This window comes from Ornithorhynchus anatinus, chromosome 5 (genome assembly GCF_004115215.2).
Source record: "Ornithorhynchus anatinus isolate Pmale09 chromosome 5, mOrnAna1.pri.v4, whole genome shotgun sequence".
In the NCBI taxonomy this organism is placed as follows: domain Eukaryota; kingdom Metazoa; phylum Chordata; class Mammalia; order Monotremata; family Ornithorhynchidae; genus Ornithorhynchus; species Ornithorhynchus anatinus.
In genome coordinates, this window is record NC_041732.1 from 38,322,118 (window position 1) to 38,466,296 (window position 144,179).

The 144,179-nt window shown below is 43.1% G+C and overlaps 1 protein-coding gene across 7 annotated transcripts; it reads left to right on the top strand.

Annotated features, from left to right (window-relative positions):
- Window positions 1–7,331: 7,331 nt before the first annotated feature.
- Window positions 7,332–119,262, top strand: TACC1 (transforming acidic coiled-coil containing protein 1). Of its 7 annotated transcripts, none has more exons than XM_029064341.2 (14): window positions 7,332–7,549; window positions 66,602–66,717; window positions 92,245–93,370; window positions 99,005–99,040; window positions 100,540–100,600; window positions 101,328–101,535; window positions 104,168–104,220; window positions 107,018–107,146; window positions 110,465–110,541; window positions 111,358–111,401; window positions 111,999–112,159; window positions 112,926–113,032; window positions 113,636–113,756; window positions 114,202–119,262. In XM_029064341.2, the coding sequence occupies exons 3-14, from the start codon at window positions 92,514–92,516 to the stop codon at window positions 114,268–114,270; spliced, it is 1,923 nt and encodes a 640-aa protein (XP_028920174.1). In that variant the 5' UTR covers window positions 7,332–7,549; window positions 66,602–66,717; window positions 92,245–92,513; the 3' UTR covers window positions 114,271–119,262. The 7 variants fall into 7 exon arrangements, with proteins under 7 accessions (XP_028920174.1, XP_028920175.1, XP_028920171.1 ...); XM_029064338.2 differs by lacking the exon at window positions 7,332–7,549 and adding an exon at window positions 26,420–26,564; XM_029064337.2 differs by lacking the exon at window positions 7,332–7,549 and adding an exon at window positions 64,742–65,290.
- The last annotated feature ends 24,917 nt before the right edge of the window (window positions 119,263–144,179 follow it).

Below are 144,179 nucleotides of genomic sequence, written 5' to 3' on the forward strand. Positions count from 1 at the left end.
GCTGAAAATGAGTTAGAGATATAGGGCTTTTATGAAAAAAGCAACCACAAACTAGGATATAGGAGCAAAGCAGATAGACACCTTGAGTAATTCTCCAATTACACTCATGACTAGTTCAGTCCCCGAGTTAGAGCCCTAGGCTCCACAAAGATGATAAACATCCTGAAAAGTAAAATTTAACAGAGGGTTCCAAGCTCAAACCTAAGAGGAAAGTTGAAAAGAAGTGGGATTATTCAGTTGGAGAAGAGAAGGATAAAAGGTGACTAAATAGCAATCTTTTAAGTATACGAAGGATTATCAAACAGAGGATGGTAACCAGATGTTCTCCATTTTCCCTGAGGAGCAAACAACAGGAAATGGGTTTAAGCTGTAGCATAAGGGATTAGATTAGTTGGGAAGAAGAATTTCCTGACTGTGAAGATCATTAAGCACCCCTTCAGCCACCTTAGCATTCACTGTATATCTATTTATGTATTTGACATCCATTTAATTGCTTACTTTTGTTTTTTATCATTTGTAGGGAGGCAAAATAACCTAGTGGAAAGAGCACGGGAGTGGGAGTCAGGAGAACTGGGTTCTAGCTACAGATCTACCAATTGTTTGCTGTGTGGCCTTGGGCAAGTCACTTCTTTTTCCTCAGTTTTCTCATCTGTAAAATGGGGAAAGCATCCCTGTTCTCTCTCCCTCTTAAACTGTGATCCATATGTGGAATAGAGATTGCGTACAATTTGATTTAATACTATAAAGAAATCTACTCTACTGCTCATAGTAAGCACTTAATAAATACCATCATTATTTGTATTTATTCAATCATATTTATTGAGTGCTCACTGGGTCCAGAGCACTGCATTAAGTGCTTGGGAGAGTACATTATAATAGTAAACAGACACACTTGCTTCCCATAACAAGCAGAGGGGGAGATAGACATTAATATAAATAAACACAGTGCAGATCCATTCATAAGTGCTTTGGGGATATGAAAAAGTGTATCTACCTCCTATACTTTATTTCATATTGATCATTTATACCTGGCTGTTTTCCTGTTAGATGTGACCATGACTTTTTCTTCCAATTTTTGTTTAAATGGTATTTGTTAAGTGTTTACTATGTGCCAGATACTGTACTAAGTTCTAGGGTAGATACAAACTAATCAGGATGGATACACTCCCAGTCCCACATGGGGCTCACAGTCTTAATCCCCATTTTAGAGATGAGTTAACTGTGGCCCAGAGAATTGAAGTGACTTCCTCAAGGTTTTATGGCAGATAAGTGGCAGAGCGGGGATGAGAACTCAAGTTCTTCTCACTCCTGGGCTCGTGCTCTACCCACTAATAATAATAATAATGCATTTGTTAAGCTCTTACTATGTGCCGAGCACTGTTCTAAGCACTGGGGTAAACACAGGGGAATCAGGATATCCCACGTGGGGCTCACAGTCTTAATCCCCATTTTACAGATGAGGCAACTGAGGCACAGAGAAGTTAAGTGACTTGCCCACAGTCACACAGCTGACAAATGGCAGATCCGGGATTCGAACTCATGACCTCTGACTCCAAAGCCCAGGCTCTTTCCACTGAGCCACGCTGCTTCTCTAGGTCACAATGCTTCTATTGTAGCCCCGTGGCTCTTAGTAGCGCTCCCCGGGTAGTAGATGTTCTACACATGCTGCTGCAGCTGCTAATCCTAATTTTGTGATGGGTTACTTCTGCCAACCAGCCTGGGAAAGATTTTGATCCCGGCAGCAGAATGTGCTAACAATCAGTTCCTATGCCCGACTACTGGGACTTTATCGCGCAGGAGACAAGTAGTTGGCACTGTGTCGTCAAAGCTCCCATCTAACTCCTGCTCCAGCCTGGGAAGGATTCAGACAGTGGCAGCATGCAACCTCCTCAACTTTAAGAACTTTGGGAAGACTGGGCCCGGGGCTGGGACTCTGTGCCTGAAGGATGATGAGTAGCAGCGTGGCCTAGCAGATAGAGCACAGGCCTGGAAATTGGAAAGACCTGGATTCCTGTCCTGGCTCAGTCACTTGTCTGTTGTGTGAGCTTTGGCAAGTCACTTCTCTGGTCCTCAGTTATCTCATCTGTAAAATGGGGATTAAGATTATGAGCCCCTTGTGGGATATGAATTGTGTCCAACCCAATTAGCTTGTATTTATCCAGCACTTAAAACAGTGCCTGGCACACAGTAAGTGCTTGACAAAGGCCATAAAAAAGTGGATTGATCCATGAGGAGCCTGAAACTCTCCTCCCTCAGCCCCAGGGGTCTACTAGTTCTATTGTATCTATTGTCATCCTTGTCTTATAATAATTATGGTATTTCTTAAGTGCTTACTATGCTCCAGGCACTGTACTAAGCACTGGGGTGGTTACAAGCAAATTGGTTTGGACACAGTCTCTGTCCCATTTTGGGCTCATAGTCCTGATCCCCATTTTACAGATGAGGTAACTGAGGCCCAGCAAAGTGAAGTGACCTGTCCAAGGTCACATACCACACAAGTGTCAGAGCTGGGATTAGAGCCCATAACCTTCTGACTCCCAGGCCCATACTCTATCCACTAGGCCATGCTGCTTCTCAATAATTATTATTATATGAGGATATATTATAAATAATTGTATAACATTGAATTATATATTGTAATGATTATTCTGGTATTTCTTAAGGACTTACCCTGTGCCAAGAACTTTATGAAGTGCTGGGGTAGATACAATACAATCAGGGTCAAACACAGTCATATATTTTTAATTTTTATCTTTCCTTATGTACCTTTCACCAATCAATTAATGGCATTTATTGAGGATTTACTGTGTGCAGAGCACTGTACTAAGTGCTTGGTAGAGCACTTAAAATAGAGTTAGAAGTTCATTTTCTGCCCACAGTGAGCTTATAGTCTAGAGGGCTATACTGTTCTCCAGCCCCATTCTCCTCCTTAAACTTAGACTATGAGGCCCTTGGGGTCCAGAAGCAATGTCTATATCTCATTCTCATTCCCACTGCTTAGCTCAGTGCTTTGCATATAGTATGTGCTTAATAAATACTTAATAAAGCACTTGATAAATAAAAGCATCGGTAGACTGTAAGCTCCTTGTGGGTAGGGATCATATCAACTCTGTTATATTCTATTTTCCCAGGGGCTTAGAACAATGCTCAGTACACAATAAATGCTCAATAAGTACAGTTAATTGATAAAGATAAATTGAAATTACAACTACTCCTATTATTGAGGGAAGTTGAGAATCCTTCCTTTTGCGGGCGGGGGGGTGGGTGGGGGAGCGGTCTTGATTTTGACAGCTTCCCATCATAAACATGGCCGAGCTTCATACCAATGACAAAGACTTCTGAAATGAGAAACCTTCACTAAGGAATTGATTATAGGACTAATGGTCCTACCCCTTTGCGTCATGTTCCCGGTGAGGCAGTGGGTGTGGAGGTCTTTGAAATGTGGTCCTGCTTGAAAGTAGTAGCTTTTCAAGTTCCATTCAACTCTAAAATTCAAAATCTCTATAAAATGGGAAAATGAGGTCTGAAATCTAAGTGGGACGGCTTCCTTAGAAACGCCATGCCGCCATCTACTGGGAAGAGAGCAGAATAGCACTCAGCGCAGGAGAACTGGCTTCAGTCTCTGGAGAAGTGTTTCAATCCATCAACCAATCAATCATATTTATTGAATGTTTACAGTGTGTAGAGCACTGTACTAAGCGCTTGGGAAAGAGTCTCCAAAAAATCCAGCTGGGTTGAAGAGTATCTTTTTTATTCACTCCACAGAACTTTAGAGAAGTAGCGTGGCTCAGTGGTAAAAGCATGGGTTTAGGAGTCAGAGGTCATGTGTTCTAATGCCGCCTCCGCCACCTGTCAGCTGTGTGACTTTGGGATAGTCACTTAACTTCTCAGTGCCTCAGTTACCTCATCTGTAAAATGGGGATTAAGACTGTGAGCCTCACGTGGGACAACCTGATTACCCTGTATCTACCCCAGTGCTTAGAACAGTGCTCAGCACATAGTAAGTGCTTAACAAATACCAACATTATTATTATTATGAAATGAATAATAATCATAATAATTATGGCGTTTGTTAAGTGTTTACTATGTACCAGACACTGTACTGAGGGCTGGGGTGAATACAAGCATATCGGGTTGGGTACAGTCCCTGTCCCAAGTAGGGCTCACATTTTACAGATGAGGTAACTGAGGCTCAGAGGAGTGGCTTGCCTAAGGTCACACAGCAGACAAGTGTCAGAGTAGGGATTAGAACCCATGACCTTTTTACTCTCAGGTCCATGCTCTATCCACACATCTGCTTCTCTACAAAATATTGGGTTCCACTGGTCTTGTGCCAAAGGGGCATTTTCAGTCTTTTCTTCCCTCATTTGCTAAAAATAAGGATCAGGGCTCACCTGCTGTGAAATCCTACTCAGTGTATTAGACTGTATATTAGACTATTCAATATATTAGTTGAGGAAAAGAAGATTTTCCAACATGGGCTAGACATTTTGGGACCTACAATAAGTATTTGGTGGCTAATTTAAGCACTTAGAAAACTGTATTTTAATTGTTTCCAGTTTACCTCTTGGCAGGGATTTCTTCAATTATTGTGACCTATAATGATAATAATACTAATAATAATAATATTGGTATTTGTTAAGCGCTTACTATGTGCAGAGCACTCTTCTAAGTACTGGGGTAGATACAGGGTAATCAGGTTGTCCCACATGAGGGTCACAGTCTTAATTCCCATTTTACAGATGAGGTAACTGAGGCACTGAGAAGTTGTGACTTTCCCGAAGTCACACAGCTGACAGGTGGCGGAGGCGGGATTAGAACCCATGACCTCTGACTCCCAAGACCATGCTCTTTCCACTGAGTCACGCTGATGGTGATTTTTTAAAAATTTTTTTTAATGTGCCAAGCACTATATTAAATGCTGGGATAGATAGAGATAATCCCTTTGAACACAGTCCCCATTAAGTTCACAGTCAAAGTAGGAGGGGAAACAGGTAATGAATCTTTACCAGATGAGGCAGTTGAAGCACTAAGAAGTTAAGTGACTTGTCCAAAGGTCACACAGCAGCCAGGTGGCAGAGCTGGGATTAGAACCCATGTCATCTGACTCCCTGGCTTGGTTTCTTTCTACTAGGCCATGCTGCTTACAACTGAACCCATTACGAGAAAAGAGAAAGCTACTTCATCTGAATTCCTCCTTCCCCGCTACATGTGCCAGTTGAAGAAGCACAAGTTTTGGTTTCTTTTCCCTTCTCTTCTCTCCTGTTTTCCTCTCTCCCTCTTCTCCTCTCTCCCTATTTTTATCTCTCTCCCTCTTGGCTCTATTCCATGGAAACCCCACTTCTTCACTTCACCTCAGTGTTCTGCTCCAAGTTCATACCCTGCTGTCAAGATCACAAGCTGGTATCCTGTTCTGATTATGTGCCTATGGCAATCATCTTACCTGCCACACCTTTAGAAGCAGCCTGGCATAGTAGCTAGAGCACAGGCCTGGGAGTCAGAGGGTCATGGATTCTAATCCTGGCTCTGCCACATGTCTGCTGTGTGACCTTGGGCAAGTCACTTCTCTGTGCCTCAGTTACCTCAAGTGGAAAAAGAGAATTGAGTCTGTGAACCTCATATGGGCCAGGGACTGAGCCCAACCCGATTTGCTTGTATCCAACCTGGAGCTTAGTACAGTGCTTGGCATAAAGTGAGTGCTTAACAAATACCACAATTATTATCATTATTATTAGGCAGCCTGGAAGTGTCAGGCTCAAGACCAGCCTTAGACACTGGGCCTCCTGGGGCAAGGAAAAATTCACTGTCCCCTCGTGTTCCACTTGCTATCTTCACTGTACTCAATATTCTGCTTGACATCATCCCATAATGCTGTGTTCACAACACTCTGTATAACATCACCATGTCATGCTGTTAGCACAAACAGCCTAATGCTGAGATGTCATGCAGAAGTTTGTTCCAATCCTGAAAGTGGAGTGTTTTTGTGAGTGACTCCCTGTCCTGCCACCATTGTTCTAGAGCCATTTCTTTTCCCTTCCCAAGTCTCTGTCAACTCAGGTGCCACTTCCAACTTCCATCTTTTTGAAATCTCAACAGCCACTCTGCCACCAAGCCGGCCTACTTGGGCATTACTCTCTGAGGCGATTTCTTATCTCATGTTCCATCCAAGTCAGCCCTGTTGTCAGCTTGTCAGCAGAACCCAGATGAATTGCTTTTAAATTAAATTCTGAACAGTAAAATGGTTATTACGGATGAAACACCTGCAAGATGGAGGCCTGGGGGTGTATAGGAAAAGCCTGGGAATGAGTGCGCTAATCAAAAATTCGTCTCTAGAGAGAAGTCATTTTAGGGAGTGAATATAAACTGTGAGTTCAAGGAGGAGAAGGAGGAGGAAGAGGAGAAGCAAAGTGATGGAGGCTAATACTGTCCTTGCCCATCCTGGATCAGTCCCAATGGCCCAAGGCTCTCTCTGATGTTAACCCCACAATATTTAAAAAAGCCAACACTAGAAGCAGCATCACCTACAAAAAAAGCATGGATCTGGGAGTCAGAGGACCAGGGTTCTAATCCCTGCTCTGCCATTTGTCAGTCATATTTATTGAGCTCTTACTGTGTGCAGAGTACTAAGCCCTTGGAAGAGTACAATATAACAATAAATAAACACATTCCCTGGCCACATCAAGCTTACAGCCTAGAGGGGTAACTTGCCTGCTGGGTAACCTTGGGCAAATCACTTAACTTCTCTGTGCCTCAATTCCCTCATCTGCAAATGGGGAGTCAATACCTGTTTTCTCTCCTACTGAAACTGTGGGCCCTGATGATATTGTATCTACTCCTCTGCTTGGCACAGAGTAAGTGCCTGACAAATGCCACAATTATTATTATTACTTTTGTCGTCAACAACAAAAAAGTGTGTTGTCTGCCTTTTGGAGTTAGAGTGACTCACAGAAAATTCAGCAACAATTTATATTTCTTTCCATAAAAGAAAGGTTGGCAAACAGATGTCTTTTTTTTTCTTGTGAACTTTGTAAAAGGAGAAATTCCCTCCCAGGGAGAGAGGTCTAATAAGCCAAGTCTAGGCCAAGAGAAAGTTTTCATAGAATGTCAGGAATGAAGTTGATGTGATAAAAAAGGAAAAAAGTGGAGAAAAAAAGTCTCCAGCATCTAGACTAACATGTACATTTAAACTTGGGAGGGACACGAGAACTGCCCTTTTGTGTAGGCCACCGAAAACACTCCTCCCTCTGGACTCTCAGCCTCAGCGGACATTTCCTGTCCTGCCTCTGGAAGCCTGAGCCAAGCATTACAAAATATCCTTTTCCCTTTAACCAAGAACTCTGCCCTGGAGACCATCCCCTCCACTGCCGCTCCCTGCTTCTCCCTCCCCTTCCTTCCTCCCTTCCTTCCTTCTTTCCTTCCTTCCTCAGAGCACCACCCCATCTTCCCTGAACAGAGACTTCTGCTGCTTTCCAAGGAGTCCTGGAGCCGCTGCAGCAGGTAGAGCAAGGGAGAGAGGAAGCGACCCAGAGAAATACACACAACTGGAGAGGTAGGAATACACGAGGTGTGGAGGACTGGGAAATTCTCGACTTTTACTGATAGGCAACATTGTGCTAGGGTGGAACAGCTTGAAGCACTGAACTGAGGGGCCGTTTTCAGCTGCTGGAGAGGGGAAGCGGCTTGGATGAGTTCAGGGTGTCAGCCAGCAACCCATTTCTTTTGCTTTCCTTTTTTCTTTGACTCTAACTCCATTGCTTTGGTCCCTTGGTGTGCAAGTTTTGCTCGAGAACTGATGAAGGGAATGTTTATGGCAGAGTCCTGGGAAGCAGATGTTGGGAATGAGATGGGGATTTTCTGTTTCCCCGGAATGTTAAGTATAATGTCACTAAGCCTCCTACAAGAGGGAGGATGGCCACGATTTTCAGGGTCCTGTCCCACCTAGGGCCACATTAATCCTGCTGTGGGCCCCAGGGCTAATCGATTATAAGGAGGTTCCCCCACATGGAACACGGCATCATTACATCCCACTCCAATGATGACATTGGTGCTGTTTCCCCAGCTTCACTCTGACTTGCTCTCTCCTCAAAGTCACTCCCCTCCCCTCTGGGCAAGTTCCTCCCCAAATCCCCTGAGTATCTCTCTCACGCACACTCGTTTGCATGTGCACATACAAACACACACATGCACACTCATTCACTCTAGGGCTTGGGTCAGTTCACTTTTAGAAGATGACCTCTAGTCCGGGATGGCCAGCAGGGCAAGTGTGTGTGTATATATGTTTGTGCGCACTCATAAACGAACTATGTGGAATCGTAGGGCTCTGAGGAAGGCACCTGGCAAGGAACCTCTCCCATCTCCATGCCAGATCCCTGCCTTGGATCCCCATACCTCCCTTCCAACCCAGGAAGGACCACTCGCCCTGAGAGCCACCACGTGTTCACCTGAGCATCGCACCTGCTAAAAACCACAGCCATAGTCAATCAGTCATACTTATTGAGCACTTACTATACTCAGAGCACTGCATTAAGCGCTGGGAAGAACACAATGTAATAAGATAATAGACACATTCCCTGCCCAGAAGGAGCTTACAGTCCCCTGAGGAGATAGTTGAATCATGCTCAGCCCCCGGGACTTTCTCGGGGCCGCATCTGGTTTGACTCCAACTGGGCCAGCTCTCTTTCAACCAAGGGATTTGGAGGAAGGGAAAAAGAAGAGGATAGGTTGAGGAGGTATCCTCTACCCAGCTTCTCTCTCTGCAGGTCTGAGAGCTCTTTCCTCCTCCTGATTTGCCACAGCTCTGCCAGGGGTTTCTGAGCCAGGCTGGCCAGAGCTGTGGTTCTTGTGTGCCTTCTGCTCTCTGCCCCAGCAACAAGGCACAGCTGTGTGGAGGGGAGTGATTGTGCGGCAGTGAGCTCCATCCAGCTGCACTTAAGGGAAGCTTTTGACATGAATGGGTGTTATAGTGGTCATGGCAGCTCACATTTCTGGGGACTGTGTGGTGGGATGTTTGGGAATTCCCTTTATCCCAGAGTCCCCTGGATTTCAGCTCTTTGAGCCTCTAATTTAATCCAGTCCAGGTCCCACCATCTGAAAAGCCTAAGACAGGGTTTATGGGGATAATGCTTGTGTGGAAGGTTTTTTGGGGGGGACCCTGTAGCCACCATAATAGCAGTGGTAGCTGTGGCAGTGTGACAGCAAGAGGATGATAGACTGTAAGCTTTTTGTGGGCAGTGAATATGTCTGTTTATTGTTGTACTCTCCCAAGCAGTTAGTATAGTACTCTGCACATAGTAAGCACTCAATAAATATGATTGAATGAATAAATGAACGGTAGGGGACAGCAGTGGCAGAAGGTAACACTCGCTCTGCCTCTGCTGGCCTTCCTGGGACCAGGCTGTGGGTCAATCAATCAAGCATATTTAAAGAAACACTTATTGGGTGCAGAGCACTGTACTAACCATTTAGGAGAGTACAATATAACAGAGTTGACAGATATGTTCCCTGCCCACAAAGACTTTACAGTTTAGAAACAGCCAGCCCTAGTAGATAGAACACTAGCCTGAGCATCAGAAGGATCTGGCTTCAAATCCTGTCTCCACCTCTTGCCTGCTGTGTGATCTTGGGCAAGTTACTTCACTTCTCTGGGCCTTAGTTACCTCATCTGTAAAAAGGGAATTAAAACTGGGAGCCCCATGTGGAACATGGACTGTGTCCAGTGTCATTAGGTTGCATCTACCCCAGTGCTTAGTACAATGCCTGGCACATAGTAAACACTTAACAAATACCATAAAAAGGGGGTGGGGCCAAACACCACTGCTTCTTCTGAGTGCTGCTGCTTGAAAGTTATTCCCTCTTACCCTCAGGTTTCCCCCAATCCACCCCACTGATTATATATGTCTCAGCCTCCTCTCAGTAGGTTTTACCCACTGGAGACACCATCTCTATCCTGCCTAAGGAAGCAATGTGATCTAGTGGAAAGAGCATGGCCCTGGGAGTCAGAGGACTCGGGTTCTAATCCCGGCTCCACCACTTAACTTCTCTGTGATCTTGGGCAAGTCACCTCACTTCTCTGGGCCCCACTTCTCTGGGCCTTATCTGCATAATGAAAACACAAAGCCTGTTCTCCCTCCTACTTAAACTGTCAGTCCCATGTGGGCTCTGATTATCTTGTATTCATTCACTCATTCAATCATATTTACTGAGCGCTTACCGTGTGCACACCATTGTACTAAGCTCTTGAAAAGTACAATTCAGCAACAAATAGAGACAATCCCTGTTTACAATGGGCTCACAGATGTGATCTCTGCCCACAAGGAATTTACAGCCCAAAACAAAGGGAAGCAGCATGATCTAGCTAAAGAATCCAGGCCTGGGAATCAGAGGACCTGGGTTCTAATCAGAGCTCTACCAATTACTTGCTGTGTGACCTTGGACAAGTGACAACTTCTCTATGTCTCAGTTACCTCATCTGTAGAATGAGGATTAAATCCTCCTCCCTCCTATTTAGACAATGAGTCCCATGGGGAACAGGGACTGTGTCCAACCTGGTAAACACATATCTACCTCAGCACTTAGAACAGTACTTGATGCATAATCAGTCAATCAGTCATATTTATTGAGTGTTTACTGTGTGGAGAGCACTGTACTAATTCTTGAGATAGTACAATAGAACAAAGTGAGCTCTTAACAAATACCAAAAGCTGAAAATGCTGAAATGCTGAGACTTTAAATGTTGCTCTTACCCTGCAAGTAAACTAAAACATTCAGGACTCAGATGAGCCAGGAGACAGCATTTTTCAATATCTTTCCATCTGTGTGGGGTAGGTGAGGGGAGAGCCTTGGTCAGGTTAGGCCAGAACCTGCAAATCCTGCCCTTGGGGTTTCTCATCATAGGGAGGAAACTGTTTTTCCCCAAACCATTCCTTTTCTTGACCTTTTCTCTCTCCTGATATCTAAAGAATTGACCACATTTCTAAATGCTACTTGATCTTTTGTCACCTTAGTAATTGTAATTGTGCTACTTGTTAAGTGCTCACTATATGCCAAGCATGAAATAAGTGGTGGCACAGATACCCTGGAAATAAGTCCTTGTGCCAGAGGTAGGTAGTCCCTGGAGCCAGGTTGACCACCATGACCACCCTCCCCCACCACCCTTGCCCCCGTCCCTCATCTAGCCCCTCATCTAGCCCCTCAGTCAATGCGCCCTTTGAACCATGGATCACCTGACAAATTATTCTGCAGCAGCAGTATCAGTTGACTGATTAGGGAGTGCGTGATACAATTCTCTGCCCACAGTAAGCACTCAATAAATATCATTGATTGATTGATAGGATGTTTGGCACAAGGTCAGGAGTTCTTGAAGGTGTTGGCCCCACTTTCCCCAAGGCTAGAGTCCATCTCTTCCCACTTCATTCTCCCCTTCCCTGTGGCAGAACTAGGGAGGGGATGAATTAATAGCTGCAGGTTCTCCCCACCACTCCTCCAGAGAAGTCACAAATGAAGTAGGGAGGGACACACATCCAGGGGAATTGGTGGGGTAAAATCTTCAGCTTTGCTTCAGGTGTGAAACTGGGATGTGCCACCCCTATCAGAATATAATAATAATTATTATTATGGCACCTTTTCAGTGCTTACTATGTGCCAGGCACTGTTATAAGTGCTAGATAGATACAAGTAAATCATGTTCATTCATTTATTCATTCAATCGGGCACAGTCGCGTCCCACATGGGGCTCACACTCGTAACAGGGAAGCAGCATGTGGATAGAGCATGGGCCTGGGTCAGAAGAACCTGGGTTCTAATTCTGGCTCTGTCCTTGCCTGCTGTGTGACCTTGGGCAAGTCATTTCACATCTCTGGGTCTCAGTTCCCTCATCTGTAAAATGGGGATCAAGACTGTGAGCCCTATGTGGGACAGAGACTGTGTCCAACCCAATTACCTTGTATCTACCCCAGTGCTCACTACAGTGCCTAGAACATAGTAGGTGCTTAACAAATACCATAATTATTATTAATCTCCATTTTAGAGATGAGGGAACTGAGGCACAGAGAAGTTCAGTTACTTGCCCAAGGTAAGACAGCAGATCAGTTACTCGACCAAAGTAAGACAGCAGACATGTGGCACAACCAGGATTAGAACCCATGTCCTTCTGATTCCCAGGCCTCTCTCTATCCACTGAACCATGCTACCTCTCTGTAGCTTGTAACACAACTGTCCCCCTCACCAGGATCTCATCTCCCAAAGTAGTAGAGTTAGAAATCTATGCTGCCCGCTAACCCAACTTCATTCTTCGTGTGTTCTGATTTGCTGACCACTTCCTCCCTGGAGGACCAAGGGAGAATCTACTTCCTTGGGTTAGTTGGCACTGGATTGGTCTTTGACAGCTCAGTCTATCCTCAATACTATGAAGCAATGCAAACAGAGGAAGGAACCACACTGGTGCAATTCAATCCATCAGTCATATTTGTTGAGCACTTACTGTGTGCAGAGCACTGTCCTAAGCGCTTGGGATAGTACAATATAACAGAATACTTAGACATATTCCTTGCTCACATTAAGCTTACAACCTAGAAGGGGAGGCAGACATTAATTGAAATAAATGCATTCAATAGTATTACTTGAGTGCTTACTGAGTAAAGAGCACTGTAATAATGTTGGTATTTGTTAAGCGCTTACTATGTGCAGAGCACTGTTCCAAGCGCTGGGGGAGATACAGGGTAATCAGGTCGTCCCATGTGAGGCTCACAGTTAATCCCCATTTTACAGATGAGGTAACTGAGGCACAGAGAAGTGAAGTGACTTGCCCACACTCACACAGCTGACAAGGGGCAGAGCCAGGAGTTGAACCCATGACCTCTGACTCCAAAGCCCAGGCTCTTTCCACTGAGCCACACTGTACTAACTGCTTGGGAGAATACAACAATAAACAAACACATTCCCTGCCCACAATGAGCTTACAGTCTAGAGTGGGGAAAGCAGATATTACTATAAATAAATAAATTGCAGATATGAGTAAATGTATTCTCTGGAAGATGCAGCATAATGAGTTCTTTTGTTGGGTAGAAATGTGAGAGCAGCAAGTGTGCTTTCTGAGTTTCTAAACATGTCCTTCTTGAAAAAGTTTCCAGGAACAGCCTGGTCCTCTTCTGAAAGGACTAAAAGAACTGATCACTTTTGAATTTCTTTCTATGGGGTTTGTTAAGCACTTACTACGGGTCAAACACTGTTCTAAATGCTGGGGTAGGTACCAATTAATTAGGTCGGACACAGTTCCTGTCCTGCATGGGGCTCACAGTCTAAGTAGGAGCGAGAACTGCTATCCCCTTTATATAGTTGAGGAAACTGAAGCACAGAGAAATTAAGTGACTTGCCCAAAGTCACACAGCAAGCAATTGGCAGAAGTGGAATTAGAACCCAGGTCCTTCTAGCTCCTAGGCCTGTCCTCAGTCCACTAGCCCACTTCTAAAATGCTGCCTGCCTTTAGACAGCACAGTAAAAGTGAAGCCACAAATTCTGACCTGAATCACTCTAGACTCAGAAATGATCCCAGAAATGCCCACCTCCATTTATCATGTTTTCCTTGAAAAGTCTACAGACTGAGTTTTGAGACAGTTCCTAGACCGGTAGGATTCCTTTGTGTGCCTAACTAGGCAAACCACAGAAAGAGGCCCTAGAAAGCTATAGTCTGCTGGTCTTCCTAGATCAATATCCATCTATGTCTAAGAATATTTATAGTGCTAATCACATTGAGATTTCAATGTAGTATGAAGGGGGCAAAAATAATATTTTTGCATGCACCCCTTACCCTCCAGAAAGGTCAGATAGAACTGAAGAAAGAAATAGGCTCTGGGTCTTTCAGCTCCAACAAGCACTATTGAATGCACATCTCCTCCAAGAGGACTTACCAGACTAAGCCCCACTTTTCCTCCTCTCCCACTCCCTTTTGTGTTGCCCTGACTTGCTCCCTTTGCTCTTCCCTCCTCCCAGCACCAAAATACATATGTACATATCCGTAATTTCATTTATCCCTTTGCTCTTTCCCCCTCCCAGCCCCAAAGCACTAATGTACATATGTCATTTTATCTATTTATATTGAAGTCTATCTCCCCAGTTCTAGACTGTGAGCTCGTTGTGGGCAGGGAATGTCACTGTTTATTGTTGTATTGGACTTTCCCAAGTGCTTAGTAAAGTACAATGCTTTGCACACAGCAAGTGCTCAATAAATATGATTGATTGAATCAGTCAACAAGCTGAAAGCCAGTATAAAGCAGCCGCCTTGCATCCTTCGATGTCTATTTTCTTCTTCCTCTCTTTCCCACACTCCTAGATATGGAACAAGTGACCCTTCTTCTTTAGCCTCACCTACCATTTAAAATTGAAATAGGAGGTTCTAAAGAGGCGTATCTGGACTGTACTGTAACCAGCAGACAGAAGACTGAGTAACCCCCCTGGAGACTTAGAATAAAACAACCCCCAAGGCATCAGGAGGAGGGCTTGGTGTGTTCATTGTTCACCAGGGGGCTCTCCCTGGCCTATGGAACTTTCCATGGAATGACTTTCTGGCTAATGATTTCCATCTGCTCGCTGCTGGCAAGCAGACCCTTCCTTGGGCTGGCTCAGAGCTGGAGGGGCGGGGGGCGGGGGGGGCTGTGACCAGCTGCTGGAGGCACTTGTGAGCTTTCAGAAGGAAGAAGCGAGAACACTGCGCAGAATATGGACCTAGTTTTCTGAGTGAGTACTAGATTCTCCTCGAGTTTGTCTCTCCGGCCCCGCGTCTGGCCCTCCGTAGCTGATGTCTGGTTTTTCGGTCTCACTTTCCTTTCTGCAACACTCCTGCTATTTGTCTGCACCTCAGTGAATGTGAAGACAGCCAGTCCCACGTCTCTGAACAGCCGGTTTACAGGCATGCACTGCAGTTTTGTTCTGGGCTCAAGGCAAGGGCGATTTGTCATGTGACGAGGAAAACCTGGTTTCTACTTTCACCAATTAATAATAATTATGACACTTGTTAAGCTCTTACCATGTACCAGGCACTGTACTAAGCACCGAATAACTGGTATTTGTTAAGGACTTATTTTGTGACAGGCACTGTTCTAAGGGCTCAGGTGGTTACAGGCAAATCAGGTTGGATACAGTCCATGTCCTACATGGGGCTCACAGTCTCAATCCCCATTTTATAGATGAATTAACCGAGGCACAGAGAACTGAAGTTACTTGCCCAAGGTCACACAGCAGAGAACTGACAGAGCTGGGATTAGAACCCATGACCTTCTGATTCCCAGGCCCATACTTTACCCACTACGCCATGATGCAAGATGGCATAGTAAATCAGTTTTAGCTTTTTTTCTGATTAGTTGACCAGTTATCATTATGAATAATGAACATACAGTCCTGAAACTCCTTCCACCTAGAGAGATTCAAAATACCTAGCAAATTCAAGTGATTTGGAGGCAATACAGAGCTGGTTAAGTGGTGTGAAAAGAAGTGAAAAATGTATGTTCAAGGAAAGTCTAGATGAAATTGAAGGTTGGAGGACAACGAAGTTCCCTTTTCTTCAGCAGGGCAGCAAAAGAGACATCCCGGCCATGAAAAAAAATGATCATCGAATCTCATATGGCTGCAAACTGGGAGAATGTCTCAAGATTTCCTCTAGCTTTCGAATTCTATGATCTCAATCTGGCAGACTGTCGGAAAGCTGTCACTGCATCATTCCTCTACTGGTTCCAGGCGCCAACACTGAGCGATCCATTTACCATCTTTTGTGCTCTTCTTCCTAAAACCACCAAGGGATTTTGGGCAGGATTCTTTCTAAAGAGCTCTCAAGCCAACCCCCAAACGCTGCCTAATTTGTGGCAATTTACAGGAGCCCAGGAGAAGCTGGCATTGTAGAGGAATTTTAAGTTGCCACTGCAGCTGGACTCCTACAGTACTTTGGAGACCCACAGAAGGGAACTCCATAACTATGGTGTCACTCATTGTATTCAGAATAGCAGAGTTAGTCATGACTCATTCCTGAACACAAAAAGACCTTTTGGCTTTTGCAAGCTTCATTGTTTCTGTCCCTGGTGATTTCTCACTTCGTGATTGAATATGGCTTGCTTGCCCAGAGAATCTCTTCCAGAAATTTGAGGATTTATTGATTTTTCACAAGGGCATTCTTGGGGAAGCATCTACAATGAAATCTGAGTTATCTGTGGACACCTGTTGATAATCTGGGAGCCATGTGGATTTAAGACATATGCAAACATGATGACTTGGGAGCACAGTAAGCCTGGATGGATCTAACCTAATTTAAATCCTCTGCCACCTGAATCTAATATTACAGCATCCCTAACCCCCCTTTCCCAGCTTGCTTGGACATACTTACTTCCCCAAATTTCTTTCCCTCTTCGGTCCAGTCTTCGATCCTCTCTTGCATGGACTCACCTACGAGTCATAATAATAACAATTAATAATTCCAGTATTTGTTAAGCACATACTATGTGCCAGGCACTGTACTAAGCGCTGGGGTAGATACAAACAAATTGGGTTGGACACACTCCCTGTCCCAGTGGGACTCACAATCTCAATCCCCATTTTCCAGATGAGGTAACTAAGACACAGAGAAGTGAAGTGACTTGCCCAAGGTCACAGCAGAGAAGTGGCAAAACTGGGATAAGAACCCATGACCTTCATATTTATTGAGTGCCTACTCTGCATTCCACTGCCTTTTCCTGTCTTTACTTCTGCTTTTCTCTTACTCTTGCTGGGGACAGACGTGGGACTCAGTGAACACTGGAGATTTGAAGATGAGGGTCCCCACAGCACTACAGCCATTAGTCCTGTGACTCAGTTATCTCATCTCATGAGTCTGTGAGCACCAAATTGGACAGGGTCTGTGTCCAACCCGATTTGCTTGTATTTACCACAGCGCATAGTACAGTGCCTGGCAAATAGTAAGCTCTTAACAAATACCACAATTACTATTATTCCTCTGGGTCACAGCTATAGATAGAAAACTAGTGGATGCAGAATCGACAACAATAAGAATAAAATTGTAAAGAGGTAGAGAGAAAGTCTGTGCATGTGGATAGGATACTGAGAAAGTCCTTTATCCTTACAGAAGACTGTAGTGTAAACACACACACACACACTTACAGAACCACTCCTCTCCTCCCCCATCCTCCACCGCCTTTACCCCAAACACTCCTTGACCAAAATGCCTCATTATTGGGCAGAGAAAACAGGAACAAGTGCACTTTCTCTTTACCTGTCCAGAATCATAGCCAAAGTGCTCTTTCTCTTGGGTTTCCACCCTACATATTTCCTTTTTCTTTTTTTAAAAAATTGGTATTTGTTAAGTGCTTACTCTGTGCTAGGTATTGTACTAAGTGCTGGGGTAAATAAAAGCTAATCAGGTTGAACACAATCCATGGACCATGTGGGCCTCACAGTCTTAATCCTCATTTTTACACCACAGACAAGTTGCAGAGCCAGGATTAGAACCCAGGCCCATGTTCTTTCCACTAGGCCACACTGCTTCTTCCACAATGAATTATGGTCCCCAGACTTCATCAGATTTTCATTTGCTAATGCACAGTAATGGTGGGGTCTCTGATTGCAATTTCCAGTGTGTTGGACGAGTTTTATTGAGAATGGCTGGGAAAGGAAACATTTACTTGGTGCATTCTTCTGTGAACTCTCTGTTCCTGTTGCTTAAGAGTTTGCCTCTTGAGGTCAAAAGTCTGTTTTTGTTAGAACTGGTTACTGGGGAAAATTTTTATTCCTGTTACTTGGCATTACATTCTGGTTTGCACAAGTAGTTAAGATAAATAATTAAACACTTTCAACTTTCTCCAAAAGTTTCACAGCCAAAAGGGCATTTATTTGCATTGCCATCTTTAAGGGATCAGATTTAAAGTATGTTCCCTCTGCTCTGAGGCACTTTGGGATCTGTAAATACTGCTAATTTTGCTCATGTGAAATATAGCAGCATTTTGGTGTTCTCAATGCTATTTTTAAATGAAATGCATGCATAATAGCTACTCATGTTATTTTAAATCCAGAGACCCTCAATTTCAAGAGGTTTCTTGACTCCAAAGCTAAGGAATTTCTAACAGTCCTTCTGGTTCTGTGGCCCACTCTATCATTTTAGAGAGCCGTAAGTAAAGCAGGAGACACCTGTTGAATCACTGGGTGGAGAGTGCTGCATCTGTGGTCTCCTTAGCCCAAACAGTAAGTTGAAACCCATATTTAAATGCCCAGAGACTCCTCCAGGATATTATCCCAAAGTTAAGACAAACAGGAAAGGAGTGACTGCTACCTAATCTGACAGATGTTTGCTTAGACCTCACATTTTCAGAGAGGACTCAGAAAAAAACAGAGTTCTTCTTAGGAAATTCATTCCCTCATTCCTTCATTCAATTGTATTTTATTGAGTGTTTACTGTGTGCAGAGCACTGTACTAAGTGTTTGGGAGAGTACAATATAACAGTAAACAGACACATTTCCTACCCACAATGAGCTTACAGTCTAGAGGGGGAGGCAAACATTAATTTGAAAAAAATTACAGATATATGCATAAGTACTGGGGGGCTGGAAGGGGGAATGAATAAAGGAAGCAAGTCGGAGAGAAGCAGAGGGAAGGGGAGAAGAGGAAAGGAGGGCTTAGTCAGGGAAGGCCTCTAAGAGGGGATGTGGCTTCAATAAGGCTTTGAAGATGGGGAGATCAATTGTCTGTTGAGTTTGAGAAGAGATGGTATTCCAGGCCAGAGGCAGGACATGGGTGAGGGGTTGGCGGTGAGATAGATGAGATTAAGGTAAATTGAAAAGGTTAACATTAGAGGAGCCAAGTGTGTGGGCTGGGTTGTAATAGGAGAGTAGTGAGGTGAGGTAGGAGGGGGCAAGGTGACTGAGTGCTTTAAAGCCAATGGTAAGGAGTTTTTGCTTGATGTGAAGGTGGATGGTCAACCACTGGAGTTTCTTGAGAAGTAGGGAAACATGTTCTGAAAGTTTTCATAGAAAAATGATCCAGACAACAGAGTGAAGCTGAACAGACCAGAATGGTGAGAGACAGGAGACAGGGATATCAGCAAGGAGGCTGATAGAGTAATCAGGGTAGAAGGGGATAAGTGATTAGATTAACGTGATGGCAGTTTGGGTGGATTGGGAAAGGGTGGATTTTAGCATGTTGTGAAGGCTGGAAAAGACAGAATTTGGTTGTGAATTGAATATGTAGATTGAAAGAGAGAGAGAGTAGTCAAGGATGACACCAGGTTATAGGCTTAAGACACAGGAAGGATGGTGGTGCTTTCTAAGGTGATGGGAAAGTCAGGGGGAGGACAGGGTTTGGGTGGGAAGATAAGGAGTTCTGTTTTAGACTTGTTAAGCTTGAGGAGACAAGAGGACATCCAAGTAGAGATGTCTTGAAGACAGGAGGAAATGTGAGACTGCAGAGAGGGAAGGAGATCAGGGCTGGAGATGTAGTTTTGGATATCATCCACATAGAAGTGGTAATCGAAGCCTTGAGAGTGAATGAGTTCTCCAAGGGAGTGTGTGTAGATGGGTAATAGAAGGGGACCCAGAACTGAACCTTGAAAGAGGCACAGTTCGGGGAGGGAGGCAGAGGAAGAGCCCTTGAAGGAGACTGAGAATGAGAAGCCAGAGAGATAAGAGGAGAACCTGGAGAGGGCAGTGTCAGTGAAACCGAGGTTGGATAACATTTACAGGAGAAGGGAGTGATTGACAGTATCAAAGGCAGCTGAGAGGTAGAGGAGGATTAGGGTGCAGTAGAGGTCATTGAATTTGGCAAGAAGAAGGTCATTAGTGATTTTCAGTAGAGTGAAGGGGATGGAAGACAGATTGGAGGGAGTCAAGGAAAAGATTGGAGGAGAGGAATTTGAGACAGTGGGTGCAGACTACTTGCTCTAGGAGTTTGGAGAGGAATGGTAGGAGGGAGATGGGGCAGTAACTGGAGGGAGCCATGGGGTCAAGGGAGGGGTTTTTTTAAGGAGGGGGAGACATGAAAGTGTTTGAAATCAGTGGGGAAAAAATCATTAGAGAGCAAGCAGTTGCCTCCACTCTTCTAGACTGAGTAGAGAAGACTAAGAGACACATTCTGAGTAGGGAATGTGTCTGTTTATTGTTGTATTGTACTCCTCCAAGTGCTTAGTACAGTGCTCTGCACACAATAAGTGCTCATTAAAATCGATTGAATGAATGAATGAAGATGGCTGTTGGGGAGGGAAGAAGGGAGGAGGCAAAGGTTTTGATAAGTGTGAAGGAATGGGATCAGATGTGCAGGTGGAGGGGTTGAATTTTGAGAGAAGGTAGGAGTTCTCCTCTAGAGATACTGCTGGAAAAGATTGGAGAGTTGAAGAAGGGGCAGGAGGTGAGAGGGACTGAGGAAGAGCAGGAGAGATTTTAGGGAGATCATGCCAATTTTCTTAATAAAGTAGGTGGCCAGGTCTTTGGGGGCAAAGGATGGGGGAGGTGAGTTTGAGGAGGGAGTTAAATGTCTGGAAATGTCAGGCCTAAAAAGTTAACACCCAAAAGCTGCTCCAAATAAAATCAGTCCAAAAAAACAATATGTGCTAGGTTCCGAGTAAGTGATCTGGGTAGGAGAAAAATGACAAATAAGAGCATTAAAAAAAATAAGAATAAAAAACTAGTACCTCATCTTTTTGCCTGCCAAGATCCAAATTTTGGGGCTGGGAGGGCCATCAATCTATGGTATTTTTTGAGTGCTTACTATGTATAGAGCACTGTACTAAGCACTTAGCACTGTACTTATGCATTCACAGGTCCCTGATAATAAGCAGTTAGAAAGGCATTTGCTTGTTTGGAAAGTCAATTATTTATCACCTCGAGGCAGGACAACAAAGGCAAGGCAATTCAACTTCAGGAAGTTCAATCAATCAATCTTAAGAGCACTTTACTATGTGCAGAGCACTGTATTAAGAGCTTGGGAGAGTATACTATAACAGAGTTCAGACACATTCCCTGCCCATAACAAGCTAGAGAGGGAAACAGATATTAATATAAATAAATACATTACAGATATGTACATGGTGCTGTGGGGCTGAAGGAGGGGTAAATAAAGGTGCAAATATAAGTGCAAGGGTGACACAGAAGAGAGAAGAGGGTTTAGTTAGGGAAGTTCCATGAACCCAGACTAGCACAACCTGCTGCATAAAACAGTGCTATGGGGTTGCTCAGAAGTGTCCACACAACTTGCTCCAAAATCCTAGAATTCACAAGTCTTCTATAGTACAAGCTTCATCTCACCTTATGTCTCGCTACTTAACCACTTTTCAAACTTTCTTTAGGGGATGAATCAAAGGGATGTGTCCCTTAGTGATCAATCAATCGTATTCATTGAGTGCTTACTGTGTGCAGAGCACTGTACTAAGTGCTTGGAAGATTACAATATAATAATATAACACATACAGTCCCTGCCCACAATGAGTTTACAGTCAATTGCCTTATTTTAACTCTGGGTGCTTGGACAGCTTTAAGTGTTCAAAGTTCTCTTCTTACCAAAAAGGAGAGATCACAGAATTATTATGAGTTGGAAAGCAGGAAGAAGTCACAAGGTCAGACATTGCCTATTTTTCTCGCTACTTAACCACTTTTCAAACTTTCTTTAGGGGATGAATCAAAGGGATGTGTCCCTTAGTGATCAATCAATCGTATTCATTGAGTGCTTACTGTGTGCAGAGCACTGTACTAAGTGCTTGGAAGATTACAATATAATAACACATACAGTCCCTGCCCACAATGAGTTTACAGTCAATTGCCTTATTTTAACTCTGGGTGCTTGGACAGCTTTAAGTGTTCAAAGTTCTCTTCTTACCAAAAAGGAGAGATCACAGAATTATTATGAGTTGGAAAGCAGGAAGAAGTCACAAGGTCAGACATTGCCTATTTTTTTTTGCAACACAGAGGCAACATGATCTAGTGGAAGAAACATGGGACTGGGATTTAGGAGACCTGGGTTCTACTCTCAGCTCTGCCACTGCACTGGCCCACAACCTCTATGGGCCTCAGTTTCCCCATCTGTAAAATGGGAATACCTGCTCCTCCTAACTCTTAGTCTGTGAGTCCTGCATGGGACAGGATATGTGTGTGATTATCCTGAATAACAATAATTATGGTATTTGTTAAGCACTTTCTATGTGCCAAGCACTGTTCTAAGTGCTGGGGTAGTTACATGGTAGTCAGGTTATCCCTCATGGGGCTCACAGTCTCAATCCCCATTTTACAGATGAGGTAACTGAGGCACATAGAAGTTAAGTGGGTTGCCCAAGGTCACACAGTAGTCAAGTGGTAGAGCCAGGATTAGAACCCACGTTCTCTGATTCCCCAGCCTGGGCTCTTTCCACTGAACCACTGAATCTATCCCAGAGCTTGCTGCACAGTAAATGCATATCTAAGTAGGAGCAAGTGCTCCACAAACCATCTTGAACAGTTCTGGGTTTGAATGTTTTTCTTTAAACTAACCACTTAAGTTCCAAGTATGAATAATGTTGGTATCCAAGGTTTCCTGGGATTTCTCTTTCTGACAGTAATAGAACCTTATCCTTATTGAGAAGGAGCGTGGCTCAGTGGAAAGAGCATGGGCTTTGGAGTCAGGGCTCATGAGTTCGAATCCCAGCTCTGCCACTTGTCGGCTGTGTGACTGTGGGCAAGTCACTTAACTTCTCTGTGTCTCAGTTCCCTCATCTGTAAAATGGGGATTAAGACTGTGAGCCCCACGTGGGACAACCTGATTCCCCTATGTCTACCCCAGCGCTTAGAACAGTGCTCGGCACATAGTAAGCGCTTAACAAATACCAACATTATTATTATTATTATCCCAAGCCCTATGTTTCCTCTCTACCCAACCCTGCAGAGATCTAGGGAGTTTAGTTCTGGGACCTCCGGTATAAACCTCATTGAGCAGGATACAAATGATTTTTAACAGAAGTAGAACTGAAGTTCCCAGAGGAAATCATTTCTGTTTTCACTGCACTTTCTACTCCACTGCCTGTATTTTCTTCTCAGACATCCCACTGAGAATAAAGAGTTTTCTCACAGGGAGAGGCTAGGCATTCCTCTGCAGGGAATGCAGCACTGACAAGAATTGTTTACCTTATCAATGACACTTCAGCAGATGCCAAAGGATTCTGGACAAAAGGTGCAAAGAATCTTGGCAAGTCACTTAAGTTCTCTGTGCCCCAGTTACCTCATCTGTAAAATGGGGATTAAGATTGAGATGTTCTCTCAGTCCCTAGAGACTTTTCTTTTTGTCATCTGCCAGGAGTCAACTTGACTGGGTGATAATTGACACCACATGGGCATTCTCCAAAGTCTCATGAGTGGTTGCTTTGGAATATTTAATGAGCACCCTCAATTTTCTATAGCTAAATGCATCTGTGTCCAATTTACTTACATAGTGAGTACTCTAGGGCTTAGTACAGTACTTGGCACATAGTAAGTGCATAACAAATACCACCACAGTTATTATCCCAAAACATGGGCTAGGCCCAGATGAAATATTTTTTTCTTTTGGGGTGGGAAGGGGAGGGGAAAGAGACTGGGAGCAATAGGTAGAAATTGCCCACCCAGTATTCTTGTTTTTCTTCATTGGTCTCAGCTCAAAGACGATAAACCCACAGTTTAGTAAGGGAAAGAAGCAGCATGGTTTAGTGGAATGAGCGTGGGCCTGGGAGTCAGGGGACTGGGGTTTTAATCCCCTCTGCCACTTGTCTGTTGTGACCTTTGGCAAATCGCTTAATTTCTCTGTGCCTCAGTTACCTCATCTGTAAAATCAGGATTAAGACTATGAGCTGTATGTGGGACACGGACTGTGTCCAACCTGATTATCTTAGTACAGTGCCTGGTACATAGTAAGTGTTTAACAAATACCATGAAAAAAAAAGCACCAGAAGTTTTACTTGGATTCCACATGTCTCAGATTTGGAGAGGGAGCTGTTTCATTCTGTACTAGAGGGGCTCAAAATCAACAGGCAGTGTATCCATTAACTAAGCCTTCCCAGGCCCCACATCATTCATTTATTCACTCATTCAATTGTATTTATTGAGTGCTCACTATGTGCAAAGCATTGTACTAAGCGCTTGGGACAGAATTGTACTAAGTGCTTGGGAAAGTACTAAGCGCTTGGGAGAGTACACTATAACCTCAGACACATTCCCTGTCCATGGAATGTCCCTGAGCTCATCACTTATGTTCAGATCTGTAATTTATTTATTTATATTAATGTCTGTCTCCCCTTCTAGTCTGTAAGCTCGTGGTGGGCAGGGAATGTGTCTGAGTTGGCTTAGTGGAATGAGCACGGGTTTGGGAGTCAGAGGTCATGGGTTATAATCCCAACTCCACTGCTTATCAACTGTGTGACTTTGGGCAAGTCACTTAAGTTTTCTGTGCCCCAGTTACCTCATCTGTAAAATGGGGATTAAGACCGTGAGCCCCACGTGGGACAATCTGATTACCTTGTCTCTACCCCAGCGCTTAGAACAGTGCTTGGCACATAGGAAGCACTTAACAAATCCCATCATTATTATTCCCGAGCTTAGAACAGCACTTGGCACATAGTAAGCGTTTAACAAATACCGTCATTATTATGCTGTTGTTGTCTCATACACTCACACGTGCTTCGCACAGTGCTCTGCACACAGTAAGTGCTCAATAAATATGATTGGCTGACTGATCGGCCTCTTTCCTCGACAGGGAGTGAGCACTTGGTGGCCCTTGGGCCACCTTCAGTGCCCGCTCCTTCATCTTAACCAGTCTGCCCTGCCCCGCTCGCCCTCCTTGGCCCCCAGCTTGGATGTTGTGAGCCAGATTCTTTCGGTTGCCAAATTGTACCTTCCAAGCACTTAGTACAGTGCTCTACACATAGTAAGCGCTCAGTAAATACTACTGAATGAATGAAAGAGGGAAGTAGCGTAGCTCAGTGGAAAGAACATGGGCTTGGGAGTCAGAGGTTGTGGGTTCTAATCCCGCCTCTGCCACTTGTCAGCTGTGTGAATTTGGGCAAGTCACTTCCACTTCCCTGGGCCTCAGTGACCTCATCTGGAAAATGGGGATTAAAATGGAGATTAAAATGGGGATTCTTGAGCCTCTTAAGGGCTCAGGAAATATGACTAATTGATGACTGATGATTGATTGATGGAAGGATCAGTCCCCTGCAGGGAGCCACCCCACGTGGGACAACCTGATGACCTTGCCTCCAGCCAGCGTTTAGAACAGTGCATGGCACATAGTAAGTGCTTAGTAAAAGTGAGCCCGTCATTGGGCAGGGATTGTCTCTGTTGCTGAATTGTACATTCCAAGCGCTTAGTACAGTGCTCTGCACATAGTAAGTGCTCAATAAATACTATTGAATGAATGAAATACCAAATTATTATTATAAATGGCTCGCCCACGATGACCATGTAGCTACCCAGAGTTTAGAACAGTGCTTGGCACATAGAGAAGCAGCGTGGCTCAGTGGAAAGAGCCTGGGTTGGGAGTCAGAGGTCATGGGTTCGAATCCCGGCTCCGCCACTTGTCAGCTGTGTGACTGTGGGCAAGTCACTTAACTTCTCTGTGCCTCAGTGACCTCATCTGTAAAATGGGGATCAAGACTGTGAGCCTCATGTGAGACAACCTGATGACCCTGTATCTACCCCAGCGCTTAGAACAGTGCTCTACACATAGTAAGCGTTTAGCAAATACCAACATTATTATTATTATAGTAAGTGCTTAACAAATGTGAGCCTGTCATTGGGCAGGGATCATCTCTGTCGCCGAACTGTACATTCTAAGCGCTTAGTACAGTGCTCTGCACATAGTAAGCGCTCAATAAATACTATGGAATGAATGAATGAAATACCAAATTATTGTAATTATGAATGACTCGTCCGCGATAGGCGCTGCAGGAGCCGCAGGAGAGGGCGGGGCGACCGACTGGAAGAGCCCAACCCCATGCCAGGGGGAGGCCTCATTCTGTCAGCCGCAGAGCCAGCCTCTTCCAGAGGGGTCCACGCAAAAGAGACTTGCTGCCTCCCATTTTGTAGTTTCGAGGAAATTCATCGGCTCCTCCGGGGGAAAAGGAGCCGCTCCTTTCGATGAGACGGGAGCTGCTCCCCTCCCAGGCCTCCCCCCCGCGGGGGTTGGTTGAGTCCGCCCGACTCCCTCCAGCTCCGCCCCTCCGACGGGCGGTGGCCGGAGCTGAGCCCTGCCATTGGCTGAGAGGTTGTCATGGGGACCAGCCTCCTCCTCCTGCTCCTCCTCCCGGAGCTGAGCCCTGCCATTGGCTGAGAAGTTGTCATGGGGACCGGCATCCTCCTCCTCCTCCTCCCTCCACCCTCCTCCTCCCTCCCCTCCTCCTGCTCCTCCTCCTGCTCCTCCTCCCTCCTCCTGCCTCCTCCTGCTCCTCCTCCCCTTCCCGGCCGGTCCGGACAGTGCGGGATGCTTCGCGTCCCCTGCGGGAGAAGCCGCTCCAGCAATAAGTTAGGGGGAAGATGGGAGGTTCCCAATCCCAGAGCCAGAAACTCAAAGAACCAGCTGGGGAGAAGCCCCAGAGACCGAGGGAGACCATGTGAGTCCAAAGCCGTTTCTATCGATCTGTGACGGTGACCCCATCGCTGGGCAGGGATGGTCTTTATCTGGTGCCGAATTGTACATGCCAAGCGCTTAGTACAGTGCTCTGCACAGAGTAAATGCTCAATAAATACGATTGGATGAATGAATCGAGACCTGCGTGGCCAAAGTCCCCCCCGGCCCTTACTACTAATAATAACGTTGGTATTTGTTAAGCGCTTACTCTGGTCCAAGCACTGTTCTAAGCGCTGGGGGAGATACAAGGTCACCAGGTTGTCCCACTTGGGGCTCCCAGTCTTTATCCCCATTTTCCATATGGGGTCACTGAGGCACAGAGAAGCGAAGCAATTTACCCAAGGTCACCCAGTTGATAAGTGGCGGAGTCGGAATTAGAACCCACGACCTCTGACTCTCATGCCCGGGCTCTTGCCACCGAGCCACGCTGCTTTTCGTCCATGCCACGTCCCCGATTTCTTTATTTCTATTAATGTCCGTCTGCCCCTCTTGGCTCGTTGGGCGCCGGGCACGGTGTCTGCTGTGTGACCTTGGGCAAGCTACTTGACTTCTCTGTGCCTTAGTTACCTCATCTGGAAAATGGGCTATGAGCTCCAGGTGGGACAACCTGATTACCTTGTATCTACCCCCCGCTTAGAACAGTGCTTGGCACAGAGTAAGCCCTTAAAAAATGCTATAATTATTATTATTAGTGCAGTGCTCTGCACACAGTAAGCGCTCAATAAATACGATTGAATGAATGAATGAATTATTATTATACCGCTTGGCACAGAGTAAGTGCTTAACAAATGCTATAAGTATTATTATTATAGCGCACTCCCCCAAGCGCTCAGGCCAATGCTCTGCATCCAGTAAGGGCCAAAGAAATACGATTGATTGATGATTGATTGATGATTGATTGATTGATGCATCAGTCCCCCGCAGGGAGCCGCCCGATTGGCCTAGGAATCGAATGTGGGCGAAGGTTCCTCCCCGGAGGGTCAGGCTCGCAAAAGACGTCAGCAGCAACTTTGTGGTTCTGGATGTCTCCGAGCTAAGAAACAAAAAATTGCGACTCATGATCTCCTCTGTTGGCTGATGGGCTTCTGCTTTCACTGCTTGGACATGAGAACGTATCCACCAATTCTGTTAGAGTGGACACCTAGGCGCTTAGTACAGTGTTCTGCACCTAGTAAGCGCTCAATAAATACCAATAATTGATCTAGTGCTATCTTTGAAACCATTGCTTTATTGGGTGGAGGAAGGGGGTTAGTACAGTTCCGTGCTCACAGGCGCTCAGTAAATATGTTGATGGTGATAGTGATGTTTATTATGGTCAAGGATCCTAATCCTTCAGCATTGCAGTTTCCCTAATGAGTCAGATAGCTTTGGCTGATTTGCAGGAGATATTTTTATGTCCCCGATCTTTTTTTTTCTTCCTCTTCAAGGGCATGGGCAAGCAGAATCAAAGGCACACTGTCATTGTAAAGAACAGTATGTTTCATTATAAGATTTAAAGCATAATAGAGAAAATCTTTGGGTATGGGGATTTAGACCAGAAAGGGAATTTTGTCTATAAAATGACAGCTTTTAGAAGTGTTCCCTTTCATGGAGCTATTTTTCAAGATCCCAGAATATTGCTACTGTAGGTTTGCATTCTGCAAGAACTCCCTGTTCTGACCTTTTGAATGACATCATGATTATCTCGGGAAATAAAATGTTACTCCGAAGCAATTCTCTCTATTTTCAGCTTATGTTGAAATATGTAGCTACTTCTGTGTTACCATCTGTAAGTAAAAGACAGTTGATATAATTAAAAACAAGGAAAACAAATTTATATTAAAAGAACCTTAGCTTGAGTGGAAATCACTATCGGAAATTAAAAGGGACAAGGATGACTAGATAAGGATTTTTTTTTTGGTAGATCTGAGTTTAGTAGGACTTTTCTGTAACCTCAAACACTCCATGCTCTTTAGGCATTGTAGTTTGATTGAACAAATGACTCATCCTTGAACTTTTATTGGAAAAATTTGTGTGTCCTGGGGGAAAAGAACGGAAATATGTCAAACTTATGACTTAGCAATACAATATTTTTTGAGAGCAAAATCCTTCTAAGCAGTGTTGTCTCAGATTTTTAAAGGAAAAGACTTTGACATCTCTTGATGTGGCTAATTGCTTTCACGATGTTTAGCTTTTTAAGGAAGCTTTTGTAGACCACCCCCCTCAGCATGATGCTCTATGAATCAGAAATTGCTACGCAGTTAACAATCATCCTTTCAGTAACAGTTAAACCAGTTACGTAATCTTAGCCTTCTCTATTAAGGACAGCTTTTCTCAGGCTATTTTTCACATTTCTCTTTACATTTATCCAGTACATGTGTCATTTACCAGTTGCTCTCGGCAAATCTTCCAGGGAGACTTTAATTATTAAACCTAAATAGCGTAACCCACAGTCAGCTTCCAGATCAGTAAACTGTATTAAATTGAGATCCCAAAAGTGGATAACCACCTTCACCCCTCTGAAGTGACAAGGTTAATTTGTCATTCTTGAAAAAAAATTGACTTCAATGTGATCATATTGAAAAATTTGTCAGTCTAGAAATTAGAAATGAGGTTGGGGGATGGAAGGATTTGAGAATGGACAATGAGGCTAGTTATTGTTATAGAGTGAGAAATTTTTTCTCCATTACGTGACTTTGATCCCTGATAATCTACGCAAGGTCTCAGCAATAGATTTATAAATTCTTATGAGGTCATAATGTTTTCTTACAATTGATATTTAATACTTTCTTCATCAGGAGTAGATGTAGAGGAATTCTAGGAAATCCACATAATCAGTATTGCAGATTACCTGAACAATCACCATGGCCACCCCTTGAGTACTGGAGTTATCTCTGACCTCACAGTAATTACCTCTACAAAAAAATAAAAACCAAAATGAAACCAAAATAAAGTTCTTTAGACATAGGACATAATGGTGAGACAGTGGGAGACCAAAAACCTCAATAAATAAGGGGTTGTGCATATACTCTAAACTATGAGGTTCAATTCCCAGAAAAGGGAAAAGATCCCATAATATCTCTTAGGCAAAGGCAGATATCCTGTTAAACCATATGGAATGCCCGGATAACCCTGATGATCAGGAAGTGTGCCTATACAGAAGCATGATACTTAGCTAAGTCCATTGTTAACTTTTGTAGTGTTGTGTTTTCAGACACTCCTGTGAGAGACTGAGCAATTAAACTATGATCTAAGTCTACAGTAAAAATTGAAGTCAGAATGTTTTAGTGTCCTCTAGTAGTATAATAATTCCAAAGATCCAACCCTGGCTGTCTAAAACCTTACCAACTAAAGAGATACAGCAAGCAGTTCATGAATTAAATAACTATTTCTTTCCTCTCTCCTTTTGAGAAACAACATGTGAGGCATATGGGTGAAACTGAAAGCAGTAGATATTAACCACCCAGGAAGTAGCCTTGGGATCCAGATTAAAACCAGATTACGAATATAGCAATGGGATGAGAAAATGCTTGGGCTAGTGGGATAGCTTCAGTTTTGGAATAATAATATTCATATTTGATTAGCGCTTACTATGTGCCAAGCACTGTTGTATGCCCTGGGGTAAATACAAGGTAATAAGGTTGTCCCATATGGGGCTCACAATCTCAATCCACATTTTACAGATAATGTAACTGAGGCACAGAGAAGTTACGTGACTTGCCCAAGGTCACACAGCAGACAAGTGGCAAAGCTGGAATTAGAACCCACAACCTCTGACTCCCAAGCCTGTGCTCTTGCTACTAGGCCAAGTTGCTTCTTCCATTTGAATTTAGGGTTGTTAATGGAAGACCAGGAAATGTTTCCTGGAAGGAGGAGTTTTGTGGAAGGGCCGTGAAGGACAAAAAAAAAAGGAAGAGGGAATTTATTTCACATATATGTATAAACTGAGTTTATGTAGATAGTATTTAAGCATCTGTGCCATGAATACAGGATGTGCACCTGTTGTCAGTCTTTGTTTGCATTGGAATGGAAAATACTAAATAACAGCAAACCAGCTAGGATAAACTTTCCCAGTTTTCACTTTCTCTTTGTCATAAACCCTTATGAAAACTGAATTAGAGTAATCCATTCTTTTTAAACAGCAGGTAAGCATTGTTAGAAAGTGAAGGGAAATCCAGTGAGAGCTAATGCCCTAAAAGAGAAGAAGAGACTTGCTTTCAGATTCTGATCCTTTTGTAGACTCTTCTCTGCTCAAAGAATGAGGTAGTGATCCCCAGGACACCAAATTCCAGAAACCCAAGAATTATTTATTTATATTATTGTCTGTCCTTTCCCTACCCTAACCTGTAAGCTTGTTGTGGGCAGAGAACAAGTCTGTCAACTCTGGACCACTTAGTACTGTGCCCTGCACATAGTAAGCACTCAGTAAATACCACTGATGATGATGATGATGAAGAGGCCAAGGAATATTTTAAAAGTCTCACCTTCAAGTACCCCCTACTTATATTTTCATCAATATCATCAAACTAGCATTGATTAAGCTCTCACCAGCCCAAGTCACTGTGCTGATGCAGATTTTTTTTGAAGTACATCTTAAGCATAGCATGCAGAGAAGAACCATAAAGAAGCACTTATATATTGTATCCCCATATTCAGTACTTATGTACGTTTGTATATTTAGTTATTTATTCATTTATTTCACTCTGACATATACTACCTGCTATTTCCTTGTTCTAACTTCTTATCCCACTGCTTGTAAATTTTATATGTCTCAGTCCCTTTTAAGGGCAGGGAAGGAGTGTTCTGCTGCTATTGTACTTTCCCAGGGGCTTGTATGTCCTGTGCATTCATAAAATGCTCTTGATTGATTGAACAGATAGAAAACATGAGATGTGAATAAAGGTTAAAATAACTAAATTATTAAGACTAGAGAAGAAAGGGCTCAGGGGACAATTTAATGTCAGTCTTAATGAGAAGCAGCATGGCCTAGTGGATACAGCATGGTCCTGGGAGTCAGAAGGACATGGGTTGTAATCCTGGCTTTGCCACGTGACTGCTGTGTGATCTTGAGTAAGTCATTTCACATCTCTGTGCCTCAGTTATATCATCTGTAGAATGGGGATTAAGGCTGTGAACCCCATAAGGGACATGGACTGTGTCCAGCCTGGTTACGTTGCATCTACCCCAGCGCTTAATACAATGCCTGGCACAAAGAAAGCACTTAAATACTGTTAAAAAAAGTCCTGTTAAAGGTGGTTATACAGTGAGTGCTTATTCTCCAGCTTACTAAAGAACTTCAGAAGCCCTGGGTTAAAACAGAATGAATGGGATTTAGATTAGATATAAAGAAATAGTTCTGAACTTTGAAGGTTGTTTAAAGTTGGGATACAATAATGAGGAGGGTTGTGGAGTTTTTTTTCCATAAAGGTATTTAAAATAAGATAGGATAGTCATCCACTGCTCCACATAGTTTAGGTATGATAGCAGAGCAGTGAACCAGCTGACCCCTTGAAGTTTCATCCAACGTTATGAATTTATGGCGATGCTTCTCCAATATACTTTTATTAAGGGGCATTCGCAATCTGTGGTCCAAGCTGCTATATTTGAAAATGTCCCATTAGTCCCCAACATCTGGAGTTGTCTGTTAGTCGAGAGGGATTCTGAATTGCGGGAATATGTGAAAGCAGAGGAAGTGACTGGACTGGTGTCAGCTAGGATAGCTGAACAGCATAAAGTTGGCTTAACTGAGGGAATTTGCTGCTTGGCATAGCTGGGATGTGTGAGAATCATGTGCTAGCACTTGCTTTGCTGCCTGGCACTCTGCTTCTTCATAGCTTCATTGGCTGTTGCTACTCAATAGGTCCTTGTGAGAAAGTGTTCTCCTTGATTAGTGCCTATATTGTGGAAAGCCTCCTGCTATGGTTCTCATTGTCTGTACACTAGTAGTATTAGTGGTAATGATAGTATTTATTAAGATTTTTCTGTGTGCAAAGAACTGTACTAAGTGCAGGGAAGGAATATGTTGGTGATAACTACACTACCCCTGTGTCTATGACACACACTGGGAGCAATGAAACAATAAAATATTGAAACACCATAAGGGGCAAGGCATGTACACAAGACACAAAATTTCTAAAAAAACAGGGAGCTGTAGCTAGAGGAGCAGAATTTCCTGGTGATTTAGAGTCCACGGCTTCACTGGAGCTTGTCTCCTCTACTAGAGTGTAAGCTCCTAGGAGGCAGGGATGATGTCTTTTGGCTCCAGTGTATTCTCCTGAGCCCTCAGTCCACAGAGGAGCTCAATAAATGGTTGCTGACTGACTCACCATGTACTCTGTAGGAGCAAGCAGTGCCTAGGCAAGATCTAGTCATATCCCAAAACAGCAGGTCACAGCCCTCCAATGTGGGTAAAGCTTTTGTTTTATCCCCACTTCCTAAGGGTGCACCCAAAATGGTTCCCAGTCTGTGAAGACAGTGGTTCGTGTATGGACTCCACTTTATTAATTGAGTGGATTTGGAACCATGAAAGAAGATTGAAAGTAGCCCTGAGATGCGACTGTAAGCTCATTGTGGACAGGAAATGTATCTGTTATATATTGCTCTATTGTTCTCCCAAGCGTTTAGTACAGTGCTTTGCACATAGTAAGGGCTCAGTAAATAAATATGATTGACTGACTGACAGAGCCACAGCAACGACAATAGAAGCCACTGGCCTTCGGAAGTTATATGAGGCCTCGTGCTGCAGCTGCTGTTTTCTTTCCTTCAGCGTGCCCAGGGAAGACAGTTCAAGTTTGATTGGCCACAGTGGGTGTGTGCGTGTGGGGGCCAAAGCCTTGCTGGGGGGTGAGGTTGTGATTTTTGGATGTCTCGCTTGGCCTCGGTGGAGAAGAGGGGCCCAGAAGTCTCAGCACTGGCTTTGATACCTAGCCCAGCGTGCACAGACCATGCTCGGGGAAGCAGTGGATAGAGCATGGGCCTGGGAGTCAGAAGGTCATGAGTTCTATTCCCAGCTCTGCTGTGTGACCTAGGGCAAGTCACTTCACTTCTCTGTGCCTCAGTTACCTCATCTGTAAAATGGGTTTTGAGACTGTGAGCCCCACATGGGACAGGGACTGTATTCAATCTGATTTGCTTCTATCACCCCAGCGCTTAGTACAGTGTTTGGTACATTGTAAGTGCTTAACAAATACCATCATTAGCATTATTATTATTATTCCATCCGTCGTGGTGGGATGGGGTGAGGCAGAAAGGGAGGGAGGTGAGCCTGCAATTGCTTAATGTTCAGAGTCTGTCAATGCTTCCCATCCTTGGGCAAACACTTTGTCTTGTCCTTTTTTTATGTGCTCCAGAGAGGTAGTATAGAGCTTCAGACACAGGAAGTGTTCAATAAATATTGATGCTGAACAGCAGCTGAAGCTGCTGAAAATTACGCAGAACAATATCCTGCTTATGAGAAGCAGCATAGTGTAGTGGATAGAGTATGGCCCTGAGAGCCAGAAGGTCATGGATTCTAATACCGCTCTGCCACTTGTCTGCTGTGTGACCTTGAGCAAGTCACTTCATTTCTTTGTGTCTCAATTACCTCATCTGTACAGTGGGGATAGGACTGTGAGCCCTATGTGGAACAGGGACCGTGTCCAAGTGCTTAGTAGAGGGCCTGGTACCTAGTAAGCACTCAACAAAGACCACAATTATTGTTGTTATTGTTACTATTATTATCTTCTAAGCCTTAACCTCTGGTTTTGTGACTGAGTCCTTGATATTTCAGCCTTCAACTGCAACAGCTAAGGTACCCAACTGTGCTTCGAAGATTGGCAAGTTACATAGGAATGAACTTGTGAAGGGAAAAAAGTTATTTAATAAAATGAATTTGAGCTTCTGTATCAGCAACCCACTTATGGCGATTTCTATTTTGGACCCCACCATTTCAGACAAAGCACATGACAGTGGAGTTTTCTAAAATGCTGAAACAAATATTCCCTTTGTATATGAATGATTTTTTATATTTTTCACATGGATTTATTGTCAATAGAACCACCTTAATAATATTTACTTTTTTATATTTGTTGTACTTTGTTTTTAAGCTGTGAATCACCATCTTCAGTTCCTCAAGTTTTTCCTTTGTATTGCTCAAATGGTTGTATAGGCTCTTCAACTCGTTTTTTTTTTAATAAATGGTATTTGTTAGGCACTTTCTATGTGCCAAGCCCTGTACTAAATGCTCGGGTAAATACAAGAAAATCAGGTTGAACAAAGTCCCTGTACCACATAGGACTCCCAGTCTTAATCACCATTTTACAGATGAAGTAACTGAGGCACAGAGAAGTTAAGTGACTGTCCAAGGTCAAACAGACAAGTGGGAGAAGTGGGTTCAGAACCCAGGATCTCCTACTCTGAGGCCTATGCTCTTTTCCCTGGGCCAGACAGCTTCAACTTACAGAATACAAAAACACTCATAGCATTTTAAATACTACACCCTCATATTCAAAAGGAAAAGCAAGTGACTTAATTTCAGAAAGTATAGTGATACCTGGCTGTTCTCCATTGTTGACAAAAATCTTTCTGGGCCTGATACTAGAGATTGTCCTTAGCAATGTATTCCCATAACCACAGTGTAGCGTTAGACTGCAACATGACTCAGTACATTTGATCTCCATTGTTCATCAACTACAGGAAGGAACATCAAGATTTCTGTATTTATGCACAGTTCAAAGGCATTTGACATAAAAGGGTCTTTGCACTTTGGCAGCTACTGAGCAAGTTTGGTTGCTTTAAAAAGTTTTTCAAGATTCTCGATGCAGCACAGAGTTAGTAGTCAAAGGACCTGAGTTCTAATACTGACTCTGCCAATTGCTTTCTGTGTGACCTTAGACAAGTCACTTAACTTCTCTTTGCCTCAATTCCCTCAACTGTAAAATGGAGTTTATTGCCATTGTTCTTGTCTGTCCGTCTCCCCCGATTAGACTGTAAGCCCGTCTAACGGCAGGGACTGTCTCTATCTGTTGCCGACTTGTTCATTCCAAGTGCTTAGTACAGTGCTCTGCACATAGTAAGTGCTCAATAAATACTATTGAATGAATGAATGAATGAGTTTAAATACCTGTTCTCCCTCCTACTTAAACTATGAGTCCCACGTGGGACAGGGATTGGGTCTGACCTAATTAACGGGTATCTACCCCAGCTCTTAGAATAGTGTTTGACACAAAGTATTTAACCAATACCATAAAAAAAAGATTCTCAAGCAGCTCTCTGAAGACATGGTTGAAAATACCTTTTACCCAGTACAAAAGGAGTATATCCAGACTGGGTATTAGTTGCAGCCTTATTCTATCTGTCTATTCAATCAGTGGCATTTATTGAAAGATTACATTGTGCAGAACACTGAACTAAGCACTTGGGAAATAGACTAAGTAGACTCGATCCCTGCCTTCAAATAGCTCAAAGTAGGGGAAGGAACCCAGTGTAGGGATAATATGTACAAAAGAGATGTGGGATTGGGATGAGAAAGCTGGGGTTATAAAATAAAGTGGTCCTCTGGGGAACTCATGCAATTCAGTGGGTTATAAGCAGCAACAACCATGAAACAGTCATATGGGGTGTGTATGTGCACGTGTGAGAGCACTAATCATCATGCAGGTACTCTGGAATCACACACATATGGTGCACCAATTATAATGAACTACAGTATAGAATTAGCAAAATGCTATAGTCAACCATCGAACTGAAGAAGACCAAGATAAAGTTTGAGCCTGAACCTGGGAAGCAGGAGAGACAACTAAATATTTCCATTGATTTCTGTTGTCCCAGCCTCACAGTATCTAAAGATGCCTGGATAAGCAAAGGAGACAATTACAATAGATAAAAGACCAGCAAGTAGTTCTGTTTCTTGAACTCTCCTTCTCCCCGAGTTCCTTAGACTGAGTCCTACACCAAACTGTATTTTTTCTCAGTGGCAGTTCCTTAAAATTGGGATCCAGTATGAACAGTTAGCTTTACTCAAGCCCACAACAGGGTCTGTTTGGAGCATAGTCAATCCACCAACCCTGATGTCTACTGTAGAAGAATGGATAAATGAATGGCTTAAATAGAGAATTCTTTTGCTGCACTATGCAGACTTTTCCTTTAGATTCACTTTCCTAACAACTGCAAAATGTTATGTTACTTTGACTACATGTGAAGTTAGCATCAAGAAATCCAGATAGTAACTGAGGAGAAGCAGCATGGCCTAGTGGAAAAAGCACAGCCCTGGGAGTCAGAAGACTTGGGTTCCAATCCTGGATCTTCCACTTGTCTGCTGTGACCTTGAGCAAGTCACTTAATTTTTCAGTGCCTCAGTTACCTCATCTGTAAAATGGGGATTAAGCCTGTGGGCCCTGTGTGGGGCAGGGACTGTATTGTCTTGCATCTACCCCAGTGCTTAGTGCAGTGCCTGATAAGTATTTAACAAACACCATTTTCCCAGCACTATAGGTGGTACCACCATCCTTTCTGTCTCACAAGCCTGTAGCCTTGGTGTTATCCTTGACTCCTCTCTTTCATTCAACCCCCATATTCAATCCATCACTATATCCTTTCGGGCCCACCTCACAACTTCGCTAAAATCCACCCTTTCTGCTCCATCCAATCTTCTACCACATTAATACAATCACTAATTCTATCCCACCTGGATTACTACATTAGACTTCTTGCTGACCTCCCAGCTTCCTTCCTCTACAGTCCATATTTCACTCTGCTGCCCAGATCATTTTTCTACAAAAAGGTTCAGAACACGTTTCCTCACTCCTGAAAAAATTCCAGTGGTTACCCATCCAACTCTGCCTCAAACAAAAGGTCCTCACCATTGGCTTTCAAGTACTCTGTTACCTTGCCCCCTCCTACCTCACCACTCTCCTACTACAACCCAGCCCACACACTTGGCTCTTCTAATGCCAACCTTCTCACTATGCCTGGATCTCATCTATCTCACCTCCGACCCCTCAACCATGTCCTGCCTCTGGCCTGGAATGCCCTTCTTCCTCAAATCTGACAGACAGTTAGTTACTCTCCCCACCTTCAAAGTCTTATTGAAGGCACATCTCCTCCAGGAGGCCTTCCTTGTCCCGCCCCTTACCTCTTCTCCCACTCCCTTCTGTGTCACCCTGACTTGCTCCCTCTGTTCTTCCCCCCTCCTAACCCCACAGCACTTATGTACATATCTGTAATTTTTTTTATATTTATGTCTGTCTCCCCACCTCTGGACTGTGCTGAGGGAATGTGTCTGTTTATTGTTGTATTGTACTCACCCAAGAGCTTATTACAATGCTCTGCACACAGTGAACACTCAATATAATACAATTGAATGAATTAATTAATTAATACAAAAAACTTAAAGGAAAAAAAATAAGAAAGGCATGGAACAAGGTTTGGTCTAGGGACTCAGGGTAGCTACCATATAGTAGGTATGTCACCGGAAATTTTGCCCTCACTTTCTGAAATTCCTTAGGATCCCACAATGTTCTGTGGTTTGGAAGGGAGCAAAGGGTAATGTTTCTGGTGGAGGAAGGTTTTTTTATTTTTGTTTTTGTTTTTTAAGCACTGGGCTAGGTATAAGTCAATTAGGTTGGACACAGTCCCTGTCCCGCATGGGCTCACAGTCTAAGGTTTGGTCCCTTCTGGAAGCTGTTGATTCCCTGCTTTATTTACTTATGACTTATTATTTATAAATTATTTATTTATTTATACATATTAATGGCCGTCTCCCCTTCTAGACTGTGAGCTGGTTGTGGGCTGGGAATGTGTCTGTTTATTGTTATATTTATACTCTCCCAAGAGCTTAGTACAGTGCTTTGCACACAGTAAGCGCTCAATAAATACGACTGAATGAATGAATTGAATGCTGTGTTTTGAAATCCCTTATGGGCTTTGGGGCATGAAGCTGTCTCTGTCATTTGCTGCTATCACCTGCCCTGAGTGGACAGTGGCTGTAAATAACAGGTCAGTTAGTAATAGTAATAACAGCATTTAGTAAGCACCTGCTGTGTGCAGAGCACTGTGTTAAGTGCTGAATTAGTGGGGTTCCCAGAGGTACCTAAAGGTCTTATGTTGTGTGTTAGGGCCTCGATGCGAACCTCTTTCTGCCTACCAAAATTGGAGTCTGCCCTGTAGCAATCCCAAATCCCAGTTTTATAGCAACTTTCTAACTAGCAAGACCAAGCCCATAAAGGGGGTCGCTCGCTTTAAATATGTTAGTCTAATTCTCAATAACATTTCTCCCATTGTTTGGGGAAAGAGTAAGCTAAAATGAAGAAGAACATTTAAACAATGAAGTATTCTCCCAAATGCTTAGTTCCAGGGCTCTGCACCAGCAGCTTGGCCTGGAGGATACAGCACAGGCCAAGGAGTCAGAAGCACCTGAGTTTTAATGCTGGCTCCACCACTTGTCTGCTGTGTGATCTTGGGCAAGTCACTTCACTTCTCTGTGCCTCAGTTACCTCATCTGTAAAATGGGGATTAAGGTTGTGAGCCTCATTTGGGACAGGGACCGGTGTTCAAACTGATTATCTTGTATCTACCCCAGTGCTTGGTAAAGTGCTTGGCACATAGTAAGCATTTAACAAATACCACAATCATTATTATTATTATTAGTGAATCAGTAAATATTGTGGGTTGGTTTAATCCCTGACTAGGGAGAAAGACTGTGTCCTGAATTGGTTCCCAGCTCTGCCACTTGTCGGCTGTGTGACTGTGGGCAAGTCACTTAACTTCTCTGTGCCTCAGTTCCCTCATCTGTAAAATGGGGATTAAGACTGTGAGCCCCACGTGGGACAACCTGATTCCCCTATGTCTACCCCAGCACTTAGAACAGTGCTCTGCACATAGTAAGCGCTTAACAAATACCAACATTATTATTGGTTCAGCTTCAGCTCGAAATCTACAGATTGTCACTAACAGAAGCTTCCCAGCCCCCACATCATTTTTGTACATACCCATAATGTATTTATTTATATTAATGCCTCTCTCCCCCTCGGGACTCTAAGCTCATTGTGGGCAGGGAACATGTCTGTTCTTTGTTGAATTTTACTCTCCCAAGTACTTAGTATAGTGCTCTGCACATAGTAAGCACTCAATAAATATGACTGAATGAATGAATGTATTGGGGTAACCAAGTCTTATAGGCATGCTTCTGTGACCTAAAATCTGGGCTAGCTTGTGCAAACCTCTTTTCCTCCCATCTCCTGGCCATCTCATGGAGGAAGACATTTTGTATTGATTTTTAAGTCTGTTAGTCTCGATTCCCTACTGTGTTTGTAAATCACTGGTTAAACTGTAGGATGAACTTCCTCTTCTTATGGTGCGATGCCCAGAAAGGAACTCATTGGCCTTTTTGTGGTTTTAGGAGTTGGTTGTAGGGTTTCTTTTTTCATACTGTTTTGATTTATGTGAAGAAAATAATCCATCGTGGGACCACAAAAACTATTAGAAAGTGCCCTCTAGTGGCAAACTTGGGCAAACTGAAAATGAGTAAATTCAGCTACGATCAATCAATAGAATTTATTCACCATCAGTGGTATTTATTGAGCACTTTGTGCAGAGCACTGTACTAAACACTTGGGAGAGTTGCCCCACATCTAAACTGTAAACTCATTATAGGCAGGGAATGAGTCTGGTTATTGTTGAATTGTACTTTCCCAAGCACTTAGTTCAGTGCTCTACACACTGTAAGCCGCTCAATAAATACGATTGAATGAATGAGAGTACAGTATGACAGAGTTGGTAAACACAATCCTTATGCTCAAGGAACTTACAGCCTTCAAGGGGAGACAGCCACTAAAATGGATTATGGTTAGGGGAAATAATAGAATATAAGAATATTTAAATAAGTTTTTGTGGGGCTAGGGTAAGTTATCAGAGTGCTTATGGGCTATTCAGCCAAGTTGAGAGTCAACTCAGGGGAGGGCGGATAGAGGAAATAAAAGGTGTATTCTGAGAAGGTCTCTTGGAAGAAATGTGATTTTAGGAGGGTTTTGAAGGTGGGGAGAGTGGTGGACTGTCAGATCTGAAGGAGAAGGGGGTTCCAGGTCCCAGAACGTGGTCAAGAGGTTGGTGGTGAGATTAATTGAAATTAAAGTACAGAGAGTAGGTTGGTGTTAAAGGAGCAGGGTGTGGGGGTTTGATGTAGTAGATCAGAGAGGTTAGGTAGAAGAGAGCTGATTGAATGCCTTCAAGTCGATGGCAAGGAGTTTCTGTTTGATGCAGAGGTAGGTGTGCAACTGTTGGAGGTTTTTGAGGAGTGGAGAGAAGCAGAGTGGCCTAGTGTTTAGAACTTGGGCGTGGGAGTTAGAAGGTCATGGGTTCTAATCCCGGCTCCACCACTTGTCTGCTGTATCACCTTGGGCAAGTCACTTCACTTCTCTGTACTCAGTTCCCTCATCAGTATAACAGTGATTAAGACTGAAAGCCCAATGTGGAACAAGGACTGTGTCCAATCCAATTATCTTGTATCTACCACAGTGCTTAGAAGAGTGCCTGGCACATAGTAAGTGCTTAACAAATGCCATTATTATTATTATTATTATTATTATGGCTGATGGATTTTCAGAAAAATGATCTGGGCAGCAGAGTGAAGTATGAAATAGAGAGGGGAGAGATGGGATGCAGGAAGGTTAGCGAGAAGCCAGACACAGTAGTCTAGGTGGAAAATGAGGAGTGCAGGGATTAGTGCAAATAGCACCAGAGAAGTAGCAAGGCTTAGTGAATAGAGCACGGACCAGAGAGTCAAAAGGACCTGGGTTCTAACTCCGGCTCTGCCACTTGTCTGCTGAGTGACCTTGAGCAAGTCACTTCATTTCTTTGTGCCTCAGTTACCTCATCTGTTAAATGGGGATTAAGACTGTGATCCCCATGTGGGAGAGGGACTGTATCTGATCCAATTTGCTTATATCCACCCCAGTGCTTAGTAGAGCACCAAGCACAGAGTAAGCACTTAACAAATACCACAATTAGCAATTTGGGTGGAGAGGAAAGGGCAGATTCTAGAGATGTTGTGAAGTTGAACCCAAAAGGAGTTAATGACAGATCAAATATGTGGGTTGAAAGAGATAAATGAATCGAGGACAACACTGAGGTTATGATCTTGGGAGACTGTGGAAAGGAGAATCTCTCTGACAGAGTCTAGTATGCCTCTGCCCAGCAAGATACTTCTCTCAAATGGTTCTTTACTCTCCCTAATTGCTCTGGAATGTATTCTAACATCTTAAAGCCAAATGGCACCTAATCTCTACCAGTCATCTTTCTCTTCCCTTCCCCACACTTCTCAGTCTTCTGCTCCCACCAGTCCTTTTTTTTATTTTTCCTTTTCACTCATTTCTCAGTTTGTGGTCTTTTTCTCTTTATAAAAAATAAAACAGAATTGGCCCCATACCAAGACAATCAGTTGTCTCTTTTGATTGATTCTACCCTGAGCACAAATAGTGGGAGTGTCAAGGGGAGGAAGCTTAAGTGGGTGATATTGGGGGTGGGGTGTGTGTGTGTGTATGTGCTGCTCCCCCATCCCCAACGTGTACCCACAAGCCTTTCCTGAGGAAGCAGTGATAGTTTTAAACAAGCAGTTGTCCAGATGCTGTGGCTTCTCCTGCTGAAATGAAGACAATTCTGGACTGCCCTGTTGCTCTCAGAGTTCTCCGGCTGGCTTTCTCATTGGGCTCTCACCTTCATGTGAGACAAAAACAGAGATTTATGTGCTTGATTGTTGTCAGAATAAAAAAAAGCTTCCGTCCCTCCCCCATTCCATCACCCTCTCCCTTCTCAGAGCAGCAGCTGTGCTGACCCTTAAATAATGTTGAGGAGTGTAGGTATGGCTTTCAGTACACATTTCTGATTTGTCTTTAGGGCTCACATCTCCTGTCCTCCTCTTCCTACCCACTTTATATCAGAAAATCCTTCTTGGGAACTTTGTGGATTGTTCTACTCTGAATTCATTCATTCAATCATTCAATTGTATTTACTGAGCACTTACTGTGTGAAAAGCATTATACTAAGCGCTTGGGAGAGTACAATATAACAATGAACAGTTTTGTTCTCTGCCCACAGTGAGCTTGTATCTTAACTTCTTGTCCCTCCCTTTGCTTGTATAGTGATTTTTGGATGCTCTTTGAGCTACTGAACAAGAGGGTTAGGAGATTCTTTTTTATGATATTTAAGTGTTTTCTATGTGCTAAGGTTTGTACTAAGCTTTGGAGTAGATACAAGATAGGTTGGACATAGTCCATGTCCAACATGGGGCTCACAGTCTTAATCCTCATTTTACAGATGAGGGAACTGAGGCACAGAGAAGTGAAGTGACCTGCCCAAGATCCAACAACAGACAGGCTGTAGACCTGGGATTAGAATCCAGGTCCTCTGACTCCCATGCTTTAGGAGTCTAGAAACTTCTTGACTGAATAAGGTGGAATAATTTACTCTTCCATTCTCCTACTTGAACAGTAATATTTTCCTCTATCCAGTTCTAAACCACATAATCTTTAAAGCCTGTGGGCTTTCAAGCAGAGTTGGTTAGCCAAGTCAGGTTAAAGTTATGGTGGTCTCTGAACAGAGGAAACACAGAGAACTCTCCCACCCTCCTGAGACTTTAATGTCAGGTGCAGTTTTCAGAGTGTTTCAGTGCTTCTGTTAGCAGCACTGAAGGTAAAATTAAGATGATATATTGGGGGACAAATTAAGAATTAAAGGAACTCTGCAGGAGATATACAGTTTTTTGCCAAACCAATGTTTTTTTGCGGGGGCCTGGAATCAGGCTGAGACATTTTGTCATGCAATCTGAGTGTCCATTCATGGCACAAAGAGGCCATAGTAAATATGCCCACCAGTTGGCTTTGCTCTTAGCTTCAAGAGTTATCTGAAGTAAAAGGATTGCTGAATGGAGGCCATTGGCTGATTAAAAACAAGCCACAGTCTTGCTAGTTAATCCCAGCAGACACTTTCTGACATTGACTGCAGCTGATATCATTTAAATGGACTCTAAGAGATTTTGTTAATGAAATTCTGTTCTTGGGCATGGCTGATAGATTGGTCAGCAGTCAGAACATAGGAGCTCTTTAGTCCGGCAGGTGGTTCCAGCTGAAAGATTTTTGAGGGATGTTCATCTGCCTTTTCTTGGCAGAATTTCTCTAGATATGTACTCGGAGAGCTCTGGTTAGGGCTCCAAGGCCAATTTAGGGCAATTATCCTGGGTGGGGCACTTGAACAAGCCTTGGTCCTCCTTGTACAAACAACCTTGCTGGCCAGTCAGGACAGTTGGTCAAGACTGGATTCCCAGAACAGCAGATACTTCACAAACATGGTGCCAAGGGAAGATGAGGAGAGCTATAAATGAAGGGGTGGAAGTACCACACTGGCAAACAGTTCTGCTCCACAATCTTTCTTGTGTGAATGAAATCTGGAAGCAACAGACCCAAAATGGCCTATATCTCCAGGGCCTGGAACAACCACAAGGGCCCAGCTTGGAGCTGCTCATTAGTAAGGAAAAAACCAGACATTCTGCTACTAACTCGGACACTGAGAGATGCAGATCATTTAATATCTTCTCTCAATTTGAGATTTGCACCTTGATATCTGGGAGAGAGAGCCCCAAGTATGTTCACATTGTTATGGTAGATTTTGAAGTAAAGCATGTGCTTCTTTCTAGCTATTATATAAATTAGAGAAGCAGTGTGGTGTAGAGGGTAGAGCACGGTGCTGGGAGTCAGAAGTTCTTGGGTTCTAATCTCAGCTCTGCTACATCTCTGCTGGGTGATCTTGGGCAAGTCATTTAATTTATCTGTACCTCAGTTACCTCATCTGTAAAATGGGGATTGAGACTGAGCCCACAGGACAAGGGACTGTGTCCAACCCGATTTGCTTGTATTCACCCTAGCGTTTGGTAGAGTGCCTGGACCATAGTAAGCATCTAACAAATACCATTATTATTATTACTACTATTATTTTTATATGAGAAAAGCTAGTGCATGCTTTGAAAGGCTGTCAGAGAGGATGTGTGGTGCCTACACAGAACTGAATTCCAGAACAAGCTAAAGTTTGGTGTACTATTCATTGATTCATTGAATTGTATTTATTGACCGTTTACTGTGTGCAAAGCACTAGTAGTAGGGGTTAGCCTTCATGCGACTGGGTGTTTGGCTCTTGCTAGGCAAGTCAAATCCTGTGAACAGTTTCATCAGCATAACCGACAAACCCTATTAAATAGCAAGGCAGAATCCCCCACAGTGTGGTTTTGAAACGCAGCCAGTACTTTACATTGAAGCAATGCTTGCTGCAACACAACTCCACTTGGCCAGGGTATCATGGAGAATAGTTGAGAACAGGACTTCCCCTGCTGTCACTATAGTCAGAGCTGAAGCAGGGGGTAAGCATGACAGAGTGGAATGAGTACAGTCCATTCCAGGTCAGCCTGCAGGAAGTGTATTTTTTGAGAGGACACTTTCCATTGCAATTTTTTTTTAACCAGAATCGGCAAGGTGCAAAGGAAACTTGGCACCAAACAAACATCTTTGGGGACGGCCTCACACAGAACATTTAATGAGGGAAGGGATTGTCTTCCAACTTCATTGTGCTCTTCTAGGTGCTTAGTACACAATGTCTTGCCCTCTATGGAGTAAACACTCAATAAACACTATTGCTCGATTGTTTTGGGTATCATTTACAACTAGCCCTGCTTAAAGCCAGCTCCAGAAACACCCCCACCGCACCCGACATAAGCCCTCTTTTCTGATTGGTAGATTGGGCCAATTTGTTTTTTTGAATCCATTTCCTTACTCTGGAACTAATGTTGTGCCTAATTCTGTAGCTATTGGTTTGGTTTATGGGGAAGTTTTATCCCATAAATTCTTTCAGCCTCTGTTATAGTGATTTAGCAACTGTCCAGAGTTTTGGATGGGGGAGGAAAGGAGAGGCAGAAAGAAAGACAAGGAAGAGAAGCAGCATGGCCCAGTGAAAAGGTCATGGGCCTGGGAGACAGAGGGCGTGGGTTCTAATACCAGCTTACTAACTGCTTGGTGTGTAACTGTGGGCAAGTCACTTAACTTTTCTGTGCCTCAGTTACCCCATCAGTAAAATGGGGGTTAAATCTTTTCCCCTCTAATTTAAAATGTGAGTGCCATGTGAACCTGATGATATTGTATCTACCTCAGAGCTTAGTACAGTGTTTGACTCTTAACAAATATCACAATTATAATCATGCTAAAATTTTATCTCAAGGAAAATAAAACACCTCAGAGAAGAAAAATTATATGGGGAAAATGAGAGGAGTTGAGTTGGAACACTAAGGAAGTTTTGTAAATCACAAATTCTTAAATTATTTCAAATGTAATTATTAGGATTTTTAAAAATTCATTTGTGTACTTCTGCAATGTTCTACTTGAAATTTTAAAGCCCTAACTGAGCATTGGATGTGAATTTCAACCTCATTTATCCAGACCCAACCCTTTGCAGATTTTCAGTATTCAGGACCAGTTTTGATCCAGAGATTCCCTCTATTTTTCCACCACTTCCCAGGCTCAAATCCAACTAGATGCTGAAGGAAGCCAGCTCTAAAGGCTGAGTGGTCTCTGTGATTCCCAACATATTGACTAGTGATATAACAGTATGGTTGTCTAAGTGGGGCTTTCCAAACAAGGCCATAGAGAAGCAGCATGGCTTAGTGGATAGAGCACGGGCCTGGGTGTCAGGAGTACATGGGTTCTAATTCTGGCTCTGCCACTTGTCTGCCATGTGGCTGGGCCAGTCACTTCACTTCTCTGTGCCTCAGTTCTCTCAGCTGTAAAATGGGGATTAAGACTGTAAGCCCCTTGTGGGACATGGACTGTGTTCAACCCTATTAGCTTGTACCTATTCCAGCACTTAGTACAGGGGCTGGCACATAGTGCTTAACAAATAACATGCACACACACATACACACACACACAAAAACAAAACCAAAAAAAAAAAACCCAAACAGTGTTGCTTCCTGGAAAGGGCGAACTTCCAAAGAGCCTGATAGGAACGATGATAATAATGTGTGCCATTTGTTAAGCACTTCCTATGTGCCAAGCACTGATACTAAGTGGTGGCATAGATACCAAATAATCAGGTAGGACTCAGTCCCTGTCCCTCATCAGTCAGTCAGTCAGGCAATTGTATTTATTGAGCTCTTACTGTGAAGAGCACTAAACTAAGCACTTGGGAGAACACAATACAACAGACACATTCCCTGCCGACAGTGAGCTTACAGTCTAGAAGGGGAGACAAACATTAATATAAATATATAAATTACAGGAATGTCCCTAAGTGTTGTGGGGCTGGGAGAGGGGAATGAATAAAGGGAGCAAGTCTGGGTTGAAGAAAAGGAAAAGAGGGCTTAGTCAGGGAAGGCCTCTTGGAGGAATTGTTCCTTCAATAAGGCTTTGAAGCTGGGTACAGTAATTGTCCGTTGGATATGAGTGAGGGCGTCCCAGGCCAGAGGTATGTTGTGACTAAGAGATCGGTGGCGAGATAGACAAGATCGAGGTACAGTGAGAAGGTTAGCATTAGAGGAGCAAAGTGTGCATGCTGGGTTGTAGTAGGAGAGTATCAAGGTGAGGGAGCAGGTATTTAATCCCTGTTTTACAAATGAGGAAACTGAGGCAGAGAGCAGTTAAATGACTTGCCCAAGGTCACATAGCAGACAAAGGGCAGAGTGGGGATTGGAATCCAGATCCTCTGACTCCCAAGTCCGGGCTTTTCCCACTAGGTCATACTACTACAAGTAATGCAAGTTTCAGGAAGCTGAAAGTTCCTAAAGTCAACCTGTATGAGTCAGGTGGAGTTAGTGAGCCTGTTAAACTTTATATCTGGGAAGCTAGAATCAATCCATTTCACTTTTCTTCTCAGTAGGAAAGAAGGGAATAGGATGAAATTAGCAAAAATAAATGCTGTCACTTTGGAGCTAAGAGTGGGTTAGATGCCTCTAGACTTTAAACTTCTTGTGGGCAGGGAACATGTCTACCAACTCTGTTTTATTATACCCTCCCAAGTGCTTAGTACAGTGTTCTGCATGTAGTCCATGCTCAGTAAATATGATTGATTGCCTATTGTTTAATCAGGTTCAAATCATACAGTACTGAATTTATCTTTGGAGGATTAAGATTTGTGTATATACTGATCATGCCTGATCCCAATTCATTGGCATTTAAGAGAACTGAATTAGGAGAAGTGCATGGGTCAGAAATCTGGGGCTCTCTTTGGTACTACTAGGCCCTGCCTCAAAATATTCCAGCGGCTCCCCATGACTTTTAGCATAAGACCAATGTCCCTGATCACTGACTTCTAAACTCTTTATCAATTTTCTTTCTCTCTTACCTATCTGCTCTCACACTTCAGCTAGTGCTCTTGGCTTCTCCACCTATTAACTATTCTTTGATCTTGACTTTCCCACCTATGAAATGCCCTCCCCCTTCAACTTTACCAAATCATATGCCACCTCTCCTTCAAAGCCCTTCTAAAAAAGCCACCTCTCCCAGAAAGCATTCCTTGATTAACCCCTCAACTTTCTGTCATGCCAGTCTAATAAGTGCTTTAGCACTGATGTATGTATCTGCTTTTTACTGATCAACTTCAATCAATCAACCGATAGAATTTATTGAGTTTGTCCTGGGAGCAGAGGCCTATAGTAAGTACTTGAGGGAGTACAGTAAAGACACAATCCCTGTCCTCAAGGAGACAAATGCTGACATAATTTATGGGTAGGAGGAAGAAGGTATGTGAGTGAGAGCTTAAATAGTAGGATATGTAAATTGTTATTCATTCAATCGTATTTATTGAGCACTTACTGTGTGCAAAGCACAGTACTAAGCGCTTAGGAAAATACAGTACAACAATAAACAGTGACATTTACTGCCCACAATGAGCTCATAGTCTAGAGTCGGGGAGACAGACATCAATACAAGGAAATAAAGTTACAGATGCACCGAAGTGCTACGGGTGGTGTGGCTGAGTGGGAAGAACATGGGCTTGGGAGTCAGAGAACATGGGTTCTAATCCTGGCTCCTCCGCTTGTGTGCTGTGTGACCTTGGGCAAGCCACTTAACTTCTCTGTGCCTCAGTTACCTCATCTGTAAAATGGGAATTAAGACTGTGAACATCACATGGAACAACCTGATTACCTTGTATCTACCCCAGCACTTAGAACAGTGCTTGGCACAAAGTAAACACTTAACAAATATCGTAATTATTATTTTTATTATTATCAATATACAAGGACCTAGTTGGCGCACAAGACCCAAAGTAGTAGTTGGGGAGATATAAAACTGTAGGGAGAAGATAAATTAATTGCAGGATTCCTAGTGGAGATTTCAGAAGACTATGAAATGAGGAGAGTTGTGATCTGGTGGATATGAAATGGGAGGACAGTCCAGACAGGAGGAAGGGTGAGAGCTAGAGGTTGGAGGCAAGAAAGATCATTGTACTCTTCCAAGCACTTAGTACAGGGCTGTGTACACAGTAAGGATTTGCTTACTTAAATCCTTACTTAAGGATTTGCAAATTTATAGGATTTAAAAATAGGATTGATTGGGAGTAAGGCACAATGGGTAGATTAGCTTGAGAGAAACCAAGAGGGCAAGCTGAGGAGTAGTGAAGTAATTGGATAAGTAAGGCTGGGAGAGCTAATTGAGCACCATTAAAGTCAATGGTCAGGAATTACTGCTTGAGGCAGAGGGAAATGGACAGTCACTAAAGGTTTTTGAGATGAGGGGAGTTGTGTGCACAAAAGATGTTTTGTTTTCTTGTTTTATTAATTTGTATCTATTCTCTCTCCTACCTATTCAACATTTCACAATTTATTTCTGCTGGTCTCTTCCACTAGAATAGCAGTCTCTCCAAGGAAGAGATCCCAACTTTAATTTCTTTTGTAGGTTCTCCATGTGCCTAGTATAGTGCTCTGCATAAGGGAAAGTGCTCAATAAATGCTGCTGTTCATGGTACCTGTCACAGAGCTGTATCCATAACCCTGAACCCAAAGTGAAGATGCCAAACCAGAAAAGTCACTTTTGTTACTTTTGCAGTTTGGGTAAGATTACCCCTTGGGCAACTGGGAGGATGAGTCACAGATTCAAGTTGTCCTACAGACTGCTAGGAGTCACAGGGGCCCCTGGAAGTGAATTTCCTGCCACTTCTGGTTTGGCAGCTTGGTAACATTGTAATATGCCCCAGATGAAGAGATTGTATAAGCTGTTTATATTTGGTTGGGCTTAGGTTTGTGCCAGACAAAGGGCTCTGCACATAGAAGTGCTCAATAGCAAGTAATCAAGCACTTATTTTTTATTAAGTGCTTACTGTGTGCTAAGCACTGTATTAAGCATTGGGGTAGCTACAAGCTTATCAGGTTGGACACAGTCCATGTCCCACATGGGGTTCACTGTATCGATCCCCATTTAACAGATGAGGTAACTGAGGCACAGAGAGGTGACTTGCCCAAGGTCACAGAGCAGACAAGTGGTGGACCTGGGATTCAAACAAGTCCTTCTGATTTCCAGGATCGTGTTCCATCCACTAGGCCACACTTTTTCTCACTTCTTACTGTTTGCAGAGTACAGTAATAAACATTTGGAACAGTGCAATTCAGCAGAGTTGGGGGGCACAATCCCTGCCCACAAGGAGCCTACAATCTATGCGGAGAGTCAGACATTTAAATAAATTACAGATAGAGGAAATAGTAGAGCATAAGAGTATGCGCCTCAGTGCTGTGGGGCTGGAGTGAGTATCAAAGTACACAGTCAAGTGCACAGACAACACAGAGGGTAGGGCACATAGGGGCAGTGAGGGCTTAGGGAGGCCTCTTGGAGGAGATGTGATTGGACAAGGATTTTGAAGATCAGGCAAGTGGTGGGCTGTTGGATAGAAAGGGGTAGGGAGTTTCAGACCAGAGGGAGGATTCAGTGCTTGGTACAGTGCCTGGCACATAGTAAGCCTTTAACAATTACCAATATTATTATTGTTATGTAGGCCAGGGTGATTCTTGGGTTAGATGAGATTAAGGTAATAATGATAGTATTGGTTAAGCACTTGCTATGTGCCAAGCATGGCACTAAGTACAGGGGTAGATACAAGATAATCAAGTTCCACATGGACCTCACAGTCTGAGTAGGAGGGAGACAGATATTGAATCCCCATTTTGCAGATGAGGGAACTGAAGCACAGAGAAGTTAAGTGACAGACAAGGTCACGCAGCAAGTGAGTGACAGAGCTGGGATTAGAACCCATGGCCTCTAACTCCCACGCCCTTGCCCTTTCCATTTGGCCTTGCTGGTTGGCATTAGAGGAGCAGAGTGTCAGACTAGGTTGTAGTGGGAGATCAAGAGTGAGGAGAGAGGTGTTTGAGTGCCTTAAAGCTGATGCTAAGGAGTTTCTCTTTGTTGTAGGTTGATGAGCAAGCATTGGAATGGGGAGATATGTACTAAATGTTTTTTTCAGAAAAGTGATTCAAGCAACAGAGTCAAATGTGGACTAGAGTAGGGAGAGGCATGAGACAGGGAGGCCAGTGAGGAGGTGGGAAATGATGAGTGCTGGGATCAGTGTGGTCACTGTCTGGAGAGGAAAGTGCAGATTCTAGAGATGTTGTGGAAATAAAACTAATAGGATAAGGTGTCACTGAATATGTGGGTTGAATGAGAGAGATGAGTTAAAGGAAATGCCAAGGTTACAGGCTCGTGAGAGAGGGAGGATGGTGTTGCTGTCTACTGTGATAGGAAAGTCAAGGAAGGGGAGGACAGAATTTGGGTGGGAAGATTAAGAGTTCTATTTTGAACGTATTTAAGTTTGAGATGTTGGTGGGACATCCAAGTAGAAACTGTAAGTTTTTTGTGGGCAGGGAATGTGTCTATCAACTCGATTACATTGTACTCTCCCAAGTGCTTAGTACAGTGCTCTGCACACAATAGGCACTCAGTAAATATGATATAGATTGATTAATTGAGAGGTCCTGAAGGCAGGAGGATATGAGGGACTGCAGATGAGAGAGATCAGGGCTGGAGAGATAGTTTTGAGCATTGATGATGTAGAGATAGTAGTTGAAGCCACGGGAGTGAATGAGTTTGCCAGAGGGTGTAGATGGAAAATAGAAGGGGACCCAGAGCTGTTTATTGAGGAACCACCACAGTTACAAGGTGGGAGGCAGAGGCTACTAAAGAAACTGAGAATCAATCAATCAAAGGATTTATTGAGTCGCTTACTATGCCCAGAACAATCAACTGCATTTATTGAACCCTCACTGTGTGCAGAGCAGTGTACTAAGAGCTTTAAAGAGCACAATGCAATTGAGTTGGTAGGCACATTCTCTACCCACAAGGAGCTTACAGTCTAGAAGGGGAGATGGATGTTAATATAAATGAATAAATTCTGGATTCGTACATAAGTGCTGTGGAGCTGAGGGTAGGATGAATATCATGTGATTAAAGGGCATAGAACCAAGTGGGTAGGTAATGCTGAAGGGAGAGGGAGTAGGGAAAAAGAGGGCTTAATTGGGGAAGGTCTTTTGGAGGAGATGGTATTTTAAAAAGGCTTGAAAGGTGGGTAGAGTGATGGGTTGTCGTATATGAAGGGGGAGGGAGTTCCAGGTTAGAGAGAGGATGTGAGCAAGGGGTTGGTGGTGGGATAGATGAGATCATTGTTCAGTAAATAAGTTGGCATTAGAAGAGCAATATGTGCAGACTGGGTTGCAGTGGGAAATCAATGAAGCAAGGTAGGAGGGGGTAAGGTGATTGAGTGCATTAAAGCCAATGATAAGGAGTTTCTATTTGATATGGAAGTAGATGGGCAACCACTGGAAGTTCTTGAGGAATGGGAATATGTGAAGTATGGAGTGGAGAGGGGAGAGATAGAAGGCATGGAGGTCAGCAAGGAGGATGATGCAGTAGTCAAGATGGGATTAGACAAGTGCTTGGTCCAGAATAGTAGCAGTTTGCAAGAAGAGGAAAGGACGGATCTTAGCAATGTTGTGAGGGTAGAACCAAGGTTAAATAATGTTTTCAGGAGAAGGGGGTGGTTCACTCTGTTGAAGGCTGCTGAAATATCAGGGAGGAATAAGATGGAGTCAAGGCCATTGGTTTTGGTAGCATGACTTAGTGGAAAGAGCAAGGGTTTGGGAGTCAGAGCTCATGGGTTCTAATCCCGGCTCTGCCACTTATCAGTTGTGTGACTTTGGGCAAGTCACTTAACTTCTCTGTGCCTCAGTTGCCTCAACTATAAAATGGGGATGAAGGCTGTGAGCCACACATGGAACAACCTGATTACCTTGTTTTTTAACCCCAGCACTTGGAACAGTGCTTTGCGCATAGTAAGTGCTTAACAAATACTATAATTATTATTATTATTTTGGTAAGAAGGGAAGTGGACTGATGGCAGGAGTTCAGGAGGGAGTTGGAGTTGGAGGAGAGGAAATGGAAGCAGTAAGTGTAAAGAACTCACAGAAAAGGTTTGGAGAAGAGTAGTAGGAAGGAGATGGGATGATAACTGGAGGGTGCTGTGGGATCAAGGGAGGGTTGGGTTTTTTTTGGTTAGGGAATACATGGGCTTGTTTGCAAGCAGTGGGAAAGGAGCCATAAGAGAGTGAATCAATCCATCAGTCATATTTATTGAGCACTTACTGTGGTAGAGTACTAAACTAACCACTTGTACAATATAACAGTTAGTAGACATGTTAACTGCCTCAAGATCCAAGACTAGATAAGTCAAGTTGTATTCATTCAATAGTATTTATTGAGCTCTTACTATGTGCAGCACTTGGAATGTACTGTAGTGAGTCAGTGCAGCTGAGTGTAGGAAAAATAAGCTTTTAAGCTCTGCATTTCCTTTCTCTAGAAATAAAGGAGAACTGAAGGAGGCAGACTTGAGTTTCAGTCAGACAGAGCCCCACTCTCATCATCTCATCAGGACAAGGGATGTCAACCCTCTGAAAAAGAAACTGAGGTTCAAGACTCCAAAATCCTGACTAAAAGAACTGATTGCAAATCCCTGAAAATTGGGTTCCTTCTTTTGTACTGTTTGGTTTGGATCCCCCCCACTCCTCATCCCACCCCCTCAGTTGCTGTTTTTTTCAGATTCTAAAGCACAATTTCAAATGAGAAGATTGAGCTATGAATTGCTAGAAAAACAGTAGTGGTGGATAGACACCCTGGTGGAAGGATTTGTGGATTTGGAGGCAAGTCGCAAGTAAGTTTCAGCCACAGACATAAGGACCAAGAGCTCCTGAGTACAAACCAGATCGAGGTTCCTCCCTCAACCCACTTTGTTGGTAGAGAAGAGAGGGAAGGATAGATTTTGTCTTTCCTACTTCCATCTCACCAACTCTTTTGCTTGTTTTGTTTCCCTGTTTCCCGAGCGGGAGCAAAGAAGTCTGAAGCAGGAACAGAAGACCTACTACACATCTCCTTCCCCAAAGGGCCCCAATGCAATATAATCCTGCCCTCATTTCAACTTGTTTTGTCCGAAATGGTGAAAAAAGCAGCATTGTCATAGTGGGAGAATAGAAGGCGGTACATTTTATCCTAAGATATGACTTGAAAAGTTTTAGTCCTAAAGGGATTACTGTTGTTTTTTTTTTAATCAAGTGAATCAAGGTGGCAATGGAATCCTATTTTCTATACGAATTTAAGGAACAAACTATAATTAAGCAAACCCACCAACCTCACCAATCTGACAGCTTCCAAGAATCTCCTTTCAACATTGGTATTCTTTTCCAGAAGTCTGTTTTTTGCCTCTCCCAAACCTGTTTGGCTACTGATCTAGAGCCGATTCTACCATCGGCATCCACTGAAAACCTGGTTGGGATTACCAAATTGGGATTGGTGGGTTGGAGGGGAAGTCGCCTACTCTTTTAGAAAAAGGAGAGGAGCTGTCAGCGCAAAAGCATCCCTGTGAAGAAACATGAGCGATGAGCAGCCTAGCAGATAGAGTGCAGGCCTAGGCGTCAGAACATGGGTTCTAATCCTGGCTCCACCACTTGTCTGCTATGTGTAACCTGGGCAAGTCACTTTACTTCTCTGTGCCTCAGTGGCCTCATCTGTACAATGGAGATTAAGACTGTGAGCCCTCTCTGGGATAGGAACTGTATCCAACCCGATTATCTTGTATCTACCCCAGTGCTTAGAACAGTGCCTGGCACATAAATAAACACTTAACAAATACCACAATTATTATTCATAATTATCATTAACATTCCCATTACGTTTTGTAGCCTGTACACAGCGGAGGCATCATGAGTACAGGGAAAACTTCCACAAGAAAAACATATCCAGGGATGAATCAGTCAAGTTTTACACGTTGTGGTCATAGCAGAAAGGAGTCTTCTCCAACTGTATCTATAATATTAATAATAATTTTAGTATTTGTTAAGCACTTACTATGTGCCTGGCACCATACTAAGTGGTGGAGTGGACACCATAGTCTTAATCCCCATTTTACAGATGAGGAAACTGAAGCAGAGAGAAGTTAATAGATTTGCCCAAGGTCTCTCAGCAGATAGGAGGCAGAGCCAGAAGTAGAACCCAGCTCCTTCTGACTCCCAGGCCCATGCTCTATCCACTAGGCCCAGTCTTCTGCAAGGGTCTTCTGGCAGTCTTTGCCCAGACCAGCCTGGGTTCAACTGGGATAAATAATGCATACCTGACCTACTAACATAATTTCAGGAGGAGATGATATTCCCGATCATCGAGATTTGTAAATATCTCCTGCTGCTTAGCTGGAAAGTTGAAATCTTTATCCATTGAAGAGCAGTCTTGTAAATGGATTAACAGTTCCATGCCTTTTTTAAAAGGATATTTGTTAAGTGCTTAATATGTGCCAAGCATTTCTACTAAGTACTGGGGGAGATGCAAAATAATTATGTTGGACACAGTCCCTATTCCACTTAGGGCTCACAATCTTAATCCTATTTTACAGATGAGTTAATTGAGGCAGAGTGAAGTGCTTTGCCCAAGGTCACACTGCAGACAAGTGGCAGAGCCAGCATTAGAACCCAAATCCTCTGACAGACCCATTACTCTTTTCACTAAACCAACTGCTTCGCAACTGCAACTTTTTATTTTTATTTTCTTTCATTTTTTTGTAGTTTCATTTCAGCTCCAACTTTTTTTAACTTCTGAATTTTGTAGTTGGAGGAAAGTATGTGGGAAGATGCTTGGGATATTTGCTCTACAGTGCATTTGGAGTTGTTGATAGTTTGTGTTTTATTGGGACTTTGTAAAAAGATGTGATTGTGTGAAAGGTCAATTTTACAGAAAATCTAATGAAACAACTCTCCAGATAACATTCTGCCTTGTAGCTATTAAACTTAAAATTTAAATTGTAATTCTAATAAAAACTTTTACAGACTTCATAGTGGGATTTTACATTTTATCTATTTATTTTTTATCTATCCCTAGTGGTCCCAGATGTTTAAACATTTTTAAACAGTCTGTTTTCCAACTATGAAGTATAAAAAACTCTATTAAAAATATTCAGTATATGTATTTGTTCAGTTTTCCCATTGAATTTTCCCTATTCTTTTTTTATCATCTTATTTAAAACTCCCTCACATCTATTAAGTTCATTTTTCATATACTCAGTCCTTCCATAATGTGAGTTTTCACTCTGCATTTTGACTAGAATGTTAAGGCAGGATTAGGGATCATTCTCTGATAATACATTTCTGTCTGGTCAGAACATAATTTGGTGTTCAAAGAAACAATTATGCCCACTGAAGTGGACACCGGATTTCTATTACACCACATGTTTTCCTTAATGTGGGGTTCTCCCCCTGCCCCCACCTTATGGGAGGACAGGGAACACTTTGGAAATCTGATCTGACATCTTAATTCTTGTTATTCTTCTTGGAGGATATCTATCCACTGGGAGAAAAGGAATAGGGGAGACCATAATCAAAAATTACCTCCCCATCATCTTTCCTAATATTGATGTTTCTATTCTCTTTTCTCATCAGATATATCTATTTTTAAAACGTATTGAGGCATTGCCACACTTGAGACACTGTAACAAAATTGGCCTGAAACTTTCAAGTTTGATTTCTCAGATTTATGAGTTGCTGTTTGGTGTGAAAGTTTGTAAAATTAATGCTGTTTCAACTCCAGTATTTTTTTTATGGTATTTGTTAAGCATGTACCATATGCCAGGCACTGAACTAAGTGCTGGAGTAGATACAGGTTAATCAGTTTGGACACACTCCATGTCCCACATGGGGATTAAGACTGTAAGCTTTTGCAGATGAAGTAACTGGGGATATGCAAGGAATATGTGTGTTTATTATTATAGTGTGCTCTCCCAAGCACTTAGGACAGTGCTGTGCACACAGTAATTGCTCAATAAATAAGATTGACTGACTAGGAGATAGAGCATGGGTCTGGGAGTCAGAAGGACATGGTTGTAATTCCACCTCCGCCATTTCTGCTGTGTGATCTTGGTCAAGTCACTTAATTTCTCTGTGCCTCAGTTACCTCATATTTAAAATGGGGATTAAGACTGTGAGTCCAATGTGGGACATGGACTGTGTCCAACCTGATCAACTTGTATCTACCCCAGCGCTTAATACAGTGCATGGCAAATGCTATTTTAAAAAAAAAGATTGGTGGGGAAGAAAGGGAATGAATGCTAGAGGACCAAATGTATTGGAAAATTTGGGATTGGACAGCTAAAGTTCACTTGAAATTTCCTAGGTTTCTCTAACAGAGCAGCTCTGAAGTTTGGAATGCCAAAGACATCCAGGGAAGATGATTGCCTTACCAGGTTCAGATCAGCCCTTATATCTTAAGCATATGGCCTAGTTGAGCCATTCAGGGCCAAACCCAACCAAGTTGAGCCTTCTTCTCCATTCAGCCTCCCTTTTTAGGGCCATTTGAGAATGGACAAGCCTGTGGTAATGATCATAATAATAATAATGATAATTGTGGTATTTTTAAGCTCTTACAATATGTCTTGCACTGTACTAAGTGCTGGGTAGATACAAGATAATCAGATGGGGGACAGTCTGTGTCCCACTTGGATTTCACAGTCTAAATAGGTGGGAGAACAGGTATTGATTCCCCATTTTATAGATCACAAAACTTGGCACAGAGAAATGATCCCTGCATGTAGCACACAGTGTAGTGTGTGGTACATAGTTATCATATGATAAAGACCAAAAATAATGAAACTGATCTACAGTGTGGTGTTTCAGGATAAAGTCTGCAGTGGGAGAATTCAATTTAACTAGTACTCTATGTTTGGGCTATATTTCTAGATTTCCCAAGTGCTTAGTACACAGTAAGTGCTTAATAAATACAACAGATTGATTAATTCATTTTTAACCTGGGAAACATATTTTCAAGTGCTTAGTAGAGTGCTCTCTACACAGTAAGTGCTCAATAAATACAACTGAATGAATGAATTTTCATTTGCGATATGATAGGCAGTGAGGGTCTTGGAGAGCAGGAAAGGGGATATAAAGGTGGTCTCAAAGTTTCAAAGTTGTTGCTGGTGCTGGGACAGTTTTATGTAGTGCAACACCAAGCCATTGATCTGTTAATTAGCGTTCTATAATATGCAGTCATTGATTTTTCCATTCAGACTGACCCCGACAACACATTATGTTCATAAAATGTATTCATGCCCTTTTTCCACTATTAAAGTTGACATGAAAATATGCCCTTGAAGACTGAAATGGAATTGTAGCCAAGGTGCATTTATACTTTCAATGACAGGTTTGAATGGGTCAACTTTTCCAGATGGGGTGAGTAGCATGTGTATTTTTTTCTGGCTCATTCTATCTTCTCCCACCTTCTCCCTCCACGATGTCATGCCGGACGAACCAAGCACCTCCCCTCTGGAAAACCTATTGAGAGCCCTGGGATCCTGGGAATTTTCACCATCTGGAGGATGGAAGTATTCTGACTTTGCTTGGACCTAAAGTAAAATCTGTGCTCTGAAAAGGATAGGAGGGATGCTGCAATTTTCACTTATAGCTAGGCCACAGATGCTCATGATGGTTCTCCAAGTTAATGATTCCAGGATTTTGCAAGCTGTTTGCTGCTGCTGTAGTTTCTTATTTAATTATAAGGTCTTTGTGGGGCTCTTCTCTTTTAATTGCCATGAGTTCAGGAGCCAACTTTTCATTTTGAGAGGGAGTGAGAGACACTTTTTATGGTATTTGTGAAGGGCTTACTATGTGCCAAGCACTGTACTAAGCACTGGGAAAGATACCAGCTAATCAACTTTGACACAGTCACGTCCCACATGGAGTTCACAGTATTAACCCCCATTTTACAGATGAAGTAACGAAGGCACAGAGAAATGATGTGACTTGGCCAAGTATACGCAGCAGACAAAGTGGCCCAAGCCTTCTCAGGGGTGATGAGAGGGACGGAACAGAGAAATCTAGACAGAGATGTGAAGGAAGAGGCAGAGACACTTCAAACAATCAATCAATCAATTATTTATTGAGAACTCCTGGGAAGCAGTATGCCCGAGTGGAAAGAGCACAGACCTTAGAGTCAGAGAGTTCTGACTCTGCCATTTAATTGCTGTGTGAACTTGGGCAAATCACTTAATTTATCTGTGCCTCAGTTCCCTCAGCTCCAAATGGGGATTCGATGCCCCATCTCTCTCCTATTTAAACTGTGATCCCCATGTGGGAGCTGATTATCTTGTATTCATTCATTCATTCATTCAATAGTATTTATTGAGCGCTTACTATGTGCAGAGCACTGTACTAAGCGCTTGGGATGAACAAGTCGGCAACAGATAGAGACAGTCCCTGCCGTTTGACGGGCTTACAGTCTAATCGGGGGAGACGGACAGACAAGAACAATGGCAATAAACAGAGTCAAGGGGAAGAACATCTCGTAAAAACAATGGCAACTAAATAGAATCAAGGCGATGTACAATTCATTAACAAAATAAATAGGGTTGTACCTACCCCAGCATTTAGCATAGTGCTTGGCACATATGAAGTGCTTAACAAATATCTACTGTGTGTAGAGTACTGTATAAGGACTTGGAGAATACAATAGGATTTGTAGACATGAACCCTGCCCTGAAGGAGCTTAGAATCTAGAGGAACAGATGGACACTAAAGCTATTACAGATAAGTAAGAGTATAAATCAATCAATCATACTTACTGAGCTTATTGTGTGCAGGGCACTGTACTTAGTGCTTAGTGGTATGTTGGCAGATCTGTTCCCTGCCCACAAGGAGCTTGCAAGATATACCCACAAGTGGTATGAGCTGTTGTGAGCACTTCAGTAGCATGAAAGTAATGATGTGGGGATTGGGAAATAGAAAGTGGGGAAATTGGAAACTAATCAGGGAAGACCTCCTGGAGGAGATGTGATTTCAGAAGGGTTTTGAAGATGGGAAGAGCTGTAGTCTGTTGGATATGAAGGGAAACGGAGCTCTAGTTAGGGTGGTTGGTGGGAGAGATCAGCATGAGACACAATAAATAAATGATCCTGAGAGAAATGAAGAGAGTGAGTGGGGGCGTGGTGGGAAAAGAAAGTGGGTAATTAGGAGGGACAGAGCTGACTGAATGCTTTAAAACCAATTACCAGGAGTTTCTGCTTAATGTGGTAAGGAATGAGCATTCATTAGAGGTTTAGGAGGAGTGGTGAGAACATTGTTTTAGAAAAATGATCTGGGCAGCAGTGTGATGCATGGATTAGAGCGAGGAGAGACTGCAGGCAAGGAAGCAATACATTAGTCAAACTGGGATATGACAAGTGCCTGGACCAGCTCAATAGCCGTTTAGATAGGGCAAGCTTGTTTCACCAGCACCGGTCTCCCACTGTGTTAGGAGGAAGAGCTCAGCCTTTCTGCAGGGGAAGCGGGTGGGAAAGGGATCCAACCAGTAGTAGGGTGCAGGTAGACAGCCTGGACTGTCAGTCAATCAACTGTATTTATTGAGCGCTTACTGTGTGGAGAGTACTAACTGGTCTTAATATTGTTGGTATTTGTTAAGCGCTTACTACGTGCTGAGCACTGTTCTAGCGCTGGGGTAGATACAGGGTAATCAGGTTGTCCCACTTGAGGCTCACAATCTTAATCCCCATTTTCCAGATGAGGTAACTGAGGCACCAAGAAGTCAAGTGATTTGCCCAAAGTCACACAGCTGACAGTTGATGGAGCCAGGATTAGAACCCATGACCTCTGACTCCTAAGCCCGTGCTCTTTCCTCTGAGCCATGCTGCTTCTCTAATAATGTTGGAATTTAAGTGCTTACTATGTGCAAAGCACTGGCACTGTTCTAAGCGCTGGCGGGGGGCGGGGTTGGTGGTACAGCGATACAAGGTGATCAGGTTGTCCCACGTGGGGCTCACAGTCTTCATCCCCATGTCTTCATGGTCTTAGATATACCAGTGCTGGCATGGGCTAGGAGTATGGCTCACTGTCTCCAGGAGTAGGTGAGACAGGCCAGCCACATCTCCTATATCACTGGCCAGGGAGACAACAGGTCACTCCTGATAGGATGGGGACTACTTTGCCCCTTTCTCCCTTCCCTCCTTTACTTCAGGATACTTATGAGAGAGTATGAGAGAGTGGAAGATAGCTTCATAAGCTTTAGTTCATGATTTGACTTGGGAGTCACAAGCAGCATAGCCTACTGAAAAGAGCACAGGCCTGGGAGTCAGAGGACTTGGGTTCTAATCCTTGCTCTGACAACTGCTTGCTGTGTGACCTTGGGTAAGTCACTTAACTTCTCTGTGCCTCAGTTTTCTCAACTGTAAAATGGGGATCAAAAATCTGTTCTCCCTCCTATTTAGACTGTTAGCCCCATGTGGGACAGGGACTCTGTCCAACCTAATTAACATGTACCTATTTCAGAGCTTAGATCAGTGTTTGACACACCGTAAGTGTTTAACAAATACCATTAAAAAAAAACAAAACAGGCCTGGGCTCCCTCACTCTCAGGATAGTCTGTCCAAGAATGGTGGTCAAATTGGAAAAGAGTTGTCGCCATCTTGGCAACCCCATCCAGCTCCAAAAGTGCCCATCCTGTCCAAAATGCTGTGGCAGCCATGGGTAAGAACTTAACTTCCGTGGCCCTAATTTGGGAGAGAACAATTTCCCCTGAATTGATACCCCTACTCATGAGCACAATTCTGATAACAATGTATTTTGCACCCCAAATTCTTGGGCATTCAAAAGACTGGGCAAGAACACATCTACCCACCCCGGACCCTTTTCCAGCAATGCAATCTCTTTGTGTTTCTGTAGCTCCCTTGTGACACACCTCCCCCACGCTGCCTCCATTTGGCCTTCTCATTTTCATGGTTGGTGGTAGGCTGTTTTCTTGGCCGTACTGAGTGTGCTGCCTTGATAATGGAAAAATGCTGTTCACAATCCTCCTTCTGATTGGCCCAGGCTATCCTGATCCTTGTCCAACAGACTAGAGTGTATAGAAATTTGTTAATCCCAACACCCCAACACTTTACTTTTGCAACAGAAGCAGGCTCTAATGTCTCCTCCAGTCAGTAGGAAGGGGTGTGTGTGTGTGTGTGTGTGTGTGTGTGTTTTAAAGAAGTTAAGGTTGGGGGAGGGGGAGTGTCCTTTGTGACAGACAACTTTTGTGCTGGAGAAATTCTTTTGCCGGTCGATACTGGTTAATTTACCCGTAGGCAACTGCAGTAGACAATTGCAGCAACAATCAGGGCCTGGTGGCCTTCGGGTTGCAAGAGGATTACAACATGACAAATCCATTAATATCAAAAGGAGGACTTGGAGCTGTTGTTCAAACTGTTTTTGTTCCTTAAGTGATTAAAAAAAATGTATGCAATCTTGAATTGCACCGGTTTTGCAAAACAATATGTGAACCTTGTTTTGGACTGAGACTAATTTGTACTTCCTGTTTCTTGCAGTGCAAAACAATGTATTAAACCAGGTGTGTGATTTGGATATATTTCCAAACATGGAGTGCAAAATTTCTGCCCAGCACCTTTTCTTTGCTGATATTAGGTTTAATTTTGTTTTTAAATAAAAGACAAGCTATTTAACATGCCTTTAAATTTCTAATTGATAAGCAGGCCTTTTAACTCTGGCAACTCATTTGAGGATTGCATAGGAGTGTTTTCGACCTCTGTTACTATTGGATGTAAGGGGAATATTTACGCTGTCTCAGTTTTGCTCGGAGCAATCCCATAAGTGGGAAGACAAGACGAGAGTAGGCAGATGGGGGTTCTTTTTGTTCACAGAGTACAAATCTGTCAACTGCCAAAACACACACACATCTCACTTGGTGATTTGGGTATCTATTTGCAGACATTCTGCTCAGTGAAGCTGAGGCTGCAACATTAACAAAATATAAGCAGTTGCTACCAAAAGGATTTTAGGTTAGATGTGGCATCTTGTGTTGAATTCCTACCTATTCATCCCAGGGCTCTAGGCGTCTGAGGTCTAGGAAGTAAACCTTTTGCTTAAGTTCCTCAAGGGTGAAGTTTATTAATAAAGGAATTTAATACTCACAACCATGTGCCCTAATGGTATAGTGCTGGGAGGCGAAGCAGTGTGGCCTACTAGAAAGAACATGAGACGGGGGGTCAGAAACCCTGAGTTTTAGTCCTGGCCCTGCCACTTGCCTGTCAGAGTCACCTTAAGTAAATCACTTAACTTCTCTGTTCCTCAGTTTCCTCACCCATAAATTGGAGATTCAATACCTGTTCTCTCTTCTTCTTAAACTGGGAGCCCTGTGTGGGACAGGGACTGCCTGACCTGATTATCTTGTATCTTTTCCAGTGTTTAGAACAGTGCTTGGCACATAGTAAGCCTTTAAGAAATATTGCAATTATTACTATTATGGTTGAGAAAGAGAAGCAACATGGTTTAGTGGATTGAGCATGGGCCTGGGAGTCAGAGGTCATGGGTTCTAATTCTGGCTCTGCCACTTGTCTGTGTTGTGACCTTGGGAAAGTAGCTTCACTTCTCTATGCCTCAGTTACCTCATCTGTAAAATGGAGATTGAGACTGGGTGCCCCATGTGGGACAGGGAATGTGTCCAGCCCCATTTTCTTATATCAACCCAGCATTCGGTACAGTGCCTGGCACACAGTAAGCATTTAAATGCCACAGTGATCATTATTACACAAGTTGCATGGTGTAACTGACTGGGAGAAGCAACTCCTGAAGGGAAGAAGGAGAAAACCTGGGAGCTCAGCTGTTCTTCCCCTACCTCTGGGAATGAGGGTTTTATTTTTAACCCTGCTTTCTCCAGGCATGCTGCCTTGCTGCTAAAATGGCTTAACTGAGGCAGAGGGTGAGCAAGAGTATGAACCTAGAATTAATCGGATCAGGCTTCAGGAATTCACTCAAAGTGACCATCTGATAACCACTTATTTGCATGCTTCTTTGTACAAGACAAGGCTGCTGCTGCTCACCTGAAAATTCACGGTTTAGTTCTAGGAAAGCACATTTTTTCCAGAAATGCTTAGGAATTTTTGAGCCTGGGAGGGTTGGGTGGATTGCGGGGGAGGGGGCCGAAAATGAGCTGGGTGAAGTGTTCCATATCGATTGGACTCCAGCGATCTTCAGTAAGAAAGATAGAGTTGTCCAGTTATGGATCCTTTGACTCCCAAGGCCTAGAAGAAAGAACACGCACCTGAGCGTCAGAGGATCTGGCTTCTAATCCCGGCTCTCCTACTTGCCTGCTGTGTTCTTATTTGACTTCTTTGTGCTTCAGTTTGCTCAACTGCAAAAAGGGAATTAAATCCTACACTTCCCTTCTTAGATTGGGTCTAACCTGAAACATTTAGCCACCCCAATGTTTGACCCATGGTAAACGCTTGCTTTACTGGCATAAAACCAAATATTCTCCTACCCCAGCGCTGGGTAAATAACTTAGTCCAGCTGCAGGGAAAGGTAAGGGGATGGGCGGTGGAAGGTTTTTTCTGTAGGCAAAAACAGACTATGTATGGGCTCGGAAAACTGATTTTCTGTTACGACGGAGTGGGGTGGTGGTTTAGTTCGAATTTTCCTTCCCCCCAGAAAAACTCAACCCTGCCTATAGTGAACGCGGTTCTTCCCACAATGAGTCAGGTCCCTTTTCAGGCCAGTGGGGAGAGGGGAGATCGTCTGCTAGGGCGACCAACATCAAAGCCTCCGACACAAACCTCCTCCCTGCCAGCCACAATAGTACAGTCCAAAGAGGGGAGGCTCTTAGGAGATTGTCTGTTATCTGGCAGCCAGCTGATTTCTAGCATTTTAAGGCTCGGGAGAGAGCCAGGATGAGCAGGGACAAGGTGGAAAGACTTTCACCGAGGAGGGTTCGTCCGGATCCCTAAAAATCTGGAAGAAATTAGGGTGCGGATTGGGCAAAGGCAAAAATCCAAGCCAAATTCCCGGGCTGCCTGGAGCTAGAGGTTCCTCTGCAAGCCGGCCGGGCCAGGACCCTAGGCAGCCTGACCGACACAGAGGAAGCAGCCGAGAAGAGGAGGGGATCCGAGGGTGCACATTTAACCACATCCGTGCCTCCGCTCGAAATTTTTGCAAGCGTTTTGTCACCGGTCCCCTCCATTTTGAAAGAAAAAAAAAAGGAGGGGGTGGTGGGTGGATTTTCTTCCTTTTGAGCCTGGAGGAGCTGGAGCGGGCAAGGCTGCGCTCATGGCTTTCAGCCCCTGGCAGATCCTCTCTCCCGTCCAGTGGGCGCGATGGACTTGGTCCGCCGTACGGGGCGGAGGCGAGGAGGAGAAGGAGGAGGATTCCCAAGCGGAGACCAAATCCTTGAGTTTCAGGCAAGTATGCAGCATCTCCCTCTTCCCTCGGGCTCCGGATTGCATTTCGTGGGTCACCCCTCCCGCTTCCCCCGTGCAATTGCGTTCACAGCCTGCTCTACTCCATGGGGCAACCAAATGCCTCCCCGTGCATTTGCCCAGGGCTTGCTCCCTCTTTTTGGTGGACCCCCCCAACCCCCCTCTGCCCTCCCCTCTTTGCCACGACTAGCTTCCTGAATGCAAACGGAATCTGCAATGTTGACCGAATTTCCTCCTTTCTCGACCAATCTCCTTCCTCTTCCCTCCTAAACTCCGCAGACGCTGCACCTAATAGAGTGGTGGTGCCCATTCCCCCCTTCCCAGTCCTGGGAAACGCGGAATTCCCGTTGGGAGGTGGTCAGCCTAGGAGATTCCAGGGCCTGGCAAGGAAGGGCCTTTGCAATTGCAGCGGTGGGAAGGAAGAAGCGTGGCAGGCCTCCTTGAAATGGTGGTCTCAGCTGAGCTGCCATCGGGTGTGATGTCAATTCCAGGTGGAATGCATTTTCAGATCAGAACTTTTTTGTTTCCCAAGCAGGTAGGGGTTTGTTTAGAGGTGAGAGAAGGTCCGGGGCTGTGACCTCTCTGGGATGGTGATGATGCCATCTGCAAGAAAACAGCACTTAGTCCAGTGCTCTGCACACAGTAAGCACTCAGATACCGTTGATTGACTGTTTTCAGACACCTCATGGATATCTGTAATAATAGGAGTGGTATTTGTTAAGTGCTTACTATGTGCCAAGCACTGTACTAAGAGCTGGGGTAGATGTGGGGTAATCAGGTCCCACATGGGGCCCACAGTCCACAGGAGGAAGAACAAGTATTGAGTCCCCACTTTGCAGATGAGGGCACAGAAGTTATATGACTTGCCCAAGGTCACAAAGCAGACATGTGGCAGAGCTAGGATTAGAACCCAGGTCCTCTGGCTCCCAGACCCATGTTTTTTCCAACTAGACCATGAATCTGGAAAAACAGCCTGGGTAGGAGGAGAGAGGGGAGAAATTCAGACTCAAAGTGATGTTGCACAAAGCTCGCAAGGACAAGTACTCAACTGGTGTGTCAGACAACCCCCAAGAGGGAAATATGGAAGGGGCTGCAATCTCGTTTCATAGTAACCTCCTGCTCTCCTGCCCCGTGTGCTCTACCCAGAGAAAATGAGTGACAGCCACAGGATGCGATCTGCCGGGTCGGTCGAAATGCTGGGCTCAGACTTACCGGAATTTTTAAAAATCATGCAAGGTGTCAGAACTAGTGTGGAAAGTGGTAATTCCTCATTTTTTCCCCCCCACTTGGCAGCTCGGATTCTGAAGGTAATTTTGAGACCCCTGAAGCGGAAACACCCATTCGGTCACTTGAAAAGGAACTCAGTGATCCATCACGGGCATTAAATGGACCTCGGGCCAATACCCCAGGTAAAGAGAGATGTGAATCTTCTGCTCTACATTGTTTTGCCTGGGCTAAAATAAAATCCTAGGAGGTGGGAAGGGAAATGCATTAAGCAGGGAAAAGGGGAGGGAAAAGGGTGTTTTATATTTTAATAATATGTCCCCAGGATCCACCACCCAAGCAAATGACTTCATAATGATATTGACTTCCTGAAAATGTGGTGGTTTTTTTTGCCAGACTGTTCATTTTTTTTCTCCTTGAAGTGGCAGTATTTTTCTATGAAATATATTGTTTGATATTTTATCAGACTGTGCCTTTTCCCCCATCCCTAGCCTAGGCTATTTTTTTTCACTTTATTTGAATTGACCTGAGGTGTATTTGAATATGGGGTTGATCATTTGCTAGGAGCAAAAGCTGAGCAGGAAGTTGTGCAGGCTGTGATTGCCACTGATTGGTAAGGAGCATGGAGGAGCCTAAAAGATATTTTAAGACTGTTTAGTCGTACCCCTCCTCCACATAAGGATGATGTATGCTTTTCACTGTGTCTAGGAATTCCAGGCCTAAATACCCCCGTCCCTCTTTCTTGTTCCAACCACTGCCTCTCAGACCTATTCTTATCCTACAGCAGTTTCTGCTGCTCCCATTAATTTGTGTGCCTAGGCTGCTTGGTGTTCACATTTCCTTTAGTGAATCAGAGGAGTTAACATTCTTAACTGATGCTACTGTGGTTTTTCCACTGCAGCTTTCTTCTGCTGTATCACCTGCAAGTTTGATGGATATGTCGGTATAGGAAACTATACCCAGGAGCAACTAGTTTTGATTATTCATTCCCTGATTATCCAGGTGGTGGATTAACCAGGTTTACTGCCTCTCTTCCTGTTTCCACCTTTTGGCTCTTGCACTGCTTTGTGAGCTCCTCTGTCATAGTAGGCAAGGACAGGGTGAGGAGCTGAAAATAAAATTGGATCATCTTGGTAGGGGAGAAGGTTGAAGCTCTTGAGTTTTCTGTGGATTTCAGTTAATTCACTGAGAATTAGCTGAACTGATCTTTCCCTCCTGAAGAATTAGGGTCAGATCAAACCAAACAAATCTAATATCTCTTCTAAAGCTGGAGAAGGTTCTAGTTGAGAAAGAATTCTTGCTCCAAAGGGGACCTAATTTTCTTTAAGAGCTTCTTCCTAAAGCTAAGACATTTTGGGACATACAATCACTGGTTGTCTCTCACTACCTTAGTATACATAACTTTGCTCTGGCATGTCTTTGCAATAAAGGTACAGAAGATTTCAGCTTCATAAAACTCATTTTAGTCATTCTTCCCATCTGTATGTACACAAACCTTAAACATAGATAAAATGATAATTTCCTAAGTTGTTTGGCATTAATTGTATCTTGCTCTGGCCAAGTATCTTTTGGTAAGGATGCTCGAACAGTTGCCTCTGTTTCCTTAACATGGAGTCCCTGTCATATGATGGTTATCACTGAATGCTTACTGTGTGTGCTTCAGAGAGTACAGTAAATAGACACAGTCCCTACCCTCAAGGAGCTCACAATTCAGTGGGAGAGCTAGATATTAAAATAAAGCTTGGGGGAAGCACGAGCGTATAAGGATTTGTACATAAATGCTGTGGGGGTGGGATGAATACCAAAGTGTTTAGGGTGTATTTATAGGTGGGGTTTTTTATGGCATTTGTAGGTGAAGCAGCATGGGCTTGGGAGCCAGGGGTCATGGGTTCGAATCCTGGCTCTGCCACTTGTCAGCTGTGTGACTGTGGGCAAGTCACTGTACTTCTCTGGGCCTCAGTTACCTCATCTGTAAAATGGGGATTAAGACTGTGAGTCTCACGTGGGACAACCTGATTACCCTGTATCTACCCCAGTGCTTAGAACAGTGCTCTGCACATAGTAAGCGTTTAACAAACATTATTATTATTAAGCACTTACTATGTGCCAGGGTCTATACTCATTACTGGAGTAGATACAAACTAATCAGGTTGGTCACAGTCCGTGTCCCACACAGGACTCACGGTCTTAGTCTACATTTTAAAGATGAGGTAACCAAGGCACAGAGAAGTTAAATGACTTATCAAAGGTCACACAGCAGAGAAGTGGCAGAACAGGGATTAGAACCCAAGTTCTTTTCAGTCGCATATGTTGAGCGCCTCCTGTATGCAAGCACTATACTAAGCCCTTGGGAAAGTATTTATACAGCATCATATTTAGGCAGCATCAAAATTTAAAAATGGAGGTTTGAGTTTTTTTGTTTTCCCCAAGTAATTCTTGTTCCTTTTCTCTCAGTTTGAGGAAGACTTTGGTTAATTTATTTTGCAATATGATGTTATTTGGGGAAAATTTCTTAAGCAGTTTTGCATGATTTAGCATTCTGGAGTGATAGTTAAACATTTGGGTGAGTTTTTGTTTTGCAACCCATTTTTGATGGAAGTGCTGTATAAAATGGGATGGGGGTGGGGGTGGAAAAACCCAAGAGGCAGAAGGACAGAGAACAGAGGATGGAGGGGGAAAAAAAAGAAAGGGGTGGGGGTGCTAATGAGGGAATGGAGGAGTATGTACACATTGATACAGTTAAACACAAAATTGTACTCCTGTTTTCCTGTTACTCTCACTTCTGCCCAGTGTGGAGTGGCAGGACAGGGGGATACCCTGCCCGAGAGCACTCAAGTGGCACTGATTTTGGATTGGGGGCGCTCCCTTTCACTGTCCCCAACCCCTTCCTGAAGAAGGTTGGCAGAAGCCCTGCTGGTATGGCTCAGGCAGTTGCCAGGGGGGTTTCCCACCTATAGAGTTGTGGTGGCCAGAAGCTGGTGTTAATCATGGCCATCGAGCCGCCCCAGAATTGAGCCTTCCTGCTTGGTGATGGAGTTTCCTGTGTGCTCAAACAAACATCCTCTGTCCCTGAATCTCTCATCACTGGGCTGGAAGAACCAGTTCAGCTGTGGTGGCAATGGCAACAGTTGTTATTACTGCTGAAGAAAAGGAGGAGTAATAATAATGTTGGTATTTGTTAAGCACTTACTATGTGCAGAGCACTGTTCTAAGCGCTGGGGTAGATACAGGGGAATCAGGTTGTCCCACAGGAGGCTCACAGTTAATCCCCATTTTACAGATGAGGGAACTGAGGCACGGAGAAGTTGTGACTTGCCCACAGTCACACAGCTGACAAGTGGCAGAGCTGGGATTCAAACTCATGACCTCTGACTCCCAAGCCCAGGCTCTTTCCACTTAGCCACGCTGCTTTTACTGCTGCTGTCATTGAGAAGTTCCCTCCCACCCCTTGGCCAAAAGGAAAACCTTAATTGAGTCTTTCCATAGGCTTCTTAGGTGGTGGCAGATGCATAAAAGGCATGATTATCCTACCATTATGGAATGTCTGGTCACCTCAAACTGAAGGTAACCTGAGGGGTCAATCCTAGAAGAGCAGCAAATGGCACTTGGACAAATCAAAAGTGCTCTCTGTTCTTGTGATAAACTGTGGCTCAAATTTCTGCCACTGACCAGGCAGATGATTCTCATTTAGGAAATTATGTATTTTTAAATTTGCCTTCTTGGACAGTTTCTTGACTCTGCTATTATTGCTGGTATTTGAGGTTGGCTTTCACCTTAATTTGCTTGTAAAGAAGAGCTGGTCAGTTCCCAAAACATCACGAGGGTCATTTTGTCCATTTGATACTTCGAGCAGTTATTAGGAGTTAAAATCTATCAAAGCTTTGGTTGACGTTTTTAGATCCTGCAAGCAGGGCCAGACCTTTATATCTTGTCTCAGGTGTATTTGCAAATTATTGTTGTTGAGGTAGGATTCTTGCCAATGCTGACATACATTCATCCAGGCTTTGTCCCTGAAAATGTTTTTTCTCAGAGTATGCTTCCCCATAGACTTGTATGCAGTGACTTAGGTTCTCTTCCAGAGACAACCCATACCTAATGGCCCACCACTACAGGTCGGTAAAGTGACAAAATAAATGCCCACATCTTCCTTTACCTCATCTCTCGTCCTCGTCAGTTTCCAGTAGGGTTTTCTGTCTACCTCTTTCTTGCATCCCCAGCTCAATCCCACCACCCTCCCACATTCTAGTAAATTTTTTTTGTAATTTATTTTAGTAACATAGTGACAGCTGCTGCTGCAAGTACAGTCACCATCACCTCCCTCTTTACCCTTCCTGCTTGTAACCCCGCACTGGGGGCAGAAGGTGCTGGCAGCATCAGAAGGCTGGGAGGGGACCAGGCTGCTGACCCTTTCCTTCTGCCCCACTTGATCCTAGTCCTGAGGCTTTGGCTGGGGCAGAAAGATGGGACTGCAAGCAGGACAACAGATGTACTCAGCTTGAAGCAGTGGCTGCTGGTACCAGGATGGTTAGTTTAAAAAAAAATGCTGGCGCAAGGTAGGGAGATTGGAGAACAGATGGGAGGCGTTGAGTTTGAGGAGTGGGAGAAAGGGCTGGATAGCCTGTGGGAACAAGGGTGGGTGGAGAGGTGGAGGAGGGAGTGGGGAAAAGAACCGACTTCCCCATGGTGATGGGATGTTACTTTGGGGCTCACATATGCTGGGTAAATCAACAAGCAATGGAGGACATATCTCTGGGTTCTACATATTGTGGGATGTTCATTACCTAGAGTTTGCCTATAACTCTATATTATCCTTAACTCCTTCAGAAACAGCATTTAAAGGTTCAGTTGTCAGTTCTCGAAGATCCCTGGTATCTTAAAGTAACTAGGTAAAAAAAACCCAATCTAGTTGATTGGTTAACAGAATATAGACATGCCCGCCCTTGATTCAACAAGTGACAAACTGAAAGAAATAAAAAGAGATTGAGGAGATCTGTTTATTTTGTCTTTTTTAATTATAGAAGAATAAAACTGCTACATTTGAAAAGTCTCTGAAAATTTGCCCACAGCTTCTGATCTAGTTCCCTCCAATCATCCTGCAGGGAAGTAAATAGAGAATAATGATTTCTGGATGGAGGGAAAGCCAAAGGGCTTTTGGAAATAATTGATGCTCTTCTCAGTGAGAGGTTGGGAAGATCAGGTGAAAATAGCTTTGGTGCCACTTCACCAAAGTGTAAAATGTCACATTAGACCAAATTTGGGAAATAACCCTCTACAGGATGACTTCATTGCTACTGCTGACTAGTATGGGGATGTGTTTGTACTCACCCTATCCCCATAGCACTTAAATTCTGTTGCTTCCCTTATCTATAATTTATTTCAATGTCTATCTCCCTTATTAGACTGAAGTGCATTGAGGCCAGGTTTGTATATCAATCTGTTGTATACTCCCAAGTGCTTAGAACAGTGCTTTGCACAAAGTCCTCAGTAAATATTGGAGATTAATCTTCTTAATTCAGTTTTATAGAGAAAGGTGATATGGGTATTGACTTCATTCTCTAATATCCCATAGGTGGAGTGCTGCAAAATTCCAAATTCATTCTGCCAATCTCATACATAGACTGTGAGCCCGTGTGGGATAGGGGTTGTGTCTGATCTCATGAACCCAGGGTTTACAACAGTGTGTGGTGCATAGTAAGCACTTGACACATACCTTCATGATAATAGCATCCTGTTGGGCATCCATGTCTTGCCCTGTATAGAACTAGTTTATTACATACAGAACTGGGTTTGGGAACACTAGAACCATTTAAGAGTTTGTCTCCCTTGTTGCGTTGTTAGTTCTTTAAGAGCAAGGTTCCTGTAATCTAATTTTATTGGATTAATAATAATTATGGAATTTGTTAAGCATTTACTGTGTGCTAGGGACTGTACTAAGCACTGGGGTGGATACAAGCAAATCAGGTTGGACACAGTCCCTTGTCCCATGTGGTGCTCATAGTCTTAATCCCCATTTTACAGATGAGACAATTGAGGCACAGAGAAGTGAAGTGACTTGCTCAAGGTGACACAGCAGACAAGAGGCATGCTCAGAATTAGAACCCATCACCTTCTGACTCTCAGGCCCGTGCTTTATCCCCTACGCCATGTTGTGTTCTCCCAAGTGCCTAGTACATTGTGCAGTACATAGGGCTTGATAAATGCTATTGATTGATTAAAAGCGCTCTTTTAAGGTGATTATGTATACATCTATTATGTATAATTAATAAAATATAAACATTTTTTGGAGATATGACTGGTAGCTATGTAAGGCTGCGCCTACCTGAATAGCATCCTTATTGGTGCCTCTTTTGTCTCCTCCGTGATGCTGATGTGATTTTTATATAACTCTGCCTTATATACTGCAAATATTTATCCAAGCTCATCCAAAAGAATTCTCTGTGAATTTAATCCCTTTGTTGTCAAAGTTTTGCTTATTGATTCATTTAGTCACTCAGCTCACCATTACAATATATTTTGGTGACATTCACTCTGCTCCACAGTGACAAAAGTTGTCATCAAAATGGTATTTATTGAACACTTACTCTATGCAGAGCACTGTACTAAGTGCTTGGGAGAGTACAGTACAACAGAGTTGGTAGACACATTCTCTGCCCACTACAAGTTTACATTCCAGAGATAGAAACCCCCAGTTGACAAAGGCCCAGGTTCATATGTTATTACATTTCAAAAGCTGCCACCTTCATACCTACTCAGCCTAGCCCAGGCTGTTTACTCCTATTCTTGGGCCTCTTCATTCCTGAGGCCCCAAGTACAATTTAGCCATATCTTCAGAGTTCCCCTGAACATTGGACTCTTCACTGTCAAGGCCCCAAGGATAACTGAGCCCTAGTCCCTGGCCTTTTCACTCTCAACAACCCAGGGACAGTTCAACCATTTCCTGCGTATCTTTTCTTACAGACCCCTCCCACCACCCTTCAATCCCTCCCGCATTCTTTCTGCCCATCCCAGTCCTCTCCTCCCACTCCTCCCTGCCCCATTCCTGTAATTCTGTCTCAGCTCTACCTTCATCCCCTCTCCCCCCTCGCTGGCCTACATCAACTACCATCCAAACCCTCTCCACCCCTCGTGCGTCCCCCTTCCTCACTATTCTCTCTCTTCCCCCACCCCCAGCTTCAGCCTTGTGTGGCCTGTGGGACCCCCACTCCATCATGGGGAAGCTTTCCTTCATCCTTGACCTGTTTCTGACTCAGATATTCCTCCTCCTCACCATCACTGAAGCCTAACGCTCCCCAGAAAGCAGTCTCCCCTGCTGCTCTCTCCAGAGAGGGCCTCATCTTCTTCCATTCCCCCAGATTCACTGGCAAAGGAGGAGGTGTTGGCTTCTTTCTAGCGCCTCAGTGCTGCTTTCGCATCATTCCACCTCCCCCATTCATCCCTTTCTTTCTCTTCCTTTGAAGCCCTTATCATCTGCCTCTACCACCCACTCCAGATTCTAGTGACTGTCATCTATCGCCCGCCCACCTCCCACCTCCCACTTCTTTAACCATTTTAATTCCTTTCTCACATTCCTTCTCTTTCTCCATGTCCACATTGATCCTTGGGGACTTCAGTATCCACATAGATGTTCCTAATGACCCTTCCGTTTACCACCTTCTATCACTCCTCAGCTCTACTGACCTCCTGCTCCACACCACCTCACCCATTCACCAACTTGGATGCACTCTCGATCTCATCATCTCTAACCACTATGCATCTCTACCCTCATCAATTATGAAATCCCTCTACAACCTCCTCCAGAGACCTCCGATCTTTTGACCCTATCCAATTTTCTCAACTCATCATGCCCCACTTAGCCTCCATACCCAAACTACCTTCCCCCTTGATGATCAAATTGACGCTGTCAACACCACCTCTCTACTAAACTCAACTCTCTTGTTCCCCTATCCCTTTGTCGATCTCATACCACATACCCATAGGCCTGGATCACCTGCACAGTCTGCCTCCTTGGCTCTTGTGTTCAAGCTGCAGAGTGCTACTGGTGGAAATCTAAAGATCAGGCTGACTTTGTCCACTTCAGGTTTACCCTTGTATGCTTAAACTCTGCCCTCTCCTCTGCCCTACTAAACTGCTTCTCCACCTTTATTGACACCCATGCCCATTGCCCTCACCAGTTGTTCCAGATACTTAACTCTCTCCTCAGGCCCCCTTTCTCCCTGCCTCCAAAGAAAACTGACACTATCAGGCGTGAGCTCCCTAAAATCACCCCTGCTCCTCCTCAGTCCCTCCCCCTTCTAGCCCCCTCTTCAACTCTCCCATCCTTCCCAGCAATTTCTCTAGAGGAGATCTCCTTCCTCCTGTCAAAATCCACCCCTTCTACCTGCGCAGCCAACCCCATTCCTTCACACCTTATCAAAACTCTTGTCCACTCTGTCTTACCACCCTAACATCCATTTTCAACCATTTGCTGTCCAATGGCTTCTTCTCCACTGCTTTCAGACATGCCCATGTCTCCCCTTTTCTAAAAAAAAAAAAAAAACCCCTGTGACCCCATGGCTTCCTCCAGTTATCGCACCATCTCCCTCCTACTATTCCTCTCTAAACTTCTTGGGCAGGCTGTCTGTACCCGCTGTCTCAAATTTCTCTCCTCCAATTCTCCACTTGACCCCCTCCAGACTGGCTTCCGTTCCCTTCACTCCACAGAAACCACCCTCTCATAGGTCCCCAATGACATCCTTCTTGCCAATCTGGATGATCCCAAGTCGATGTTTTTGCCTAACCATTCACCAGTGGGACTGAAAATGAAAATATAAAATCTCTCATGAATTTGACAAGACACTGCATTTAAAGCATATTGTGGTGAGCAATCTAGAAACCTTCCTAAGGTGAAGACCAAATAGACCAGTAGGTCTGTTTCACCTCTAACATCTTTGAAGGATTGAGGGTCAAAGGGATTGCAATGTGTGTGAGGGGTGTCTCCTTGAAAGGACCAGACTGTACAAATGGGAGTCTTATTTGATGATAATAATAGTAGTGGTAGTTAAGTGCTTACTATGTGCCAAGCACTGTACTAAACCCTGGGGTAAATACAGGATAATTAGGTCCCACATGGGGTTCACAGTTTAAGTAGGAGACAGAACAGGTTTTGAATTCCCATTTTGCAGACGAGAGAACTGAGGCACAGAGAAGTGAAGTGATTAGCCTATGGTCCCACAGCAGACAAATGGTAGAGCCAGGGATTAGAACCCAGGTCCTCTGACTTCCAGGCCCATGCTTTTTCCACTAAGCCATGCTACATCCAGAAGAGTTGTTGTTTTTGAAGTATTTTGTATTCAGTTCTATGACCTCTTGTAGCTGCTTTGGGTGTATTGATGCAAAAGGCAAGTCATGGCAGTGTATTCCCCACCAGCCTTTAGTGACCAAAGAAATCCTAGCCCTCTGACAGAGTTTGGAACATTTACAGGCTAGGGTGTCAGCCTTTCCTTTGTCGGCTGAGTGCCTAGAAAAAATTCTAGTAGCCAGGCTGTTGAAAAACAGTCGGGTAAATGTTGGCAATGAAAACCCACCAGTAAGACAGACATTTTCTTTTGGTGTGTTATCTAGGCCTAGCATGGCATATGTAATGAACAACATCTTAGGGGTGGGTGATGGGAGTTTGGAGATTTTAAATATAATCGGGTTTCATAAGTCAGACAGCAAGTGGCAGTGCAGGTGGATTGGAAAAGACTTTGATGCTTGATTAAACAACGCGTGAGTGAGAGGGGAAATAACTGGCAAACTTCACTTTTCTGACTCACAACCCATAGGGTAGATGGATGTGAGGCAGGTGCACAGACTTTAAGAATATTTGGCTCCCAGATATAGAGTGAGGAATCATCATTCTCTGTGGAAGTTTCACCACCCAGGAATGGGATCTCTGACCCACTTATTTTAGGTTGGCCACTTAGCCAAGACCATTTTTTGTGGGAGCTGTAGGGTGAGGGAAAATGCAGGCCACTGACTCTGATTCCTTTGCAGTCCATCTGTGGCTAGTTAGCCCTCTGGCTGTGTAGTTTTGTCTTCCTTGTGTTCAAGAGGGATGGTTTTTTTATGAGAAGCTTATTATCTTTCTCTTGGCAGTAGAAGGTCTACGTTTCAGTTTCACAAGTTAAAAAAAAATGTGTGTGGGAGGAGGTGGGGGATTGGACCTGTAGTTGCTTGTACTCTCTGCCCTCCCTATGAGGAAGATTGGAGATGAGAAGAATTGGGAACTCTTTTCTGAGACTCTGTAACTCCTCTCTATCCAAACTGCTATCACATTAATACAGTCACTCATCCTGTCCCACCTAGATTACTGTATCAGCCTCCTTGCTAACCTCTCAACCTTCTGTTTCTCCCCACTCCAGTCCATACTTCATTCCACTGCCTGGATCATCTTTCTACAAAAACGTTTAGGACATGTCACCCCCTTCTCAAAAATCTCCAGTGGTTGCCTCTCCACCTCCATATCAGACAAAAACTCCTCACCATTTTAAAGCACTTTAAAACACTCCACCACTTTGCCCCCTCCTACCTCATCTTGATTCTCTCCTTCCACAACCTAGCCCGCATACTTCGCTGCTCTAGTGCTAACCTTCTTACTGTGCCTCGATCTCGCCTGTCTCGTCGCCAACCCCTAGCCCACATCCTACCTCTGGCCTGGAACGTCCTCCCTCCTCAAATCTGCCAGACAGTTACTTTCCTCCTACCTTTAAAGCCTTATTGAAGGCACATCTCCTCTAAGAGGCCTTCCCAGACTAAGCTCCACTTTTCTTCATCTCCCACTCCCCTCTGCATCACCCTATCTTGCTTCCTTTGCTCTCCTCCCCACCCCCAGCCCCACAGCACTTATGTATATATCTGTAATTTTATTTGTTTGTATTGATGCCTGTCTCCTCCCCCCTCACCTCTAGAATGTGAGCTCTTTATGGGCAGGGAATGTCACTGTTTATTATTGTATTTGTACTTTCCAAAGCACTTAGTACAGTGCTCTGCACGCAGCAAGTGCTTAATAAATATGATTGAATGAATGAATGAAATCTGGTCAGACTCTGAGCAACTTGAAATAGAACTAACTCCTGCCTGGCAGTCTGAGAGGGCACTTGGGGGGTGGGGAGGAGGGGTGTGTGTGTTCCTTTTTAAGAGGAGGAACAACCCTCCAAATGAAATAGGTGGACTTTGTTCCTTTAAAGAAGGGGAAACATCTTCCTGGAAGACCGATATCCAACCAGCCCCTTAAACTAATTTTTTCTAAAGCTGAACTACTCATCTTCCCTTCCAAACCACCTCCTCCACCTAACTTTCCTATCCCAGTCTACAATATCACCATCCTCCAAGTCTGAGTCCTGCAACTTTGGTATAAATCTTGACTCATCTCTTTCAACCCTTACAATTCAATCTGTTACTAAATCCGGCATGGTTTTTCTTTCATAATATTTCCTGGATACACCCCTTCCTCTCCATCCCAATGACCTATACCCTCATCCAGGCGCTTGTTATGTCTCAGATTACGGTATTGTTCACTAGTCTCCTTTCTTCAGCCTCCCATTCTCTTTGCAACTGAGGTGATTTTTGTTTTCTAAAATGTCCTCCTGCAAGTGTCTCTCCACTCCTCAAATATCTGCAGTTCCTCTCTGCATCAAACAGAAAACTCCTGACCAACTTACTTTAAGACACTTCATCAGCGCTTTCTCTCATTACTTAGCCATCTTTCTATATAACCCAAGCTTGACCTCTGTGCTCCTCTCAAGCTTATCTACTCATTTGTCTCCTCATCCCGCTTCTGACCCTTTGTTCATGCCCTTTCTCCTTCCTGGAACTTCCCTTCCACTGCTTTTCCCAATTTAATAGTCCTCCTGAAAATCCACTTCCTCCAGGAACTATTCTCCATTAAGCCTCTCCTCCCAACTACCACCTCAGGACTTATGCACACTCAGCTACCTGAATCAGTTTTGTACATTTATGTATTCTAATATTTAAACATTTATTCACTTATCCATCTTTCCATTGTCATATTCCTCATATCAGCCCTTGCACTTGGATTTGCTCCGTTTTTTCCACTCCTCCCTTTGCCCCATAGCATTTATGTACATATATGTAATTTATTTATATTAATGTACCCCTCTAGGTTGTAAGTTCCTTGTGGGCAGGGAATATGTCTACCAACTCTGTAACATATTCTCCCAAGCATTTAGTACAGTGCTGTGCACACAGTAAGCACTCAGTAAGTACGATTATTTTGTGTCTGCCTCCCTGTTAAACTGTAAGTCCCTTGAGAGCAGGGATCTTGTGTTTATCTTTATTGTCCTTTCCTAAATGCTTAGTATTTCATTGAAACGTATTTATTTAGAGCTTACTGCCTGCCGAGCACTGTACTAAGCAGACAAATAACAGACACATTCTCTGCCCACAACGATCTTCTAGAACAGGGGAGACAGACGTTAATATAAATAAATTACAGATATGTACCTAAGTACTCTGGGGCTAGGAGGGGGAAAGAACAAAGGGAGCAAGTCAGGGCAATTCAGAAAGGAATGAGAGAAGAGGAAAGGGGTGCTTAGCTAAGGTGGGCCTCTTGGAGGAGATATGTCTTCAATAAAGCCTTCAAGTGGGGGAGAGTAATCGTTGGATTTGAGGAGGGAGCAAGTTCCAGGCCAAAGGCAGGATGTGGACAAGGGTTGGCGGTGAGATAGATAAGATTGAAGCACAGTGAGAAGGTTAGTGATTGAGTATTTTGAAGCCAATGGTGAGGAGTTTTTGTTTTATGCAGGGGTAGATGGGCAACCATTGGAGTCTTTTGAGGAATGGGGAAACATGTTCTGAGCATTTTTGTAGGACAATGATCCAGGAAGCAGAGTGAAATATGGACTGGAGTGGGAAGAAACAGGAAACTGGGAAATCAGCAAGGAGGCTGATGCAGTAATCCAGGTGGGACAGGATAAGCAATCATATCAACGTGGTAGTAGTTTATTTGGAGGGGAAAGGGCAGATTTTAGCAATGTTATGAAGTAGGACTGACAAGATTTAGTGATGGATTGAGTATTTGAGTTGAATGAAAGAGAGGAGCCAAAGATAATGCCAAGGTTATGGGGCTTGTGAAACAGGGAGGATGGTGGTGCTAAGATGATAGGAAAGTCAGGGGAAGGACAGGGTTTGGGTGGGAAGATAAGGAGTTCTGTTTTGGACATGTTAAGCATAAGGTGATGGGAGGGCATCCAAGTAGAGATATCATGAAGGCAGTTGTAAATGCAAGCCAAGAGAGAGGGAGAGAGATCAGGGCTGGACATGTAGATTGGGTATCATCTATTTAGAAGTTTAGTTCAAGCCGTGGAACCAAATGAGTTCTCCAAGGAGTGGGTATAGATGAAGAATAGAAGGGGACCCAGAACTGAACTTTGAGGGACCCCCACAGTTGGGGGGTGGGAGGCAGAGGAGGAGCCTGTGAAGGAGACTGAGAGTGACTGGCCAGAGAGATAAGAGGAGAACAGCGTCAGCGCAGCCAAGTTTGGATAATATTTCCAGGAAAAGGGGGTGGTTGACAGTGTCGAAGGCAGCTGCGACGTTGAGGAAGATTAGGATGGAGTAGAGGATGTTGGATTTGCCAAGAAGGAGGTGACCTTTGAGAGGGGGTTTCTGTGGAGTGAAGGGGATGGAAGCCAGATTGGAGGGGGTCAAGGAGAGAATTGGAGGATAGGAATTTGGGACAGTGGGTGTAGTACAGTGTTCTGCACAGAGCAGGTGCTCAATAAATACTACAGATTGACAGGCTCTTTTTTTATCCCTTCTGTGCTAAGTTGGAGAAGGTGTTTCTGCAGTCCTGTCCTGTCTAAGTTCTGCCAGTTTCTTGGTGGTTATTGGTTAGGCCTTCAGACTGCTTAGTGCTTGAGTTGATATTCTCCAACTGCCTTGGCGCACTCTTCCATCTCCCTCCACCCTTCCCCCATATGCAGATAAAAGACTCCTGTTTTCATAACAAGGTAATGTGTGGGGACAAACACATTATCCGTGGGGAATGCAAGCTATGCAGTCAGCACCCTGCCGAATTCTCTTTCCTCTGAATTTGCCCTGGGGCGGGAGAAGAAGGAAGTTCTCCCTGCCGCCACTCTGTCTGGAGTCTTCCCCTGGGCCATTTTTGCATTAGTAAATCCATTCTGTTCCACATACCAAGCAGTTGTATTTAGTGAGTGCTTACTGTGTGCAGAGCTCTGTACTGAGCACCTGTAAGAGTACAATATAGCAGAGTTGGTAGACATGTTCTATGCCCCTGAGGAGTTTATAGTCTAAAGATATATGCTATTTCTTTCCATCACCTGGTATGCTTTTGAGTTGGTCAAGGAGGAGGGGTGGGGCAGTTATATTGCATGGAACCCCAGGACTGCAGAGCCATGAGTCATAAGATTCAGGAATATCATGGAGGTGAATGAAGGACCCCCTCCCCCCCATTCTGGAAGCTTGTCTCTTACTAATTTTATCCACTATTAACAGCAGCCTTTGGAGGGAGCCATTTTAAGTAGGCAGGAGGAGACAGGCACCTTGTGTTTCTAGGCATTCATCATATGGTTTCCAGCCAGCCCACACGATTCAAGCAAGTCTGTGTTTTCTATTCTGACTACAAAAGCACTAGAGGCTGACGGCAAAGCATCCTTGTTCCATTTCTTGGGGCCTTTCATTTATTAAATGTCTTACTGAATCATTTGGAAAAACCAAGAACTATGAGAGCTATATGAGCGGCCCTTCAGCTGATTACTTTCTTACTAAATAAACCCTAGTTCATTGAACCTATCTCATTTGATTGTGTCTGATCTGATTCTTATGGTATATAAGTGCTTTTTTAAAATTATATTTGTTAAATGCTATGCTTATGCACTGAACTAAGATCTGGGGAAGTCATGTTAATCAGGTTGGAGACAGTCTCATCTCATGTGGGGCTCACAGTCCTCATCCCCATTTTACAGATGAGGTAACAGAGGCACAGAGAAGTTAAGTGATTTACCCAAGGTCACACAGCAGACAAGTGGTGCAGCTGGGATTAGAATCCTGGTCTCTCTGACTTCCAGGCCCATAGTCTATTCACTAGGCCATGCTCTTGTGTTGTGTCTAGTCAGTCAGACAGTCAATTGTATTTATTGAGCACTTACTGTGTGCAGAGCACTGGACTAGGCGCTTAGGAGAGTACAATACAACACTAAACAGACTTATTCCTTGACCACATTAAGCTTACAGTCTAGAGGGGGAGACAGACATAAATATAAATAAGTAAATTACAAATATGTACGTAAGTGCTGTGTGGCAGAAAATGGGATGAATAAAGGGAGCAAGTCAGGGTGACTCAGAAGGGAATCAGAGAAGAGGAAAGGAGGGCTTAGGGAAGGCCTCTTGGAGGAGTTGTGCTCTGCACACAGTAAGGGCTCAATAAATACAATTGAATGAATAAGGCTTTGAAAGGGAGAGCCACTGTCTGTCAGACATGGGGAGGGAGGGTGTTCCAGGCCAGAGCAGGACGTGAGCGAGAGGTCAGTGGGCAAGAGGTCAGTGGGCGAGAGGTCGGTGGCAAGATAGATGAGAACAAGGTAGAATGAGAAGGTTAGCATTAGAGGAATGAAGTGTGTGGGTTGGGTTGTAGTTGAAGAGTAGCCTGTGAGGTAGGAGGGGACAAGGTGATTGAGTGCTTTAAAGCAAGTGGTGAGGAGTTTCTGTTTGCAGAGGTGGATGGGCAACCACTGGAGTTACTTGAGGAGTGAAGAAACATATCGTGAATGTTTGTAGAAAAATGAACTGGAAAGCAGAGTGAAGTATGGACTGGAGTGGGCAGAGACAGGATGGGCAGAGACAGGAGGCAAGGAGGTCAGCAAGGAGACTGATACAATAATCAAGGTGGGATAGGATAAGTGATTGTTACAATGCTTGTCACATAGTAAGCACTTAAAATTAGTAGTCATAATAATAGAAATTATTTTTCTTATGCCATGCTGAAGGGCCAATCTGTTGGCAGGTTGAATTGACAGCACAGCCATAGCCCAAACTTGGTTTGGGATATTTGCTTAGTTTTTACCTTGAAGATGGTTGCTGTGTGGCCAGTATATAAACTGCTTCTTTGTTTGCCATAGGTCCAAGGTATGCTTCTTTCTCTCCCCATAACCAAATCTCTAGTTTCGGTCACCTACAACTTTTGTCTCAGTGGCATTCATTTCTCCTCTTTCCACCCAGTCAGTCCAAAGCACTTAGTACAGTACTCTGCACATAGAAAGTGTACAGTAAAATACCACTCTCTCCATCTTCAGAGCCTTCCACTGGTAGGGTTGCACATCAGACCTAGATTCTCTTTCTGGGTTATGGTAGTCTTACCTTCATCATAAATTTCATCTTTCTATATTTTTTGTTTGCTTCTTTTGGTGTTGCTAATCTGTAAACTTGTTATGGGCAGGGAATGTGTCTGTTTATTGTTGTATAGTACTCTCCGAAGTGCTTAGTAAAGTGCTATGCACACAGTAAGTGCTCAATATATTCTACTGAATGAATTAATTAAAATACCTTCTTGAAACCCCAAATAATTTTCTCCACTCAGTCACCACCTAAGCACTTACAGCCATCAGTAGCACTTTTATTTCATAGTGTTGATTGCACCTACCGAGTTGGTTCATGCTATCCCTCCCCACAAGGAGCTTACAGTCAACAGTGTAGCATTTATGAATGTCAGTTTCCATATTCTACTATTTAAGCATTTATTCACCTCCCCATCTTTCCATTCTTTTTTTCTCATATCAGAATTTTTTTCTTTATCTGCATCCCTTGTTATTAGACTGTAATAATAATGTTGGTATTTGTTAAGCGCTTACTATGTGCTAAGCACTGGGAAAGATACAAGGCTATCAAGTTGTCCCACTTGGGGCTCACAGTCTTAATCCCCATTTTACAGATGAGGTAACTGAGGCACAGAAAAGTTAAGTGACTTGCCCACAGTCACACAGCTGACACATGGCAGAGCCGGGATTCGAACCCATGACCGCTGACTCCCAAGCCTGTGCTCTTTCCAATGAGCCACGCTGCTTCTCTTACCTTTTATTAGTCTCTCTTTTCTTTATATTTTTCTAAACGCTTACCCTTTTTCCATGATGAAATAGTTCCCACAAATCCCACTCCCTGCAGGATGTCTTCCTGGTTAAGGTCAGTCTTGCTGATTAAGGTCAATGGATGAAGATTTTTCACCTCTCCTAGGCGCCCCCTTCCTGGCAAGTGCCCTTCCTCACTCCACCCTGAGGTGTCTACCAAGAAGAAAATTGAAACAGCAAGCAAAGGCAGAAAAGTGAAATAACCATAAAAAGTAATCAGGATATTTTCACATAGTAGTTATTCATAAGCTCCTGACTTAATAGTGAATGCAGTGGGGTGGGGGATGGAGAGCTAGTCTGCAGAAATTTAGATCCTCATCACAGGAATACCAAAACTCAACAAACTGATTATAATGGATGAATTTAATTCTTTAGTTAGTAAGAGTGTATATTAATGATGTCTGTCTCCTCCTCTAGACTGTAAGCTTGCTGTGGGCAGGGAACATGTCTATCAACTGTTTCATTGTACTCTCCCAAGCACTTAGTACAGTGCTGTGCACACAGCACTCAATAAATACTATTGATTGATATTTGTGGGAAATGAGGACAACTTTCTCCCACTTGTAACTCAGTTTTATAAATTTGAGCGCCTAGATCTTTTGGGGATTGGTTTCACTCATTGTTTTCTGAAAGTTAGGAATTTTTTTTAAAGTTGTTGTGAAATGCCCCTTCACTGTATGCATTAAGTGTACTTTCTAATTAAAAATAACTTGAGAATTTTAGAGAGTGTGGATGAAGACTCTTAAGAGAGTAGAGTTCTTACTCCTAAATTCTATAAATGCTAAATTAATTCTGGAAAAATTATATGTTGATTTCCACAGTGCAAATTGCTGTGGGATTGTTTCCTTTTTCTTTTAGCCCATTCACTGTCATCCAGAGTAGTTTTATGTATTGGGGTGACATTGGCATGCTTTTTCCATGAGGCTGAAAAAACTGTTGCAAAAAGACTTCTCAGACCTTCAAATCTTTACTGGGCTTTTTGCCTGTGTGTGTTTCTTTTCCTTCACTCATTAGGAGTCTATTTTGGCCTTGAAGTCAGGGTGCTATATCACCTTTTCCTTAGGAATGTAATCTTATGTTTATCTCATCCTCATCCGCCTCATCCTCCTCCCCATCCACCTCCCCACTAAGGGAACAGGAAAGGCGTCACTTAAATGCAGTCCCTTTTGAAGATGAAATGCAGAATTGTTTAGTGGTTAAATGGGGGATTTAATTTCCCCATTTTATTTTACCACGGAAGGAGGCTATTGTTGAAGTGAAACGACAGCAGCCACTGAAAGTCGCTGTATAGGAAAGGATAATCCACTTTTGTTGTCCTCACCTTTGAATGCCTACTCTTGAATGAGTATGCAAGCCATCTGAGCCAATATAAAGGTATGTCTTGCTCAGAAATGATGTCTTTTGGGCTGCTAAGCCGTTAATGGTACTGTGCTTGTCAAGATCGATAAAGCTCGTTCCAGAGAGCTAATGCAGGAAAGTCAGAAGCATCATAAAATCAGCTTTTAGACCCTCAGATCCCGGAAAGAAGACCTTAGGAAAGACACTGTTCTTTGTGAGAAGGATTGGGGGAGGGGAGAATAAATTGGTTGCATAACAAAATGTATTCAAATGTAAAAAAGGTTCTTCAGCAGCATACTGAGTCCCTGGGAATTCCAGGTTTGAAAGCTAAGTAAGGATTGCCTAGGGTTCTTTCAGTGTGATTTTTGTTCTTTTTTTTAATGGTAGTTGTTAAAAACTTACTAGGCACCAGATACTTTACTAAGTACTGGAGTAGATACAAATTAATCAGATGGGACACAGTCTATATAATAATGTTGGTATTTGTTAAGTGCTTACTATGTGCAGAGCACTGTTCTAAGTGCTGGGGTAGATAAGGGGAAATCAGGTTGTCCCACATGAGGCTCACAGTTAATCGCCATTTTACAGATAAGGTAACCGGCACAGAGAAGTTAAGTGACTTGCCCACAGTCACACAGCTGACAAGTGGCAGAGCCGGGATTCGAACCCATGACCTCTGACTCCTAAGCCCGGGCTCTTTCCACTGAGCTATGCTGATTCTCCTCCCACATGGGCTCACAGTCTTACTCCCCATTTTACAAATAAGGTAACTGAACCCCAGAGAAATGAAGTGACTTGCTCAAGGTCTCACAGTAGACAAGGGAAGTAGAGCCTGGGAAAGAACCCAGGTCCTCCTGACTCCCAAGCCCATGCTCTATCCACTAGCCCATGCTACTTCTCAGCAATGTTTGTTAATGTTCTCCAGACGAGACTCTGTATAGAGCAGCCATTCGACAAGCCTAAAGAAAAGGAAAAAAAAGCAAGAGGGAGCTAGTTTACTGATTAAAATTGGTAGCTGCTTAATTTGGTCTGGCGTTTTGATAGTTAAATGCATTTCCTATGACTAATAACTTCACCTGCAGCAGAGCTGAATGAAAATCAGGACAGAAAACTAGGAAGGAAGGGAGAAAATTTAGATCTGAGCTAGGGAAGTAAAAATCTCTTTGCAAATACATATTGGGCTTAAGTTCTTGTGAAGGGGAAGCTTTGGGTAAGGTTTTTGTTGGAATTCAGAACTCTAAGATCAGTGCAATATTTGGGAGCTACCTAAAGCACTGTAAAATGGAAAAGAGGAAGTTTGCATCATTTGTCATGAAATGAGCCATTCAGTCAATCAGTGATATTTAATGAGCATCTGCTGTATGCAGAGCACTCTACTAAGCATTTGGGTGAGTCTGATGGTTAGGAAACTAGAGTAGAATTGTGGCCTAGTGGAAAGAGCGAGTCTAGGTTCTAATGCTGGTTTCACCACTTGCCTGTTGTGTGACCTCGGGCAGTGTTCTAAGCGCTGGGGTAGACTCAGGTTAATCAGATTGGACACAGTCCCTGTTCCACGTAGGATTTACAGTTTGTCTCTCTCATGCTTAGACTGTGAGCCATGTGGATCTGATAATCTTCCATAGGGTTCAGTAGATAGTGGATAAATGAACATGTTTGAAAGCAGTGGGGAAGAAACCATTGGAAAGTGAATAATTGAAGATGGCCATCTGGGAGGGGGAAAGGGGAGGGCAAGTGTTTTGAAAAGGTAATAATAATAATAATAATAATGTTGGTATTTGTTAAGCGCTTACTATGTGCCGAGCACTGTTCTAAGCGCTGGGGTAGACATAGGGGAATCAGGTTGTCCCACGTGGGGCTCACAGTCTTAATCCCCATTTTACAGATGAGGGAACTGAGGCACAGAGAAGTTAAGTGACTTGCCCACAGTCACACAGCCGACAAGTGGCAGAGCTGGGATTCGAACTCATGAGCCCTGACTGTGGAGGTGAACCAGGGCTGCAGGTTGGCGGTTTGAGAGTGCCAGAAGAACACGGCAGCGAAGGAGTTGAGTTCAGTGGAGAGGGTGGCACTGAAGGTGTCAGTTTGTGCATCTAGAGATACTGGTTTGGGTATGAGACGGTACAAAGGGATGGGGTCAGAGAGGGGAAGATTTTGAGAGAATATGGGAGATCTCTTCTTGAAATACTCATGGGAATGATGGGAGAGTCAGAGGGAGGGACTGGAGGGGAGCAGGGGAGATTTTTACAGAGATCACACCTAATGATAATTAGGTGATCCTAATCATTAGGGCCTGATCATTGGGGGCAAAGGGATTGGGGATAATGGGGCAGAGAGGGTTTGAGGAGGGAGTGGCTGTTGTCGGAAATAGATATTGGAGTCATTAAGGATGGAAAAATAATGTTGCCAGTCAGAGGAGAAGGCAGAGTTAAATCAGATAAGGATGAATTTGAGATGAGGAAGGTCAGCCTGGTGACTAGATTTCCGCTAGCAGTGCTCCTCAACTTGTGCACAGGAGTGGAGGAAGCTTACTGTGGAGGTGAACCAGGGCTGCAGGTTGGCGGTTTGAGAGTGCCAGAAGAACACAGCAGCGAAGGAGTTGAGTTCAGTGGAGAGGGTGGCACTGAAGGTGTCAGTTTGTGCATCTAGAGATACTGGTTTGGGTATGAAGACCAAATGGGCCATGATGACTTTAGCAAATTGGAGGGGATCAAAAGATTGGAGGTCTCTGGGTGGGGACCAGGACAGATTTTCAGGGAGTGGGTGTATGGGAGAGAAGGTAGGTGAGGTGGTTGTAGTCAGAGGAATTTCAGAATTACTGAGGGTTAGAGATTGTACAGTAACTAGAGATGGTGAACTCAATTATGTGTCCACATCTCTGTGTGGGTGAGGTGAAGATCAGTGTAAGGATGGAGAAAGAGAGGAGCAGTGTGAGAAAGGGATCAAAAAGCTCAAAAAGTTGGAAGAAGGAGTGTGAGATGACTTTGACTAGTCACTGGCATGAGTGGTAGAGGCTGATGGTATGGGCTTCAAAGGAAGGGAAAGAGATTGATGGGGGAGGAAAGATGGTATGGAAGCCATCAAATTCTCCCTCTTTCCCAGTGAGCCTTGGGGAGTGGGTGAAGATGAGGTCTCACAGGAGAGAGCAGGAGAGGAGACTGAGTCTGGGTAGACACAGGTTTCAGTAATGGTGAGGAGGAGCAGAGACTGTATCAAGAACAGACCAAGGATGAAGGGGATCTTTCCTGTAATGGAGTAGTAACCTCCATTCCATAGGCCATACTGAAGCTGTTGAAGGGGACTGGGAGAAGAGGACAACATGAGTGGTGGGGTCGGGTTGGATGGGAGTGAGCTGATGCACAAGTGCTTGGTACAGTCCTCTGCTCACAGTAAGCACTCAGTAAAGTCATGGATTAATTGCTCTGCCTTTGGTTTGTTGCTTCAACTATTTTTCCTTGAATGTCCCGAGACTGTCTCTAGACTGTGAGCTTGTTGTGGTCAGGGAATGTGTTTTTTGTTAGATTGTACTCTCCCAAGTGCTTAGTACAATGCTTTCCACTCAGTAAGTGCTTAATAAATACGATTGAATGAATGTGCCATCATTCTGGTTTATTTTGTGATTGGCAATCGTATTTATTGAGCACTTTTTATGTGTGCAACATTGCACTATGCAACTGGGAGAGTACAGTACAACAGAGTTGGTAGACATGTTCCCTCCCCCAAGAAGCTTGCAGTGTAGGTGGGGAGACAGATATTAAACTATGGATCTGAGCGTAACTGCTTTAGGGCTGAGGGTGGGGTGAATGTCAAATGCCCAAAGATACAGACCTGAGTCCAAAGGTGACCCAGAGGGGAGGGCTTAGTTGGGGAAGCTTTTGCAGGAGATATGATTTTAATAAGGCTTGAAGGTGGGGAGAGTAGTGGTTTGTCAAATATGAAGGATGTGGGGCTTCCAATCTATAGGGAGGCCATGGGCAAGGGGTCAGCAGTGGGACAGATAAGATCGTGGTACAGAGAGTAGATTGGCGCCAGAGGAGTGAAGTGTGTGGGGTGATTTATCAAGGAGGATCAACGAAGACAGAGCTGAATGTGTGCCTTAAACCCAATGGTAAGAAGTGTTTATTTGCCTAGGTGGATGAGTAACCATTGGAGGGTTTTTGAGGTGTAGAGAGAAATGGCCTGAATGATTTCTAGAAAAATGATCTGGGCAGCACAGTGAAGTATGGACTGGAATGGGAAGAGACAGAATTTAGGGATATCAGTGAAGGGGGCTCATGCACTAACCAAAGCAGGATATTAAATGCTTGGATAGGCATGGTAGCCGTTTGAATTGCAAAGAAAGGGCAGATTTTATTTTGGTTGAGAAGGTAGAACTAGTAGGATTTGGTGACATATTGACTATGTGGGTTGAATGAGTTAGGTGAGTTGAGGGTAAGGCCAGGGTTTCAAATTGTGACCTAAGAAGGATGACGGTGTTTTCTGCAGTGATAGGAAAGTCAGAGGAAAAACAATGTTTGGGTAGGAATATAAGGAGTTCTGTTTTGGCTATGTTAAGTTTGCAGTGTCAGCTGGACATCCAAATAGAGATGTTCTGAAGCCAGAGCATGCCAGGGATCAGACTCGTGGGGAAGAATTGGAAATCATCCATGTGGAGATGCTAGTTGAAGCCATGGAGTGAATAATAATAATTGTGGCATTGTTAAGGGCTTACTTGGTGCCAGGCACCATTCTAAGCGCTGGGGTAGATACAAGATACTCAGGTTGGACTAGAAGCCAGATGGCTAGTGGATAGAGCACAGGTCTGGGAGTCTGAAGGACCTGTGTTCTAATCCCAGCTCTGACACTTATCTGCTGTGTGACCTTGGGCAAGTCACTTAACTTCTCTGTGCCTCAGTTACCTCATCTGTAAAATGGGAATTGACCAGGAGTCCCAGGTGGGACATGGACTGTGTCCAACTTGATTAGCTTATGTCTACCCCAGTGCTTAGTACAGTGCCTAGCACTTAGTAAGCACTTAACAAATGCCATAAAAAATTAGTTTGCCAAAGGAGTGGGTGTAAATAAGAAGAATAAAATTGAGCCTTGAGGGACCCCCCACAGTTAAAGGGTGCGGGGTGAAAGAGTAGCCTGTGAAAGAGAGTGAAAAGGAGCAGTCAGAGAGATAGGAGAAGAACTGGGAGAGGACAGCTTCAGTGAAGTCAAGGTTAGACGATGTTTCCTGGAGAATGAATCCTCTAGATGAATCCTACAGACTGTGAGCTCCGTTTGGGCAGGGAATGTGTCTCTTTGTTGTTGTATTGTACTCTCCCAAGCACTTAGTACAGTGCTTTGCACATAGTAAGCACTCAGTAAATGCAACTGAATGAATGAAAAGGGGGTAGTCCACACAGTCAAAAGCAGTGACATACTCAAGAAGATTAGGATGGATTAGAGGCTTGAACACTTTGGCTTGCAGAGCGTCTTACCAAGTACTTGGGAAAGTTCAGACAGAATTAGAAGACACAATTCCTGCACTCAAGAAACCTACAGTTTAGCCTGGGTGAAAGGCACCCCCTCCCCGACAAGCCCCACCCAAATCATTTACAGAGAGAATCAAGAGAATGAAAATAAGTGTGAATATATATATATGTATATATATATATAATAAATATAGTACAGAAAACACTGGTTGCCTCAGTAAGTAGAGCACTAGCAGAGTGCTCTAGACTATGAGCTCGTTATGGGAAGAGAACGTGTCTACTAACTCTTACATTAGTACCCTCCCAAGCACTAGGTACAATGCTTTGCACACAGTAAGAGCTCAGTAAATATGATTGATTGTTTACATACATGGGTGGAAAATCATAAGAACCTAACCCATGTGGATTCCTTTCCCAACCCCAAAAGACCCTCCCAAATCAGAATCTCAATGTAGCTACTTATTTAATGCTGAAATATTTATTTTTTGTTATTGGTTTTGGCTCTTTTCCCCAAATAAGTGGAGCATCTATGGTTTAGATTTGAGCAACACATGATGCTTTTAATTTGACTTTGAAATGCAGCATTAGCATTTGAATCCTTCAGAAGTCTTTGTGGACTTGTCTTTTTAACTCCCAAACTTCCAAGTTTCTCACAGCACATAAAGCTCAAGTCCTGCAACACTCACAAATAGTGCCTGTGAATTGTCTGATCTAGATTTGTTTGACTATTCATAGGTTATGAATGTTTATAAAAAAATTTTTAAAGTAACTTTGGTCTGGAGGAAAGCTAACAATGCTAACTTTCAGCTCTATTGTTGATCCTTTCTGTAAATCAGTCTCCAATGCTGTATTGCTGCTGTTGCAATTAATGTGCTTTTTGCAATGTGCTCTTCAGATAATACAATCATGTAGCATAATAGACATTTAAGTCTTAATCTCTTGAGGGTATTTCAAATTGTTAAATCTCTTGCAGATTACATGATTTTAAGTTTTCTTCTGTTCCACACCCCACTGACAGCACTCAACTCTTACCTTTAACAGTCATTTTAGCTGAGTTTCCTCAGCCTCTTTCCATGTCTTTTTAAGAAAAATTGCATATTCATTCAGTTGTATTTATTGAGCGCTTACTGTGTACAGAGCACTGTACTAAGCACTTGTCTATTACAGGTCAAGTTTAAAATCAGATATTATATAGAACACTTAGAAATTCTATCTGTTGCCCCAAAATACCAGGGAAAGCCTTTTTTTTAAAATGGTTTAGGTATTCTGTAGACTGCCTGAAATTCATAATCAGCTGGTAACATGCATCCAGCTTTCCTAAAATGTGGGGTTGCATTCTTGGAAAACTCGCATTATAGTATTCACTGTGTTAGCTGCTGCAGGTGTGTGCACAACCTTCTTTTTCCCTGACATTGTCACAAGCTGTGTCCAAATGGGCTCATGCTGCCATATAAATGTTTCCTAATTCCCAGTGTTTTAGTGAAAACACATATGACAGAACTGAGCGTCAAGCTTCTCAAATACTGAAAGGAAAAAAAAACTCTCTGGCAAAGATAAAGCTTATGATCTATCCCTTTGCTCAAATGTTACTATCTATAGGCTGAACATTACTTGTCATCCAGATAGACTCAGGGTGGCATGTGGTAGTTGTCACTAGCAACCTTCCCAGAAAGCTCTCAAAATTTTCCTGAAGCAAAGGAGGGAAGAACTATCTTGTTTTATATTTGGCAAAGAGGAGGTACAGACGATCTTCTGACAAATGTGTTTAATGGACTACTTTTGTGTTTGGTTTTAGAGTTGCAGGAAGATGATGAACAACTGATAGCAGAAGTTTCTGAAAAATCTTTGCCGGAGACATGCCCTGGGCCCCCCAAGAATGAAGTGCAGGAACACTGTCCAGACCCTAACTCCAGCCAGAATTTTAGAGTAGAAAGTGATCTAGAAGTTGGCACCATTTCAGCAGTGACTCCATCTTCCCCAGAAGCTGAGAGGCCTGAGGATATCCCGGCAGTTGAGGAGCACGTGACATCCACAGATGAATCCACAGGACTCCAAGTTGGGGCAATGACCACAGGTGTTATGGTGCTTCCACAGCGGGGTCCCACAGACACCGAACTGAAGACCGGTCCATTGATTTCAGAAACTGGGCCCTGCAGGAGCAAGCTCAAGAAACCCAAGCCCATCAGTCTGAGAAAGAAAGCAACCGCAGGAGAGCAGCCAGAAACCGAAGCTGTGGTGGAGGTGCCACCTCTCCACAAAGCATCCTATCCATTCAATCCAGATAATTTTGATGAGAATACCAATCCCTTTGGGAGAGAAGATGCCAAGATCCAGAATTCTCCCCCCTCAGCGAAGAAAGTCCCAACAACCTCCAGTGGTGGCACCGATGACTCAGGGGTGGAGTTACAGGAAGACTCCGGAAGCTCTCCTTTGAAAATGGAATTTGATTTTCCAGAAGGCGCGGAAAACCCAGAAGCTAAAGCCGCCCCTGCAAAGAAACTTGGCCGAAAGTTAGTCAGCAAACTGACCCCTAGAAGACAAAAAGAGGGAATTGGCAGGCCACCATGTGGGGAAGTAACTGCAGGGACAACCAAGGAGGAAGTTCTTCCCAAGGGCACCTCCAAGCTGGATCCCACCCAGTGGGATGACCCCAACTTTAACTCCTTTGGGGTCAAGTCCACTTTGCAGAATTCCCCACCACTCCCGAAAGGGTCATATCATTTTGACCCTGATAACTTCGATGACTCCATAGATCCCTTTAAACCTACCAATTCTTTAACCAATACTGAACCAGCTGATTTTTGTTCCAATGCCAGTCATCATGTCAATGAAATCTTAGACTCTCAGCCATATGAAGTACAGGGTGAGGACATGAAGAAAGGGAAAGCATCACCCAAGAAGGCAAAGTCGCGTTTAATAACGTGAGTGAGGATGGGTACCGGGTTTGGTCTTTGAAATCATTCTTGGAGTCCAACTGGCAGGCAGCATTTGTGGAACTGATATTCCACTGTTTAGTTCTGAGAGAGGGTGAATCCACGATGCTTTAAAATTTTCATGTATTGCTCACTACTTCTGCCTCCAAATTTAGATTTATCGGTCTAGATAGAGCCAGATCATCAGATGTTCCTTGGTTCCTGCTTTGTTCTTGTATAAATGACTTGTAAGGGCTCTATTTCTCTTTCTCACTTGGATCTTGTCCTGCAGGAAAGAATGGTTTAAAAAAGTAATGTGACCTCAGTACTTGTGGACTTCCCAAATCTCAGCTCATGGATTAAGAAGGGAAGGGTACTTAGGAAATGTTAGCAAGCAGAAATATTTGTATTCTGTAATAGTATACTGGACACATGCACCCATAAGTGAATTTCAGTATCAGTGGTGTCCTTAAGGATCCCAGCTCTTGAGTCATGTATATGCACACACATGTACAGATACACACAAACACACACATATACATACACTACATATACATACATGATATGATATATACTGGAGATACTCAATGAAACCCAAAACCAATCCCAAAAAGGAGCCTGATGAAAGTATAACAAAGAACATGAGTGGGAAAGGGTTTCCTAGGGACTCTCAGATATACACAACTTAAGCTATGATTGAGATAATGAACATAGGTTCTGATAGCCACAGATGAAATTTTCTGTGGGTCATTTTGGAGTTTCTTCATCCATAATTAGAGAAATGAATCATATATAGTAGAACAATTCCACTTTTGAGCTGCTTGAACCATAAAAATTCAGCTTATTAAGAGCCCCTTCGTATTTGTAGCACATGAGAAGAATCATACAAAAATTAACCTAAAAAGAAAATTGTCCTTACTTACTATAGCTTACAGAGTAGGCTTGTTCTTAAATGTAGGTCCTAGACTTCTCCCTCCTTTTCACCTCACCAAATATTTCAAAATAGTAATCAATCAATGGTATTTACTGAGTGCTTACTGTTTGCAGAGGACTGTCCTACAATACAATAAGCAATATTTACAAAAGTCACATATCCCATTCCCAACATTCTTTGTGATCTTAATTGCTGCAGAAATGTGAGGTTTCTGGGAGCGGACCTGCTTGTTTGCTCTATATTTGCTCTGTATGGTGGATTTTTTTTTCCTTAATGCTTCTCCTACCAAATCTCAGCAGTCAATCAATCAATGATTTTTTATTCAGTACCTACTAGGTGTAGAGCACTCTGCTAAGTGGTATTTCTTAACTGTGGTATTCAAGTGCTTACTCTGTGTCAAGCACTGTTCTAAGCACTGGGGAAGAAGCAAGATAATCATATCAGACACAATAACTGTCTTACAGGGCTCACAATCTAAATAGGAAGGAGAACTCATATTGAATCCCCATTTTACAGATGAGGTAACTGAGGCACAGAGAATTTAAATAACTTGCCCAAGGTCACACAGAAGCAACATGGTGGAACAAGAATTAGAACCCACATCCTCTGACTTCCAGGCAATTCTTAATTGGTAGGAAAGCAGCATGGCCTAGTCAACAGAGCACGGGTTTAGGAGTCAGAAGGATCTGGGTTCTAATCCCAGCTCCACCACTTGTCTACTATGTGACCTTGAGCAAACCACTTAACTTCTTCATGCCTCAGTTACCTCATCTGTAAAATGGGAATTCAGACTGTGAGCCTCATTGGGATAGGGACCGTGTCCAACCTGATTAACTTATATCTACACCAGCTCTTAGAACAGTGCTTGACACATAATATTGCCTAACAAATACCAATATTATTAGACTCTATATGATGGTTTTGTTTTGTTTTTACTTAATGTTTCTCCTGCTAAATCTCAGGCCTTATTTGCAAAATCCTGGTGATATCTTGAAATTTTTGAAACTGCAGTCCCTCAGGCCAAATTCACCATTCAGTTTCAGTCCAGGTGAAGTGAGTAACAGCGGTCCTCTCTTTTATCTATCAGCCATAAGTACTTATCAGCTGTTTCAAACAGAACAGCAAGCAAGCTGTAGATGAAGAGATTAGAATGTAGGAAGAGGAACAACATGGTCTTAGTTATTCATTATAGGCAAAGGAGAAGTGACTGGGTTCTTTTCTTCTACAGTTGAGCAAAAATAATATTAATAATTGTGGTTTTTGATAAACGATTACTATTTGCCCACCCACTGAACTAAGTGCTAGGGTAGATAGAAGATATTCAGGTCGGACATAGTCCCTGTCCCATATGGAGCCCACAGTCTAAATAGCTGGGAGAGCAGGTATTGAATTCCCATTTGACAGATGAGGAAACTGAGGCACAGAGAAGCTGAGTGTCTTACCCAAGGTCACACAACAGGCAAGTGGAAGAGCTGGGGTTAGAACACAGGCCCTTCGACTCCCAGGCTTGTGCTCTTCTCATCAGGCCACCCTACTTCTTGAACAGGGAATATTGGTTGGGATATTTATAGCAGTAGGACATATATGCAGGGACCCTCTGGTTTAAAGAAGGTAAAGAGGGTGACTCTTCCAAGAAAACAAAAGTGCTAGACAAGCACAGGTGTATCTCTAGTCCAAATGCTCCTAAACTTTGTCCAGTGCTTTATACATTTAAGTGCTTTATACTTGTCCTTAAGAAATGTTATTGAATAATAGTAGTAATAACGCTAGCCCAATCTCAGGTTTAGAGAAATACAATGTAATCATTGACTGGCGGACAGTTACCTACACAGTTTTAACTTCCTTGAGTTTTGGAGGCTATTGTCTTGGTTTATGCCATCACGGCGGTTCTGACCCATAGCGGCACCATGGACGCATCTCTCCCAGAACGCCCTGCTCTCCATCTGCAATCCTTCTAGTAGTGTATCCATATAGTTTTCGTGGTAAAAATATGGAAATGGTTTACCATTGTCGCCTTCTGTACAGTAAACTCGAGTCTCCTCCCTCGACTCTCTCCCATACCGCTGCTGCTCAATATGGGTGTTTTGACTGGTAGCAGATTGCCTTCCACTTGCTAGCCACTGCCCAACCTAGGTTTGGAATAGATATTCCTCTGCTTGCCTCTCCCTCCCATAGCTGAGACTGGTAGAGGACCGGAAACTCTCTAAGTGCCACCCTGAGAGGAGTTGGAGGCTATTACCAGAGTTCAAAGGGAAATCCATTTAAGGGGTTTACTTGTAGAAATGCATGCTTTACCCAACTAGCTTGACTACTTTCTTTATTCTTCTTAATTCCTTTTCAATCATTTGTACTGCTTGTGATGCTTTGAGTCTCATGTAACATTTTCTTTTGGGAGAACTTTCTTGTCTCGTATGCCTTAAGATTTGGAAACCCTGTGCCTGTTAGTGAGGTTTACATGGAAACATTGGTAAGGGTCAGTTGGAGGATTAGCCAGGCCATAATTTAAGGTGGTAAAGTGTAAACGAGGTTAGATTTGTTCCTGGGGAAGGGGGGGAGGCGGGAAGGGGAATATCACAACATATGCAGGTGTCATCACCCAGAAAAGTCAAGGTGAGTGTTCAGGTAGTGAGAATGACTTGCCTGTGGTGTTTCTCACCTGAACGTATGTAGAACACACCTCTCTTAGGTGTACTTATTGTTTGTGTGACATAATAGCTCTCCCATCCAGCACCTCTGGGACCTGTGGTTACATAGAGAGGTTTCCCTCATTGCTCTCTTATACAGATTCACTCACTGCCTTCTTGTGTCTTCCATGAATGAAACAGTATGAGGAAGGGAGGGTCCTAGGCAGCTTCTGTTTTTTACTCAAAGATTCTTTCATGTACTGGAACTTCTGATCATGAATTATTCTCCATGTCCACTGAGGACTGGGGAGGAGAAAAAGAGTGTAAATTTCAGCTGGGAAAATTTTGATAGGACATAAGCAAGAACATATGTTCACACTGTTGAAGTAACTACCTAAAGTAAAGATACGTGGCAAATTTACACAAAGGTTTGTTTTTTTTTTACTCAAAGATTCTTTAGTGTGCTGGGACTGCTGCTGCTGAAGACCCTCTTTCATAGGACAGTGACTAAAACTGTGGTCATTTACACTGAAATAGTGTAGCCAGGTGAATCTGTCCCACTCTTGGAAGGATCCCGTGCAAGCTGACTGGAATCCAAGATGGCTGTGCACTTAACCAAGTAGCTTGCTGCCCCAGGGGACAAGCAGTTAGTACCAATACTTCCAGGCTTCTGGGAGGTGGGGGGAGGGAGTTGGTGGTCCTACTTGCACTCTGCCCACTAGCAGTGTGGCTTAGTGGATAGAGCACAGGCCTGGGAGTCAGAGGTCATAAATTATAATCCTGGCTCTGTCACATGTTTGCTGTGTGACTTTGGGCAAGTCACTTCACTTCTCTGGGCCTCAGTTACCTCATCTGTAAAGTGGGGATTAAGAGTGTGAGCCCAGTGTGGGACAGACTGTGTCTATCCTGACTACTTCATTATTTAGAACAGTGTTTGGCATATAATAAACACCTAAGTACAATAATAATTATTACCTATGTTGTGTGTCCTCGCCATGAAAAATGAGGCTAATACCTGCCCCCAAGTTTATCTCAGGGGCAACCCTGAGAGTGAATGAGATGAAACATAGAGATGTTAGGAGCTTCTTGGGAGAAAGCTACTGAATAAATTCAAATTATAGTAGTATTTTAACTCATCCATTGCCTTTCGAGGTAGTTGTCTTCTCTTATGCTCAGTAGTGAAATATGACTTAATCCTTATAGAATCTCCCTCAAGTTTTTTGGGCACTGGAGGGGGTGGATTATTACAGTTAGTGTAAAGTAAAGGAACAATAATACATTCACTATGATATTTCTATTCATGGTAAATGCTGCTCATAATGGTGTTGGCTTTTTTTGTGATGAGGCATCTGACATATTTTTCTCAATGTCCACCAAGGACTAGAGAGGAGGGAATGTGTTTAAATTTCAGCAGGGAAAAATTTGATAGGACATAACTAAGCAAGAGCATTTGGTAATTTATCACTTTTGAAAAAGCAGCTCCTTAAAAGTTAAGGTGTGGCAAATCCTGTGTGCCCTTTTTACTCTCTGGATGAGTAAACATAGTAATGAGTTACCAAAGGATCCTTAAGGAACGATTAGATAACCATCTTTGCTGGATGGTTTAGTCCTAACCAGCCTGCAAGCATGAGGCTTAACCAGATGAGCTCTTCCAACTCTTGTGATTGTATGAGCAGAAGGTGCATCATTTGGAAGTTAAATTTCAGCTACAAAAATATCTGGATAGGCTTTATTTTCTTGCTGAGCAGCAGAATAAAATCTGATACTTACTTGGGGTGGACAGGATGGTGCCCTGAAGTGCCATCTTACATAGTACTTTGAGTTCTGCTGTGTATTGATTTTCCTAAAAGGGCAGAACATGCCATTATAAAATCTCATACCAAGTGATTGGGGTGGCAGGATGGGGTTGTGATCATTCATTCTTCTGCAGTGACTTCCATAATCTGGGCATCTTTTATCCGCACTCACCCCACAGAAAGGACTGTGCTATCTTTACATCTACCAGGCGAGAGATGATATCCTGGTCTTTCACATGACTTTTTTTTCTCCATCTGTCTGTCTCTGTCTAATTTTTTGGTGCCTCAGGACTACTGAACAAGTGAAATTTCTCTGTTTTCTGTTGTAAGTACACTTTCTGTGGTTTTGATTTGTTTCTGATGTCTGTTGGAATTCTTTCTCCCCTTTCATCTCTTCACAGCATGCTGGCACCCAGCTCTTGAGTTTAGTTTTTTGATTGGTGCCCGCTGCATTTCAGACCCCACTTCATAAGCCAGCTTAGCCTTGCAGTTGTATGTATGTGAAGGAATGGAGACTGGTCAGTAGCCCTAGACTGTGTGCTTTCTCTCGTGGCATGGCACTTGTGTTTTGATGGCCTTAAGATTAATAAAATCAGTGCAGACTTTTGGTTTGAAAACTACCCACAGTAGTTTTTGTGAGACCTTTGGAAAGACAAGGCTTTTAGTGATTAAACAACTCCATAAGTGCAGCATTTTCTACAGCTCCACATCGTTATAAAATATTAAAATGAGGCTACTGGGGAGAAGAGACTCGGAAATACAGATTTATCACCCATACACATTTGCCAACTCTATTCTGAATATTATTGCTTTTAGGTGTTTTGTAATTACATGATGGAAGAAGAAAGTGGTATTTTATATATTTATATATGTGATATATGTATGTGAGTATATACATATACATGTGTGTGTATACACACACACACACACATTCTTATCCAGAACATTTGGACCTTCCTTCCTTCCAGCCTTACCTCCCCACAATAATTCATTCAGCTATGACAAGTGCAAAATCTTGATGCACCCCATAGTATCCAGTACATTCTGTTTCAAAGTAACAAGTGGTCTACAAACTGTTTCCTGTTCTTTGTTTGTTCCCCCCACCACCCCCAACCAAGCTTGGACTGTATACCCAATATAAGATGTTTATTTTCTGTTTTGTCCTGCTACTTGTTAGGAAATAACAAAATTACTTGGAATACTCAAATATTTTTGACTCATGGTTTCTTGTTGACTAACACCTCAGTCTGGATAGGGAGGTTACTCGTAAGAAAAACGTTTCCTGTGAGTGCAATATGACCCATGCAATTTCTAGAGAATTGTTCTTGCGCAATAGTTTTCAATGATTTCTTCTCAAACAGGACAGGGAGGTTATTTTTAATAACTTTTTTGATGAGTGAAATAATGAAAACCGTGCAATTGCTAGAGAATTGTGCAGTAGTTTTCAATAAATGTTAAAGTTGCCTTCTTATAATTGTTAAAGTTGACTTGGGTTCTGAGCTGCCAGTGTGAATGGTCCCCAGGATTAGAGAGTGCCTTCAAAGAGTGTTAGAGTTAAGGTACCGCATTTTGCTTAGCTGTAGGAGAAGTGCAGCTGTCCTGAAGCCTGTTAGAATGCGCTGAAGAGTGGCTTTGCTTCCTCTGGTCTGTACCCCTTTTGTGGGGAATAGGCTCAGTGATCTGGCAGGCCTTTTTCATTTGTAATTTCTGGACCTATGATTTTTGTAGTGCCATATGCTTCAGCCTATATCTGCGCACACTGTCTCTCCATCCTAAACCGTGGATTTATGAACATCATTCTGAATGGATTTGTTTCTCTGGCAGGAGTGGCTGTAAGGTGAAGAAATATGAATCTCAATCCCTTGTTTTGGATGTGCATGCTCAGGTATGTTCAAGTCCTTTCACCTATGAATTACACAGACCATAAAGTGGGGGTGAAGAGTAGGGGAAGTGGGTGGTCTTCTAAATTCCAGAAATTGGACCATATAAAGCCCTTGTATTTCCCAGTTTGCGTGCCCCTGGGAGAGCTGGTTAACTGCTATTTAGCCAGTTAGCCAGAATTTTGGGAGCACCTGCTGAGACAGTGCCTTCCGTAGGGAAGACTTCTGACCGGAGAACCATCATCCTACATGGCGGAGGGCTCAGTAGGAATCCTGAACATAACTGGCTACCATGGGCAGCAAAGACCACTGTGACTACCAAGGCAGTTACTAGAACTAGTCTGTAGAAATTGGAGCCGTTCTGGTCTATGGTGCCACTGGGACTATGCTCAGGTCATTTTGACCATAAATATGTTTTGTATATGAAATTCCCAAATACAATTTGTAATGCCTGACTACTCACCTGTTGCTCCTACCGTCCCAGCAGAAACATTCCTGGCAGGAGCAAGAGAGTGTGAATAGCACTTTGCAAGCCACTAGCCCTGCAGTCATTTCCTTTGCATAGAGTCTCACGTTACTGGACTAAGCCTCATCAGTCATTAACTATGATGAAGTGCCATCGTTTGGGCAATTTATTGAATGCTTCCCCTCCTTGCTACCTTTTAATGTGGCGAGCTTCAGTGAACATCTGGGAAGAATATATTTCCTCTGGATTTTCCCGTTGTTCGTTAGGGTGACGGAGCAGTGATCTCTCAAGCCCCAGACATTTCTAATAGGGATGGCCATGCCACTGATGAAGAGAAACTGGCCTCCACTTCATCCAGCCAGAAACCTTCTAGAGCTGAGGTGAAAGGTGAGCCAGAAGACGACCTGGAGTACTTTGAATGTTCCAATGTTCCTGTGTCTACCATACATCATGCGTTTTCATCCTCAGAAGCAGGTATGGAAATCTCTACATCTATCTATCTTTCTAGAACATTCTGAAAGCTTGTAAAAGCAAGGGAAGCAACATGGCTTAGTAGAAAGAGCCCAGGCCTGGGAGTTGGAGGACCTGCGCTCTAATCCCAGCTCTGCCACTTACCTGCTATGAGACCATGGGCAAGTCACTTTTCTGTGCCTCATCTGTAAAATGGGGTTTAAGACTGTAAGGCCAATGTGGAACATGAACAGTGTCTAACCTGATTAGATTTTTATCTACCCCAGTGCTTAGTACAGTAATTGGCACATAGTAATCACTATCAAACACCATAAAAAAAGTGGAGCCTATCGAAGTAATACCTGTCTTGTGAAGAAAGATCAAAAGGGTTGTTATTCTTTAACCTAGTAAAGAGAACACTGAGGCAGGTGTTTGGCCAGTTCATCTTCATCTAAAGAAGTAGTGATTATCTCATGTCTACCCCAGTGCTTAGTACAGTGCCTGGCACATAGTCAGTGCTTAAATACAATTTTTAAAAAATCGTGCACAGAGACTGCTGTTTTGAGTGGAGATGGAGGAAAAAAGCAAGTTGCAGCCGGGGGATATAGATTTGATTTTTAAAGTAGTTTTATGAGGTATAAATTATTAGAGGCTAAAGCAGATTACCAGGGAAGGATTTAGTACCTCTGGTCCCTTAGTTTTCCTGAAATAGAATTGTTAAGTGTGGTGCTTGCTAGGATAGTGGGGGACCAGAGGTCCATACTTCCAGTCTTGAGGTTCATTCTCAGAGAGGTCTGTGAGCACACCCCCAGAGACCCTGCCTCATATGCAAAGAGCTCCGTGACTTGGTGCAGTCAGTCATATCTTGATGGTATTGATGCCTGACTACTTGTTTTGCTGTCTGTCTCCCCCTTTTAGACTGTGAGCCCATTGTTGGGCAGGGATATTTTCTCTATCTGTTGCCGAATTGTACATTCCGAGCGCTTAGTTCAGTGCTCTGCACACAGTAAGTGCTCAATAAATACAATTGAATGAATCAATCAATCAAACAAAAGTATTTATTGAGTGTCTGTGGGCAGGCCACTGTACTAAGCACTTGGTATAGTTAGTGTAAGAGTGGTAAAAGACATGATCTCTGCCTTTGAGGATTTCAATCTCACAACATCGTTTGTGACTAAGCATCACCTGGGCATGTTCCAAGCCTGCACAAAGGTATGGCAATCAAAAGTGGAGCCCCAAAATTCTTGGGGTACCTTAAGGTGATTCACAAGACATAGCTATTATATATAATATATAATATATAGAAATATATAAATAAAATATATTTCCTATATTTTAATATATGAAAATTGGATGAAATAAAATGATTTTCCCTATATTTTGATGCTTTTAAATGTTAGTGTGTGTGCATATATGCGTGTGTGTATATATAGATATATATAGATAGATATATGTGAACCAAATTGAACACTGCCCATTGAAACCACTTCCTTATTTAAAATGCACAGCTTTAACAAACCCTGATGTAAGAAAAAATCAATGGTGTTTGAGTACTTACTGTGTGCAGAGCACTGTACTAAGCACTTGGGAAAGGATACCTTTTTCACCTGAACAGATGCCTCTCGTCATTGAGTATATGGTACAAATCCTTTCCTTTTGTATTTCATAGTGTTCTGCAATCCATTTCAGCATTTCAAATGTCAGATGAAGTTTGGAACTGTGTTCCCAAAACATATGTTAAAACCCAGATTCTTTTTAGCAATAGCACATTTAGTTTGCGATTTTTTTGTATACCTTTGGGATTGCATAAACATGTGCACACCTGTGTATGATTAAGAAAGCTAACACTGGAGACCTATGTAGGGTGATTTATAGTGTCTAACATATCTATGCATTTTATAATCCCCCATTGGTTTTGTACATAAATAATTTCTCAGTACCAGGGGATTTGGGTTCTCCTCCTCCCTCCTCAAACATGGGCCAAGAAAGAATTCCCAGTCTCCCCTCAAACTGATTTTATCTTGTATTCCAGAGCCTGGGGTCACCTAAATAGATGTTGCTGATTTCATTTTTCACCGTTTTTCATGCAAGTTCAATTCCGGTTCTCTCCATCCAACTCCAGCCTCCCAGAATAGGAAGTGCTGAGCAGAAAGAAACCCATGGAGGTGTTTGGATAAATATCTGGACATTCCTTCACAATGTTCCTTTCCCTTCCAGCTTTTACGGTGCAGGAATGCAACTCTGAATTTCTTGATCATTACTAGGGTTCTGAACTGCAGATCTTTAGAGCAACACCTTGAAACTCTTTTCTGGGCCCAAGCATAAAATGCCCTGGGTTTCCCGCTTCTAAATCTACGACTGTGGCCTCTTGAAGTCCAGTACACACTGACTCACCAACACAAGGGGGCAGCCGTTCCTCTGTGTCCTTTACAAATGCTGTGAGATGCTTTCCTCATTCATTCAACCCACCCCTTGCATGGGAGCATCATGGATGCCTAGCTCTGAATGACAGAACTGTTGACAAAGTATTCTTCTATGAGTATACAAATATGATTACTGAGTCTTCCCAGGGACATTCTTTCAAAAGGCTTTCTCCTTGGGATGAAAAAAATTGACTTCCTGATAAAACTACAAAAGGTGTTTTTTTTCTGTTTAGGTTTAGAAAAGGAGCCATGCCGACAGATGGATAAAGATGGATCCAGCGTATCTGTAAGTCTAGAAGCTTTGGTTCACATTTCTATGTTTACTCTATCCTTATGACCAAAAGTTTTACATCTATAGGAACACAAAAGCTGCCTTTTTGTGTGCTAACCAGAATACAAAATATAGGGAAAGTAGCCAAACAAAAAGTAAAGAAACATTTTATGTCTCCTCTGTGGATTCATTTTGTATAATTTGTCATAGTAAATTCCACAAATTTGTAGAGAAGGTCACATGTTATTTTAAAATACTTTTTATTTAGATTGGGATGTGATCCTTACACAAATCATGACTCAAATACTTTTCCCCATAAACAAGGACAATAGCTTTCTTCAAAATAAAGGTAGTCTGTGTCCTGAAAAAGTAAATCGCCAACATAATTATCTTGTATCTACCTCAGTGCTTAGAACAATGCTTGGCACATAGCAAGCACTTAATAAATGCCATTATTGTTGTTGTTAAAAGGAGAATGGAGTGTTATGTTACTTTTTTGCCATCCTCAGCCAATCACCAATCAACAGAGGTAGTGGAGGTTAATATCTGGCCTTGAGCCAAAAGACTCCTATAGACTCTGTCTTCAGGAAATAACATTATTGAGAACACAAAATCTCCTGTAAACCAGTCAGGAGAGGAGATATCACATATTATGACATTTTTAAAAGTCAAGCTTCTTGAGGCAAAGTAATTTCCATTTCCTGGCTTGTAGGAGAGAACAAAGCAACCCCTTTAGTACAGTGGGTTTTTTTGTTTTTTCTTTCGCCATAGGAACTTGCCTTTCTCAGAGTTTGTGTGTTGCACTGAGGCTTCGGATATAATTGATAGTCAGAGAAACAGGGCAGAAGGAAAAATCCAGCTAGCACCAGCTAGCTGTATAATTTTGGATACACATTCCCATCTCCTTTGGAAACAGGCTAGCACATAGCACTGAATTTATTGAAGTAAAAATTGCTTGAGAAAAATTATTGACCTTTTAGAAGTCCAAATTGGGCTTTGGGGGGGGGGGGGAGAGGTGTGTGTGTGTGTGTGTGTGTGTGTGTGTGTGTGTGTGTGTGTGTGTGTGACCAGCGTGGGTGAATGATTAAAAAAAAAGTATCTGGCACAGTCAGTTCAGCTCCTTAAGAGACAAAGGCAGGTGATAATGGGATTAACACTGTGAGCTTGTTTGGGACCTATCCAGTGACCCTAATTTTCCCCAAAGGCATTGGCAAAGCAGAATAAGGGAAGGTACTTTCAATTTAGCTGAGGCTTAGCAGCCAGAGCATAAGTAATTGATTTAAAAATAAAAAATAGTGGCATTAATGTGCCACGCAGTACTAAGATGTGGGAGGGGTAGATGCATTGAATACAGACCCTGTCCCACATGGGCTTCATGGCCGAAGTCAAAGGGAGAAAAGAGAGCTAACCCCCCATTTTACAGATGAGAAAACTGAGGCACAGAGAAGTTAAGTGATTTGCCTTAAGTCATGCAACAGGCAAGTGGCAAAGCTGGGTTTAGAACCCATGTCCTCTGACTCCCAGGCCTATGGTTTCGACTAGACCATGCTCTGAAGGTTTACAATGGATCTATCTGCATTGCAAAATTCTGGGTTGAACTTGTAGTTCTCCACTGTTTTGGGGGAGCTATCCCATATAATAAGGGCACAGTCAATCAGTGGCACTTACTGAGTGCTTACTGTGTGCAGAGCAGTACTAAGCACTTGGGAGAGTGCAATGGAGTAAACAAACACAACCCCTTCCCTCAAGGATCTTGCCACCTAGAAGGGGGAATAAACACTAAAATAAGTTACAGTTAGGGGGAAGCAACCAAGTTTAAAGATATGTACATGTATTGTGTATAGAGGCAATGTAATATTGGGGTCAGAATTTTCATCAGATAATTGGTCACCAAAATCTTCATAGCGTAGAAAATTTTCATTCCAAAATTTGGTTTTAAACTGGTCCTATCCAGAATTCAGAAGTAATCTTCATCCAGTTCTCCTATGAGGGTTTTGTTCTTGGCAGTCCCCATACTAAGGAACACTTGCATTAAATTCTTTACATTTGGGATTATATCCCAGGTGTCCTAGCTCTAGACCACACTTCTTCCCACAACTGTTCTTCCAACATCACATCCCCTTCTATCTAGAGAGATGTGCATTGTGGAAAGAATCTTCCCTAGTTCCCCAACAGCATTTTGCATAAAATCACAGAGAAAGTTTTAGGAAAACGGTCTGTATTTTAAATTCTTTATCAAGATAACTTTGGTATTGCAGGTTTATGGAATTCCCAAAGTCAAATAGTTACAGGATCTATTACGATTCATCATCTTTTTTCAGTCTTAGGGAAGTTGTGGGGACAGGTGCAAGATTATAAAAACCTGCCATAATTTCTGTATCCTAAACTCAAAGAACATTGATTTCTCCCCCGACCCCCACCCCTTTTTTAAAAAATCCCTGTGAAAACTGGTCCTTCAGTGACCTCTGGAGGAACTCCAGAATTGTCCTCTACAGTTCTGGCAAAGAAGGGGAAAAAAAAATTATGGGCAGTAATCTCAATACATTCTGGGAAGGTTCATTCAGATCCACATAGTGACCAATGTGTAGAAGTTGCAGTAGGCTTTTGCCTCAGTTTAAATTTTTTGCTCCCCAGTTGTAGTTTTATCATGCAGAATAGGTCACTAAATGTGTTGTCTATAAACAATACAGTCCTCAATGGCTGCATTTTGTCATTTACTTTGTATTCTCCTTCAGCACTAGATCAGTAATTAAGTGCTGTTACTGTTGATGATTTGAGTTTTTAAAATTGTGATTCTTTTTTTTCCTCACAGGTTGTGTCCGATCTGCACTCATTAGAGAAAGCCCCTGTATCTGTGGCCTGTGGAGGTGAAAGTCCTTTGGATGGCATTTGCCTCAGTGAATCAGATAAGATGGCGGTCCTCACCTTAATAAGAGAAGAGGTAATGGCATTTAAAATTATCACCCAAATGGTTTGGTAAAAGTCTAGGAAGCAGTAGATAGATTTATTTTGGGGCTGATTGACCTGCAACTTCCAAAACTCATCTAAGAGTTAGTTTGTGAGCCCCATGTGTCAAAGGGACTGATTAGCTTTTATCTACCTCAGCTTTCAGAACAGTGTTTAATATCTAGTGAGTGTTTAACAAATACCATACTAATCTAAGGAACTCTGCAGAAAGCAGCACTGGATACTGTTGGACTGATGTCCTCAGAGACAAATGCAGGGTTTCATTCCTGCTCACTTTCCTCCCTTCCTTTCACCACCAGCACCTTAGACCAGTGAAATTGATGCAGCACCTCTGATTGTATGTGTGGGTTTAAAAAAAAAGGAAATAAAGGGGGGATGAAAAGCAATGTCTTAAATATAAACCAGTCGTTAGGATGTTGTAGCATTTTGTTAAAACCTGTCAGTCAGGTTTCCTTGGCTTCTATCTTGTACCAATACCAATAAAAGTTTGCTGGTGGTAGGTGGGAAGGCTTGGAGGAAGGAGCAACTGGTGGACCCAGAATGGAGAACAAATCGATTCTTACAAAGACAGAGCAAATTTTAATAACAAAAAGTCCCTTTTGCTAAAGGCAACTTCATTTATGTAAATCAAACAACTTATCCCCATTTTCCAATAGTAAGGCAAGCTTTAAGGTGGTTGAACAAATATTTGAGCCAAGAATCTACTAGTTGTTGAAAAGCAGTTATTCAAAGACATTTATTTATCTTACTGAAGAGCATTTATGGGCAAAACCCAAGTAAATTTAATGGCTTGCTTTAGTCCTTAGGACCACATAACTCTATAACTGGCTTGGAGCTTTAAATGGACTGACATAAATGCAAATGTTAATTTTTCTTATAAACCATCATGTTGGGCACACCCAGATATTCATTTATGAAACTGCTATGCTTCCAGGTCTCTGCCCTTTGCCACTTTTTAGCCCTTACCTCTCATCTGCTCTAAACAATCAGTCTTTTTCTCATTATATTCCTTTCACTGAGCCTTCCATCCCCTTTCATGCAATAAGGTGTGTTTAAGGGACAGATCTAATGGCAGGTATAAAAAATTCCAGGGAATCTATCTACTTCTTAATGGCACTAATGAAATCTGACTCAATAGTTGGGTAAAATTTGATCCTGGTATGTTTGTTGCAATTCAGCATGGAAGGGCTCAAAAGCCTTCAGTGGAGGTCATGTGAAAAGCATTTCCCATGAGAGAGGATCCTTCTTCATGGCTAGGCAGGTTGCTCCCACTGACAGCCACTGCCCAGGTGGATGGTGGCTTCTCCTTTTTTTTTTTCCCTCCAACGGTGTTTGCTAAAAACTTAGCATGTGCCAGGCACTGTATTAACCACTGGGCATATAAAAATTAATCAGGTTGGACATAATCCATGTCCCACTTGGTACTCAGTCTTAATCCCTGTTTGACAGATGAGGTAACTGAGCCATAGAGAAGTTAAGTGACTGGCCCAAGGTTACACAGTGGCAGACAAGTGGCAGAGCTGGGATTTGAATCCAGGTTATCGACTCCGAGGCCTGAGCTCTTTCTGCTAGGCCACTCTGCTTCTCCTAGCCATAGTTCTCCTGCTCTGAGAGGTTGGATTATCTTTCCTTAACCCTTTTCCCTCCATTAGTTTCTCTTCGTTTGAGGCTAATAGATTATACCATAATCCCCTCAGGGCAGGATTTTTGTTTTTAAAACAGCAAATGTTATTAACTATCTTATTATGGGCTTTTATTGGGCCAAAGAAACCCAGCAGTGTCTGAGAGGAGATTGGAGGGGACCATAGCTTCTTTGTAATCCTGTCCCGATTCCAGGCCTGAGGCAAGGTCATGTGTGCTTTAGACCCCAAATTACCAGCACAGCTTCTGGCCCTGAAGCTTCCCAGACCCAAGTCAGCTACATAGCCACTCTGTTTGGATAACCTGGACCTGCCCAAGGATTTAGGTATCTTTGGATGGCATGTAGACCACCCTCCCACCCTGAAAATTCCACCTCAGACTAGGCCTGTGCCCTCTTTGGGGGACTCTTCTCCACTGGGCCTGACCCCTTGGGGGGCCGCTACCCACTTGATGCAGTCCCAGAGTGTCCCCAAAGTCCTGCAATGCAGTGATCATCATCATCAATGGTATTTATTGAGCACTTATTGTGTGTGGAGCACTATCCTAAACTCTTGGGAGAGTACAGTACAACAGAGTTGGAAGGCACATTCCCTGCCCACGTTGAGCTTGCAGGCTAGAGGGTAGTAGAAATGACCCTATGTAGGGCCTGGGTTTGGGGTGGCTGGGAGTAGCCATAATCTCTTCCCTGCCAGGCTTACATCCTGCATGTATATAATAATTCATAATGGTTATGGTACTTGCTTAAGCACTTAAATATCAGTCAGTCAATATGCAGAGCACTGTACTAAGCACTTGGGAGGGTACAATTCAACATAATTAGAGGACACGTTTCCTATTCATTAACAGGTTTATGTGTCATGCTCTGCACTAACCACTGAGATAGATACAAGATTATCAGGTTGGGTACAGTCCCTGTTCAAATGAGACTCTCAGGCTAAGTAGGAGGGAGAACAGGTATTGAATCCCCATTTTACAGATGAGGAAAGGAAACTGAGGCATAGAGAAGTTTTGCCCAAGGTCACACAGAAGACAAGTGGTGGAGTGAAATTAGAACCCAGGTCCTGTGACCCCAGGCCAGTGCTCTTTCCAACTGGCCACACTGCTTCTACATTTCCACTGTTCATTAGTAGTAAAAGAAGCAGTTTACTATAATGATGTAGTATGGAGGTAAGCATCCTGGTTAACTATCACAAGCTCTTATATAAGGGCTAGGAAGTTCCAAGTTCTGAACATTCACTTTGCTGCCCCCTGTTTGAAGAGTAGAAAGGCCAGGAACAGAATCTAACCTTGGGAGCTTCAAGAAAGAGCAGTAGAGAACTTAGCAAGAGATCTGGGCCTCTCCTGCCTTCCACCTCCCTCAACTCCTCCCTCAAAGTCTACTAGACTAGTTCTTGGCTATCAGTCCCATGCTCCCCTCCTAACTCCCTCCGTGCTGACTCCTCCTCATTTGAAACACATCCTAGGCAGTAAATATTGAAGTTCTAGCTGCTGCTATAAAGTATTTAGGCTTCATATTCTCAAATAGATGGAGTTGCTCAAAATGGACTTTAGTGGGTGTTTGTTTATTTCTGATCGCCAACCTGAGTGAAAAATGTATCACATAATAATAGCATATAAACATAGGCTTTGTTTCTGTTTTCTTTTGCTTTAGATAATAACTAAAGAGATTGAAGCAAATGAATGGAAGAAAAAATACGAAGAGACCCGACAAGAAGTTTTGGAGATGAGGTAGAGTTTCAGGAGAGTTGAGATTTTAGGGAACTCTTTTATGGCCATTTCTGTACATTCGTAAAAATAAAAAGTTAATCTGAGAAGGAAGTTTCCACTTAAAGTGGAACTCTAGTTTGAGAAATGATGCCCTTTGCAGTGGGGAGGTAAAAATGATGTAATTTTAAAACTTGTGCTTAGGACAGGACATAGCTACTATATATGAAATGTGCAATGCAGGTAGATAGTTTAGGCTTAGTTTCACTGTTGGACAATTGTGCGATTAGGGATCAGGGTAGGACAATTATCCCATCACTTTTACTCTGGGAAGGATTTACATAGAAGTTGGGACTTTTAATAAGCACAATATCCCTTCCTCCATTTAACTTCAAGTATAGGAAGCAAAATGTCAGAATGCGCAGAGTTGGGGGCTGTAAACTTAAAAGAAAGGGGCAGCTGGTTTAGCAGAACAAAGTCAGTATAAGGAAAGAAGAGATTTGAGTCCATTGTTTTTAAAATCTTTGTTTATGCAATGAGTGAATGTCCATTTTTACGTGACATCTGAATGCTTGAGTCAGAGCAGAACAAATGAGAAGGATTAGAAAGGGGCTGGCTCTTAAGCAGACACATGTGATGAATCAAAATGATGAAAACATATACTTAAGCATAGGAGTTATGTGCCGTTTCAGATATTTAGAATTCTTTTGGGCTGCTTCATTTCCCTTGATTATATTTTCATTGTGGTGGATGGCTGAGGCCTGTCTGATTTGGCATCCATACAACTTTATAAGCATTTGAAAAAATAAACCCAATGCACCTGTTTTTCTTCCTCTTTAGGAAAATCGTTGCCGAATATGAAAAGACAATTGCTCAAATGATAGGTAAGGGAAAAGGTGGTTTCAGTGTGGTGATGATGGCCTTTTGGGGTGGTTTTGTGGTCAGGGTATAGTTTAAAACAATATTAATATCTAATTTAAAGGCAGATTCACTGAATTATACTTCCATGAAACACTCCCACTTAGTTGTCTCTCTCATAATTTGGACCCATTTAGGAGATTGTAATCTTATAAAGAGCTCTACAGTTGTAACTCTGAGATTCTGTGGCTTGGTCAGTTAACAATATTTAATCATAATTAAGTTTTATCTTGGGACAGAGACTACATTCCTCCATAATCCTTAGAATCTCATGTTTCTTTCAAGAGTCTCTCTCCCTTTAATGACAAATTACAGTTTCCTTTTGGAGAACTCTGTAATACCCACCCCCCCCACCCCCCCCAACTAGGATCCAATAGTTTTAATCTAAAATTAGATTTTCAGAAAGCTCCTTTCATTTTCCCAGGGGAGTTTGGGCCTAGTAATCAAAGGCTGTCTATTGGTATGGTTGTGTGGTAGGCCTCCCCTGAGTGCATCAGATCATAACAGACTCATTTCAAGATAAGAGGATGCCAAAGTAATTCCACCTACCTTGTGATTCCCAGAAGATGAACAGAGAACAAACATGACGTCTCAGAAGAGTCTCCAGCAGTTGACCATGGAAAAGGAACAGGCCCTGGCTGATTTGAACTCTGTGGAGAGGTCCCTGTCTGATCTGTTCAGGAGATACGAGAACTTGAAGGGAGTCCTGGAAGGGTTTAAGAAGGTGCTATGCTCATTTGGAAACATCTGCTTCTTCTGTTTTCTTTCCTCTTTGCCGTATGCATGACTCACTCTTTTAAATTTTCCTGGTATGGAATGGGGGAATGAAGCAGGGGCCCTTTGGAGATGGAATCTCCAGGCTTTGCATGGCCCTTCTTTATTGTTCTCCTTTAACTTTATCCTGATTCACTGCCTTTGGCATCTTGCATATGACTGCAGCAAGATCTTACTTAATCAGTGGCATTTATCGAGCACATACTGCGTGCAGAGCACTATACTAAGAGCTTGGAAGATTATAGCAGAGTCAGTAGACATGTTCCCTCCTCATAAGAGAGCTTACAGTCTAGGCAGAGAGACAGACATTAAAATAAAAAAATTAAATAATTGCAGATATGTACATAAGTGCTGTACAGCTGAGGGTGGGGCAAATATCGAGTGCTTAAAGGGTACAGATACAGCTGTTAATATCCCTTGAGTCAGAGCTCTTCCCACATTAGGCCAAGTGGTGACAAATCTGATCTACATCAGCCTCATTTGGAACCTATTATTCAAGAAAGACTCTTTGAGTATTAGAACGTCCTCTCCCAAGCGCTTGGTACAGTGCTCTGCAAATAGTAAATGTTCAGTAAATATCACAGGTTGATTAGCAATGAATTTTGAGTGGATCTGAAGCAGTCATCACACTCTAGAGTAAAATGCCTAACCTTAAAGAATAATGCCTGGGAAAGGGCACGTTCTTTTCATTTTAAGTTGCAATCTCCCTTTAACAGAATGAAGAGGCTTTGAAAAAATGTGCTCAAGATTACTTAACCAGAGTTAAACAAGAGGAACAGCGATATCAGGCCCTGAAAATCCATGCAGAAGAAAAACTAGACAAGTAAGAGTCTAAAACAGGGCTTCCTGTATTTCAGAATATCATGGGAGGGCGAGAGGAAGAATGATGAGTACTCTTAAACCCAGGCTTATGAAGTTCTTTTAAAAAAATTCATTCACGATGCCACCAGTAGCCTTTATTGAACATCTTTTCAGAAGCTAACCTTCCCTTTTCTTGTTTCTACTGCGTTGTGAATTTTTACATAAATTTTGACCCTGGGAGTAGTTTATCAGATTTTAACTTCAGCATGATTCAACACCTGATTTGCATATTAGGATGGTGATATCCTGGCAGTCCGTCATCAGAAAAAAGATAACTCCATTATCACAGAGATGATACATTCTGTGATAGAATACTTCCTCACTAATCCCCAATGGCAGCAGTCCTATTCCAGAACCTGTCTTTAGGCCTCTCTACCATTACTTAAAAACCACAGTTATTATTATTTGACTCAGTTGACGGATCACCTTTCCTATTTTAGCTCATTTTTTGTAAGTGTAGGAGGGGTCCATATCTGGGGAGTACCAAGTAGCAGCAATGCTCCTTTTTAATAATTAATCTTGTAATTTTGTCTTCATTAACAACTCCAACACTACCATGGTGAAGAGCCAACGAAGAGATTGCTCAAGTACGCACAAAAGCAAAAGCTGAGAGTGTGGCTCTCCATGCTGGGCTTCGTAAAGAACAGATGAAAGTGGAGTCCCTAGAAAGAGCTCTTCAGCAGAAGGTAAAGAAACATATTTTAACTGAAGCTGTGGTATTCCCTTTATAGTGGCTTTTGTTGCCTCACAGCTTATAATTGTAAACAAAATCACCAAGGCAGCTTCCAAATGGGTTGGCTTACTGAGTTGTTTGACCTATTATGGGGAAAATCAATTTTAATTAGGTGCCTTTGAGACAAGGTAGCTACTCCTTTATATTTTGAAGGCATATTACTCCTCTTTGGCATCCCCTCTCCCATTGGATCCTCCTTTGGGTGCCATATTCAACTAACCTCCTTCAGTATTTTCCTTCCTGCACCTCTTTCTCTGATCTGAAGCTCTGCTGTGACATTCCCTTAGCCGGAAAGATAAGTTTGGGCATGTCTATGCTGAAGGAGGAAGCCTCTTCAGAGACTGTTCTTCTCAGTTCAAACTAACTTTGGCAATTCCCTTTTACCTTTTGCTTTTCAGAACCAAGAAATTGAAGAATTGACCAAGATCTGTGATGAGCTGATTGCCAAGCTGGGAAAGACCGATTGAACCTCTCCTTCTGCTGATTGAACAAATCTACGCTTGGCTGCTTTCTTGTGACTCCAAGCACCTTGCCTTACCCAGGAATATTCTCCCCATAGCAAAGAAAAAGCACATGCATACTGCACCTGTTAAGCTTTGCTGCAGATTCCACAGCCCTGGAAGAAATTCTAGAGAGCTACACAGTCACTTAGTATTGTTTTCCCAGCCTCAGATTTCTTTGAATTAGTCAGTAGTCAGAGTCAGTAGAACATTAGACTAGTAAGTTTGGGTTTGTGGATTTTGTGATGGCATTTTTTTTGTTTTTGTTTTTTTTAGTCAGCAGTTCCACAGTCAGCTCTATAAATTCCAGGGGCTGATCCAGATGTGACAGGTTTGAGGTCTTCTGCTTGCAGTCCCAAATCTGATTTTCAGCTCATTTTGCCTTATTTTATCTTTATTTCAAATGGCTTTTGATACTAATGGATTTGTCAGAGTGAAGGGAGCATCTGATGGGTCAGTAGGTAATAAGTGCCATTTATTAATCAGGGATGGATTCCTGAAGGTTGTGTAGCTTTGCCTCAGTTTTCAGAAAGTTACTAATGCACAGGATTGGTCTTTTAAAGGGCTAAATATGGACTTGTAGTGCCTCTGTCAATCTAGGTTGGAGCATAATCAGATCATTCACCTGGGACCACCTTGGGTCCTTGGGATGACATGCTCTCCCAGTTTGGTATTGCTGAAGCAGGTTTTGTTTAATCAAATGGATTACTTTCTCAAGACTCTGGTCCAAGAATTCAGTAAGATAATGGAATGATGGTCTTGATTGCAAGCCCTTGCTTGCATTTCTGCTGGTGCACTTTAATGCCTAGCTCTATGGTCAAGCCTTCGGGGTTCCCTAGCTTTTAGGAAATGTGATGACAAGGTCTTGGTTCCTTTAGAAAAGCTGCATTGGTTTGAAGCCTTGCCAGTTTTCTGAACAGATGCTTCCCTTTGGTGCTGAGGCAGAGGGGTGACAGATTCAACAAAAAACTTTGCTCTGACCTGTGTATTTTGAAGCCAGTCAGTCTTCTCCTCTGCTTTTTGGTTAGGAAATGAACATATATATTTTTAAACATAATTGATTTTTCATGCCAGCTTTGAGAGAAAAATCCCCTATAAAGAGTTTAGATCTCATTAAATAAGAAGATGACTCCTGTTGCTCTCTGGTGACCATGAGGAGATTAAGGAAGAAGGGGCAATTCTAAATTTTCTTTCAGTATTGCTATAGCCATGTGATGTTTTGAGCTGTGAATACAAAATAAGAAAGTTTAAAACCTTAGGTCCCTAGGATTTAAGCCAAACAAAACAAAAGGCAGTGTAAAAGCTGAGAAAGTCAAGACTTTCCTTTTTTTGTGGGGGGGGGGGGTATTGCTATTAAAATTTCTTGCTTGTGCTATGAAAGATAGTAAAAAAAAAAAAATTCACACAACTAAACCATATCCCAATGGTTTTTAGAAGAGACTCAAACTTCAGAAAGTTTAGATGGTAGCATTCAGGGGTATTTCCGGTGGATTCCCTTTGGAAAGACCAGGCCGAATTCGTGCAGACACATTCAAGCTCTCTTTCCTTGTAGCCAAGTACCCAGAAGTCCTCAGAGCGATTTACAGTATATTAAATGTATGTAGATTTTTATACTGTATTTGTACTACTATTGCATGATCAGCTTTCGCTTTGAGCTTTACCTGTTTGCACAGTGGAGACCCTCTCATATGCCAGAGGTATTCAGCTTACTATACCATTTACAGTTCATGTAGGTTCAGGATTCTTCAACTACAGATAAATGTCCTTCTAAAGCTGAGTCGCAGTCTATTAATACGTATTTTCCTTAATTGGTGCTGAGGCTCTGTTCTAAAGCCTTTTCTCAAAATTTGGTGGTTTTTTTTTTTTTTTTAAAAAAAAAGAACATGAGTACTGAAAATTTAAAGGTTGGGAGGGAAGTGACAGATACCCTTTTTGGCTTTGAAAACGTTTACTGTGGCTTAAAATGCATCTTGGGCTACAGGTCTCAATTCCATTGGTTGAAATGCCTCCAATTAGTGGAATAAGGGACAGATTTTTCCCTCTTCAGCTCTGAATTACCCAGGGAAATACACTCTAGCATTTTTCAGAATTGAAGTCTACTGATCTTACTTGCTGCTCTGCCTTCATAGAAATAGCCAATCTAATCTGTGTTGAGAATGCCAAACATATCGTTCCTATTTGATTTATGCCTAAAATCTATTTTATTAACTGTATTTTATATAAAGAGTTTAAGTGTTAAGATGAAGGTGATGACAATCCTCTCCTAGCCCACATGTACCAGTTTAGCAGGGCATTAGGAAGTGGCTTTGCTGAGCAGGGTTAAAAGACCCTGTTGAAGATGAGCCCCGATGGCTCTCCTGGCAGCAGGCACAGTGACACTGGAACATTATCTTTTCAGTGGAAGGGCAATTCCAGACAAATGAGAGAAGTCGCCTAGGCTTCCAGCAGATCACAGTAGGAAAAGTCAGGTGTGTGTTGTTTTTTTCATTTGTTTTTTAGTTATCAGAGGGCAACAGATAAGGATGCCCAGCATATATGGCTTCCCATTGCTAGAAGAGTGCAGCCTAGCGCTAGTCTTCAGCATATTTGATAACTAAGGTACCTCTACTCTAGTACCTTAGTGACAGTCCAGCCATGAAAACAGAGAAAACTGGCTAAACATACTGAACAGTATATTAATCTACATGTTTGACTTTGCCAATGTGCATATTCTTATCTAGAATTCTTTTAAGAGAAACTGATATTTTCTAGGAGGAATTAGCAATTTTTCATTTGGTCATGGTTACAATCAATGCTGGTTGCGCCTCAAAAGGTTTGCTTTATTTGGAGAAGCGCCTTCAAGTCTAGTTGCTTGACTGACCTAACCAAAGCTCTTCTGCAAAATTGGTTTGAAAACATTGAGAGAAGTAACTTTCTCACATGATTTTTGGCCCTCCTTGCTCTTTCAGCCCCAGCCCGAATTAGGAAGTGCAAAGTCACGTGAAAGATAATGAGGGTTTGGAAGTAGGCCAGTTTAGAACCTTTGAAAGAGATTCAGTTCTGGTTTTTTGGAAGATAGTTTAAGCATGAAACCTTTTAACCCAAACTAGTCAAATTTCTCACCAAGCCCACTTCACATCCCTCTCCCACACCCCCTGCCCCACCGCATTCTAAGCCCTTACAAAAAATAGATTCCCTGATGTAAAGCACTGAGATTCACAAACACATTTGCCAAATGACTCTGGAGTGGTACTTTGAAGACCTCATCACAGCATCATGTCCTACAACTCCACTTTCACTGTACATTTTAAAAAGCCTCTCTAGCAACTCCGAAGCCAAAATCCACGTTGTTGAAAAGGATACAATTTGATTAGAATGACTTCTGTTCACATGAGTAATTCTGAGTGAGGTGAAAGAAATGTAATGAAGACTTTTCTAGGGAGAAAATTATGTAGCCTCTTTTGGCTTTGTTTTTACTGTTAGACAAATTTTGAAAATGGGTACAAATTGCATCTATTTCTCCTTTCTGTGAATTTTATAATTAGGTAAATCCTAGTCCCTGATAGGATCCCCTCACAAACTATGGTTTCTCCCTTTAGGTCTCTTGTTGGGAAACCTGAAACGAGGTCTTAAGTAAAAATAGCAGGACCACGTTTTCAGCACTGGCTGGGCTTCTGTTTTGAAGAACAGAATAGAGAGAAAGAAAAAATTTGCTTACTGGAGAACAAAAGCAAAAAAAAAAAAAAGAATCTGGCAATCAATTCTTAGTATAGGGTTCAGGGGGACTTAATCCTCAGAGTTTAAAATATAAAATAGTAAAGTATCGGAAGAAATCTTAACCTCACCCCAAATAGATGAAATTTGATTAGCTCAGATGTTTTCCATAAAATTACCAACTCAGCATCTTAAGAAAAAGCAATGTCCTGTGCTAGCTGAATTTAGAGAAGATTTTTCAGTTTGAAAGGTAACTGAAAGAGTAGACTTTTCTCTAAAGGCATCTTTTGCGGATGGGACATCTAAAAGACAGTATTTTATAGTGGAGATCTGTTCCCATAGGCCAGAATGAGTATCCTGGAATCTTTTGCACTTTCGTGGTTTTTGTCTAAATGCAGTTCCCATTTCTGTGCCTCTCAGCATGCAGTTAGGTTTGGACAAACAAGATTCCTAAGGAATGATTTATTAACTATAATATGGTTATAGTTGCTATATAAATATATATTATGGTTATAGTTCTATATAATGGAGGCTTTGCGTGTAATTTTAGGCCTGTGGCATCTTGTATACTCCTTTAATACCTTACTGGGGGCCAGGCTTGAAGCTGTGATGTGGGCAGATGTCGTCTTCCTTGTATCTTCATTTTAGAATTGTACAACATACCACTTTGCCCCCTCTTCCTCTAGGTGGTATTTGGAGTGGGCTCTGAAACATTTATTCCCTCTTCACATTCTTAGTGATTTTTATGCTTTATGTCTGATGTAACTCTAAGGACTTGATGACTAAGCCAATCCCAATCTAAATTCAGGGAAATTTGCAAGTAACCATGTTCCAGCTTTAGAAGCCAGGCCCTCCCCTCTTTGTGATAGAATCCAGTCACCCCCTCTTAATTCTCAAAGGTGCCAGTAAAATACTCAGTGTTGCTGTTAGCAAGTGTACATTTGCCAATAGATATCCATATATACTAATGTGCCAAGAAGTGAAATCCTAATTGCACATCGGCTTCCACTGTGTCCCTGTGACTTCCATACAGTGAGTGAATACCCTCCCTCTAGGAGGAAAGACTGTGGGTTGACTACTATCAGGATTGCTTTGTAAATGTAAGGGTCATCTACATAAATTTTATATGCACAATAATTTCCCTTTTTATATGTCAGGTAAATATTTGTAAGAGTTATACTCACACAAATGAGATTATTATAATGATTACTAATATATTTTTTCCATGTCTCATTGCCTGAATAAAAACTGTTTACCACTGTTCAATTAGTGTTCCCTGTGTGTTAAATTGTTTCCTCCAATAGTGTGTCTGTGGCTGATCCTCACTCTTATAATCTATATATTTCAGTGGAAAATTAGAAAAGGCAATGACAGGTCTGTTCCCTTAATTCATGGGGTTTTAAACACATTTTTTTTTCCTCTGGAGAATGGGGGCAGGTCCTTCATTCAGGTAGATTTTATTTCCCTTGCCACATTGTTGCTTTCTCTTTCCACGCAGACCAAGTTTTGACAGGTCTCCACAACATCTGCATCTTTAGCCCAATCCACTTGATGCAGTGAAGGCTGGTTAAAAGGTTGCTGAGGCGCTTTTTTGGTCAGTGATCATCTGAGCAGACAACCCGACATGGGAGAAGCAAATGCTGAGAGAATGCTACATTAGAATCCACAGGATTTCGCTGACCTGTGCTTTGTACAGAAGGATCACTGCCAGGAGAGAGCCTTTTGGTTGCTGGTTACTCTCATTCCTTTTTGAAGGGCAGCAGGACATTTCTGAGCTGTGCACTGAAGGGGATAGTCCAATGGGGGAGTTCATTCCACACTTCAGGACTTGGATGGTATCCAGCAAGGAAAACCAGAGTGTTGTGTCTTTGTTACTGTTTGCTGCTTGTTGCAACTTTGCACAGCTTTCATTAAACACATAAAGGGAAGGCTCTCGCCTCCAGGATTTTTAATTCTAAAACCAGCATAAACAAACCCCCTAGATTGTGTCCTTTTTACTGACCTTTTGGAGGTGCTGAAATGACAAGTAGGAAACAGTCTAGAGTAACAACCTGAGAATGGAGTGTGTCCACTCAAAGATGCAGTTCTAAAGACTTGTTTTTTTGGCTAAAGGAGGTGGCTGTTTGCTCTGCATTGATGAAACACACTGCTCCTGAAAAATTTCAGCTGTTCAGCATTCCCAGTTCTCATCTCTCTTCTGGAATTGTGGATTCCTTGGGAGCAGAGGGTTTTGTCAGAAGATTGTTCTCAGTTGGCCGCTTTTGGTTGCTGGCCTACTGTTTGGCCACCACCTCCCTGCCTTCCGCTTGCTAGGAGACAGTCTTATACAGCAAATTAGTCCAGTATTAAGCTCTGTCAGCTGAGCCCTCTCTCAGTCTCACTTTCCTTTTCCCTTCCTCTCTCCTCTCACCCCACCACCATATACACTCTTGGGGTGGAAATGTTTCAGGGAGCTTACAAGGAAAATCATCCATTTCCCAAATGTCTGTATTTCAACTATACAGTTAAAGATCATCAATGGTATTTTATGAGTGCTTATTGTGTCCAGAGCATGGTAGTAAGTGCTTGGAAGAGTACAACAGACTTGGTAGATATGTTCCCTGCCCATAACAAGCATACAGTCTAGAGGGGGAGACAGACATTAATAGAAATTCATAATAGGTAATTTACAGATATGTACAAAAGTGTTATGGGGCTGAAGGTGGAGAGAATATCAAATGCCCAAAGATCACAGATCAAAGTGGACAGATGACACAGACGGGAGAGGGAGCCAGGGAAAAGAGACCTTAGTCTGGAAAGGCCTCTTCAGACATATAAAGAGCTCATATTACAAGCTGAAGAAGTCCAATTGTCCACGTCTGGATGTTATGTAAGAAATCCCCAAAACATGTCTGGATTATAAATCCCCCTGTGGGTGAAACATGAAGCACTGGGTCCCTTGACCCTTGTTTTCAAAGCCCTTAAACCTTTTGATACTCACCCCACAGCAATTATATACATATCCTTATTCTTTGTGCTGTCCTTTACTTAATTTACTTTAATGTCTGTCTCTCCAATTAGATTATAAATTCCTTGAGAGCAGAGATCCTATCTACCACCTATATTGCATTGTGCTTTCCATGTGTAGTACAGTGTTGGGCACAAAAAGTGCTCAAAAATACAGATTGATTAAAAGGTAAAGAAATCTTTAAGGGTGTGCTGCTAACTTGCTTTTCCATTAGGCATGAAGCCTGGATAATGCCCTTGGAATTATCTGACCTGTCCAATTTGGCTAAGTACGCATAAGCCATAGATACAGCTGTAAGTATCTTATTCTGAGCTTCCAATCCAGTCATTTAAAATTACACATGCTCCACACTTCCATGTTAATACCTGAGTGGTCATTTTATGGTGTTAGGCAGCGCCAGGAAACGTTCATCATGAAGACTGTCTTCACCTTGATAATTGTCACTTCCCTGGTAATGGACAGTAAGTGTCATGTCTATTGAAGCTGGTAGAAACCTCATAATCCTGGTCGTGTCCTTATTTGTATCCCTTCTGTCTGTCTTGCTGCTTAATCTCTGAAATGCAGAACTCGGCTTGTGAGGAAGAGACTACCTTCCTTGCCAGCCGAGGTTCTTCTAGCCATTCCTTTGGATAGCTTGAAGTGAAGAAGTAAAACCTAGAATTCATTTAAAAAATACCTTACCTTGATGGGTTTAGTGTAGCCAGGTCAATGAAAACTGCTATATCATTTTGACACATCAAAACAAGGAGTATTCATTCCCTGTCATATTTATTGAGCGCTTACTTTGTGCAGAGCACTGTACAATACAACAATAAACAGACACATTACCTGGCCACAATGAGCCAGCATGGCCTAGTAGAAAGAGTACAGGACTTGAAGTCAGAGGATCTGGGTTCTAATGCCAGGTCTGCCAATTGCCTGCTGGGTGACCTTGGGCAAGTTTCTAAACTTCTCTTTGCCTGTTCCCTCATCTGTAAAATGGGGAGTCAATACCTGTTCTCTTTTTACTGAGACTATGAGCCCCATGTGGGACAGGGATGGTGTCTGATCTAATTAATTTGTGTGGGACAGGGACGGTTCTGATCTAATTAATTTGTAGCTACCCCAGCACATAGAATAGTGCTTGACACATAAGAGTTTAGCAAATACTATAACAATTTTTTCATAGTTTTAGTTTTATTCATATTAATGTCTGTTTCCCCCCTCTAGATTTAAAGTTCATTATCGGCACAGAATGTGTCTGCTAATTCTGTTGCACTCTCCAAAGTGCTTAGAACAGTCCTCTGTACTTAGCGCTCAGTAAATATGACTGATTAATAATGTCTGGGTTTGCAGGGAGGTGGCAGGGAAATTTTGTATGCAAGGTTTGCTGCTTTTTGTCTTGCTGTAGAAAGTCTTACCTTCTGGCTCAAAGGGAGACCATTCGACTGTTGAGCGCTGGTCGTTGTGTAGGTGCTATTGGGTAATCTGTGAATGGTCTTAATGGATCCCTTAGTGACAGTGGTGTTTGTGTGAAAATGATGCCTTATTTCTTTCCAGAAAAAAACAACTAGACCAGAAAATCATGGACTCCTTTTAGACTGAATTCCCAAGTAGATGGACTGAAATGGAATCCAAATCTTGGGTGCATTCTTTTAATGCGTCTTTAATTAGAATCTTTTGTGCATTTTCCCAGGATATGTGCATTCGCTCTTGGCAATGGTTATTTCTCCTTTTTGTTGATGGGGGCTTCAGAACAAAATCCATAGGTTGTCCCCAAATATCTCATAAACCATCATTTTAACCCCCATAAAACAATTTGAAAGAACAGTTTTCAAGAAGCCATATTCTTAAATTTGCATTTTCACTTCCTCTCTGCTGGAGATTCTTATTAGGAATTGGGAGGAGGAAGGGAGACTGAAGGAACTAGGAATCATTCTTAAACAATAACCAGCCCCAGAAATATCAAGAGCTGACAGTAAGCTAGGGCAGATTCCCCAACATACAGAGGGAAAACTATTTGGAGCTTTCAAATATACTGATATGAGAACAAAAGGGAGGGAAGAAGTCACTTTCAGGGGAGGAGGGGCCCTAACTTTAAACAGTCAATTTGAATTTGATTAATTTAATATTAATGTTAATTTTAGAGACTGTTACAGCTTTGTCATTATGGGTAGTTAGAATTACAGCACCATTATTCCACTGATTTGGGGCCTTCTGGGATAATTCATTCATTCAATAGTATTTATTGAGCGATTACTATGTGCAGAGCACTTTACTAACCGTTTGGAATGTACAAATCGGCAACAGATAGAGACAGTCCCTGCCCTTTGACGGGCTTACAGTCTAATCGGGGGAAACACGCAGACAAGAACAATGGCAATAAATAGAGTCAAGGGGAAGAACATCTCATAAAAACAATGGCAAATAAATAATCTTGTACTGGAATTTCAAGAGGAGCCCAGACATTTTGCCTGTTGGCATGAAGTAGTGAATGTGCCATCCATGTCCATGAAGCCTTGACATTTTATTGTAATTTGTTCCTATTAAATCCAGATTTTTCCAGACACTCATTTCCTTCTTCCCTTTCAGCTGAGCCTTGTAACACATCATCACCACTTTTCCGCAAAAATAAATTACCAACAGGATGGGTAAAATGCAATTATCCTTGCTATGACATCTGCTGGAGCAAACGGGCCTGAATAGCCACTAGACGGTGCCCTTGAGTCAATTTGGAATCTCCACCACCGATCAACCCTTTTCAACCCTTTGGATCTGAATGGCATCAACCACAATTGACTTCTAGTTCTCTTTTTTAATTTTTTCTCCGCGGTTTTAATGCCATTGTGTGTTTGTGTTTTTAAAATTAGGCTTCTGAACGTCTTAAATTATTCCACTGTGATCTTCGTGACCTGATCTGATCTCCCCAACATACTCTCACCCCACAGGGGTCCATGGAAATCCCCAGTTCTTGCTTGATAGTTCAGCTGTTTAAATTAGATCAGGGGCCCATTTCCTAAAGGAAGCCAGGCAATGGGCCAGATAGAAATTGAATCAACTCTACCACTCCACCTCTTTATTAGATTTTTCCTGGGAATTTCTTTGTGGTGAACTCTAGTTTCTTCTTAGAGAAGAAAAAGCTCTTGTTTTCTCAGCCTAGTGATATAATAATGGTGGTGCTTGTTAAGAGCTTGCCATGTGCCAAGCACTATACTAAGTGTAATTACCAGATAATCAGATGGGGCACAGTCCTTGTCTCATTGGACTCAGCATCTGAATATGTGGGAGAACAGGAATCGATATGAAGATCAATATGTGAGGGAAGTGACAGATGAGGAAGGAATGAGATGATATTGGTGAAGGGATTGGGGCCTGATTGAGAATCCTATATGTTTGCTTTTCTATAAAGTTCCAAATTCTGATATGATCAATCCACATCTGTGTGACTGTGGGCAAGTCACTTAACTTCTCTGTGCCTCAGTTACCTCATCTGTAAAATGGGGATTAAGACTGTGAGCCCCACGTGGGACATCCTGATTCCCCTGTGTCTACCCCAGCGCTTAGAACAGTGCTCGGCACATAGTAAGTGCTTAACAAATACCAACATTATTACATCTACATTGCAATGCTGTTCATCTGAGGTGAGCATCTTGAAATCTGACCTTGGCTTTCTGGTCTGCAGGTACTAAAACTTCAGTTGCTATTTAAGCTGTTTGAGGACTGTGGAGACACAAGGTGACACATGCCTGCAAATGCTGCCAGATGCATCTGCTGCACTCAAGCAACCCAACAATTGCAAACCCAGTTCTTTGGTCTTTAAATTCAGAGGGAAGCAGCATGGCTTAATGGATAAAGTTCGGGACTGGGAGTCAGGGGACCTGGGTTCTAATTCTGGGCCTACCACTTCATTCATTCATTTACTTGTATTTACTGAGTGCTTATTGTGTTACAAGCACTATACTAAGTGCTTGTCAGCTATGTGACTTTGAACAGATCACTTAATAATAATAATAATGGTATTTGTTACACACTTGTTATGTGCCAAACACTCTTCTGAGGACTGGGGTAGATACAAAGTAATCAGGCTGTCTCACATGGGACTCACAGTTCTTAATCCTCATTTTAGAGATGAGATAACCGAAGCACAGAGAAGTTAAATGACTTGACCAAGAACTCAGGTCCTCTGACTCCCAAGCCCATGCTCTTGCCATTAGACCACACTGCTTTCTATGCCTCAATTACCTCATCTGTTAAATGGGGATTAAGACTGGGAGCCCTATTTGGGACATGGTCTTTGTCCACCCTTATTTGCTTGTATCTACCCCAGGAGTTGGTACACTACCTGGCACATAGTAAGCACTTAACAAATACCATTTAAAAAAAAATCCAACCCTCTCATTTAGATTTCTCAGAGGCAACTGGGCAACAACACAGCTAATGCTTCAGTCTCTGAACTGGTTAGTTCTTCCTGAAAGTGTCTAGTAACAACACTTTAGGGCTGGGTCTAGAAAGAGTTCCGACTGTTGGGACTTCCTTATACTGGTGGAATGGAAACAACTATCTAAAGTGTCTCTTTCTCTCTCATTTCTCTCTCTCTCTCCCTATCTCACTCTCTCTGCCTTTCATTGTTGATTTAAGACTTGGGAATTAACTTCCCTGAGCCTCAGTTTATTTCTATGCAGACAGGTAATCTTGAGAAGTATCAAGGTACCAGGAGTTATCCAAAGGGAGATTATTAATAGCCAGCAAGTTTTTGACTAGGAAAATATGCCAGGTTCTATCATGCAAACATGGCTGCTCAGAGGCCCGGCTCAGAACTATAATGCCCTGATCCTCCCTTCCTCCTCCCAATTTCTAATAAGCATCTCCAGCCCAGGCCAACAGAAGCCAAGATTGTTTTTAGGTTATTTCCCCTCCACTATGATTTTACTCTCCTCACCTTCTGGAGTTTAAGCAAAGGAGTGATAGTTGTCATTGGTGAGATGTCTATCAAGGTCACGCCTCTCTAATCATGACGTTTGATCTCCTACATCTGATCATGATGTCTCCTACAACTTCATTACAGGAAAATGCTCTAGAAGTAGCCATTGGATAATTTAAGGCCTAGAAGTAGCTATCTTCATGCAGGAGTTGAGACCTAATCCAATCACTTGCTTTAAGGGATTCAAATGATGAGCACCAGGGCCAGGAAGGAAAGCATTTTTTAGGTCCAGAGGGCTGAGTGGATTTTAAGTAAATCCTGAAAGTACCCAAGCACACTGCTAGGAAGGTAGAGGGTTAAAAGAATCAAGAACTTGCGGATTTGAAAGTTTTAAGAAAAATCGGAAAGCAGAACACTTTTGATGTTTACAGCATCGTTTTACTGAAGAGCTCCCAGATTTTCAATTCTTATATGCTCTCAAAAAAAAAAATCCCTGTTGAAGAAACTAAGGTAGATCTGAGACTAGAAACCAGGGCCCCCAACACCCAGCCAGTGCTCTTTCAAATGACGGAGGTATCAGAAGGCCTTGGCACAGTTGCCAGGCTAATCTGCTTGGTGTGAGTCTCTGGCATGGGTACTAGAGTTTGTCTCTGTGAGTGATTTATTGTTATATTGTACTCTCCCGAGCATTTAATACAATGCTCTGCACACAGTAAGCGCTCAATAAATATGATTGAATGAATGATTTGTTCAACCCATGAGCCAAATCATCCCGTTACTGACGGCCTTTGAGTGAGTAGCAGCAGCACTGCAGGGAGACCAGGCTTAGGAACAATGGCCAGAGGTGGGAAGCAGTGGAGCCTAGTGGAAAGAGCATGAACCTGGGAGTCCAAGGACCTGGGTTCCAATCCTCCTTCTGCCACTTTCTTTTTTTTAATGGCATTTGTTAAATGCTTGAGTTCTGGGATGGATACAAGGTAATCAGGTTGGATTCAGTCTCTGTCCCACATGGGGCTCACAATCTTAATCCCCATTTTACAGATGAGGTCACTAAGGCACAGAGAAGTGAAGTGAGTTGCCAAAGGTCACACAGCAGAGAGGTAGTGCCTTTGACACTGTCGACCATCCCCTCCTCCTCCATACCTTATCTCACCTTGGCTTCACGGACTCTGTCCTCTCCTGGTTCTCCTCTTACCTCTCTGGCCGATCATTCTCGGTCTCCTACGCTGGAGCCTCCTCCCCCTCCCATCCTTTAACTGTTGGAGTTCCTCAAGGGTCAGTTCTTGGCCCTCTTCTGTTCTCCATTTACACTCACTACCTCGGTGAACTCATCCGCTCTCACGGCTTTGACTACCATCTCTACGCAGATGACACGCAGATCTACATCTCCGCCCCTGTCCTCTCCCCCTCCCTTCAGGCTCGCATCTCCTCCTGCCTCCGGGACGTCTCCACCTGGATGTCGGCCCGCCACCTAAAACTCAACATGAGCAAGACTGAGCTCCTCATCTTCCCTCCCAAACCCGGTCCGCTCCCAGACTTCTCTATCACCGTGGATGGCACGACCATCTTTCCCGTCCCGCAGGCCCGCAATCTCGGTGTCATCCTTGACTCGTCCCTCTCGTTCACCCCACACATCCTATCCGTTACCAAGACCTGCCGGTTTCACCTCTACAATATCGCCAAGATCCGCCCTTTCCTCTCCACCCAAACGGCTACCTTACTATTACGGGCTCTCGTTATATCCCGGCTAGACTACTGTGTCAGCCTTCTCTCTGACCTCCCTTCCTCCTCTCTCGCCCCGCTCCGGTCTATTCTTCACTCCGCTGCCCGGCTCATCTTCCTGCAGAAACGATCTGGGCATGTCACTCCCCTTCTTAAACAACTCCAGTGGTTGCCTATCGACCTCCGCTCCAAACAAAAACTCCTCACTCTAGGCTTCAAGGCTCTCCATCACCTTGCCCCTTCCTACCTCTCCTCCCTTCTCTCTTTCTACCGCCCACCCCGCACGCTCCGCTCCTCTGCCGCCCACCTCCTCACCGTCCCTCGGTCTCGCCTGGGTCACGTCCTCCCGCGGTCCTGGAACGCCCTCCCTCCTCACCTCCGCCAAACTGATTCTCTTTCCCTCTTCAAAACCCTACTTAAAACTCACCTCCTCCAAGAGGCGTTCCCAGACTGAGCTCCTCTTCTCCCTCTACTCCCTCTGCCATCCCCCCTTTACCTCTCCGCAGCTAAACCCTCTTTTTCCCCTTTTCCCTCTGCTCCTCCACCTCTCCCTTCCCATCCCCACAGCACTGTACTCGTCCGCTCAACTGTATATATTTTCGTTACCCTATTTATTTTGTTAATGAATTGTACATCGCCTTGATTCTATTTAGTTGCCATTGTTTTTACGAGATGTTCTTCCCCTTGACGCTGTTTAGTGCCATTGTTCTTGTCTGTCCGTCTCCCCCGATTAGACTGTAAGCCCGTCAAACGGCAGGGACTGTCTCTATCTGTTGCCGACTTGTTCATCCCAAGCGCTTAGTACAGTGCTCTGCACATAGTAAGCGCTCAATAAATACTATTGAATGAATGAATGAATAGTGGATTTGGGATTAGAATCCTGGTTCTTCTGATTCCCAGGCCTGTGTTCTATCCACTAGGCAATTTTGCCTGCTGTGTGACCTTGGGCAAGTCACTTAACTTCTCTGTGCCTCAGTGTCCTCAACCATAAAATGGGGATGAAATATCCGTTCCCCCCCTGTTTAGACTATGAACTCTATATGGTATAAGGACTATGTCCAACCTGATTATTTGCATGTACCCCAGTGTTTAGTGTAACGCTTGGCACAGAGTAAGCCCTTAACAAATACCAATATTATTATTATAAAACCAGAAAGGGCAGAAGTACAAAAATGACCAAGGCCAGAAAGGAGTGCAGGGGTGAAATCCATAATAATAGAGATATATGTTAAGCGCTATGTGCCAGGCACCGTACTAAGTGCTGGGGTGGATACAATCAAATCAGGTTAGACACAGTCCTTGTCCCACATGGGGCTCCCAGCCTCAATCCCTGTTTTACAGATGAGGTAACTGAGGTACAGAGAAATGAATTGACTTTCCCAAGGTCACACAGCAGACAAGTGGTGGAGCCAGGATTAGTACCCATGACATTCTGACTCCCAAGCCCGGGCTCTATCCACTGCACCATGCTGATTCACATGTGCTGTGTCATTTCTGGGGAGTGGGGAGGAGGTAGGGGGAAGGGGACACCCTATGCCTAAGTCAAGTTCTTCTTGTGGTTCTCCCAGAAAGGTATCAGCAAAAATATCAGTATCAGGCTAGACCAAGCCATTTCCGAGAAGGTTGGTTAAAATACAGGGCAAAAATGCCATATCTTTCTAGTCATTCACTGAAGGTGGGAAGCAATTCCCTTGATTGGGCTAGTTTTAGCACACTGAATAACATTACCACTATCAAATGAAGAGTTACAATCTTTCCTTTTCTTGAATTGTTTGAATCCCCATTGATGACAGACCCAGAAAGGCCATATGGCATTTTCCAGAACCTATTATAAATGACCACAAAGACTCTTCAGAATGAACCACTTACCCTCCCAGCCCTCTGGACCATTTCTGTACCTAAGGGATAAATTCCTTCCTGGCCTTGGTGTTCATTGTTTAATTGCTTAAATAGTTGGCAGAGGGCTCTTCCCCTCACTTCCTCCTCAGCAGCAGCAGCTCTTGGCTCTTGCCAGAAACAGGACTCCAGTGTTTTGGGTCTTGTTCTAATTCAAAGTCTCAGAGTGCACAAAGACTCAAAAAGCCTCAGAACTGATGTCCTGAGCAGCCAACACACTTTTGTTTGATGGCTAGACCAGTGCAGAAACATCTGGATCTCTGTTGGGTGCTATGTAGCCACCTTAATGCTTTCTCTTGCTTCCTCTTTGCAAAGGTGAGGCCCTGAAGTGTTATAGCTGTGTGTCATCAAGTGAAGATGGTTGTGACAAGCAAGGAGAACACAGTTGCCCTCAGTATGCTGATGCCTGCTCCACCATCACTACATCAAGTAAGTGTCATTTGCTCAAATATTGCAGAGCAGGGAAAGGTAAAGACTCAAAAAATCAGAGAAGAAACTTGAAATAGAGACCCTATCTACATCATATTAAGCTTCATTCATTTTTGGTACTCTACTGCAGAGTAGGAATCTTTCTTAAAAAAAACAAAACAAAAGGTATTTGCTAAACACTTACCATGTACCAGGCACTGCTCTAAACTCTGGGATAGATATAAGCTAATTAGGTTGAGTCCCACTTGGTGCTCATAGTCTTAATCCCCATTTTACAAATAAGGTAACTGAGGCATAGAGAAGTGAAGTGACTTGTCCAAGGTAACAAGCAGACAAGTGGCAGAGCTGGGATTAGAACGCAGGTCCTTCTGACTCCCAGGCTTGTGCTCTATCTACTAGGCCATGCTGCTACTATAAGATGTAAGTTCAGCACTACATAGAATGAGTAAGAAGGAAAAGTTGCCTCTAAACTGCCCTCAATAATACAGTGCAATTTATTTTTGTGGACATGGCCTCCCTTTGCTTGTCAGAAAGCACCAGATGGTCTATCATAAATAGAAAAGACAAATGAAGATGTGAAGCAGTGTGGCCTAGTAGAAAGTACATGAATCTACAAGTCAGGAGATCTGGTTCTGCTCCTGTCTCCACCACAGTAGACAAGTCATTTAACTTCTCTGGGCCTCAGTTTCCTCAACTGTAAAATGGAAATTAAATACTGTTTTCCCTCCCCCTTGTAATGTGAGCCCTGTGGGAGACAGGGACTGTGTCTGGTTATTTTGTATCTACCCCAGTGCTTCGTATAGACCTTGGCACACATTAAGCAGTATAAAACACTAATTTTACCAATGCTCATGTTGTAGTGCTCACCCCGTGCTTGCCAAATAAACATTTCTTCTGACACTTGCCACTCTGGGTGCAGATATGTTCAAGTTGCCATAAGAATGCCTTCTAATTCTGCTATCACATTTGATCCAAAATGTGCAGTGGACTCAGGTGTTCTGGCAGAGCTGAGTGAGCAGACATCAATAGGCAGGAAGGCAGTGCAGAGCTGCCCGAGTTGTTGAATAGAAATAGATTTTAATAAGCACATTTGACATGCAATTTGCATGTTGACTGTATGGAAATGGTTAGTTGTATTTTTGAGTAAAATTTCGCTGGAGAAAACTCCATTTTGGAGCAGCATGGCCTAGTGGAAAGAGAGTGGGCCTGGGAGTCAGAGGACCTGGGTCCTAATCCCGGCTCTGCCACTTGCCAGCTGCATAACCTTGAGCAAGTCACTTCACTTCTCTGTGCCTCAGTTCCCTCATCTGCAAAATGGGAATTCAAAACATATGCTCCCTCCTACTTAGGCAGGTCCCATGTGGGACCTGATGATCTTGTAGCTACCCCAGAACTTAGTACAATGCTTGGCACATAGTAAGCATTTAACAAATACCACAATTATTAATTATTATTATTATTATTAGGCAAAAATCTAACATTACGTACTCACCTATTATCACTTCTGGCACCAGTATGCATTTGGATATGTACAATTTAAGCATTTTTTTTCTTATGGTATGTGCTAAGTGTTTACTATGTGCAGGGCACTGTACTAAGCAATGGGGTAGACTCAAGGTCATCAGGTTGGACATAGTCCTCATCCAACGTGGGGCTCACAGTCCTAATCCACATTTTACAGATGAGGTAACACAGAGAAGTGAAGTGACTTGCTCAAGGTCACATGGCAGACAAGTGGCCGAACAACTGGGACTAGAACCCAGGGCCTTCTGACTCCCAGGCCTGCGCTGTATCCACTAGACCACTCTGCTTCTCAAGCAGTTGATATTCTCTCCATCCTCAACCCCACAGTGCTTATATACATATCTGTAATTTATTTGTATTAGTATCTGTCTCCCCCTCTGAAATGTAACCTCCTTTTAGGCAGGGATCATGTCTACTAATTCTGTTGTATGTACTCTCCCAAGTGCTTAGTTTAGTGTTCTGAATACACTAAGTGCTCAATAAATGCCACAGATTAATTCAGTTCATTAATTCAATTGTATTTATTGAGCACTTACTGTGTGTGCAGAGCACTGTACTAACCACATAGTACTATCACTAGTCCCACCTCCCAGACCACTCTGAAAACCTGAAATAAAACTGGATTTTCCAATTTTTTTATGGTATTTGTTAAGCGCTTACCATGTGTCAAACACTGTTCTAAGCGTTGGGGTAGGTAGAAGTTAATTAGGTTAGACACAGTCCCTGTCCCATATGGGGCTCACAGTCTAAGTGGGAGAGAGAACAAGTATTTAAACCTCACTTTAGAGTTGAGGGAACTGAGGATCAGAGAAGTTAAGTGACTTGCACAAGGTCACACAACAGGTAATTGGCAGAACTGGGATTAGAACCCAGGGCCTTTTGACTCCCAGGCCCATGCTCTTTCCAATAGACCACACTGCTTCTCATATTTATACTCACAGTCCATCAGTCTATTGCATTTATTGAGCACTTACTATATGCAGAGCATCGTACTAAGCGCTTGGGAGAGTACAATATAACAATATAACAGACACATTCCCTGCTCATAGTGATCTTACAATCTAGAAGGGGAGACAAACCTTAATATAAATGAATAAAATTACAGATATATCCATAAGTGCGGTGGGGCTGCAGCTTCCTCTCACCTATACTATTCTCTTCCCCCCCCCCCACCTCACTGCTGTTTTCCCCTTTGAGAACTTGAAGACCGTCCCTAGAGTCTTGGCAAATTTGTGGGAAGGAAGGGCCACCTGGGCAGCTGCCGTCCATCAGGTTGACCAGGAGGCAACATAATGACACGATCCTATGGAAAATACCCTGCTTCATGGCTGTTCCAAAAGGCTTTCCAGACCTACCATCCTAAATTGCGACAGCAGTATTAGATTCAAATCATCTTAACGTAACTTGGCATTAGCCCTGGCAAGTTGGAGGAGGAGACAGGGACATTATTCAAATTGCTTTTTAACCCTGTCTGCGTGGAGAAAGCTTACCTATAAAATTCTCAGAAATTTTCCTGAAACTCCTAAGTTTTTCCTTCCTATATCCTCAATATCAATTAATCAAATGGGAAGCAGCATGGTCTACTGGATAGAGCATGGGCCTGGGAGTCAGAAGGACCTGGGTTCTAGTCCCAGCTCTGCCATTTGCCTGCTCTGTCACAACCTTGGGCAACTTACTTAACTTCACTGTGCCTCAGCTACTTCATCTGTAAAATGGGGGTTAAGACTGTGAGCCTCATGTGGGACCTGGACTGTGTCCAACCTGACTAGTTTATAACTACCCCAGTGCTTAGAACAGTGCCTGGTGAATAGTAAGTGCTTAACAAATACCATTTAAAAAAACAAAAAATGATGGCATTTATTGAGCGCTTACTGTGTGCAGAGCACTGTACTAAGCTCTTGAACAACTATTCCTGTGCTCCTCAACTCAGTATTTATTTTCTGGAACAGTAGCAGGCCAGGCTTCACTTAGGAGGTCCTGGTTTCAAATCAGAAGCAAAGGGAGCTGGGGAGGATTTTGAAGGGAAGTCATTTTGAATTCAATTAGAGAAGAGTGGGACATTCTTGCTTGGGAAAGAAGCAAAGGAGCAGCAAAAAAAGGAATCGAACAGGGCAGGACATTAAAAAAAAAAGGAATGAAATGAAAATAATTTTGATGTAGATTATTATGCCAAAGCTGATTTAAAGAAAAAATAACTTAAACTCCTCAAATCTAAAAGTAATTGAAGGTCCAGAGCGAATGAGCTCAGAATTTAAATAGAGAAATATTCTCTGGCTAGTAAAGGCTGTTTAAAAAAAAATCCTTTCTGGTTTAAATGTATTCCAGGATGAGTCCAGCATCCTCCCTGGGGAGGTTTTTTTGTTGTTGTTTTGGTTTTCTTTCTGCCATTGTTTAGTAAGCACCAAGAAGCTAAATGCCCAAAGTGGAAGGGGACCAGAACAGAAATGTTTTGTCCTTGGTGGTCTAAACCAATGGGTTCATCCAGATTGCAAGATCAAAGAATTTAAACTTGGAAAGGCCTCTAGTGGGCTGCGCTTGTTTATCATACTTTTGTGGCAGTTTGAGTTCACAGTGAGTGATATCACTTGAAGAACTTAGAAAATGGTTCCAAACTTTCTGAGCAAGCCTTCTCAGGAAGGGAAAACAGCCACTCTGGATGGTTCCAAAAGCTGTAAATCCCAACTGAACTGCTTAAATAAATGGGTCTACAGCCCGTCAGCATTCTAACTAGGAAAATGAGCCAAAAAAGCACTAGAAATCACTACAGATAACCAGTGCCCAGGGAAAAGGGGGAGGATGAGGGGGGGCGCTGAGAGGATCAGTTGTCTTGCCAGAAGCAACACTGACATCAGCTTTACCTTTTCACCTCCCTAAATGAATGTATGAGCTAAAGAGATGATGACGTGACTGATTAGAGCAAATGCCATATGCCGAGCACATTACCCAGAGTGCAAATGATGTTGGGTTACTCTGCTTTATTGTTTTGTGGGCCTAAAGAATCAATTAAAGCTCCTAGAGAGCCCTCCTAACCTCAGAGCTGGGGCCCTGGGCAGGGCTGGCCTTAGCAAATTGGTCACTTCCAAATGGCACTGTTTGGGGTCACTCCCAGATGTCCAAGGACTTCAACCCCCTGTTATGGGTGATGTCATTAGGTTAGGTCACACTTCATGCTAGCCTTGCTCAGGACCACGCTAGGCCTATCTAGAGCCAGTAGCTTCCTGTCAGTCAGTCAAGAGTATTTACTGAATGCTTACTGAATGCAAAACACTATACTAAGTTCTTGAGAGAGTACAGTATTAACCCCCAGGACCCAAGAGAGAATCCTGTGTGGGAGCAGTGGGGCTGGAAGGGCTGATGAACAATTACTCTCCCCAAATTCAAAGCCTTATTGAAGGCATATCTCCTCCAAGAGGCCTTCCCTGACTAAGCCCTCCTTTCCTATTCTCCCACTCCCTTCTGCATCACCCTGACTTGCTCCCTTTATACATTCCTCCCACCCCCAGCCCTAGAGCACTTATACACATATCTGTAATTTATTTATATTAATGTATGTCTCCCTCTTTAGACTATAAGCTCGTTGTGAGCAGGGAGTGTGTCTGTTTTATTAGATACATGGTACTATTCTGAGCACTTAGTACAGCTCTGCACACAGTAAGCACTCAAGAAATACGATTGACTGACTACTACATTAATTTTGTGAACAAAGAAACCACAGAATTTTTGAAAAGCTTTTGACAGTTAAAGAATCAGCTTCTTGCATGTCGAAACTAAGATTTTAGTTACACTTCACTGATTTAGTCAAAGGCAGATTCACTTCTTTTCTTATTCTGAGAGCTGAAAAATATCTTTATCAGTCATTTTTATATTTTCCTCAAATCTCTTTACTGTTTTAGTGAGAGTGAAAAATTCAGGGCAAATCTGGGTTTTACTTTCCACAAAACTGGATTTACTTTTTGGTCAAAATTTCTTGCTTAATCTGCATCCTGATGGCTTTGTGGAATAAGAATAAGATTTGGTTTAGAGGACAAACAATATAGAAAAGTTTTGCTCCAAATGCCAAATTAGTGCCTAGGGAAGCTTGATACTTTGGTCTATCCAGAAGTCTTTAGTACAGTCCCCAATAACCAACTTCTAACACAGAGAAATGGAGTATGTTTTAGGCCAACATGGTCCTGTGTTGTACTGACATGGGGATTCACAGTTATAATGATAATACTCTTATTAATAATATTTAAGTTTGTGCTAAGTATTGTACTGCATCTTTCCTCTCCAACCAAACTTCTACAATGTTTATCCAAGCACTTATTCTATCCTACTTGGATTACTAAATCAGCCTCCTTGCTGATTTTTCTGTCTCCTGTTTCCCCCCACTCCAGTCCATACTACACCTTGCTGCCTAGATCACTTTCCTACAAAACCTTTCAGTCCATGTTTTCCCCACTCCTCCAGAACTTCTAGTGGTTGTCCATACACTTCCATATCAAACAGAAACTCCTTGCTATCAGCTTTAAAGCACTCAACCATCTTGCCCCCTCCTACCTAACCTCCCTGCTTTCCTACTATAACCCAGGCCATACACTTAACTCCCCGAATGCTATCCTACTCACTACCTCGATCTCTATCTAACTTTCTACCTGTTGCCCACATCCTGCCTCTGGCCTGGACTGGCATCATCGCTCTTCATATCTACCAGATGATCACTCTCCCCACCTTCAATACCATATAAAAGACATCCTCTGCAAGATGCCTTCCCTAACTAAGCCCTCATATCCTCTTCTCCCACTGCCTTCTGTATTATTCTTGCACTTGGATTTGGATCCTTTCTTCTCTCCTCCCTCAGCCCCATAGCAATTATGAACATATCCATAATTTATTTAAATTAATGTCTGTCTCCCCCTCTAGACTGTAAGCTTACTGTGGGCAGGGAATGTGTCTACCAACTCCATTATATTTACTCTCAAGTGCTTAGTACAATGCTTTGCAGATAGTAAGTCCTCAATAAATGTGATTGATTATAGTAAGCATTGGTATCAATACGACATAATCATATTGGATAAAGTCCCTGTCCCACATGAGTCTCCCAGTCTAAGTGAGAAGGAGAATAGGTAATTCATCCCATTTTACAAATGGGAAAACTGAGGCCCAGAGAAGTTAAGTGATTTGCCCAAGGTCAGACAGCAGGCAAGAGGTAGAGACAGGATTAGAATCCAGGTCTACTGACTCCAAGGTTCTTGTTCTTTCCCAGTTGGCCATGCTGCTTCCTGGAATGGTTCTTTTCGTCTCTACCTCAAATTCAGTTGTGGAAAGCAAAGTTATTTCGTTATGAATCCTTAGCAAAAGTCAGAGAAATGTGGTTTGGTTGTTTGATTGTTCTTTGGCTCCTACTGGTAATCTAATATGGTGGCCAAAAATTCATATAAAAGCTTTATGGCCAGGACTTTTTCTTTTTTTTCCTGAAGGAAAACAAAGGAACAGCATTTCTTTCTCTCTGTAAATAAGAGATGTGGCAAACACAGTTCTGGATTCTCAGTGAATGTTCAGTCACTGCAATAGAGTAAAAAATTAAGTGGCATGAAGGGATGTTTGAAGAGCCATCTTTTCCCACTGTTGCCTCCAAATGGCTGCTTCCTCCAACCTTTCCAGTTCAAATCTCTGGGACTGACATTGATGGTGGAGTCTCCTGTCAGGAATCACAGATGTTGTACTCTCCCAAGTGGTTATTAGAGTGTTCTGTATACAGTAAGCGCTCACTAAATACTATTGACTGACTGAGACTTCAGGACTGAGAACCTGTGCAGAGGACTTGATTACAGTACTGGTGGCTTTATGTGGCTCCACTTTGCTCCTTCTCATTCCTATCAGTCATGAGGTGCAGAATGCCATGAGCGAATAGATGGGCATGGGTGCAGCATATCATTAACCACATCAGCCAGCCACAGATAGAACTAGTCAATCAGTGGTATTTACTAAGCATTTACCATATGCAGAGTACTGTACTAAGCTCTTGGGAGAATAGTTGTTGTGAAGCAGCATGGCCTAGTGGGAAGAGCACGGGTATGGGAGTCAGAAGAACCTGGGTTCTAATCCAGGCTCCACCACTTGCTTGCTGTCTGACCTTGAGCAATTCACTTCACTTCTCAGTTCACTCATCTGTAAAATGGGGATTAAGACTGAGAGCCCCATGTGGGACAGGGACTGTGTCCATCCTGATAACCCCAGTGCTTAGAACAGTGTTTGACAAATAGTAAGTGCTATTATTATTATACAACAGAATTGATAAATACATTCCCTGGCCACAACAAGCTTACACTATAAGGTCTAACCAGGACTAGAACCTAGGTCTCCAGCCTCTCAGAAGAGAGCTCTACTCACTGGATCATTAGCATGACAGGACTGACCTCCCCTCCCTATTTCCATAATAATAATAATAATTGGGATATTTGTTAAGCACTTACTATGTGCCAAACACTGGATACAAGCAAATGGAATGGGAAACAGTCCCTGTCCGATGGGGCTCACAGTCTGAATAAGCATTTTACAGATAAGGTAACTGAGGCACAGAGAAGTGAAGTGACTTGCCCCAGGCCACACAGCAGACAAGTGGCAGAGCTGAGACTAAAACCCATAACTTCCTGCTTCCCAGACTCATGTTCTATCCACTACGCTATGCTTCCATTCCTCAGGCATCTCAGGCCTAACAGTAGGCAATTCCCAGTCCATTTTCCATAAGAGTAAACAGCCCATCTCCTGGTGAAATAAACAGCCTGCCTCCTGGTGAACAGCTATGTACAATGCTTGTTTCTCTTCAGACAGCATTATTAAGTCCTGCTCCTACAAGACCTTCTGTGATGGATCCAAGCAGAGCAGGTCTGGAGGGGCCATTGTCAGCTGCTGCTTTACGGATCACTGCAATGGGCCCAGAGGAGCGAGTGCAGGACTGAAGAACTCCAGTGCTGGTCAATGGTCTCAGCTGCTCTGCTATCCCATTGTCCTTGCTGCTGCTGCTGCTCTTGTGGGAAAGATCTTGCTCTTTTTCCAGTGAAAAGTTGTACCTCCTACCCTTCTCCCTCCCCAGCCCAACCAGGATTCATCCCCGAGTTCCAACTCCATGACATCGATACCTCCATTATTTGGAAAAGCAAGGAAAATAAAATCAATAGCTGTTGCTGCTGCAATGATTATGTTCAGTTCTAACACCCTCTGCAAATGTGGTTCAAATGAATAATTTAGGAGTTGCTCAGCTGGCTTTTGTAAGTGTGCGGATACATATATACGCATCTGCATATGTGTATAAATGCATTATGCATGCCCAGAATGTACAAATCCCCTGGAGTTCTGAAGGGGTTCTGATGATGTTTTATTTTTGTCTTAAAACTATAAACCCTGCCAAAGCAAAATAAACCTTATATTGGAAGGCACTTACCAATCCTTTTAAATTTCATGGCCAAAGCTGAAAGCGGAACAGGAAAGGTGAGGACCATGGCATAGAGTTCACTTAGAGGCTCTTGCTCACCAACTCCAACCACACCAAAGCTCTTTCTACTTGTCTCCTAACTTCAAGAGGATGACACTCAGGAAGTCAGCTTCACTTCAGAGGGTTTGGGAAAGGCTGTACAACTCTGAAGGGTTTGTATTTTCTTATATTTTTTTTCCTGCTGTGTGAGAAAGCCTTTCCTCCTAGGCCTTCAGCCTCTGAACTCTAGATGGTATAAATTTCTTCTGAAAATAGCTGGTCCCTACCCAACTAAATCTTTGGTGATTTCTAGAGGATTGGGTAACTCCCATTGGTTTGCAGGGCAGCCTGAATCCATTCCTGAAAATAATAATACTAATAATATTTGTTAAGCATTTACTATTTGCCAGGCACTGTACTAAGTGTTGAGGGAGATATAAGCAAATCGGGTTGGACACAGTCCCTGTCCCACTTGGGGCTCATAGTTCAATCCCATTTTACAGATGAGGTAACTGAGGCATAGAGAAGTGAAACGACTTGCCCAAGGTCACTCAGCAGACAAGTGACGGAGTTGGGATTAGACCCCATGACCTTCTGACTCCCAGGCCTGTACTCTATCCACTGTGCTATGCTACTTCACCACCACCACTGCCCCTCTGGGGAGAGGACTTAAGGCTAAAGGCAGAACTGATCCTTCCTCTGTTCGAAACTTTATTGGTATCCAAAAAGATTCTGTCCTTTCCAAACCATCTGTGGGTAGACTTTCCAAACCAACAAAAAAAATCCTAGTTTTGATGCCCTCCCTCTCCCCTTCCTGGTCTCTCTCTCCCAGAAGCTACTGCTGATGGCCCAGCTCTGCAAGCAGACGAAGGTTCTCTGGCTACCTGGCCCGTTGTTTCTCTTGGTGGAGGAGAAGAGTTTTCATTTATTCATGACATAGGAAGCACAACCCTGAGTTAGATTAGTAGCTCTGTGGGACAATCACCCTCCAAGTGGATCCCAACCCCCCCACCCCAAGATCTGAGAAGCCACTGAGCAGTCATTTATTGATCACCCTATGCTGCGCTGAATCCAGTTGCTAGCAATTTAGCCCTTCCTAAAGGCCATTTCGGGAAAGAACTGGAAGATCTCCCAGGGGCCTGGCAAGCTGACTGTCCTGCCCAAAGGCATTCTCAAGCCCAAATAGCAGACTTTTCCCTCCTTGCCTTGTTCCTTGGTTTTTCCTCTTTCAGTCAGAAAACAGGCATCTACCCTTAAAGGTGTCTAATGGAACTCTGTCTTTGGTGTGAGTTGACAAAAGGAAATTCTTAGGCCTGTTTTCAGGCAGTCCAAACCTGCATTTAGGGGCTCTGCTTCTGCCAGGTTAATATTCACTGCTGTCACCACACGTCATCCTCATGGTCTTCACAGTCCATTATTAAGCACTCACATCATCCAAATCCAGCAGTAAACTCTGGAAAGGGATACTTGGACAGCAATTACAATACGGCACAGAGCCACGGGCTTCCTATAACCTAAAGTGGGGAGGGCCTACACAGAGAGAAGGCACCAATAAAGATACAGTTCGAATAGTGAGTTGAAATTCTGCAGTGGAAAAGTTGATGGTTCACTGCGATGCAGAGGGCAGTGGCTTTGGATCCCCGACTGCCCCAAGAAGAACCAGCCCAGACAGAGCTTTCGATTTCTCCATCGACAGTCTCTATGTGGGGAAAGCAGACGTCCAGACCTGCCTTCTTTTTCTGTGTGGGATAGACTGGGCTCCCTCCTCATCATGGTGGGAGGAAATCAATCAATCATATTTATTGAGCTCTTACTATGTGCAGAGCACTGTACTAAGTGCTTGGGGAGAATGCACTATAACAGAGTTGGTAGACCTGTTCCCTGCCTATAATGACCTTACAGTCTGGAGAAGCAGCATGGCCTAGTAGAAAGAGCACAGACCTAGGAGTCAGAGGACCTGAGTTCTAGTCCCAGCTCTGCCACATATCTGCTGTGTGACCTTGGGAAAATCACTTCGCTTCTCTGTGCCTCAGTCACCTCATCTGTAAAATGAGCATTAAAACTTCCTCCTATTTAAACTGGGAGCCCCATGTGGGACAGGAACTGTGTCCAGTCTGATTAACTTGTATCTTCCTCAGTGCTTAGAACAGTGCTTGGCACATGACAAGCACTTAACAAGTACCATAATTTTTATTATTATTAGAAAGAAGCACCTGGTAGGAAGGGGAACACCTAATCATCAGCCCACCTTACCTCTTGGAATTTAGTCACCAAGATTGGGACTGGTGTTTCCATTGAGCATGAATTATGATTCACGAGAGCATGTTTGCCCAGGGCTGTGAGTCACATGTTCCTGGGAGAAGCAACTCACTGTGACTTCAGGTCATCGAAGGGGTCGCTCATTAATTGTCAACCACTTCTGTAGCACTCATTATTCAGATTCATCCCCAGGGGTCTCCTAGCCGTTCATCTCCATTATACCATGTTCTTTGATCCCAGTACACTGGATTCCCATTCTCCATGTCCTTAAATCCAATTATTCTGTCCTCATCTGCTTTGTGAAAGGAGTTTGGGAGAAAATTGTGGGCACGGATGCTGTAAATATACTGATGCTAGGAAGAAAAGGGAAAGGTTCATTCAGAGTCTATAAATAAACCAAGTGCTCCTGCATGAATATGATGCACTACCCATATGATTCTGCCAACAGAAAGCAGGAGAAGCTTTAGGCCAAGGACTTAGTGCAGTCACAAGGTCTACGATAGATGCCCCAATCCATAAATATTCTTGGAACATTTTAGTCATTGTCAAGGAGCCAGAAAAAATGATAAAGAAGAGGGAGAAAAAAAAGTTAGCAGCTGGTTGGAACTGTTTTAAGAATTCTCCAGTAAGAAAAATGTCATTTCTTTCCTGACTATTGAGAGGTTGAAAGAAAAAAATCCTGGCTTGGTGAGAGTAATGAGCTGACAGAGCTTCATGGATCGGCCTCAAACTCTTAGGAAAAAAAGCTTAGTAGGAAGCCCTGGTAGCTAGTTGGAAGCCCCAATACAACCAGACTTCTCAGTGAACACGGAGTCACCTTCAGGTGGCTCAGCAAGTGAAGCGATCCCCTCCAGTCACAATCTTGGGGGATGGCAGTATGAGGGCAATGGTGTAGTAGGGGTTAAAAAGTGAACAGCCCCCAGCCCAAGCTGGAAGTGACTTCTGAACAAACAAGAACCTGCAAGGCGAATGCAGTGGCTCTTCAGCTGTTCTCTCCCAGAGAAGCTCAGTAAGTTCAGGGGCTCAAATGTCTGCACATCATTTCATTTTGCTGGTTGCATAAGTGTATGGCATATAGTAAGTGCTTAACAAATACCACAGTTATTTGTCATTATTATTAAGGTAATGATGATGATGATGATGGTGTCTTATGAAATGTTATGGGCTCAAGCATTGAAAAGTAATGACATCATCAAGGACAGGAATTTGTGGGCAATAAATTTTCACCTGTCTCAAGTATCTGAGCTGGCTCTGAATAGGGGCACATTCCTGGTCCTTCTAAGGAGAAGAGACCTTACTACTGCTATCAGAGATAAACCTTAAGAGAAATCAATCAATGGTATTTATGGAATGCTTACAGTGTACAGAGCACTGTACTAAGCATGACACTTTGGGAATTGTTGCCAAAGCCTTTTTTCATCCCCCACTAATGGTTTAAATTTAAAATCTGGGCATCTTATCCAACCACTGACCTGCAAGCCTAAAGTAGGGGTCCTGTCCAGTGAAGGGTCTTGAGGACTATGTCAACAAATGCCTTTTCCTGTGCTGAACTCTCTACTGCCCAGCTGGGTAGGGAACCAGCTGAAAAAAGAGAGGCAGGTGTGTTTATGTGTGGGGGGTGGGGGTGGGGAAGAGCATGGTGAAAATGTGAGCGAGGTTCCATTCTGTGAAACCTGCAGGAATTTCCTGGTCTGACTGTACGTTGCTCCCCCAAGCAACCCTGGAGCATCCTGATCCTTTCTGGGCTGGATACCTACATAAATCCTTTCCTCTCTTTTTGAAGCAAGAAAACAACAGGGAAATATAATTAAGTGAATTATTTGGTGAGAAGCGGTGCGGCCTAATGGAATGAGCATGGGCCTGGGAGTCAGAAGACCTGGGTTCTCATCCCGGCTTCACCACCTGTCTTCTGTGTAATCTTGGGCAAGTCACTTCACTTCTCTGCACCTCAGTTCCCTCATCTGCAATGTCTTGTCATGCTGCCAAGTCGTTTCCGACACACAGTGACTTCATGGACACATCTCTCCCAGAACACCCCACTTCCATCTGCAACTGTGCCGGTAGTGTATCCATAGAGTTTTCTTGGTAAAAATATGGAAGTGGTTTACCACTCCCTCCTCCACACAGAAAACTTGAGTCTCTGCTCTCAACTCTCTCCTATGCTGCTGCTATCCATCATAAGAGAGCTTGACTTATAGCAGATTGCCTTCCCCTTGCAAGCCAATGCCCAAGCCAGGAATGGAATGGGTATGCCTTTGCAAAATGGGGATTTAATACCTGTTGTCCCAGCCCTTACATGGACCCTGATTATCTTGTATCTACTCCAGTGCTTAGTACAGTGCTGGGCACATAGTAAGTGCTTAACAAGCACCACAATTACTATTGTTATTATTGTGTGGGAGCGACATAAAAATAAGACCTCTAAAAAGAGGTTAGGAATGACAAAGAAATAACATTTGACCCAATGAATACTGTACATTTTAATCAGATGGTCTGAGGAGGTCATGGGGTGGATCAGTTTTACTGACATGAGCAGAGACAACTTCCAGAGTTCCTGAGATGAATCACCTGGAAAGAAAAGGAGTCTAGGGATGGAAGGTTTTTAGTGAACAAGGAAGATACAAAGCTGTTTTGCAAGCCCAAAGAAGGGGTCTGGTCTAATGAAGGGTCCTGAGGACTGTGTCAACAAATGCCTATTTCTGTGCTGAGCTCACTACTGCCCAGCTGGGCAGGAATAAGCTAAAAAGAGAGAGGCAGGTGTGAGTGTATGTGAGGAAGGACTTGAATAAATAATAATTTTTGGCCCAATGTTACTTATTACTTCTTCGTTTCTGAGGCACCAGCTCTCCCCGAATTGACCCTTGGTATGCAACACACCTCAATCAATCAATCAATCTATGGTATTTTTTTGATTGCTTATTCTGTGCAGAACACTGTACTAAGTGCTTAGCAGAGCACCAGAGGGCAAGTAGATGTGATCCCTGCCCTCAAAA

Excerpts from the sequence above, each read along its gene's own strand:
- TACC1 (XM_029064337.2), top strand. The coding sequence starts at position 65,160 with ATGGCTTTCAGCCCCTGGCAGATCCTCTCTCCCGTCCAGTGGGCGCGA. Across the intron at positions 66,718-92,244 it reads ACCTCGGGCCAATACCCCAG|AGTTGCAGGAAGATGATGAA; the intron begins GTAAAGAGAGAT and ends GTTTGGTTTTAG. Across the intron at positions 104,221-107,017 it reads AAGATGGATCCAGCGTATCT|GTTGTGTCCGATCTGCACTC; the intron begins GTAAGTCTAGAA and ends TTTTCCTCACAG.